A 144,179-nucleotide genomic window follows, 5' to 3' on the forward strand; every position below is an offset into this window, starting at 1 on the left:
GCCTGGTGATTTTTCTAGCACATAAAATTCAAGAGGACCAGAGTCTTTGGGTGAGGGGAGAGTGTCTCCCAATAATAAAAGCGGCAGCGAAAATAACAAATCTGATGCTTGGAAATAGGACAATTATAAATAAACCTGGTACAAGTTCTCCAAAAACAGAGATTGCCTTGTGAAAAATTCTGTCAGTTAGCAGGATGCTTAAATGACAGTATCAGGCAAGAGGAGAAGAATGTTGGCAGCGTGTGGGAGAGGTTGAAGGCCACTCCTGCGGTGCCTACGTTGGTTTCCTAATTTGGGTAGTTTCTCTCACAAGTTCCTTATTTGAAGACAGCTTGGACAGTGTTATGATTAGAAACATAATCCATTCCACATGTCCCTGGAAGCCTGAGAGGCCCAACTGCAAGGTTTTTAGGGATGAATGCCAAGGAGGCCCCCTGGAAATCTGTGACCCTGGGGCAAGTCACAGTTCATCTGGCCAGACTTGAATAGTGGCTCTTAGTGGGGGCCGGGGCAGGGTCTTGACAGACCTCCTTTACTTCTCCCCTCTGTTCTGACCTCCCTCATGACTGGGGGAGAGGTAGGAGGAGAAAGAGAGCTTGTTTGTGACCAAGGAGACGAAGCGGCAGGGAGGAAGGGCAGGTTTCTTGTGTCCTTTCTCTTTCTGCTGACTGCCCCCCTTCATCCCTGAACTTTTCAGCTGCTGTGTTATTTTTTTGCAATAGAACAACCCTAACCTCACCTCATCAGAGAGGTGTGCCGAGGAAGAGGCCCGGTCTTAAGCCGAAATTCGTCAGCTCTGCTACTTACTTGCTTAACCACTTTGAACCTGTTTTCTCAGCTGCAAAATGGGATAATTCCTCCCAGGGCCGTTGTGAGGGTTTTGAAAGGAGGTAATGTGCATTAAAAGTCTAGGACCAGGCCTGGCTTCGGAAGGTGCCCAGTGGATGGTCATCAGTGTTATTCTGATTCTCGCCTGAGTAGAGGTGTGGCTCGCCCTCTCTAACTCAGTGTCCTGTGGCCAGCTCCTAGGTCCTATCACAGCCCTGTAGTTGTTAAGTCCATCCTGAAAGTCCATCACCTGGATAGTATCTACTTACCCTTACCCCTTTTCTTTATGGCTTTAATGGTACTAATGCTAAAACTTGCCTTCCCTTTAACCCTCTGGAACAGCAAGCCAAGCTGAACCTGCTCGTTTCTAACGTAATTAATAGTCCGCATTTTGTGGTATGCCTCCGCTTAAATTATGTAGTTAAATCATACTCATACCTGATTTACACTTCTTTCTAGCCATAGAAACAGATTCACTGCTTTTTCTAGGAGTCAGACTGACCACTCCTGAGCCGATGAGAAACTCAAAGGTTTTTTCAGGGTCTATTACATCTGATGATTACATATATATATGTGTATATATATATATATATATTCATTTTCAGATAAAACCAGATCTTGTTGAGATAGCTGTTTTCATGTTTCCCAGTTGAGCCTAAAGTCTTAATAGTTTGGGTGAATTATATTTTCATCTTCCTCTTATCCTATGCAACAACATGAAGCACTGTGAGTTTCTGTCTGATTTGAAATATGATAAAATACACCCTTATCAACTGCTATTCAGAAGTGTAGCAACAAAAGAACATGATTTAGAGTCAGAAGTTCACTTGAGTCTTGGCTTCACCACTTATTGGTTCCACAATCTTGGTCAAGTAAATTCACCTCTCTGAGCCTCAATTTCATCTAGAAAATGGAGATAAAAATACCCTTACCCATAGTAGTGTTGAGGATTAGAAATGGCAGCATAGAGGTGGCCACGGCAAACTGCAAAGTACATGACAATGTTTGTTTAATTTATTGTATTTATTGATTTTTCCGCTGTGCAACTGAGGATTCTCAAAAGAGGGAGAAAACACAATTTTTGTCTTCAATGTGTGGCAATTTTAAAGTTAGATGCTAGGCATTTTCTTATTTTGACTTACCTTCTCTGCTGATACCTGTGGCTTAAAGCTTTATGCTTCTCTACCACTAATAATAGCATAATAGTATCTCTCTCTTTTGAAAGGACAAATGAGCCAATAGCTAGAAGAACATTTTGTACTTCAGGGAGGAAATATGTCAGGGACATCTCAGATAGCACTCTTATTGTTAGTATCATTCACCTGGATCATTTTTGTGCTGATACAATAACACCATCACCACTCAAAGTGGAAAAAAATAAATTATTGATGGCTTTGCATACTCAAGCTGGGTTCCAGAAATGGCTTGTGAATAGCAAGGACTTGAGCTGAACTCTCCAAAGGAACAATGAGGGTGGTTGGAGTACAGTGGAAATGGGACCTCGGGGGATCAGTTTTCAGCTGCATTGTGGCCAAATTAATAATTCAAGATTATTGTTTTGGGCTAGGTATCCTTTTCAGCATCTTTAAAAACCTCTCTTTCTACCATGGTGGGATTGCTTAGCTATTCAATGTCATGTCAAGGATTTTTTTCTTAAGTGCGATGCTGTATAGTAGCAAAGTGAAATATGTGAGTGTTCCATGTAGATTACAATATACTCATTAGATCAACATGTTTATTACAATCTCAATCTCTAAAAAATTGAGACATGTGTTTTGGATTCAGAATGTCTAGTATTTTATTCAATCAATTTCCCATCTTAGATTGTAGGCATTAGGATAAGGGTAGGAAAGTGAGATTCATATATGACACAGCTGCTTACCAGATAAGCTGCAGATGTTTTAGTCACCTCCATATTTTCTAGTATCAAACATTTTATTTTTGTAGCTAACAATGTTCTTTATGGCATTGTTTAGAAAGCTTTACTAAAGTTATTTGTGATTGCCTTTTCCATAAAAGGATTTGGGGTGGCTTGAAAAGAAAGATACTAGGTTGAGAAAAAATATGTATGTAAGAAGTTTATTTGCCAGACTTTCTCTTGGGGAGAACTGTGTTTGGAGTACATTGATGACCTTCCCAGGGTGGAAAGAGAAATCCCAAAAGCATGCGTAAATATTCAAAGGTGATCCCTAAACTGCCATGCACATGCCAAAAAGAAAAATCTGTGTTGCTCCTGAAGAGATGGGAAAAGTGTAAGGAGGGAAACAGAATTGATGACTCAAGTGAGTTAGATTCTTAAATGATGGAGGTTGCCATGTTTGAGATTTCCTTATGATTCTATTATCCTCTAGTGATCTGCAGCAATTCAAATTTCTCCAAATGGCTAATATTGTGGCTTTCTGGCATCAACCAATGATGGACATGAGCTTGGAGTCACAGAGAGTGAAATAAAAGATGCTGGTTGGGAGAGGATGGAGGCTTTAGTTGATATGTGGGTTAAAGAGATATAGAAACAGAAAATAAAGCCCAAGAAAACAGGCAGGATAAAAATCTATCAATAATCACAATTGTTAATGGAGGGCTGTGATTTACTTATCACTCTGGCTTGGAGTTTCTCGATAGCCATTGTAGAAAAGGAAGCATAGTCAGTTCCATATTTCTTGTTTTCAGAAAGGGAGATGCATATTATCCCCAAGAGACGTTTAAAATTCAACTTTAATTCTGGAAGGATATTCTTATGAGAGGCTTTCCACAGACGACTCCAGGTGACATAAGAAAAACAATGCCTTCAAGAACTGTTTGTCAGTCACTGTAGGAGCAGAATTTATGTGGCTTATGCTTGAACTACCCTTGATTAAAGTCCAGGACATGGGACCTAAAGCCCGAACCAGTGAAAAGAATTCTCTGTGGGAATACATTAATCTGGTCTGTGCATGACAGTGTTTGTAGTGGATGTTTGTGGCTGATGTGCCAACATCAACTCATCCCAGTTGGTCAGTCTAAGCTTGTCAAGGTAATTCCATTCCTCCTGTCTATAATTCAGTCAGGAATGAGTCTGTGACCTAATCCTGGCCACTGAGAAGTGAGAGCAGAAAAATCTAGAGACTCTGGGAAAGGTTTTCTGCAGTAGGAAATGCAGGAAGAGAACATCTTTCTTCTTTCATGAGACATTGTTGTACAGGGATGGGACATCATGGAATGAAGCCAACACCGAGCATGGCAGAGTGGATAAACAGAAAAAGCTCTTCTTGAGCTACTGACTCAGTCAGCCCTGGAGACCTTCTAGTTTTATGCAAGCTCATATGTTCCTAATTGTTAAGTCCTTTTGAGCTGGAAATTATTTTACTTGCAGTCAGAAACAGCTTGACTGATAGGTCTTTCAATAATCTGTCTTTAACCAAGTTATTAAATAATAGAAACCATTATGGGGGAAAAAAAAAAGCAAGTGGGAGAGGTCATGACCCATTTTAGGCTTACCTCTCCAATCAGCCTCATTTTTTCTTTCAACCACTCTTCACCTCCTATTATACTTCTATGTTCCAGGAATACTAAACTTGCTTTCTGTTGCCATTACTCTCTTGCACAGACTATCCCATCCCAAGAATAGCTCCCTTACACCCTTGAGTGAGTGTGTATGCATACACATGCACACACACACACACACACACACACACCCCTCCAGCCTGGAAAGTTCAGCTCAGCCTTCTTTTTCAAGTTCATCTAGATACCACTTCCTGAGAGGTGAGGGTGGGGTGGCTCTTTTGACCTATACCCCCAACCCCTGCTCATTTAGAGTTCCTATGGTAGGAAGTCTCTAAGTTGGCCTCAGTGATCTTTTCTTAAGGAATTTCTTCCCTTTGATGTGAGTTGAATTAATGAAATATAAATGACTGAAATACACTGAAAGTATTTCCTACTTATAATGTCACTTCCAACATTAGGTTACAAAAAGATAATGGCTTTTGTGTCCAGCACCCTTTCTCACTGTTTGACTCTCTCTTTCTTGGATCATCAATGCCAGAGGCCCCTCAAACATCTGTAGAGATGCTCATGTGGTAAGGAAACAAGGCCTGCCAACTATGCCAGTGAGCTTGGAAACAAATCTTTTCAGGTGTGCAAAAAGTCACATAAGGTACCTTGGAAACAGATGCCCCCTCATTCCTAAATGAGCCTTCAGATGAAAGCATAGCCCTTGTTGAAGCTTGGCTTCAGCCTTATGAGAGATGAGCCCGAGGAACCCAGCTCATCTGTGCCTGCCCTCTTGATCCAAATAAATAAAGAGATGGCAAATATTTGTTGTTTTGAGCCACTAAGTTTTGGGGTAATGTGTTACACAGCGCAGGTAACAAATACAGTATCTCTTCTCTGGGTTCCCACAAAAATCTGTAGTTTCCCCATCACAGCACTTACCACTCTGTATTATAATTATCTGGTTATTCATCTAACCATTTAACTAGATTGTATAGCCTGTGAAGATAAAGACATTGTTTCGTGCAGTACTGTATCTTCAGCAAATAACACTGTCTTGGTACATAAAAGTATGCTAATTCTCACTGAATAATAATAGAAGTTTGGGACTCTATAAAGTATGTGGCACAAACATAGCTGTGGACACACGAAGTTGGGTCAAGGAGGTGAGTACCATAGAGAAGGACAATAAAATTAATACCAAATTATAAAATATTTACTAATATAAAAGATGTGTAAACAGACTGAGCACCAACTAAGATGGTACTAATAGATAAAGTAATATTGTGAATATTATATCCTGATAATGCACTGATGTTTTGGTAAATCGTCAGTGAGGAGAAAGGGCATCACTGGTGTAAAGAACACTGGCCAGGTAAGCAAAGAATCAGAATTCTGCACCCTGCCTTTCTACTGAAGAGCACTGGACCTGGGCAGATGGCCTGACTTTCTGGGCCTCAGTTTCTTAATGGTGAAGTCAAAGAAGGCATGACATCTTAAAGGTTCCTTTTAGCTCCAATACTCTGCTTTACATATAACTTTATTCTGTGAGCACTTACCTCAAACTAGTTCAGAGCAGTGGTCCTTGATCTTTTTGTCTTTTCATCTCATCATATTTCACACGTGTCCTTGTGAAACAGTGATTCTCAGCCTCTATGGAGGAAAGTGGCACATCATGTGATGGGCCTGTTAGAATTTCTGAGTAATATGTGTGGTGTGAAAAGATTTCCCAGATGACTCTGACCTGCTTGATACCCACTTTTGAAAATCTCTGAGGTAATACAAAATGACAGACCAATAAGTTTTGGTCAACAGACCAGAGATTCTGCTGTTTGATAAAAATGAATACAGTAGACTTTAACTATATGTTTAGTTAGAAGCTTAAAAGAAATGGCTGAAAAATAATCTCAGTGAAAAAAAAAAATCAACAAGTAAACCACTCTGGTAGAGTTGCTGTCAGAATATGGTTCTTGGAAACAGCATCACAAACTTTCCTATTTTCTAAAGTTTCTGTACTTACATGAGCCTCTGAAACTGGAGATCTATCATGTACTTAGAAGGCCGTACTTCAAGGCATTTATCACATTACCAGATTCCTATATCTACAAGAGATTGTTGTCAATATCTTGAGTGAAAGACTCGTAATGCTCTAAACAGTTTACAGCTGGTTCTTCTAAGATGTCATAATAATCACGGTAATAATAATACCTAGCATTTAATTCTTTCATTTTCCAGAATGCTTTTCACCTGTCATTGCATTAACCTCACGATGTACCTGTTAGGCAAACAGTGCAGGTGTCCTGAACATTATGTTTTCCCTGCAAGTTCACTCATTTAGTCAATGTACACAGTAATCCAGAACCACTCTTTGTCAGAGGGCTCAACAGAGATTAAATGCTGAATAAGACACGGGTGATGCTCTCGGGGGCTGAGAATATATAAGGATAGGTAGGTATTTGAACCAATAATTTCAATGCTGTCAGGTACTTTGTTTTCTTTTCCTACTGTGGCCTGTGCATCTAGCCTTTACCTGGCCCAGACCTGGTGCCAAGAGCGGAATCATTTAGACTTTAGTGCATCAGCAAATATCCCTTCACTCATATACCATCCTGTGATGAAAAATAATTGCTTTTATTTTAAAGTTAAAAACTTTAGTTCTTCCACAAATTCCAGATACATAAGAAATATGTGGTTCACTGTTTAACAAAGCCGTTTCTCATAAGTACTGATGTTCCTCTGATTAGTTAGAGGGACCTTCTCTTAGAAGAAGCTCTCAAGTCTAGAAGCTCAATAAGTGGGATGTGAGAAGTTTTACTCTTTGAAGGAAGCCAGTGTTATGTTGGAACTGGTGTAATGGCTCCTAAGAGCTAAATGTATATGTGTTTTCCCAACTCAGTGTCCAGAAATGTCAGACTGATAGCTTGAAATTTTCCATGGTGGGAGAATTTTCACCTAGAAAATTGAAAACCCCTGAAAATCAGAACTTTCTTCCTTCTGGAGAGCCAATTGTTAAATATTTACCAGCATACCACTGACGGTAGCTTGCCTTCCTTCACCTGGGACTTGATTAAGTTGATGGATTTACTAAACTATTCTGCATATGATATGCATAACAACCTCTTAATTTGGATTTGAATATAATTATACACTCTGTATTAATTTCTTTTCCCCTCCCCCACATATATGGGTTAAAAATTCCCTTAATTTGGCATGTAAATGTATGCAAAGTAGCAAACAATTCATGTTTTTTCTGAGAAGCCTGGAACATTAATAACACTGCAATCTTAATTACACAGCTACCAAACCAATGCTCATTCAAAACCACCCTCCTATATTGCCACCTATGGAAAATACTCTGCTGAAATGAACTTTTCTTCTATGATTGACAAAGACATCGCTTTCATCTTGCTGGAAAAAAAATCAATTCAAAACAGGAACATGCAAGTAAATAGCTTCATCTTGAAGATTTTGTAAATCATCATTTTGAACACCTTAATTCTTTTCTTTAATACATGCCTCAAACCAAAGCACTTCTCTGGAAAGATGTTCCTGTTCCTGTCAACAGTCTTACTGTTTTCTCAGTAATCATACTGGAAATTTCAATGTCCTCTGAGTGCTCACTAGAGCATTAGAGCCACAGAAGAGGTTCAACAAATATGTATTGACTAGATCAATTTCAAAAACTTCTTTGTAATCCTATGCAACAAATGAGCAAGCATGGAACTTTTTTTTTTTTTGTCAGAATGCATCTTTTTTTTCACTGCCAATACTAATGTAAGTCCTTGTTCCCACAGCTTTTCCTAGCTACTTATGCTGGCCTCTCTCCACTATTAAGCATTCACACAAAAGGCTTTAACTGAGTTTATGTTGTGGAGTGAGTACTGGTTTTAGGACTGACATGAACCAGATATTCTGTCATCAAGATGGGAGAGACACGAATGGACACAAAACACTGTCTGCAATATGACAAAGGCTGTAACCACAGCAAACACAGAAAGCTACAAAAGCAGAGAGGAGAGGGATTAGAACTATTTTAAGTGGTAGAGAGTCTTGAACTGACTTTTGCAGTATGCCTAGAACTTTGCTAGGGGAACAAAGTAGAAAACATATCCCAGGGAGAGGGGAAATAGTATGGGGTGCATTTGGTCTTGAGCAAAAGCAGTCAGGATTCAGATTACTTGAGTTAAATTCTGATTTGCCACTCTCTGAGTGAGCTTAGGCAAATTACCTAAAACTCATTTTATAGATGAGCCACAGTTGCCTTGTCTATAGAAGGGGGCCATGTAGCTTATAAGATTGTAAAGAAGATTAATTGGGCTAATGAATGGAGATTTCTTAAGATGGAGCCTACCACACGTTAAATGCTCCATAAATGATAGAATTTTTTTTCTACTAGTCCAGATAAAGGGAACAGCATTTGAAAAATTATGGAGGTGAGAAAAAACAGTCTGCTTCAGGAAGGGCAAGCTTACCTTATAGCAGAAATACTGAGTGTTGGTTGGAGAGTGGAGAAAGACGAAGCTGGGGTGGCAGATGACAACCAGAACCTGGAAGACCTTGTGTGACATGCTCAATTCTTTGGACTTTAATCTGGAGGTGATAAGGATCTATTAAAGGATTTTAAGGGGACACAGACCCATTTTGCTTCCTGCTACTAAGCTGAACATTATTTTTATTATCACTCTCCTTCCCCAAACCATCAAATAAAAACAGAGACAATGTTTATTCAAGATAGAAAAACATTTTATTTAGGATACTGCTGTGGGGGAAAGAGACTCCAGTTGAACTCAACTCCACTAAAAAAAAAAAAAAAAAAAAAAAAAAAAGAAAAAAATGGAAGACTTTGTAAACACTGGTATGCTAAACGAAAAATACTGAAGGATATTGGTTGGGGGTGGTGTTGGCCAGTGTGATTAGGCTGTTTGTGTTTGCTAACTGGTACTTATGGAAATCAAGGTTCCCACCTTCCCAAAAAGACTGAGCAGTGGAAGTCCTATTCTTCTTGATGACCTCAAAGGGATGGATCCTAGGTCCTTGAGAAGGACATTCCTGGGTTGTAGAAGATACATCTCAAAGGGACAGAAAAGATTGTCAATTGCAAGTTTTCTGAAGTAAATGCTCTAAGAGAAAGATGCCAGAGGCCTACAGTCTGGGTTTAGCTGAAAAAATAGTAAATTCTTTTGGCAGTGTTGAGCTTTCCTCAAGCAGGTATCTTCAGGGCACTGAGGTCATCCTAAGAACACAGCCTTGGGTGGATAGAAGGCATGCTGGAGCTTAAGTCTCTAGTGTGGGGATGAGGATGGACAAAATCATTTTTTCTCAGAGTTTGCAGTTTTCGTAGGCCAAGTCTGAGACCTAGACCCAGTTGTGAAGATGGCTCAGAGGAACTTGTCTAAAGTTTGGTCAAGGACAGAATCTTTGTCAACACCTTCTGGCAGCTCTTTTTCTTACTGCATGGCATCTAACAGTTTTTTGCTTAACTTTCTAGACCCTTCATAATCCCATCCTCTCCGCCTGGGAATACTCTCTTATTTTGGACTCTGGGTTTTTACCTTTGTTGTTTCCTTTCACTTCTGCCCCTTGCATCATATTCAGCCTTCAAAGCCCCACTCAGTGAAGACTCTATCTCTGCAAAGCCTTATTTGATAATTCTACACCCTCTTCGGTGAACTGGAAGATTCTGTTTGCTTGCCACACAAATTAGCACTTAATTATCACACACACTGTGCTTGGAAGATTTGAAATTATAGAAAGTTTACTGGGCTTAGAGTTCAGAGGGGTTTGAATCTCACTTCTTCCACTGAGCAGCTGTCTGGACACAAGCAAATCACATCTCTGAGCTTTAATTTATTTATTTGTAAAATGATAATACTAACCCCCAAATATTGTTATAATTGAATTAGATTACATAATATTTGTGAAGGTCCCCAACATGGTACATAGCCTAAAGTTCATGTACACTAGATGTTTATTGATCTTTTATCATTTTATGTATACTAATATATCATTTTCCTAATTGAATTTTAAGCTTTTCCAGAGCCAAAAATATGGCTAATATTATTCTCATCTACAATCTCTATCAGAGCATTGAGAGTATAACAGGCACTCAATAAATCCTAGCTGAAAGAATTGATTAATTGCATTCTTAGAAGAAAGGGGCTGAGTGTGTTGTACATTCTGTGAAGAGTTTAAGAGATGCTCTACAAGGAAATGAATCCTCCAGATACCTACAAAATAGAGGCTGAAAAAGTATAGTTTTAGGAAGTATTAATTTAGATGAATAGACTTTTTGATCTCGAAAGACTCTCCAATAGCATTTTAGACACTAGAACAGTCTAAGCAGAAGTCTTAAAGAAAACTAGGAAACAGATATAATTGTGTGTAACTGTGAAAAAAAATCTGGCTGAATATTAGGCCCAGCATTAAAAAAAAAATTGCAATCAAAACTGGAATTCCTCATCCCCTGACTCCATTCTTGCTGGGTTGGCTATCTCAGAGTAATTAGCTTCTAAACATCCTCATGTAATAAATGAATAGACCAGCAGACTCTGAGAGTGATTTATTATTCATCATGAATAGCAAGTGAATGAAATAATTTAACATCCACTAATCTCTAAAAGGGACCCACTCATTTTTAATCATCTAGTGTGACGTGTGATCACTCATTCACTTACATCCTCCCGACCGCATCCTACTGCATAGTGAGCAGCAGAACGCTATTTATGTACTTCTGTGACATGAATATATCATTAGGTGGATATTACAGCCTGTGGAATTGGGACCATGTTTTTGTGCAGTGTGACAACTTGACACAATCCATACACATGTCACCTTTTGCATCCCATTAGTATCAAGGGAACCCACAAATGCTAATATGGCATAGTGATAATTATACGGCTCACAGTTCTGAGGCTAGGATTAGAAATGGCAACCAGGTTGATGGTTATAGATTGTGGTGGGTTTGTCACATGAGAGAGAATGCTAAGGGAATGGTAACTGGATGATAATCTTTGTCACGAGACAAAGCCTAACTGGAGTATTTCCTATTCTAATTATAATTGCACTGGTGAATATTGTACTGTTTATTTTCGAGTCACAGGAGAATATAGAATCAGTATCTTAATGTCTGATGTATTTGGAGAATTTCCTTTATCTAGCCACGTTGGGTATATTTCTTAAAAATTTAAGAAATAATAGAGCCAAGTTTTGCTGTAATTATAAATCTACATATTTCTAAAAGGGCAGAGGAGAAAATTAAATTGACTAAGAGGCCAGTTAAATTGGCCAGTTAATGTACTTTGGCTCTGGTACAAAAATTAGTAATAATTGTCACGAATACAGCCTAGCATTTTTTGAGTGCCTGTGTGGTGCCAGGCACTGTTCACACATTATCTTATTTAATTCTCATCACAATACTGTGAGGTGGGCAATATTATTCCTATTTATACATGAAGGAATGCCTTCACTCAACCTGTGGTTATATCAATGTTGACAAAACAGTTTAGGAAACAAAAATTTAACTTCAATCATTGTGACTTATTTAAAAAAATTAAGTTTAAAATTATCCCCATTCTTCTTTTAAGATTAGTCTTTTTGTTTGGATATAACTTTGGTGTAATTATTATTTTGTGGAAATTTATTATTTTAAAGTTATTTCTACTATTACATTATTATTTTTAGTACAATTATTATTTCTAGTATAAACTCCAAGAAAAGGAATATTTCTTTTTTGTTCCAAGGTTCAATAGGTCAATGTATAAGAATGAGTACATGAATTACCTAGGGTAGAATCTCGTTAATATGCAGATTCTGATGCGGCAGTGGCAAAAGGTGCAGTATGAGATTCTGCACTTCTAATAAGCTCCACAGTGATATTAATACTGCTGGTCCAGAGACTACACATGGGTTAAGAAGTAAAGCGAGGTAGATTGAATTCAAACTCTCTATAAAGCAGTCACCATTCTGGCTTGGAAGTTAAAGGAGCCATAGCTTTTTCTTTTCTCTCTTTTATTGGGGTGGTTAAATGCTTTTTTTTTTCGCCATAAGTCTTGTAGATCAGGGTAGAATCAATAATTTTTCTTATTGCTCTTCAGACATACTGACATTTCATCGAGATTATCTTTAGTTTTTCATATGAGACCACCCCTGATAGGCTACATTGGTAGTTATAGTAAAAGAGTGACCCATAACTCTTCTAAACTCCAGGAAGTGCAAGCAGGTGCAATTAATTTGAAGTAAAAAGACCAAGCAATAGAATATACAGGACAGGAAAAGTCCATTCTGGATGGCTTTTACCAATCCATCGATGGGCAGTTTGACAGGGGAGCCCTGAGGATTTAAACCTGTGCATTACTTAGAGTGTCTGGAGGATATTACTTGTGTAAAAGACACTAACCTATATAAGCTTCTATGGTTCATAGGACTGGTTCCATCTTTGACTTGAAAGCCTACCTTCAATGTAATGAAGACTTTACATGTGTCAGAATGTGAAGCAAGTGTCTTGTAGGTAGACATTTCTAACAGTATAGGTGACTGTCAAAAACCAAGGGCCCTTAATATGACTTCTTCATGTGAAAGACTTGCCTTGATGTTTTACAAGAATGAAACGGTATGTTTTGAGATACATGGCCAGTGGAGGAGTGCTGATCTCACCAGAACTTGGATGAAGCCAAATATTTACTGAAAACAAGTCAGGTTCATGGAGGTAGCAAGTGATAGCAAAAGAGAAGAGGCTGTAGGGTCAAACCCAATTGGGTTTGAATTGTGGCTTTGCCTCTACTTGGTCATGAGACCTTGACCAACTACACACATTTTCCTCTTCAAAATGGACAATATCGCTGCCGCATAAGTTAGCGTAAGGGGAATGCTGTCTCCAGTGTTAAAGACCTCACCCCAAGTAAGTGCTCTATTAATTGTAGTTTCCTTTTCCCTTTTGCATGCAGCAAGCATGGGCATTTTAGATATAACTGCAAGCCACACTTTTCCTGGCCAAGCATGGCTGATTTGTGAGAGGAAGGTATTGATACATTTCATTAAATCACATCCTCTTAACCTCTGGTAATATCAATGTCAGTAAAAACCAGCTTAGGAAAGGAAAATTGGAATTCAATCACACAGTGCATTTTGAAAATAAAAAAGCTTTGGATCCCTCCTCCTCTTCCCTTCTCTTCTCCTTTTCCTCTAGCTCTTTCTCCTCCTCTACCTTTTCTTCTTTTCTTATTCTCCGCCTCCTTTCCTCCTTTCCCAATTCCTTCAACTTTTCTCTCCTTCTCTTTTCTTTAAAGTTTATATTTAGGTAAAACTTTGGTGTCATCATTTCATTTACCACTATAATCTATAAGAAGGAAGAGAAATACTTCTCTTCTGTCCAAAAACTAAAGGAACCTGAAAAACTCAACTGACTTCTTAATATATTTCCATATATAGATATATAGATATATTTCACAAATTATGCCCACACCCATGTAATTCCTCACAGCAGGCAAAGTCCAGCCTCCTGGTGTACACTTCTCTCACAGGCTTATTTTAGATTTAAGAAGATTTATGGATAAAAAAGGCAATATCCTGAAATACGTAGTTTTTTCCTTCCTCTTATAAAAGTATGAATAGAATTTGTACCAGAGAATGCAAGATCATTCTTTCCATTTCAAGGATAACTATGAAATCTCAATTCTTCCAAGATTAGTGTTTCAATAGGTCAAAGACCTTAATCTGATTTTGTTTTAGGATCTTTTCCCATGAATTTGTCATTTTTTTCTCTTTAGTAAACCTTAATAATTTTGATACAATTTTTTAGTTTTTTCTTTCTCGTTGCTTAAAATCTTTCAATTTGAGGATTCAAATACTTGCTTAAAATAGGGACCCTTTATGGAAATAAGAGAGGATTAGTATTCAGAGAAGAGAGTAAGAACTTAAGACTTGGTTTCCTGAGGTTACTTTAAGAAGTAGAATCTGGGCAAGAATCTGACTCCTAAGTCTTCATTTCTTTGACCAACAAACCACATTGCCTGTAATTGGGCACTATAGTGCTGGACCATTAAATAGGATGAAGACTAATATAAGAATGAGAAAATTAATATGTCTTAGAGTTCAAAGAATAAATCCCTTCTATATTTGGAAAGCTTTTCTCTCCCGTGACATATAACATTATCTTATACTTCTAAGGGTCTAGGCCACTTTCAATTTCTCATCTGTGAGGTCACAAATCAAATTTCAGATCTTCATTTGCATGACTAGGAAAACTACTTTCCCCTACTTCTGGCTTGCCCTTTGAGTATCACTTCTTAGTTTGACTCGACTCATTGGCATATAAAAATCCTCCATTTTAGATGAAAGCTTTGTTGTGTTTTATATTTTTCCATTCTGATGAGCTTCTATACTCCCCTTTTTTCCAGTTCCCCACTAAGACTTGCCTTCTCTGTCTCTTTGGTAGACTTTCTTCATAGCTTTTGAGCTCCTGGCTGCTTCTTTGAGAATAGGGGGTCTGTCTGCCAGAGGCGGCTTTCAGCCCCGTCTGCTTCTGAGAATAGAACTTCTCTTGGAGATCTTTTCTTTTCGATTTCTGCCTTATTCCAAACCAGTGTTTAACCCCTCTAAGGCTTTCTCCTTTTCATTAAATCAGCACAAGGGAGGAAATTCCTCTTCCCTGGAATTATTAAATAGTGTCCCTAGATCCTATGTGGTCCCTCTCTAGACAGGATTTTTTGCTTACTTGTTTGCTTTTTGGTTTTTAAGTCAAGGCCATTTTCTGAGATTTTTACATAAATTAAGACAACCACAACAACAATGCAGTTTTCTACCATACATCAAAAAGAGGCCCAAAAGCCTAGGTTTTGATTGCTAGCAACCAGATCTTAAAATAATGTTGGTGTTTTACCTGCCTATAAGTTGAAGCACAAATGGTGGTTCTACCATTGAAAGTTCTCTGTATTGCATGCACAGTTAGGACTTTGCAGCATTTGAGTTTGACTCCTACTTAATACTTTACTTCCCAGTCTTATTTGGGAAATCTAGTTAATTAACAGCCTTACTTTAATGGGGAAGCAAAGTTTCTCCTCCTTAGGATTTATTAAGAGACCAATTGAGAAAAGAACAAAGAAAAAGTCTGTCTCAGGCACAGAGAAATATAAAGGATAATGACGTTCCTTTGAACATGTTAGGTGGACATTTTTCCAGCTCCTATTTTTTCCCAAATAGTACATCAGCCTTTAGTGTATAAGAAAATATTAAGTCGTATTGGAGACACCTCTATTTGGGCCAGATTTCTTTCTATAATAATAGCTGTAGGGCTTTCAAATAATTCAAATTGCATATGTTTCACTTTATAATATTTTCCCCTTTCCAAGTCATCTGCCCAATATAAGAGAAATATTTGAATAATATCGTCCTCCTCCTCTTCTTCTTCCCCCTCCTTTTTCTCTTCCTCTTCTATGGCAAATTTCTATGCAGGCATAATATGTCTGATATTTCTATGAGGAAGTATAAAAAGAATATTCATGTCAACTGTAAACTTTCCAACCTGAAATTCCGTAGGATATTAAATAGAACAAACATAAAAAGATGTAGAGAAAATAGTACTGTCTTGGACAAAGATTAAATAGGATTATTCTTATTCTTGGCTTAGCCCATGATTTCACGTGTGAAAAGGTTGTTTATGGATTATCTGTTTAACAAATTTCTACGAATTTTCCTAGACTAATCTATTATTTCAAAAAATAGCCACATAGTTTCACTTAGTGATCCTTGAGATTATGTCTTATATCAGTTTCCGAAAAAAGATAGATTGCATTAATTCTTGAAAAATTATCTTTTTGTTAGCATGAACTTTGTATTTCTGATTTCTCTCTAGTCCCTCACTTTTCCTGAAAAAACTCTGGCTAAGCCATTCCCATTTACTACACAACTATCTTAATTACAATTTAGAGAACCGACTGTGGCTGGGTTGAATGCATCAAAAAATACGTCTTCTGGTGATGAATCCTAGCATTTACTCTGAACCAACACAGCTATAAGCTTTGCTTTTCAGCTTCCTAATTAACAAGGAAAAACGAGGTTGAATTGTTAAGATACTTCCTTGTGTTAAAGCTGCATCTCAAGTCTCCATAAACATCAAATGCTTTTCTACCAGTCATGGTAGTTTTGTAGATTACAACGCTTCCTCATCTCAAGGAATCAATCTAAGAGTACTGATGCATTTCATCACTGACTGAGTAAAGTCAAATTTATTATCATATTCATGAGTGGTATCAACCCTTTTTTTTTTGTTTTGTTTTTTTGAGACGGAGTCTTGCTCTTTCACCCAGGCTGGAGTGCAGTGGCGCAACCTCGGCTCACTGCAGGCTCCGCCCCCCGGGGTTCACACCATTCTCCTGCCTCAGCCTCCCGAGTAGCTGGGACTACAGACGTCCGCCGCCTCGCCTGGCTAATTCATTGTATTTTTAGTAGAGACAGGGTTTCACCGTGTTAGCCAGGATGTTCTCGATCTCCTGACCTCGTGATACGCCCGCCTCGGCCTCCCAAAGTGCTGGGATTACAGGCGTGAGCCACCGCGCCCGGCCTCAACCCTGTCTTTATCCTTAGCATCATAATATCAGTTGCAACATATTATACATTAGTGAATCATTCTCTTTTTTCTTTTAGCTCATTATATGGGGAGAATCCTATTAGAAGAGGCCCACATTTAAAAATATTAAATATACCATTGTTCCTTCTCTCTGAATTGCTTTCTTATATCAGGCCTGAGGGCAAAGATAGGAGTTTTAGCTCATACCATTCTTTCACAAACTTTGACTTTCAGTAACACGTGTTAAGAAACATTGCCTACTTGGAAAGAAGGCAAAGAGAGGGTGACATGTTCTTTCAATATCATATCAGACGATTAACAGGCCTGTCCAATGATTATTTAATTATTCAGGGGAATATACCTCTGTTTGCTTATATCTAACTATTGATTAAAAATCCATTTTCTGTGAAGTTGCATGTTTTTTGGTAAATTTTTATCTGGTAGAGATTCAAATGATTTCTGCCCAGTAGAAAAGATAACCCCAAAGGTTATGGTTTTATTGCTCTATAGGATATATTAACCAGTTTTGTATGTGATACCATCTTATTCAAATGGTTTTGTTCCCATGCCTACATAATTCCCCTGCTCTACTCCTTCTTTGAATCAGCGTTACTGTCTAGCTGGTTCTTTTATTAATAAGTTTAATACATATTTAACTCATCCTCATTCTATATTTGTACGCATTATGTTTTATAACTTCTTGAAATTATACTTTGACAAGTGCCTCTCAAATGCATATATATATATATATGTTGGTGTGAGAGTTTTTTTCTGAAAAGTAATCAGCCAGAGAAGCAATCAATAATTAGTTTAGACAAGTGAAAATTCATTTAAATCTATTTTAGTATCCAACACTACCTCAAGGACATATAAATCTCATTATTTAAAATATTGATTTTCTAACAATATGTTAAGGAATTGTCTTGGGTTCAATGCAACAGATGGAGGATCCTTAAGGCATGCTACCCTTAGTAGTGCAATTAACAGAAACATAGTGAAGCAGTCACCTTTATCCAGTGAGCCTTTCAAAAGAATTTTGATTACCATGGCTTGCATGAGAAAATATAAATTCCCTTCAATTTCTTCAACAACAATTTTATCCATACCGGAATTGAATTCATTCTTTAAAACAAACAAATGGCAGTACCTTTCTGTTTAAACCAATTATCCACGTAAGCCTATGCAGCCCTTTGTCGTTACTGTTGCTGTTGTTTTTATTCCCCATGTGACTGGTTTGTTAAAAAAAAAAAATTTAAATGTTTTGAGCAGGTCGATACCTAATGAACAAATATTTACAAAGTCAAAAAATGTACAAAGGTATACAGTAAAAAATTTTGCTTTTACTGCTGTCCCCATCATGCTATCACCGCCCTTTCCCTTACTGGTAAATTGTAATTAGCTTAAGTATCCTTCCAGGTCTTATTTATGAAAATAATAGCACCTATGACTATATCCTTATTTGACTCTCATTTCTACACATAAAGAAGCAAGCTATGCACAATGCTTGGTACCTTATCATTTTACTGAGGTAAATGGATATATTGGCAGTCTATTCATATCGGTACATAAAATACTTTCTCACATATATATTCTTAATAAAATGTAGCCTTACCCTAGGTAACAAATGAAAACTTTAGTAATGAAATCTCAGATGAACACATAAGGGTGCCATTAAATGCACTAAACATTTAATATACCAATGAATATTCTAGGTGCTTGAGATATAAAATATAATAAGACCCCAATCTGATCTTCAAAAAACTCAACAAAAACAAGCAATAGGGAAAAGACTGCTTATTCTATAAATGGTGCTGGGTAACCAGCTATCCATATGAAGTGACAAAAATGGACTCAAGATGGATTAAAGACTTAAATGTGAGACCTCAAACTATAAAAATCCTAGAAGAAAACCTAGGAAATACCATTGTTGCTATCAGCCTTGGCAAATAATTTATGGCTAAGTCCTCAAAAGCAATTGCAACAAAACCAAAAATTCACAAGTGGGACCTAATTAAACTAAAGAGCTTCTGCACAGCAAGAGAAACTACCAAGGGAGTAAATAGACAACCTACAGTGGAAAAAATATTTGCAAACTATGCACCCAACAAAGGTCTAATATCCAGAATCTATAAGGAACTTAAGCAAGTCAAAAAGCAAATAATCCTATGAAAATGTGAGCAAAGAACATGAACAGACACTTCTCAAAAAAATGATACATGAGTGGCCCACAAACATATGAAAAAATGCTCATCATCACTAGTCATCAGAGAAATGCAAATCAAAACCACAATGAGATACCATCTCATACCAGTCAGAATGCCTGTTCTTTCTTTCTTTCTTTTTTTTTTTTTTTTTGAGACATGGTCTTACTCTGTCACTTAGCCTGTAGTACAGTGACAACAATCTCGGCTCACTACAACCTCTGCCTCCTGGGTTCAAGTGATTCTCCTGCCTCAGCCTCCTGAGTAGCTGGGACTACAGGCATGTGCCACCACGCCCGGTTCATTTTTTTACTTTTAGTAGAGATGGGGTTTTGCCATGTTAGCCAGGCTGATCTCAAACTCCTGGCTTCAAGTGATCCACCCATCTCAGCCTCCCAAAGTACTGGGATTACAGGTGTGAGTCACCACTCCTGGCACAAAGACTATTCTTAAAAAGTCAGAAAATAGCAGATGGTGAGGCCGTGGAAAAAAAGGGGACAATTACAACTGTCAGTGGGAGTATAAATTAGTCCAACCACTGTAGACAGCAGTTTGGAGATTTCTCAAAGAAATACAAGTTGAACTACCATTCGAGCCAACAATCCCATTACTGGGTATATTCCCAAATGAAAAGAAATTGTTCCACTACAATGACACACACACCTTATGTCCATCACAGGACTATTCACAATAGCAAAAACATGGAATTGACCCAAGTGCCCAAGAACAGTGAATTGGATAAAAAAAAAAAGTGGTACATATATACCATGAAACACTACACAGCCATCAAAAAGAATGAAATCATGTCCTTTGCAGCAACATGGATGCAGCTAGAGGCTAAGTGAACTAACACAAAAACAGAAAACCAAATATGGCATGTTCTCACTTATACGTGGGAGGTAAGTATAGGGTACTCATGGACATAAAGATGGAAACTATAGACATTGGGGACTATTAGAAGGTGGAGAGAGGGAGGGAAACACAGGCTGAAAAACTACCTATCGGGTATTATGCTCACTACTTGGGTGATGGGGTCAGTCCTACCCTAAACCATAAACCTACATATGCACCCCTTGATTCTAAAATAAACATTGAAAAAGAAAAAAAAAAGGAGAAACTCACTCTCTTGTAATAGAATCAGATATAACTAAAGTACAGAGTGGTCAGTGCTATAATAAAAGCATTTTTTAAATGCATTGAGGAGATAATCCAAAGAGTGATGAATTCTGCCCTGGGGAATGTGGGAGAGAAGAAGTCAAAAAGACAACAAAGCACTTTGGGAGGCCGAGGCAGGTGGATCACCTGAGGTCAGGAGTTCAAGACCAGCCTGGCCAACATGGCAAAACCCTATCTCTACTAAAAATACAAAAATTAGCCAGGCATGGTGGCATGCGCCTGTAAAACCAACTACTCGAGAGGCTGAGCCAGGAGAATCACTGGAACCCGGGAGGCAGAGGTTGCAGTGAGCTGAGGCTGCACCATTGCACTCCAGCCTGGGCAAAAAGAGCAAAATTCCATCTCAAACAAAAACAAAAACAAACAACAACAACAAACATATAAAACCCCACCAAAATATCATGACATTTGAGCAGTGGGTCTGGAAATAATAATATGATGCATACCTGAGTCATTTCTTAGTCTAAATGGAGAGGCTCACAATTTTTTAAAGAAATTATTTGACTCTAATTACCCTTTTTAAACTTTCCTCCCATTACTCTACCCTAGGATATCAGGATAAGTAATTTTACACTCTCCTTGGTGTTCACATCTTTTAAGTGTTTATAGATTGTTTCATGCTTTTTCATCAGTTTGCCAAGCCCACCTAGCTTAGTGCCTTTCAATTCCTCTCCTGTGCCAGCTGCCTTTCTTCCATTCATGAGTGCAGCCTGTTCCTGGGTTTCCAGCCCACATGACGCTGCTATATATTCTGAAAACAGATGTTCAGAAGCAGCCCTTTTCTAAATCTGAATATAAACAATTCCCTGGTATAGGGTTTCCTACCTTTCCAATGATTCCTGCCAGCTTAGTTCATTTGCACATTTCATTCCCAATCTATTTATCCCAATGTAATAGCTTAGTCACCAAGCTCTCATGCTAAATAAGAGCTCTTCAAATGCCAACCTGAACTCCTCCCAGTATGACTCGCTATCCATTTATTTTCATTTGTTTACAGTCTATTCAACCTTTCAGCTGGCTTTTCAACCATGAGATAGTGTCCATATAGATGTCAATTTTTATTAAGCTCCTAACTAATTTTAAAGCACTACGCAAGCTGTTTTTCTGAAGTTCTGTACATCTGCTACTCTGCACTCCTACATTCCTTAATGGTGTAATTCTCTAGAAATGACCTATCAAATATGATGAAGCTCATTGCTCATGATCTGCATTTTATGCCACCTCTTTTCTTTTCCTGACCCAGGTCTGAGTGCTGAGACCACAATGACACTTAGTGGTCAGGCTAGAATTTTGGCTGGCCTAAAGAGCCACTGTTATTCTTCACCAACTGTGGTGACTCCGTGGGGCATAATATTTTTAAAACTCTCTTTCCCCAAGATTCTCACCAGCCTAGAAATTGGCTGAGCCTATTATTCTCATCTGAGAGCAATCAGTGAAAAGGTTTCAAGTACAGAGGCACAGTACATCACCTCCTTGAACTGCCAGCTTTGATTTAAGGACGAGAAAATCTTGAGCAGCCAAACAGAGCTCAAGGTTGAATTGTTTTACAAAAGTCTGGCAATTTTGCCCAAATGCATCAATTTCTTTGATAGCATCAAATAATATTAACATGGCATACTATTTAAATTACAACTCCCAATATTCCTGACCTCCTTTTTCTGCTTTATTTTTCTATTTAGCCTTAATCCCATGTGATATACTTTATATTATACCTACATTTTATTTTTCTGTCTTTGCCTCCCCCGCCTTTAATGTAAGCTCCATGAGGGAAGGGATTTTCCTCATGACTGTTTTCCTTTATGTTCAGTGCCCAGAAAGGTGCCTTGAACATAGGACTTACACAGTAGGTGTTGGATGGCTGAATGTATGAAGGAATGATTTTATATACAGTGCACATCAGCTTAATAAGTTATTCTTTTTCTCTACTAGGCTCAGTCCACTTTTTTTCTGTTTCTATTGATACACTGCCTTTTCTCTTCCTCATCGCTAACATCCATTTGAATACTTCCTCCAAATTTGTTACCTCTTAGAAACTTTTTTTGAACTGCCACAGGGAGGTCTACTCCCTTTAGTTCTCAATTTATGTTTATGTTGTTCAGTTTTTGAGGACAGCAACTCTTTCACATGAGGCTACCCTCTTTTCCAAATGCCTTAATATGCTGGGTGGTAAATGCTGCCAGAATTGTTATTTCTGCCACATCAGCACATATGTCATGGGAAGAAAAACACTGTTTGGTTTCCAGAATTGAAGAGCAAAATGTGCATTATGCAAAATGGAGTTTTGTCTTTACTGGGAGTAGTCCCAGGTTTAAATCCCAGCTGTGTTTACCATCTATTTGACCCTAAATAGTTGTTAAAGTGTTCTGATCCCTAATGCCTTCATCTATAAGATGAAGTTGATAATATTAATACCTTTCTTGCAGGGTGAATGTGGGGCCTGGGGCTAATATGTATCAAACCCCATGCTTGACAGATAGACATTACCACTAACTGGCTATTATTAGTATTGTCGTTGTTGTTATTGTTACTGTTACTATTATTGTATCATTCCTCCTTCTTCTGATTTACCACCTATACTGTGTAGGAATCTCCACTTCAGTAGAAAAAATACATTCAGCTATTTCAATTTGGGATTAAATTTTCCATCCATTCATTTATTCAACAATCATTTTTTGAGAGCCTAGCATGTGCCAAGTACAACACTGATTGCAAGGAATACAAAAATGAATACACATTAGTCCCTGCAGCCTCACAGCTTTCAGTCTGTGGCATTTATTTACTTATTCAGCAGAATAGTTCAACAAATATTTAATGAGCATTGATTAAGTCCCAGCCGCAGTTATGGGGACCAGGAATACATGAGTGAAAAAAGAAGATGGGGATTACTTTCTAGTGGAAGGAGATGGAAAATAAACATAAATAAATAAATAAGTGAATTCTGTAGTATGCTACAATGTGATAAGGGCTAGGGACACCCAGTGAAGCAGAGGAAAACGGACCCAGGGTGTTAAGTTGGCGGTGGGGGGGGGTTGTTCAGGGGCGAGGGGATTTGCAATTTTTAAGTAAGGTGGTAAGGGCAGAATTTCCTGGGAATGTGACATTTCAGCAAAACTCCAGGAAATGAAGAAATGAGTCACATGGATATTTGGGGGAAGAACATTTCAGCAGAGGGAATATATGAGCAGAGCAGGGGGCTGTTGTAACAGAGGACTGCTTTAAAATGCAGTGGCATGGGAATGCAGGGTGCAGGAGAGAGAGATGTAGAAGTAGGGATCTTGGCTGCGTTTTCCACTGACCAAGCCTTAGTCATTTTCTATTATTCCTATGGCAGAACTGCCTAGGTTCCTCCCTTGGCTAGAAAGGCTAGATCTGGGAACAATGAATGGAGAATGGGTGATGCGTCTGCTGACTACACCTAATCATACACTTCCAAGGTTTTGTTTTTTTTTTTCCTACCCCTATGACTCTAGGATCCTTTATTTCAGTGGTTTTTGTATGTGACAGAAGAATGTTGACGCCAGAAGTCTGAATTAAGACCCCACGGACATGGAAGACCCCCTTTTGACTTTCTGGTTGTAGTCCCATGAGTCAAATGACAAAAAAAGAGGTGGTGATATTGGAAAAGGTTTCTGTGGTTGCCTAGGACAATAGGCCTGTATTTTCAGGGAACAATCTTTGTATCTGGAGGCATAGATGAAATGTTAGAATTTCTGTGGAGGCCAGGCGTGGTGGCTCATGCTTGTAATCCCAGCACTTTGGGAGGCCGAGGCAGGTGGATCACAAGGTCAGAAGTTCAAGACCAGCCTGGCCAAGATGGTAAAATCCTGTCTCTACTAAAAATACAAAAAATAGCCGAGTGTGGTGGCAGGCACTTGTAATCCCCACTTTGGAGACTGAGGCAGGAGAATCACTTGAACCTGGGGGGTGGAGGTTGTAGGGAGTCGAGATCACGCCACTGCACTCCAGCCTGGGCAACAAGAGCAAAACTCCATCTAAAAAAAAAAAAAAAAAAAAAAAAGAATTTCCCTGGAATTCCTATGCAGACTGTCATATCAGTAGTAAAGTTTATCTAATGGGGAGATCAAAATTCCTTGTCACTAGCCATTCAGTCTTTCTTCTTCAAGGGCTCTGACGGTCCAGTCAAACCACTAGTTTCTCCTCATAAACGTGTGGCTTCTTATCCCAACCAACTCCCCTTTCACACAAAGTAGACGCAGATGATCTTGAAGTTCTGTATGCCATTTATCTTTCTCTTCTGTGTTGTTTAGGGTCACATCTGAGTACCACTACTGGCCAATTCAGATTATTGTGCAAAGTTCACAGACTTTTTCTTCTTGGATATCCTAGGCCACTTTGCTTAACATACTTGAAGTAGCTAGCTTCTCTGATTGAAAACCAGACCAGTTCATCTGTAAATTCCGTCAAGGTTTTCATTGAACAATTATCCTCATGTTTACACTGATTATTTTCTCAGTTTTTAACCATTCATTTTTAAGCAGGAAGTAATCATAGTTGGGCCTTTTTACTTGGCTCATTGTATTTGCCAGACATGGAGAAGTTTTATGTTCTTTGATTAAAACTTCAGTCACATATTGTCTTTATGTTTTTTGCTGTTCTCCAATATAAAAGTTAGACTCTTTAAAAATATTTAGGAATTTTGCAGTCTCCTTTCTTAAAGCATAACTTACTATAGTAAAATGCCCAAATCTTAACTTAAAAGCTGATTGACTTCAAACATATCTATATCCTCTTGTAATCACTCCTAGATAAAGATTAAAATAATTTCCATCAACTTAGAAAGCTTCACTATGCCCCTTCCCAGGCAATATTCTACCTCAGAGGAAATCATTGTTTTGACTTCTATCTCCATAGATTAGTTTTGTTTATTCTTGAGCTAAATAATTACATAATACAGTATGTTTTTTTTCTGCCTTCTTTTATTTAACACAGAATTTTTGAGGTTCATCTACATTGATGTATTAGTAATTTGCCCTTTTTAAATTGCTGAAAGTATTTCATTGTGTAGATATATATGGTATTTATCCATTCTCTGATTGATGAACTAGAGAATTGTCACCAGCCCTTCACTGGTGAAGACTAGAAAAAACTTTCAATTTTTTTCTAGTTTATGGCTATAAAAAAGCTTCTATAAATATTCTTAACATAAATTTTATTTCATTTTGTTTATTTTTAAGATAGACATATGCATGTATTGCTCTTAGTTGCATATCAAAGAGTGGAGTTGATTAGCCATGGGGTGTGTTTAATTCTTTAGGAGACTGCCAAATCATCTTCCAAAGTGGTTGGACTGTTACATATTCCCAACAGCAATGGAAGAAAGTTCCAGGTGCTCCTGTTCTCACCGACACTTGGTATTCTCAGTTTTTTTAACTTTAGCTATTAAAATGGCTAATTAGTGAGAAAAGTGTACATTTTGATGCCCTTAAGGAAATACACCTGCTACTGAACTCAAATAAGGAGCTGAGCATGAAATGACTCAAAGGGAAAAAAGAATTCTGTTTAGACAGAAAAAAAAGTTTCAAGTCTGCAGATTTTTTTTAACATCCGAAGAGTGATGCCATGCCGTGAATTTTCCTTCAGCCATGAATTGTGATAACATAAGAAAATGAAAACACAAGCGAGATCTATTCACAAAAAGGTAGAATCTGGTGTGAAGAACCTTAACTGACAAAAAGGAAAATTTAATTTGCAGTTCTTTGAACTGAGCATTCTTTTTTTGATCCTTTGATTTTTGATCACTCTGTTCTCCCTACGTGGGTGCTATTCCAAACACTCTTTTCGTCAAACTCCTTGACATAGCTATGTGTCATTCTTATGGGAAAATTTCCCAACTCTAACTTGCGAGACTGGCCCTAAATGGAACACCCTGTGCTATAAAAATGAAAGACACTTTATAAATGTATCTCTTCTAAGAGGTGTGTTATTTTGCATAAAATAGAGTTAACAAATGATCTGCTTTTGGAATATGAGTTAACACTAAAATTTTAATATTTGTTCCAGTTTGTCATATTTTAAAATTATTTTCAACTTAGTCTTTTTGAGAATGTCATAGAATAAATTTATTTGAAGAATCAAGAAAAAATCCAGCCTACTCTGAGTCAACGATTCTACTAGCACATTCCAAAAATGTCTTTCCTTTGAATCCTCATTGTATCTTATGGATTTATCACACATACTTAACTTTTTCTTTACAAACCTGTTTCTATCTGTTAGATAATGACAATCTTGATAGTGATCATAGCCCATTCTCCACTCCCGGGGCCTGGTATGGGGTCTATCACATACTGTATCCGGAATTGGTGGGTTCTTGGTCTGACTTCAAGAATGAAGCCGTGAACCCTCGCGGTGAGTGTTACAGTTCTTAAAGGTGGCATGTCTGGAGTTTGTTCCTTCTGATGTTCGGATGTGTCTGGAGTTTGTTCCTTCTGGTGGATTCGTGGTCTCGCTGGTTCAGGAGTGAAGCTGCAGACCTTCGCCGTTAGTGTTACAGCTCTTAAGGCGCGCATCTGGAGTTGTTCGTTCCTCCCAGTGGGTTTGTGGTCTCACTGACTTCAGGAGTGAAGCTGCAGACCTTCACAGTGAGTGTTACAGCTCATAAAGGCAGTGTGGACCCAAAGAGTGAGCAGTAGCAAGATTTATTGCAAAGAGTGAACAAAGCTTCCACTGTGTGGAAGGAGACCATAGCGGTTTGCCACTGCTGGCTCAGGCAGCCTGCTTTTATTCTCTTATCTGGCCCCACCCACATCCTGCTGATTGGTCCATTTTACAGAGAGCTGATTGATCTGTTTTACAGAGAGCTGATTGGTCCATTTTGACAGGGTGCTGATTGGTGTGTTTACAATCCCTGAGCTAGACACAAAAGTTCTCCAAGTCCCCACTAGATTAGCTAGATACAGAGTGTCAATTGGTGTATTTACAAACCCTGAGCTAGACACAGAGTGCTGATTGGTGCGTTTACAAACCTTGAGCTAGATACAGAGTGCCGATTGGTGCATTCACAATCCTTTAGCTAGACATAAAGATTCTCCAAGTCCCCACCAGATTAGCTAGACACAGAGCACTGATTGGTGCATTTACAAACCTTGAGCTAGACACAGAGTGCCGATTGGTGCATTCACAATCCCTTAGCTAGACATAAAGATTCTCCAAGTCCCCACCAGATTAGCTACAGAGTGCCGATTGGTGCATCCACAAACCCCAAGCTAGACACAGGTTGCTGATTGGTGTGTTTACAAACCTTGAGCTAGATACAGAGTGCCGATTGGTGTATTCACAACCCCTTAGCTAGACATAAAGATTCTCCAAGTGCCCACCAGATTAGCTAGATACAGAATGCCAATTGGTGCATCCACAAACCCTGAGCTAGACACAGGGTGCTGATTGGTGTTACAAACCTTGAGCTAGGCAGAGTGCTGATTGGTGCACTCAGAATCCCTTAGCTAGACACAAAGGTTCTCCAAGTCCCCACTAGACTCAGGAGCCTAGCTGGCCTCACCCAGTGGATCTCGCTCGGGGGCTGCAGGTGGAGCTGCCCGCCAGCTGTGCACCCGCACTCCTCAGCCCATGGGCGGTCGAGGGGGCTGGGCACCGTGGAGCAGGAGGCGGCGTTTGTCCGGGAGGCTCAGGCCGTGCAGGACCCCACGGAGGGAGGGGAGGAGGGAGAAACTCAGGCATGGCGCCCTGCTGGTCCCGAGCCCTGCCCCGCGGGGAGGCAGCTAAGGCCCAGTGAGAAATCGAGTGCAGCAGCTGCTGGCCCACGTGCTAAGCCCCTCACTGCCTGGGGCCAGCGGGGCCGGCCGGCCACTTGGAGTGCGGGGCCTGCCGAGCCCACGCCTGCTGAGCCCACACCCACCCAGAACTCACGCTGGCCCGCAAGCACCCCACGCAGCCCATTTCCCACCTGCGCCTCTCCCTCCACACCTCCCCGCAACCTGAGGGAGCCGGCTCCGGCCTTGGCCAGCCTAGAAAGGGGCTCCCACAGTGCAGCGGCAGGCTGACGGGCTCCTCAAGCGTGGCCAGAGTGGGCACCAGGGCCGAGGAGGCGCCCAGAGCGAGTGAGGGCTGCGAGGGCTGCCAGCACACTGTCACCTCTCAATACTAATTGATAATAAATGTTTCTGGAATGCTGAATTGCATGAAGGAAATGAGAGAAAATCACATAAGCTGCTTTCAAGTCCCGACCTCTGAGAACAATGCATATACCTTTGGACAGCTTATTAAAAGGAAAATTTCAGGATGTGTACAATGTTATTTTCTGTTTATTCCTGGACATGAACATAATATTTAATTAAACTCTGAGAGGTAATACTAATAATATTTGTGAGACTGTACACTAGCTATAGAATGACAAATGTTACAACTTTCATAATCTTTTCCTGTGGAATAACACATATTAACAGAAAATTGTTTGCTATTTCCCTTTAGCAAGCCTAAGGTATTGTCCAGTCGTTTGGCCAGTGAAGTCAAAATATCCCCACCATTTACTTGGTGAAAACCACTGAATCAGTTTCTATGAGGTAGAGAGAAATAACCTCAGAAGCTAGCCTTATAGACTCAATTTATAAAGTCATGGCAAGTCTAAAACAAACAAAAACCTCCTCCCAAATGTAAGAGAAATGAAGAAACAAGATTCCAGATTCAATTTATATAAGTTTTCTCTTTCAAAAAGTTATTTCTAAGAGCCCTGAAAGTAAAAACCATTTTACCTAGTTATAAAGAAAATTATTTTTCCAGATTTTTTTTGGCAGCGTTTTAGGTAGAAAAAAAGTTTTGTAATGAGATTCTCCTTCCATAATTATTCGTATCTGTGCATTTGGCAGGTACTGAACACACTCCACTGTATCTCAGAAGGGATCCAGAGATAAAGATGACTCAGCACAAATAGTTCCAATCTGAAGTATTCAGAGAATCACTTCTTTCCTTGTTCTCAGATGTTTTGAAATAAACATTGGCAGTGTTTATTTATGAAGGTTCAGGACTTTTTGAATGTGTCAGCAGCATGCCTTGACTCTAAACAGACTATGTTGCAATTTTTTTCCCTGATGATTCAAAACTATAAACTTAAAATTACCTAATTAAAAAGATACTGAAATACAATGAACTTGGACTACAACTTCAGTTATGTACCTTGTCTGAAATTAGATCATTTCAATAACCCCTTTTCATGCCAAAGACGGCGTTTCCTCTTAGTGCATAAACATCCTCTGAACTCTGACTGAGGGTTCTTTGTTGCTTGATCATTGTTGTTTTGAACGATATAATTTTAATTCTTTACCTGCTTTGTTAAATTAAGGATTTTGGCTCAAATTTATTTTTCTTTTTTTTTTTTTTGAGACGGAGTCTCGCTCTGTCGCCCAGGCTGGAGTGCAGTGGCGCAGTCTCGGCTCACTGCAAGCTCTGCCTCCCAGGTTCACGCCATTCTCCTGCCTCAGCCTCTCCGAGTAGCTGGGACTACAGGCGCCCACCACCACGCCCGGCTAATTTTTTGTATTTTTAGTAGAGATGGGGTTTCACCGTGGTCTCGATCTCCTGACCTCGTGATCCGCCCGCCTCGGCCTCCCAAAGTGCTGGGATTACAAGCATGAGCCACGGCGCCCGGCCTAAATTTATTTTTCTTAATAGGCTATGAGTTACATGGAGAAGTAGAAAGAAAATAGCTCAAGAGAAGTGTCAACAAATACTCTTGGGGGGTATTCAGTTGTTTAAATAAGAATTTAAAGGTAAAGTTTATTGTGAATAATTCTCATTCTGGAGAGATGAAACGAAGAACCTATATATACTGCATTCTAATGATAAATATTTAAAATACAACGAGAAATACTCATCCGACATACATATTTCTAGCATTTTCCCGATGTTGGTAATGCATTAATAGTGCTTCAATTGATTGGCATGTATTTTGGTGGATAGGCCAAAAACAGAATGTCAATTGCTAGAAAGCAAGATGCCTTCTCTCTTCTATTTTCTCTTTTCTTTAGGTCCCATGAAACCTCAGCTTCCCTATTTGTTTAATGGAGATAATCATTCTTTCTTCATTTTTTCATAGTCAAATTGGCTGTAGGGTTCGCCCAAAATGATGTCTATGGACATATTCAAAGACATCACAGGCCATAGAAATGTGGTAAACTTTTTTATTAATGCTGGGTAATATGGTCTGATCTCGTATCTTCTTCTTGTAGTAATTTTTACTTCCTCATTTTGCTCCTGTAAAGTATCTATGTTGAAGGGAGAATTGTGAGCTCACTCATCCATGAAGAAAAGAGGTGAGAGAGACTGAAACAGAGGCGAAGAGGAAGAAGATTATTATCCCTTATCTCTAACTCTTCTACAAGTATTTGCTTCTAGACAGCCATGAATAATAGTGAGAAAAGTAGGAAATTTCCTTTCTTTCCCTTTCTTTTTTGAGATGGCATCTCACTATGTTGCCCAGGCTAGTTTTCAACTAACTCCTGGGCTCAAGTGATCCTTTTGCCTCACTCACCTGAGTAGCTGGGACTACAAGTGTGCACCACTGCACTCAGCTTAAATGTCTTGTTCAATAAATAAATACATAAAGAAAAGGCTGGAATCTATTTTTAAAAAATTTATGTCAACCCAGAATACAATAAAGAGATAAAAGGTTTAAACAGTGTCTATATCTTCTGCCATCCCAAGAGCCACTTAAGAGGAATGCTAGAACTCAATAGGTAACAGACTGAAAATAATTATCCTAATCATAACTTCTAGGGGATTGTGGGTAGAAAGGGGGTGCTGGTGTGAAGTTATTGCGTTTAACTTTACACAACCATACAGGGTAGTTATGTTTAGGCTAATATTATGAGAGCTAAAAGTGAAAGCCCAAGGAGGTTAAATTCCTAGGTTACAGTGAAACCAGTATCCAAACTAAGATTTGTTTTTAAAGACTGTTCTCTGGCTATGGCAGAATCCACTCACATATACGGTACAGCCTCTAGCATTGTGGTTTGTGAAAAATAGATGCTTAACAATTGCATGTTGAGTCAGAGGTCACAGTAGCTGGAAAGGGTAATGGTGTTTGGTAAATCGGATAAATTCACTTTATATTGTTGATTCCTTTCTGTAATTTTTTTTTTTACTGCATCTGTAAGCTATCTGAAATGTGAGCACTGCATTTTATCTATTTGTCTTTTTGGTTACAGTAAGAAGTACAGATACTTTGCTAGGTTGGTGGAACAAAATTATAGATGAGATGTGTCAATATTGTGGTTGTCTCTAAATTTGTTTATGAGAGATTTTTGTAAAAATATCTTTTGTCTTGGAATAAAAAGAAGATAAAAAATTTGATACTGGAGTTGTATGCAAATCTGCAAAAATTTCATCTATTATTGCCATGAAATTACTATGTTTAGAACAATCCTTAACCTACACTTATCTATCACATTGCCTGTCAATTTTATGAAATGGAAAGATGGCTCGGGTGAATTGAACTGCTGGTAAGAACGTCAGAGAAAAGTTGATTTCCTATTCTGACCGTAAGACCAGCTTATAAACTGTGCTTTAAAAACTACTCTTGGCAACTTCTATTTTCATCCACGACAGAATAACTGGTACCAATCCATATCTCCTGCCAAAAACCAACTATAAAACTGAGCAAAATGCATGAGGTAACTTTTTCCAGGCATTGGAAAACAGTCAATGTAGTACTGAGAGCCTGAGAAGTTAGTGCCATGATGGGCTCTGCTTTCTTCCTTGGGGGCACCTTGCCACTGGGCAGCGAGGAAGAGCCAAGTAGAGTGGCAGTCTCGGTGACTGGTCTCAATATTGACTGGTGCAAGATAAGTGGATTTGAAATCCCAGAGAAAGAGGCAAACGAGAATTGAGTAGAAAATGTATCCGAGAAGTAGAAACCAAAAAATACCTACATTTTAAAGGACATACCAACTTATAAATCCAAGAAGCTGAACACAAGGATAGCTACAAATAAAACCACACCTAGGCATAACATATTCAAGCTCCTGGAAACCAAAGTTAAACAGAAAAGTAATTATTAGTACGAAAGAGCAGCGATGCAAAAGATAGCTGCTTTCTCAGATAGTGGGGACTTAAATACAATGAAATAACACTTTAAAAGTGTTGAAAGGAGGGGAAAAATCTGTGACTTTAAATTTTATACTCTGATTAAATATTGTGATAGGCAGAATAATGCCCCCCTCCCCTCCCCTCAAAATGTCCACCATAGTCTCATCCCCAGAACCTGTGAATATGTTACCTTACATGACAAAGGGGACTTTTGCAGATGTCATTAAGGTTGCAGACTTTGGGATGGGGATATTTATTCTGAATTATCTTGGTGGGCAAAGTACAAACACATGGGTATTTGAAAGAAGAGAATCTTTCCCAGCTGTGGACAGAGGGAAACGTGACTATGTAAGAAAGGTCAGAGAGATGCGACATTGCTGGCTTTGAGGATGGCCATGAGCCAAGAAATGCAGGTGGCCTCTAGAAGCTTGAAAAGACAAGGAAATGGATTCTGTCATAGAGCTCCCAGAAAGAACACAGCTCTGCTGATGCATTGATTTTAGCCCAGTGAGACCCAGGTTGGATATCTGAACTGCACAATAATAAATTTTTGCTGTTTTGAGGCATTAAATTTGTGGTCATTTGTTACGGCAGCAATGGAAAACTAATATAATATCCTTCAAAAATAAAGGTGAAATTGTACATATTTATGGGGTACGGTGTGATGCTTTGATACATGTGTACATTGTGTAAAATCAAATCAGGGTATTTAGCATATCCATTACCTCATGCATTTATTATTTCCTTATTGTCATTAAAAAATAAAAATAAAATCTAAAGGCGCAATGGAAACATTTTCACATAAGCAGAAGTTGAGAGAATTCAGAATTCATCTTCAGTGGACCTGCATTACAAGACATTTTCACAAGGCAAAAGGTGAGAGAATTGGTCACCAGCAGAATTAAGCTGTAAGAAATACTCAAGGAAGTTCTTCCACCTGAAGAAAATGAAATTAGGACTGTGGAATGGAGTAAATAGCATTGGAAATGATACATATGTCCTTTGTTGCTGTTATTTCTGCATTAAAGATGGAGCAGCACTCTTTCCAACTCTCTACATCCCCAGTGGATGCTGCAAGTAAGGGCAATAGCATGGACTAAAAATAAAAGTATGGCAAAAGATAACCCATGCCAAAAGTAAACATAAGAAAGCTGGCCTGGCTATATTCATATCAGACAAAGTGGACTGTCAGACCAAGATCATTACCAGAGGTAAAGAGAATACTTTCAGAATAATAAAAGGCCCAATTCATCAGTAAGGCATAAAACTCTTAAATATGTAGGCATCAAATAAAAGAACTTCATAATTCCTAAAGTAAAAATCTGACATAACTTTAGGAAAATACATATAAATTCTAGAATTTCAGTTAGATGTTCTAGAAATCTTCTCTCAGTAATTTTGTCTGCTCATTGACAGAATGAGCAGACAAAAAATTCAGGAAGACTATGTATACAAAAGATCTGAACATCACCAACTGCCTGAACCTAATCACTATTGACAGAAACTGTACCTGATAATTGCAGAGTGCACATTCCTTCCGGTACTCATGGACTATTCACCTAGATCATATCCCGGACCTTAATAGGAATCTCAATCAATTTGAAAAGACTAAAATCTTACAGAGTGTGTTCCCTGACCGCAGTATAACTGAATTAGGAATCAATAACAAAATGATCTCAATGAAACTTTCATGTATTTGGAAATTAACAACACACTTCCAAATAACCCATAGATCAAGGAAGTACTTACAAGATAGGTCAGAAAATATTTTGAACTAAATGATAACAAAAATACAAAATATCAGTATTTGTGAGATGTAGCTAAAGCGATTCTTAGAGGAAAATTTGTAGAATAAAATGCTAACAAAGAAGAAAAATAGTCACTTTCTGGTGCTCAATAAATTATTAGTTTTTAATCATTATTAGTAGTATCATTTACATAGCAAACTTAGTTTAGACAAATTTACAAAACGTGTGTGTCAGGGTAATGTTCCCTATGGCATTCATTATCAACAATTACCTCTTAAATTTGGCAAGGAATTTCATTAACATAGATTCCATTTCCTGGTGAAAGAGAAGAGCAAAGAATTTGCAGCTTAAAGACCTGGTTCCATCTTCTTCCTCTGCCATTTACTACTGTTCTGACTCTATCTCTCTTGATGGCAATTTTCTCAACTGTAGTGGAAAAAATGATATCTGCCTAATCTATGTCACAAAGTCGCTCTAGAAAATAGAATACCATATGAAAACGGATCTTAGTGCCAAAAACAGTTAAGGCAATTATTCTTACTCATGAAGGAAGCTAGAAAGTATTCCTGCTTCTTTTATATATTGCTTGTTTCACTGACACTATCATTCTCTCTGATTTTTATATGTGGCCTTGAACTCAACAAAGGTTTATATTAAAGATCTTCTATGGAAATCATTGCAAAATTAGACCAGAAGAGAAACTAACGGGAAACTATGGCGTTAGAAGCTTGAACCACTTTCACAGCGTGCGACACCTGTTGAGTCACGTTCATGCTCCTAGGTGTAACATTCAGGGTCTCCATCACCTGGTTTATCTCTGTTCTCCAGCCTCATTTTAACCTACTTAGCTCTAAAACTTTTAGACTGCTTCATGCCTTTGAATATTTAATCATGCAGTACCCACTGCCTTGAATGTTTTGCAAACTTTTTTTTTTTTTTTAACCTGAAAAACCTACTATGATTCCTTCTACTTCTAGTCCCAGGCATCATCTTCCCCAGGAAGCCTTTCCCTAATCTCCTTAGGAGTTAAGGGCCCCTTTCTTCTACCCCCACAGAATCCTGCACAAAATACTGTCTTATAACCCCCGACATTGTGTTGTATTTTCTGTGTAGGAGTCTGTCTCATCGCCCAGACTCTTGAGTTCCACAAGGGAAGGACATGTTTTATTCATTTTTGTAGATTTAGTACAAAAGAGTACATTATAATAGGGTGCCTAGTGCATATTAAGAAATCAATAAATATCCATTACTTTCTTTAAAAAAAATGAATTGCTTACACTTATAAATCTATTGAAAGTATCACAGCAAGAAGCAAAGCTCTTAAAAACCATAAAGAAATTATGAATTTTTCAGGGCTTTTGGAATGTGGTTGCCACTTAAAATTCAAACTATTAATAAAATACTAATATGGGTATAAATTGAAAACTCAGGTGTGTTTTTCTTTAAATAAATTCGGTGCATGGAAATCTGTGATTATGTTGTTAAAGCTGAAAATTAGAAAGTGGTTCTTCGTTTAATAAAGAAGACTTTCTTTATACAAAATAAGCCATAAGATTAAATGGTGAACTGCCAGTGGACATTAAATTGACTAAAAAAGAGGTTTAAATTCCTATACCAGGAATACATGATATACACTAACTTACGTTTATCTGTATCTTAATAGAATGTGTTGGGCACGTCTACAAGATTTTCCTTAAACTGCAGAAGAAGCCTAGAGTATAATATTTAAGGAAGATTACATGTTATTCCAGTTAAAACTTTCAAATTAGGTTTGATTGCCAAGACTACTTCAACTCATGTGGGGAAATCGGAGGAGTGTTTTGACAGGGGAAAAGACAAAACAGAAAATGCCAGAGCCCAAAATAAGTTCCCCAGGGAATTTGGGAGTCTTTGCCTTGATCGGATACAGACTGGGAACTTTCCCATTGCTTTGGAATTTGGGCTAACGTCCAAAACTGAGGGTAACCTGTGACAATTACATTGCACATTCTGAAGAAAGGTACTTAGACATATTCCCGGTAGGATGTGCTAAGGTGTTGGCCAATCATCAAATATTGTCACTCCAAAGAACGCGTTTAACAGCCTGGGAAGAAAATTGTAGGAAAAGAGAGCACTGTGGCACGGAAGGGTAAGCTGCTATGTGACGTCGTCTTGATCCAAGGGAGGAAATTGGGGGAAAATGCTCTGGAGCCAAGGTGGTGAGGACAGAGAGGCTCACTAGTGGGGAATACTGCCATCTTACAGAGTTCGAGAAATTTCCTGAGAGTTTGAAGGGTGCCCTCTAGAGCAGGACTTTGCAAACTTTCTATGATAAAGGACCAACCTGTTTTAATTTCCAATCCATCATGGAGTGACAGGTTTATAGATTTACTAGAACTGAATTTTTAGAAAAATGAAATGGAAACAATGTTCAGAGGTTACATACTCTGTATTGTAACATCAAATTGCTATAAAAATTTCTGAACAGTACTCTTAATTCCTGCACTTATTTTGTCATGAACTGGTAACAGACTGTTAAGAATCAACATGAGTGCTGAGACTTCAGAATAAGTACCTCTACCCTACATCAGAACTTCACCTAGAGATCTGGTTAAAATGACAGCTCTGAGCACTACTGCCAGTCCAAGCTCTCTATAACTAAGAGGCTCCTGGGCGATGCCAGTGCTCTGGTCGGGGGCACTCTGTGTCCAAGGCTCTAGAGAAGTGCAGGCCAATAGAAATATGATGTGAGCCACACACGTAATTTATTTTTTAGTAGCCTACTTGAAAAACAGTGAGAGGAAATGGGTGATTAATTTTACTAATATATTTTATTTAAGCCAATATATCCAAAATATTATCATGTGGTTGATATAAAAATTAGTGATGAGACATCTTGCTCTGTGTGTGTGTGTGTTTTGTTTGTTTGTTGGTTGGTTTTTATACTAAGGCTTTGAGATCTCAATTTGGGCTGGCACATTTCAAGTGTTCAATGGACACATGTGGTTAATGGCTTCAGTGTTTGGCCAGGCAGCACTTGAGTGTGGGCAGCACAGGGCCTGGTGCCTGACTCTGCAGGAGAAATCACAGGTATGAGGTGGCTGAAGATGCGCAGCATGACAGAGTGAGGCCAAAAGGCAGCAGTGCTTGAAGTTTGAGAACATGATGGGGAAGGATGTGTTCGTTTTACTGCAGGGCAAGTAGCACTATGCAAGTTAGTGCAAGTTATTTGAAAGGGCCTCACACCATTTCACACCAAGAGGGGTGCATGCTGGAATGAAGGAATCCCAAGCACCTTCTGGTACGGGAGTCAAGGTTCTTACAAAAGATTAACAAGAGAGTGTTTTGAATGCATCAGGAAATGTTAAATGTATGAGTCCCTGAAAGGGTCTCCAAAGAATTAACAGAGGTACTTCATGAAAAAGACTTCTTGTAACATCTGTCCTACACAGGGCATTTGACAACAAAGAAAGACACAAATGCACTTGAGCTGGGGAGGAAAAACATTGATTTCAAGAAGAAATTGAAGTCTTGGTATCTGATTGGGTTAGAGTTTTTTGATTCCTGAAAATAAGTTCTATAGTACTTCAAAGTAAACAAAAAGTTGTGGATCTGCCCAAGAGGTCATTGATGGGAGAAGAAAACTCTGGCAGTAGATTTGAGAAAGGTTGTGGAGACAGACTGAATTTTTTTTTGTCCAATTTGATTTATTAAATTGACCATCATCTGTGTGAGCTCATGCTGCAAAAATGACAACACAGATCATTTAAATGCTTTGTCGTTCACATCTCTACTCGGCAGCCTGACACTGACAACACTGCCAGGCACATGAAGCAATCCTTCCAAGATACATTTCAGATATTAATGTTTTGGTATTGTTAAATCATATTATTTTTATTTCTATAAGTTTATCTTGTTCCCCATGTTAATGGCAGAAAGTTTCAAGTTAAAATCAAGGGTAAACACATTGGCTTAGGACTCTCTCTTCTTCTGAAAGGCCTAAGCCAGGAAGGTGGATACAATTGAAGGAAGCCAAGAGAAATTGGTTAGCCTGCTACTGGCTGCAAAGAATAGAATCCCACAGGCCAAGTATCTAAAATGACAATAATAACTTCTCCCGTAGCTAAGACTCATGTAGGGTGAAACTCATGGCTGGTTGATACTGTGACTCAATGACATTTAGGTTTTTACACAAAATTTTTCTTCACTGTGCTATCTTTTGAGCTAGTTTCCTTTTTAGACTGGTAGCAAGAAAGCTATGCCAGATCTAAGCAGTATACTTATGGGCAATAATAACCAGGAGAAGAAGAAGAGTCACTTCTCAGGCTTCTCTCTCTCTCTCTCTTTTTTTTTTTTTTTTTTTTTTTTTTGAGAAGGAATCTTGCTCTATCGCCCAGGCTGGAGTGCAGTGGTGCAATCTGGGCTTACTGCAACCTCCGCCTACGGGGTTCAAGCAATTCTCCTGCCTCAGCCTCCCAAGTAGCTGGGACTACAGGCACATGCCACCACGCATGGCTAATTTTTTGTATTTTAGTAGAGATGGGGTTTCACCAAATTGGCCAGCCTGGTCTTGAACTCCTGACCTCAAGTGATCCTCCTGCCTTGGCCTTCCAAAGTGCTGGGATTACAGGCATGAGCCACTGCACCTGGCTGCTTCTCTCTTTTTCTCAAAGTTTTCTGACAGCCTCTCCCCATGTCTCATTGTCCACAGTTAGATCACATGTCCATTCATGAATTAATTACTGGCAAGGGAAATAGAGACTAACGAGTAAATCTGTATTCCAATGAGACTACCCCTGGAGTTGAGGTTCATGACTATGAGAAGGAAAGATGGATATGTGGACAAAATCAGATTCTATTAAAAAAAGAAAGAAGAGGCAGTGAATGTCAGGTAAGCACCAATACTATTCACCAAATATCCTATGTAGGTTTCTAATCCAAGTAAAAACATGCTTCCAGTGGGTAGAGATCTACCGCATACTCTATGACAAATGTCTAAGCCAAACCAGGTAGGCCATGTGAACACAAACCTATTACTGAAACTGCTTCCTGGATAATATCACATTAAATTAAAACTTGGATCATGAAAAGGCTTTTGCAAAGACACAGTGTTTCAGTGGAGGGACTTCATTAAAAAAAAAAAAAAAAAGTTCTCCTGGATACTCAACTGAGTTAATCCTGCATTGGATGTCCACATTTAATGTGTCACACTGGAGTCTTAAAGTACCTGCTGCTAGTTGTGTCAGAATTTTGCTTCAGAGTAGGATATAAAAAGAAAAAAATATCTTCTTATAAAAAGAAAAAACAGTATCTTGATTGTTTTTCTGCCTTTGTTATAAATGAAAAGTTATGAACGTTTCAAGATGTACTTTCTTTTTAAGCAGTTAACTGTCAGATTGCTGTAGCTAGGCCCCGAGACAGAGATAAAGTCTTTATAAAACCTAAAACAATTTTAGAAGATTATTCAAACTTGTGGGTTTTTAAACATATTTTTCCAGCATTAATTTGTTTCTATTTTTCTTGGAGCCATAATGTATGGTTCTTGCTTTTCCAGTACACTACCTGAGTATAATAGTATGGCTAGAAGTTTCATTCTAACACATCTATTATTCTACATAGTGATAGCAATGGTTAATGCCAGACTAGTCTCTATACAAATAGTACTTGAGGAAAATTTTCTCTTCTTTCATTGGTAGTTTATATTATATTCCTCACCTTGAATGCCAAATTTAGAAAAAAAGAGACACCTCAGAAGAAAGACACTGTTTTCTCCCTCTTCTTAGGATACATATTTTCTCCCTAGTTTTTCTTGGTCAAATGGTTTTCTTTTAAGTTCTCTTCTCCATCTTTCTTTCTTGTTTACTCCAGGAATGCAAACTTGACCTTGACTTTAAGGTCAAAGCATTTTCGGAATGTGCAGTCAGCAGAGAATTGAAAAAAAAAATCAATGTGAAACATATTAGAGAAGAATAAGGGGAAGAGTGATGCAGAAGTGCTGGGAAGTCATGCAGGGATTGGAAACAACGAAAATTCTACAGAAAGTAAGAATGTCCTGCACTGAGATGTTTATGATTCCTTTTGCTTTTACTTCCCTTTTCTTACATAGGGGTAGGTGAAAATTATGGTAGTTTGAGGTCTGGACCACTTTCAAAGCATTTTCAGGGGATGAAAATGACTTTTGACCTGTAAAAATGAGACATGTTTCATTTTTTTTTTTTTCCTGAAACCCTTTTTTCTTTTCCTGTTTTGTTGATGGTAGGGGAGATGACTATATTCCATACCTGTTATGCACACAAACTTAGAAGGGTTTATTGCAGCTCCATCGCTGAAAATAGCAACAAAAATTGTGAGACCTTTTATGTCAGCATTGGAAATAAACTTAATTTTAAATGAGAACACCTTTGATTTTATAAAGAGATTTATCCAGTGTAAAAGCTGGAAAGTTAAACAGAATCATAGTGGAAATATTGATTCTAAAATTCTAGTATCTAGCCACAGGACTTGAAAAGAAGAAAGAAAGCTAGAAACACGAAAGAAAGAAAGAAGAGGCCGGGCATGGTGGCTTACACCTGTACTCCTAGCACTTTGGGAGGCCGAGGCGGGCGGATCATGAGTTCAGGAGATCGAGACCATCCTGGCTAATATGGTGAAACCCCGTCTCTACTAAAAAATACAAAAAAAAATAAATAAATAAAACAATTAGCCAGGCGTGGTGGTGAGAGCCTGTAGTCCCAGCTACTCGGGAGGCTGAGGCAGGAGAATGGCATGAACCTGGAAGGCAGAGCTTGCAGTGAGCCGAGATCGTATCACTGCACTCCAGCCTGGGCGACAGAGCGAGACTTTGTCTCAAAAAATAAAAAGAGAGAAGAAAAGATCAATTGTCCTTTATGACAAGGATTATCATCTCTTTCCTTATTTATCATTGGAATCAAGAACAAATTAGATATAGAAAAAAATCCCATTACTTTGTGAAGCTTAATATTTACTGTAACTTACTGATCTAGGGAATGATCAGAGAAAATTTTAGCTTTTATATATGTATACATATTCTGTATGTATATGTAAATGTGAAAAGACAAACAGGTTCTTAACCATCTTTCTATATGCCTGATTTAAAGTAATTATAAAGCCAAAACATTATACTGAGTTATCTGGAAAATATGAAATGTTCTCTCAAACATTAATATTAGCTATATTAATATTAATATAATCAAAGATTAATATTAACTATATGGCAAATTTTCTAAAAATCTAACTAATCTTAACATTTGCACTGGGGATAGAACTGTCTTACTACAGATTTCTAGACATATATATTATAGATGATTATGTTTAGAATAAAGCATTTGTTAGGTAACATTCTTTCACTGTTACTTTTGCACTGACCTCACCTACTTCAATTTTATAACGGCACAACAAGAATGTGCTGAGAACAGAGCTTGGCATAAGCTCATTGATAACCATGAGTGTGAATTACTGGCAGAAATCGATATTGATGATTTAGTCCATATCACAGTGGAAAGGGAGGAAAATTGAAAAGGTTTTTTTTCACTCTTTAGAAACATTTGAAATCATTCCTTGGAAAAGAAAAATCTGTATTGGGGCTCAGTAGGGGAAGATACAGGTTGAGTCATTACTTCGATCAGTACAGTAAGTTCAAAGATTGTTTCCACCACAACATCTCATCTGAAATTTGACAGATTCCCTTAAAAGTGACCAAAAAAAAAAAAAAAAAGATAGTGATTTCTAAGCGGAATCAAATATGTGCACTTTACTTCATGGAAAATCAGTAGGGAGACAAGAAAGATTCTCTCTGCTAACATTGATTTTCCTTATATTTTTTCAGTCAGAACACTCCAGGCAAAAATTCACTTGGCTTCAACTAATTTGCAAACGCCATCATTCACTGCTGTTTTGCTACCCATTTCTCAAATCTCAATTAAATGTGATGACAGTTTACTTGCCAGAAACACACAGAAAGGTTCTTTTCCAACCAGAGGTCTTCACTCATTTCCTGCTTGTGGACTTGGCAAGTGGGGTCAAAACATCCATTACTGAGGCTGAGTCTTAATTTAGAAGGTTATCACCAGAGTCAGCAAAATAATTATAAAAATACTTTCCAAATGCAAACTGCAACAGACATGCACAGTAACAGCTGAAAACAATATATACATCATAAAGCCTGTTTACAATGGAATTTTAAAAGGGTGAATGTTTGGTTTCTACTTGTTGAAAGCTTGTATAACCTTCTGGGTCACCCCTAGGATGGACCCGGAACTGTCTTCTCTCTGCAACTATTCTTTACATTAAAACCAAAAATAACAACAAAAAGTTACACTACAAGTCTTGATGTTCTGGCTCAGACACCAAATTCCCTATAAAACTAAAAGTGAAGGGTGAGGTGAGACAAAATTTTGGCTTAAAGAAACACCGGTTGAGAAAGGAAAGAAAGTACTGCTCACTTTTCCCTTATTTCTTCTATGTAAATAAATTTCCTCATACGATTTATATAGTATTGCTTTAAATGTATGGGATCTTTAGAAATCATAGAATGTTAAAAATATCAATATGTGTAAATGGGTACTCCACATAATAGGTACTCAATAAATATTAGCTACAAAAGATAAAAACAAACTATAAGACATCTTTGTAAAGATCATTTGCTCAACCCTCCTTCTGTCTCTTTTTTTTTTTTTCTTTTTGAGATGAAATTTCACTCTTGTTGCCCAGGCTGGAGTGCAATGGCATGATCTTGGCTCACTGCAACCTCCGCCTCCCAGGTTCAAGTGATTCTCCTGCCTCAGCCTCCCGAGTAGCTGGGATTACAGGCATGTGCCACCACGCCTGGCTAATTTTGTGTTTTTAGTAGAGGCAGGGTTTCTCCATGTTGGTGAGACTGGTCTCGAACTCCCAACCTCAGGTGATCGGCCCCCCTTGGCCTCCCAAAGTGCTGGGATTACAGGTGCGAGTCACTGCACCCAACCAACCCTCCTATTTATAGCTGAAGAACTGAGGGCTAAGTGGTTGAAAGACTTGCACAGCTCCTACACTGGCCTGCTGAAAGCCAGGGCTGCAACGCATTTCTTCTCACAGGTTCAGAGACTCCTCTACCTCATCACTGTTACAGAACCTCTTTGGGCCTCAGTTCATCATTTGCTAACAAGAGTAACTCTACCTGCCCAGGGGTTATCCATCAAAGGCAATAGAGGTTGCAAGAATTCCTTTAAAATTTTAATTTACAGTATAGCACCTTGCAGGTAGCAGGCACTCCATAAATCTCTGAGGAATGGAATTTGCTGAAGAACAGTGGCAAAGGCTAGCTCTGATTCATTCCCCAAAGCTCATGGTGCTTGTCCAAACTGTTTAATCAGCCTTATGCAACCAACTCCTCTGACCTTTATTACAGGGTGGGTGCAATCACATGCGCTGTGGGAGGAGGGGCAGGTGGCCTCGGCCTGATCAGGGAGCACTAGAATGGGGACAACAGTTTCTATTGTTCAGAAACTAAAAGGACTCTGCTTGACCCCAGTGTAAGCCTTTCACTGCAGTAGTTGGGAGCCAAGCTTTCTCTTCCAACCTATCTGCCCTGGCGATCTTCATTTTCTCTGCTTTTTTCCTAAGACAGAAATATCAGCTAGAAGGCATTTCCCTCACTGGATTCATCCAGCCCTGATGTGAGAGTGCTGGGGGCAGACTGAGATCATGTGTGATGCCTGTCAGGCTGCCTGCCAGGCCACGTATATTGTTTTGGTGGACTGGCTTCTGCAGGAACATAGAGAAGACATGGGAATAGATTCTGTAAAGGGGGGTGGGGGACAGGAAAAAATGCCAAAAGCCCACTTAATACTGAAAAGTCTTACACGTCCAAGTCCTTGTTACTGCTGGCCGGAGAATGGGTTGTTGCATTGTGTGTGTGTGTGTGTGTTTTTTTTTTTCCCAGAAAAGCTGCCACGGCTTTTCTTTATTCAGTAAGTACATGACTGCATTTGGTTACTTGTGTTTACACGTTCTGGTGAAATGAGATTTTAAAAAGAAAATGAATCAGGGAGTGTTTTTAAAGAGCACAGAGTGAGGAGAGGAGGTGGGGAGAGCTGCTGCCAGTCCTGTCCTGTTCTCTGCCTTTTGTCATCCTTCGCCCTCTGTATCTCTCTCCTCCATCTTCTCCTCCAAGGAATCACTATGCTCCTGGCAGGACATCCCTGGCGCCTGTCAGGGGAGAGAAGGAGGAGGAGAAATAGGAGAAGGAGAAGAGAAGAAAAAACAAAAGAGAAGAAAAGAACATCACAATTCATGTTGGAGAGTGATCTGTGCTGGGAGGAGTTCATCTCTGCACTTCCCCATTGGAATGACAGTCTCGACTTTACCCCAACTAGCCCCCCACCTTACATGAGCTGTAGGATTGACGTCGAATCTCTTAGCCTCTCTGAGCCTCAGTTTCCTCAGCTATTAGATGAGGGTAATACCTGTACAGTTTTTGCCAGAGTGGTTGTAAGAAATGAGGAGCTTATGAAACCATAAAGCATGATGCCAGTCAAAAATGTATAATGATTTGTATCTTAAAAAGATTTATTAGGCCTGGCATGGTGGCTCACGCCTGTAATCCCAGCACTTTGGGAAGCTGAGGCGGGGAGATCACGAGGTCAGGAGATCGAGACCATCTTGGCTAACATGGTGAAACCCCATCTCTGCTAAAAATACAAAAAATTAGCCAGGCCTGGGGGCACACACCTGTAGTCCCAGCTACTCAGGAGGCTGAGGCAGGAGAATGGCTTGAACCTGGGAGGCAGAGGTTGCAGTGAGCCAAGATTGCACCATTGCAGTCCAGCCTGGGTGACAGAGAGAGACTCCGTCTCAAAAAAAAAAATTATTAATATTCATTATTTATTTTAGAGACAGAGTCTCGCTCTGTCGCCCAGGCTGGAGTGCAGTACGATCACAGCTCACAGCAACCTCAAACTCCTGGGCTCCAGAGATCTTCCTGCCTCAGCCTCCCAAGGAGCTGGGACTCTAGGCACGTGCCACCACCCCCAGCTAACTTTTTTTTTTTTTTTTTAAGAGTTGGGGTCTCACGATATTGCCCAGGCTGGTCTTGAGCTCCTGGCCTCAAGTGATCCCTCTACCTTTACTCTCAAAGCACTGGGATTACAGGCATGAGCCACCATACCTGGCCTAAAAATATACAGTAATTTATAATTTTATTTCTATTTTCTCTTACAGGATAATTTATAAATTGAATGTGTTTAGGTTTCCCCAGCATATGGGCTCAGGTGATTTCACATTTAGAGTTAAACCTGAATTTTGCAGTCGATCAACGAACATTTTGTTGGCTGTAAGCTCAGCTCATTCACACAGGCATGTCAATCCCTGCAAAGTTCATCCCTGATGTTTCTGTGGGCCCCAAGTGGTAACTTTACGTGCCTTCACAGATCCAGTTGAGGGCTCCCCTCACCAGTGCCCTTGCTGCTTCCCCAGCCTCCACCCTGCTGAAGAGCAGATCTGACCTCGCAGCTTAGCTTCAAAGCGCTCAGTGCTCATGGCTCACAAGCTGGCAGTCCTTTGGGAAGTGAGAAGGGAAGGGCTTCCTGGCTGTGCAGTTACATCCGGTTAAGTGGACCCCTCGGTGGTACTGGGGAGCACGGTGTAGCTCATGCATACGGCACTCGTGGGGCAGGTGCACTGAGGCAGCACCAGGACCATCTGGTGTTCCTGACCCCTCTTCCTCCTCCTGCCCAGCCTTATGGTTGAGGCTGGCTTGTCAGGCCTATCTCCTTCCTCTCTAGAACACTTTCTCACAGAGATTCAGCCAAATTCTCTTGGCACCTTGGTTGCTTTCTCTCCATGCCATTACCAGTCCCCTATTCATTCCAGCATAGATCTAATCCCCAACTGGGAATACACCTTGCAATTTTTTAGAAGATTCCTCATCTACCATGTAAATCACCAGATGAATAGAAACACCATAATGGACAGCAGTTTCTTCTAAAGCCAAAGCCAGATATTCCTGGATTTCCATTCCAGGCTGGTTGGGACTGTCCCCCCTCACCTCATTCACACTTTTTATGGTGAAACCTCCTGTGAATGGCATCATAATTGGTCCTTTACAGTCAAACAGAAGAACAGAAATCTTTTAAGTAATCTCCCAGATAAATGTCTTTTATTTTTCCAATACCTATTATACCTGGGAGTCACTATATATTTAAGGTGATGGAGATTTAAAATAGGGAATATGAGAAAGCTTAATATCCTTTTATGTCACTGAAGAAATAACAAAAGTTAAATCTCTAGTTAATGAATTATGAAGTAGCCGGTTCCTTATGAAATAGGATTCATAGGATTTAAGATAAATTTTTGTAGTTGGCAGAACTTTTATTTTTATGTGTCTCCTAGCATATGACTTCAGCAACACATAAACCCTTCTTTCCATTTTTCTTAAAACTCTAAGTAGTTCATTCACTTTATCATATCTGTATTGTTCAATGTTAGCCCTATATAAGATGGTAGACAGAGTCTTTATCCATTATAAACTTAAAGTCTATAGCCATAGAGTAATTTATGAAACCAGTCACTCGTCCAGCATATATTTATTGAGTGTTTATTGTGTGCTAGATGCTGGAGTGACAAAAAAAATGAACAAGATGTAGATCTGGCCTTCAAGGGTAGCTGGTGATTTTCCACAAAACCCTCTATTATTGTATCTTAACATCCAGGAGTCAGCCAGGAGTTACACTGATCATAAATCGATAACCTCATTTCAAAGCTCAAACACAGAGATGGCAAATAAAGCCCTGGGCAGCACTGACTGAAGCAACAGATGACTCATAATAGCAGGAGGCAATGAATAATTTTGCCACTGAGAGTGAAAGAAAATTCCCCCTTTGCACAATGCCTTTCTCTTAAATAGCATTTGGATTTCTTAAAATCCACAAAGTTTATATTAGAGCATTATCCATTAATGCTTTGGCTAGGAGGGGTAAGTGCTGGGAAATGTCATCTTAAGAAGAACAGTGGGATTTGTGGGGGAAATTGTCTTTTATTTGCAGCGGCATAACTGATCATCTGTTCACCATTTATCTCTTATTACTTGCAGTAGTTCTTGAACAATGCTGGGAGCTAATATTTCAATGTTAAGGACTCGGAAGACACAGCATAGTTGAGGCAGTGTGGCAAAGTGGTTAGGGGCACAACTCTGGAGCCAGCCAGCCTTGGTTTCAATGCTGGTTCTGTCATGTACTTGTGGTGTGATCTTGGGAAAGTTACCAAATGCCTGAGTTCCTCAGTTTGCTTATGTCTAATACGGAATGATAATGACAGTGTCATCTTTTACTGTTGTTGTTAGGATTCAATGGTGATAAGTTCTTAGTACAATGCCGGCCCATAGTAAGTGCTGTATGTATTGATCATATTATGATATATCACAGCTCTTAAAATACAGAGATTGTCTTGAAGACAATTATTCATCTTCTCACTCTTTTTTCCCCATAAGCCACTAGCTAAGTTGGAAGTGTGTAGAAATAAGGCCAGATGACTAAATGGAAAGCAAAAGTTATCTTTTAAGCGTGAGCAAAATTATGAACAATCTATAGAGTGATTAAAGTTGTGATTCAGTAATAACAATTTAAAGAAATTTATCAATAGCAAATGTAAAAATAATTTAAATCAAGAATTAATTTTAATCAAGAAAATTTCAGATTTTATTTTATTATTAATTTATATTTGTTATATCTATGAATCTGTTTTATTTATGTTCATGAGGACCTGTTTGGTCTGAAAGTAATTTAAGACAGCTTACAAAGAAGCATATTATATATAGTAAAATGATATTAAATTTTTTTTTCTTTTTTTATTATTATACTTTAGGTTTTAGGGTACATGTGCACAATGTGAAGGTTTGTTACATATGTATCCATGTGCCATGTTGATTTCCTGCACCCATTAACTCGTCATTTAGCATTAGGTATATCTCCTAATGCTGTCCCTCCCCCCTCCCCTGCCCCCCGCTATGCAGCCATAAAAAATGATGAGTTCATGTCCTTTGTAGGGACATGAATGAAACTGGAAACCATCATTCTCAGTAAACTATCGCAAGGACAAAAAACCAAACACCGCATGTTCTCACCCATAGGTGGGAATTAAACAATGAGAACTCATGGACACGGGAAGGGGAACATCACACTCCGGGGACTATTAAATTTAAATTAATAGGAAAAGTTAGATAAATGGAAAACAAAGGTAGAAAAGAAGGAGATGGTGTTTTGGATATGAAATTGTATCTTGAATCCCCCATGCTTGCTACAAGTGGTAATGAGAGTAGTAATATAATTCAAGAAGATGATTGTGTAAAATAAACCAGTTACTTAGGCAGAGGACATCCATTATTGATACTGTGATAAGAGTAATTTCTGCCATGTTGCTCAGTTTTAGTATTCACCAGAATAATTAAGCATTAAACTTGAATATTAAACCAGGAACTTGGAATATGGTCTTTAATAAATTCATGCAGTAATTGTTTATTGAAATAGTTTCTGACCCACAGAAATTATTGTGTTAGGTGCTACAGAGAAGAGAGATATGTCTCAAACTATGACTGCTCTCAAATAATATGCATTAAAGAAAGAATATAAGTAATACATTAATAAACTACATTCATCAGGAGGCTGAAGCCAGAGGATCACTTGAGGCTAGCAGTTCAAGACTAGCCGGGGCAATATAGTGAGACCCTCTCTGTAACAACAGCAACAACAGAAATTAGCTGGGCATGGTGGTGCACAGCTGCAGTCCTAGCTTCCTGGGAGGCTGAGGCAGGAGGACTGCTTGAGCTCAGGAGTTTGAGGCTTCAGTGACCTATATAATCTGTCACTCCAGCTTGGGTGACAGAGAGAGACACTATCTTTAAAAAAATAAATAGAGGTTGGGCGAGGTGGCTCGTGCCTGTAATCCTAACACTTTGGGAGGCTGAGGTGGGCGGATCACTTGAGATTGGGAGTTTGAGACCAGCCTGGCCAACATGGTGAAACTCTGTCTCTTCTAAACATACAAAAATTAGCTGGGCAAGGTGGCATACACCTGTAATCCCAGGTACTTGGGAGGCTGAGGCAGGAGAATCGGTTCAACGTGGGAGGCGGAGGTTGCAGTGAGCCGAGATCACGCCACTTCATTCCAGCCTGGGCAACATTGAGCGAGACTGTATCTCAAAATAAACAAACAAACAAAGTTCAAAGTAGATAGTGATGATGAGAGGTACACGTGTGGTGTTAAAAGAAGCAATTTATATCTTACCACAATCTGTGGACCACCCCACAGAAGATATTGTAACAAGTAAAATCTTTATACTTTCTAATATATTAACTCTTTTAATTTCTTAATGGTGGCTTTTAAATACTTAATGATTCTTTTATGTGGATTTCAAAAGCCAGACAGTGCAGTATCCATGCATAGCCACCCAGGACTACTAAAGCTCATAGTGGAGAAGACTTGTCATAAATATTATAATCCTATGGATAATTCTATCCTTTCACTCTGTATGCAACTTAGATCATAAACTTGCGAAGTGGATGCCAAGCCTCATATTAGTCCTTCATCTCAAATTGTCAAAAATTGATTTCACCAAGTTCAGAGAGAGAGAAAGTAAAGCAAAAATGCATTGTTTTCCTAGAGGGTATGTGCATATTTTCTATACATTCATTCAACATTATTAACATTTATTATGTTATGGGAATGGTACTGAGCATGGAATTATAACAAAAGGAAATTTTTTTTTATTTTCCTCAAGGAAAATAATGTATTGTTTAGGTGGAGAGACAGATATATAAACAAATAGTTACAGCAATGAGAGAAGTACAGATAGACATCAGTAAGAAGGGAAAAGGCAAGCTCTGCCTATCAGGATAGAGAAAAGGCCACATTGAACTGGCGTTTGACTTTCCTCTTGAAAGATGTGCATTTTGCCAAGTGGAGATTGTACAACAGGAATGATATTCATCGTGGTTAGGAAATGTACTTTGAGCACCTCCCAGCCTATCGGTCTAATATTTCCTGAGTACCTATCAAGGATTCAGTGTGGGATTAGGTGATGTGGTAATTATAGAGAAATAGAAGCCTTGCTACTCATCTTCAGAATGTTTACTCATAAGGGGTAGTAAATTTCCCCACACTTTCAACAGTGATTAAGAGGTCACTCTGTCAGTCCTAAATTGTGTGTCACATCATAAATTCTGTAGATTAGAGAGCATGATCATGTAATTCACAGCAACCAGGGCAAGCCTCCCGGATGGGGTAAGGCCTAATCTGTTCCTTGAAAACTGGGATGAGGTTTGGATGTGGGAGAGAGAATGCTTTAACAGTCAAGCCACAAACCTGTATTGAGGGCCTACCATGTGTCAGGCTCACGAATAAAGAAGCAGCATGGGAGTGGGGAAAAAACTGGGATTGAGGATACGTGGATTTGTGGAAAAACCTGGCTGGACTAGTGCGTTTGAGGTGAGGGATGGTGGGCAATAAGTATAGAGTGAAACAAGTTTGGGCAAGAAAAAACTGCAGCTAGATTAAAAGGTGCTCTGAAGGACAGGCAGTGGCTTTTGGGTTTGGCATTTATGAAAATGGGGAGTCACCAAAGGTTTTTGAGTGTGGGAGAGAGCTGCTGAAAGAAGTACACAAATAAAAGTAACCTTCTTTATGGGATGTTACATCGGAGCAGCCGGAAGGGCTTGTAGAGATCCCTTTACTCACTACCCCATCTGAATACCCTTCAGATGGCCATCATTTGACTGAAAAGGCAATGAAGGCCCACAGAGGTTATAGGATTTTCTTCAGACAAATAGAATAATCTTGTCTCCATTTCAGGCTCCTTCTTTCGATCTTAACAGTGTGTGTGTTCCAGGCTTGGTGGATGGACAGTAAAGGAAGTAGGAGCATCCTGGCCCAGCTGAATGAGAGGGCAAACAGGAAGCAGCCTTGACCCAGATTATGTTATAGCCATAGAATGAGCGTATTAGAACTCATAGAAGACCTAAATGCCATCCAGCCTCATCCTATTGCTTTGTAGGAAGGGACAGTTGAGGGCCCAGAGGGAAGGTGACTCACACAACAACAGAGCGATCTAATGGCCTGACTTTAAGTCCGGCTATTTTCCCTCTGTCCACCTCCCTTCCTCTTTCAGATTCTATGTTGTGTTGATGGGCTCTATTTTCTGTCCCCAGCTAGCTACCTGTTCATGCACTACACGCCTTGGGTCCTCTGTTAAAGAGAGACTTAGTAATTTGGATACCCGCGCTGCTGATGGATTTACCACATCTATTCTGTTCTCAGGTTGTATGTTGTTTGTGTGTGTGTGCTTGTGTGTGTGCGTGTGTGTGTGTGTGTTTGTGTGTGTGACATGTGCTACAAAAAGAAAGCTAAGGGAGGCATGCAGAAGATTGCACCAGAATGAGTTTGTACCTTTATCCAAAAAAGCCACAGTTTCCTTCATTCTTTCTCCTCCCCAGAAGGAGACCAGTTCTTACAGCTGCAGAGAAGGGTAGGGAATGACAGTAGGAAAGGGGCATTGCTAGAGTCAGAGGCACAGGTGGCATGAGTCAGAAATGACAAGGCCCGTCACGCTCTTACCCTCAGCCCTGTGCTCTGGGATCCTCTCTGTGATCCTGATCATGGTTGTGTAAGGGTAAGAGGTTGGGAGGAAGGAACCTCGGCAACATCTCCTCTCTTGCCCTACTGAACTCTGGAAGCCACGTTGTTTTCCAGGAGCAGTGGAGGAGGTCAGGGACTGGCTAATATCCGGTGCTGCTGGAAAAGATGCTTTCCAAATGGACAGTTAAGAAACGTGACGAAGGTATTTAAGAAATTTAGCCACAAAAGCACTTGTAAATAGTGTTAAAAGGCAGTGGGAAACAGATATTTAGATTTGGTAATTTAAAAATGTAAATGCACACCTATATGAATAAAGTTCTGTGTAGCCTCTCCCCTGCCCCTAAGAATTAGGCACATTTATTCAACTGTGGCCTGAATAATGAATGGAGATGTACATTTTAGCCTTCAGGGATCAAATGAGTCCTTAAAGAAACAACAGGCCTCTAAATAACTAAGGGAAGATCAATATAAAATTATTCCTGAGTATAAATAATAAAATATAGTTGAAAAATTAAAATACCTTATCGGAACTTTGGTTGTTCTAGCAAGTATTTTTTGCACAGTATGAAATTCCAGAATGCACACTTAAGGCCATTCAGCTATTTACATGCTAATGTACATTTACTATTAATATGCACATGGAAATTTTTTTCTCATTTAAGGTATATGTATATGTTTATAGTAGAGTGAATATCCCTGAACTCCATTCACATAACATACAGTATTTTTTCATTCATTTAAGCTAAGATTTATCTATATAGTTTATATTTTATATTTGGGGAAAGCTAAGTAGCAGAAATATTATAACATAGACAATGATATTAACATATTCAGATCTACAACTCAGCCCTCACTGCTTTACACATGTAATTAGGTTGTTTCCATGGTAATGATCTAATTATGGGCTTCTCCTTGGCCTTGTGTAATCACATTTGCTGCATTTTGGCAGAGATGTTTTCCTTATTTTGTTGAACTGCAACACTTGACAAGATGTTCTCTCTTAAGATGAATAATGATTTTTCTTGGGAGACAAAAACAAAAAAACGAAATAACACCGTCAAAGGTGATTTGAGAGGGATTATAGGTATTTGACAAATCATGCCAGTAATAAAATATCTATTACCTTTGAAAGCATATTCTATTTTTATCTTTGTGTGTGTTATTACTGATGGAAATCATAGGAGGTTCTCATTTTAAAAAACCATGTGTGCTATTTAAATATATGATTTTCATAGGGCCTAGAGGCTTGAAGGAAAAGAGATGTTAGGCCAGAGAAGAGAAAGCTCCTGAGAGCTTTGTAGAAAGAGAACTGGAGACTGTATTCAGTGAGAATATTATATTGCAATTGACAAAGCTATTCATGAAAAGATATTTGATTATGGTTGCCATGGCGGTAGGAAACACCTGAAAAAAATCAATTAAGACTTATCTTGGCAGGGATTCAAATGCAATCCTTTATGCACGTGCAGAAGAAGACAGGAGATGTAAATACTTGCAGAAAGACAGTTTTATCATCATGTGGTCCCCTCAGAAAAACGCTGGAATATGAGAAAAATAAAAGTTTAGCTCTTTTATATGCATAAAATGTCACTGTGCTATAAAGCATTTTTTATAGGAAATTCATCCTTACAGTGGAAAGGATGCATATAATGGGTGGTGCAGGCTTATTGTTTTAGGGTTAGCAAGAAGGTGTGTGGGCTCCAATGTCACAGTGCCCAGGGTCCAGATACCTGGTATTCAGGGGCTAGGAATTCAAAGCTTTCTTCTTCAACTATTATGGAGATAGCTTCAAATCCAAAATTAGTGGACCAGATGTCTAAGAGTCCAGAATGTTGAAACTGCCTTCTGAGTATCATTTTGTGGGAATAGGGTGGGTGGATATAGTTTTTGGTAACCTAATTTATTAAAGGGCGTAGATATAGCATGATGCTTGGGAATAATAATGATAATGACCTGATTTTCAATTTATAGCAAACCAACCCCTATGAAATATTATACGGCTTGGTTTTAGGCTTATATAGTGTTATTTTCCCAGGGGGGAAATGATATTCATGGGATATTTAGTAATTATTTATAGGCAACAAGAAATTTTTTATTTAATGTATTTATTTATTTATTGAAACAATATTTATTTACTACTTATCATGTGTCAGGCACGGTACAAGGGCCTGGGAGTAGAGCAATGAATCAGAAAGACATGATTGCTGCTCTCAAGTTCTTTATCATTTTGTAGAGAAAGTGGCAAAAACAAACAAATAAAGAAACAAACAAACAAAGAAACAAGGCCAAGTTCAATGCTGGCCTAAGCAGTGTTAAGTAGGGAAATATAGGGTCCAAGGAGAACAAAGAGGAGGGTGGTGTCTGACAGGGTGACATTCATTCTAGCAGAGGGAACAGAAACCAAAGACAACATGGAACATGGACCCAACATCACAGATCAACTCCAAACAGAATAGTGTGATGGGAGCCTGTGGAGTATAAGTGGGAATGATGAGAGGTGAGGCAGGCAGGTAAGCAAGACAAGAGAGTTGAAGTGCTAGTAAACTACATTGACAAGCTTGGCCCCTCAGCCCAACCAGAATCCATTCAAAGGTCTCAAGCAAGGGAGCAACAAGGCCTGATTTGCAATACCTGCTGCTGTTAGCTTTAGTGGTTTTGAAGCAGTGATTTTGGAAAAATCAATCGAATGATTTTCATTCTGAAGTATTTTGGCTGCTAACTGGGACTTCCACTGCGTGGTCTAAGGTGAGTTACTTTACCTCTCTAGCATCCTGTGTTTTCCTCTGCATGGGCCCTTTTAGCTTTGTTTCTCCATGATGCGATTTCTCAGTCATGTTTGTTTTTTGTTGATAGACAGACTTGCTTACAGTGTGACTACACATGCATCCAGGAGTGAATTATCTTTGATTACCTGGAGTTCTGTCCTATCCACCAGCTGGCTGATCTAAAACCCTTTAAACTCCTTTACTCTCACCATGAGGTCTTGCCTCCCAGTAGGATTAAGCCAGGAGGGCAGCCGCGCCTGTCACAGAGAAGGATGTGGGTTTGCCTGAGTCACTGTGTGTGAGAGTGAATGATGGTTTTAGGAAGTAACCATAAAGCATTGGGAGCATGGCTGTGAATGGCTTTCATATTCTCTGCTCTGTTTTTGATTACACCAAAGACAGCTTTTTATTGAGTAGCTTATAACATGTGGCTGTGTTTTAAGTACTTGAATAACATAGTCAAAATAAACCAGTTCAGTCTGTTTGGTGGGCAAGTCTAACAAACATATAGAGAACATAAATGTACTTCTTGCAAGTCACAAATATATCTAGAAGTTAAAAGGAAGATCAGAATATGTTAGTTGGTCTTAGAATAAACTTTCCCTTAAGGGTTTGGTTTAGAATGTGGGTGCGAAATTCAGTTTTCTTATGAACAATTTTACATTATTGTTAATAAGGAACAGTTTGTTAATTATTAGCATCACCAACATGATGTAAATAACACTGTGTGTTTGTTGTTGGTGTATAGGTGATTGGTGTACGGAAGAAAGGTAACCATGTATTTATTCAGTGTTGCTATGTATCTAACATAAATTAGGTATTTGGCATAATCAGATGAAAAAACTGTCATGCAGGAGTTCATTCTATAATGCACAGTTAATTATTGCATAGTATAATAAATATGGTATAAAATATACTTAATGGAACACAGGTAATGGCATTTAGCCTAGCTTTGTAGGTTAGGGTAAGATGTAGTTAGTGGTGGGATTGTTATCTATTTCTCCAATATTCTTTATCATTCAAGTCTAATTCCAGTCTAACTATGCCATATAAAAATCCCAAAGTAATCATGAGAATTTAGACATTAAGGGAAAACGAAATATTTAAAAGAATCCCTTGAATCTGGTCTTGTTGAGTTTCTTTCTGTAAAAATGAAGAGGATGTTCTGACTGGTCACTTAGTCATTCATTCCTTCACTCAACATGTTCAAGTCTCTATGTTCCAGGCACTCTTCCTGGGCCAGTGATTACAGAGAGAAACAAGACTGACAAGGTCTTGGCTGTCATGGAGCCTAACTTCTAGGGTATCCCATGACTTAAGAACTCTACCTCCTCTCTTACATGAAAAGATAATCTTGGTATTAAAATCAGACCTCTGTTAGATCTTGGAACAGTGAAAGTACACCAGTGGAAGAAATGGAATCTGAATAAATTTTGTAGTTTAGTAAACAGTATTGTAGCAATGTTAATTTCTCAGCTTTGATAATTGTATGATGGTTATGCAAAGTGTCGACGTTAAGGGAAGCTGGGTGAAGGCTCTAAGAAAATTCTCTGTACTATTTTGCAGCTCTCCTATATGTCTAACGTTGTCTCAAAAAAGAAAAAAAATATCCTAACACTAAACAAATAAAAAACCTTGGGCCTTGATTATTTTACTTATGTATTTACAATGTACAATATCAGATCCTGTTAGGAAGTCTAACAAAAAATAACCCTGTGGGCAGCAGTGTACATGAGTGCCAAGAAATGTTGGTTGAACTAGATTATTCACTGAAGATTAATCAAAATATTCCCCTCTTCCATAATTAATTTTGCAAGATTCTACATGCTTGGATTGACACCAAAACAAAAAGTGCCAAAATAGCACGACTGTACACAACTTTGTTACCTAAGAGACTGAAATGTAGCTCAAGTGTCTAGCTTGTTTCTTTAATGTGCATTAGGCGAGGTCCACATATCCGCAGAAGTCATATAAATGAGCCACTTACAAGGCTTACCAATTCTTGCTCAATACCACAAAGACTGTGTGTCAAAGAAAATGGTTGTAAATTAAAGCTGACACACAGCGGCTATGACTGTAGCCAGTGTCAAATCCCAGTTTGTTTTCTTGTCTTTCAGATAAGCTCAGTGAGTTGATCAATAAATCCAGATAATTACTACTATTAGAAATGTTAAAAGTGTTTTCTTCTTTCTTGGCCTGTACAATTTCCTCTGGGGTATCATGGCTGCTGGTCCAGTCTCACTGGGGTACATATTTCATTCAACCCAGTGACTTCCCCCTAAGGCACTGTGGCTCAGCCCAACGCCCTTTTCCTTGAGTTCACCTTCTTGCCCATCAAATGCCTCTTGCCTTGGGGCCTTGGCCGTGGCAGCGTGTTTGCACTGCAGAGCGTGGTCTCAGGCTTTGGATTGCTCTAAGAATTGTCATTCTCTTCAGTGGCTGAAATCCTCACATTTTAACATCGTTATGTATATTTTGTCTTGATTAAAATTGATTAATGAATGATAGATTACCCCAAATCTCGCTCTGGTGTGGAGCTTTCCATCTGTCTTATTTTTTTCAGTGAACATCTTTCCAAATTTCAGCCTCTTCTCCACCCACCCCCCACCATAGCGCCCTGCCTCCTCTCCATTTGCCTCTTCTTACCTTTGTGCTGTATCTTTTTCCTTATTCTCCTTTTTTGTTCCCCACCAAATATCTTCACAGAACCTCACTGTGCCTGGAGCAGAGTTAGGTCCTGGGGACACAAAGATGAATGGGACGCACTCTGCTTATCAGGTGTGTACCTCTTGGCTGTCACCCGCTCCTGGCCATGCTCTCCCCGTCCCTGCCTGATGTGGGGTGGGCCTGGCCATTGCCTGGGCTCCTCCTTGGCATCTTCCCCTCTCTCTCCGCACGCTGTAAACCTCCATTTACACCAGACAGTCTCTAAGGTAACACACTGATGAGGAATAACTGTCAAACAGCATCAAGATATTTAATGATGGCTTAAAAAGAGCCTGGGAATAAAGTCATATGAGAAATTGGTTACATATTTAATTTAGGAAAGATTGTTACAGTATCAGGGGAGAAAAGGAAGAAAATATATGGCTTCCCATAAAAATGCAGTAAAAGATAAAGCACAAACAGCCCCTCTGTTATGTTGAAATATTGTCATTCTGTGATTAAATGGAGGCAAGGTGGTTTCTGTTCAGCACTTGTGCCAGGGAGGCGTGGAGGAGGGATAAAGGCATCCGGGCTACAAGTTTGAATTTCTGGAGCTCTGAGGAAATTAAAATGCAAACAAAGAATAGTGAGATTCTGAGGCTCTTCAGAGGAGGAGTCCAGTACTTGGTGAGCCAGATGGGCCATGAAATGAACTTAAATTTCAGGCCATTTGACACCTCTCGATTTTCCTCAGCTTGACAGGACTAATAGGAAACAAGGTCACATCATTTTTTTTTTCAATGTACAAAAACTTATATTATGTGTTTTCTACCCCGAGAATCTAAGAAAAGAACCATCTTGCAAATGAGTCAGCCTGGAGTATCCAGATAGCTCAGTCAATTTTTGGCCCTGTGCTTTAGCACATTTCCTTAATGGGGTGGATTGTGCTTGTGTGTAAGGCATCAAAAAGTGGCAGGCATTTCCTAGTCCATCACTCATTTGAGCTACTGAACCTGGAATCAATAAATATTCCATTACTGCATTATTTATGGCCAACTATAAACAATTTCTATCATTAAATCTTTGCCTTTTAGTTGTTCCTCATTAGCAAGGGATCAATTTCAGATCCCAGGCTAGGTCATGCCCAGAATTAAAGAAGAGCAATGTGTGAGAATGTTTATTCATATGCATATTTATATTTTATATTAAAATAGATGCATGATGAAAATTATTTCTGCATCTAATATTTTCATAGTGTTTCAGTTCCAAAAGTCACCTTGAACTTCAGTTCGGATGTAGTGGTGGCTTGGGAAAAGCACTGGACAGCATTTAGACGAGTTTGGGTTCTTACATCTCCAAATCTCCAGTAACCAGCTGTGTGCTTTCAAGTGAATCATTTGCCCCAGTTTCTTCATCCGTAAAATGAGTGGATTAGAATGGATGATGCTTAAGTTTTTCTATAGGTTGTAAAGTCAGTGAATGGAAGAGGATTGTAGAAAGGAGCGGTAGATGACATGTGGGAACAGGGTTTATATCGCGTCCTTTGGAAATGTGCAGAATTCATATGACGGGAGTGATAATGCTGGTCATTGTCTTGAGTCTGAGTGCCCTCTGGAAGATCTGTGTTCGGTGATTAACTGTTTTCTTGTATGAGGAGTCATTCTGTCTGGGAGGACATCAGTCTAACCAGAGATGGGAGATTGTCTGTGAGCTGGAGATGTTGAGGACATGTTTTGTTGTTTTGCTTTTAACGAGAATTTGAATGCTTTGGATGGACTTGCGCTATAATTTACCACAGTTCTCACCACTTGGCCTCCTTTACTCCTGACCTCTCTGCCCCAGAGGTATTTAAATTGGTAACATCTAGTCCAAGTAACTCGGAAGGCAGAGCTGGGCAGTCACTCAGGCAGCAGTTACTGAGCACCTACCATGTGCCAGGCATAGTGGGTGGCACCCGAGATACCAAGGGAGATACGTTGGATGCAACTTCTCCCCAGGAGAGCATACACTCTAGCAAGGAACATGGAACAAATGTCTTTTTACAAACACTTAGATAATTACAAGTGTGCTAAGAGCTGCGAAGGAGCGTGTAGCGTGCTGTGCCTGTGTATAACAGGAGCATCTAATTGAGTCTAGGAGTAAGGGAAGACTCCCCCAAGGAAGGAGTTTTTAAGCTGAGACATAAAATGTAAGATAAGACTATTCAATAGAGACTATAGGAGAGAATGTTGGGAGAGAGAGGCAGAACAAGTTTGAAAATAAAGAGGTGATGTCTTGAGCAAGATTAACATGGATTAGCAAACACATCTCTGTGCTTGTTTCTTCAAAATTCATCAGTAAAAGACTATGAAGAAAACAAAAAAGGGATCCCTCATCCTTTCTTCTGAAACTCGCTCCCTGCCCGTTTAGGTCGGTGACTGATTCATAGACTCTCCCTTACCTGTCTGGCAGCCTCGGAGTTGTCCTTGGCTGTTCTTTGCCATCTTATTGCACAGCTCTCTGGGCTCCAAATCGGTCTCATTTCTACTTTCTTTACATTTCACTTGCTCCCCTCCTTGTTTCAAAGCCCTCACACCTGTACAATTGATCTTTCCCACTGGAGTCTGAGCTACTGTCTTTGCCCATAAGGGCCCCCATTCCTTATCTAGTTTAGGACACATCTTCCTAAAATACATCCTCACACTGCCTGACCTTTTCAAGAGCTGCCTCTGTTCTCCTGTCATCTAAAGCACAAAGGCTCAATCTCTTAATCTTCTGCTGAGAGCCCCGAAGCACATGAGAACTTATGTACCTGAGTTCTTCAGTCCGGCCACTCTGGATTATGCAGATGATGTAGTATCATGAGTGAGCATTTTGGAAGAGAAAAACAGTGTGGCTACAACAGACATTTGGAAGAATTACATGATTCTTTAACCCCAATACTCTAGTACGCTAGTGATTTTCTTTCCTATACTGTATATTCTTTTTGTTCATGTGCACATACATGTAACAGATTTTAATCACAATATAATAGACCCTTGAATCCTGCTTATTATGCCTTGTGGTAGATGGTGTTTCTCAAGATGGTTGCAACAAGATTTCCCATTCATCATGCCCTTCCTCCGATATGACATTGACACTCCCATTCAGAGGAAGGGATGATGTTCTCTCCTCTCGAATCTGAATGGGTCTGTGACTACAGCCAAAGTGATGCGATGTGACTTCTTATTCTAGGTCATAAAAAGTGATCCGGCTCTGCCTGGCTTTCCTGAGGTGCTTGCTTTTGGAACTGAGGCACCATGACATGAGGAAGCAGGAAGCACACATGGAAAGCCCTGTGTAGGTGTTGTGGGCAAGAACTCCAACTGAGATCTCAGTCTGCAGCTGGCATCAACCACTAGACTTGCCAACATGGAAGCTTTGAAATGACTTCAGCACTAGCTACTAGCTGACTGAAACCACCCAGAGACAGGGCTGCCCAGTTGAACCCAGTCAACCCCTAGAACTGTGAGGAATAATGAAAAAGCAATTGTTGTTGTTTTAAGCCACTTAGTTTTTGGATGACTTATTATTATAGCAATAGATAACCAGATATATACCTCAAACCAGTAAAATATAGACATAATTTTACATTAGAAAGGTACGCTGAGAAAAAACCTCAAAAGGCAAAAGAAATGCTTTATTACACATATACCAACATTACTTGTAACCTGGAAATAATGAGGACAGAAACTCAGATGTCCAATTTTTGTTTAGTTTTTATAACTAGGCACATTTGCTTTACCATCTAGCTTGTCAACTCCTTGAACACATGGACTGTGTTTTAAATTTGACCTAAGTAGGTTCCTCTGTACTATATATTTTTTTAACAAAATGATGTATTCTATAAATTTGTTGATGATTGATTTTAATAATTTTTCAAAGGATATTTGAATTATTTCATTTAATCCTTTCAAAGCCTTGTCTGATTTTACAGGTGAAGTTAAGAGCCTTGCCCTAAGGTCATACAGGTTGCAAGGGTAGCACTGTGTCTTGTATGTACTTAGATCTGACTTGAATTCTGGGACATCTTTTATGACACCACAAGGGCTGTTTGTTCTGCAATTTCTTTCTAAGAATATTTGTAGAAACGTGATGGATATTCATGCATCTCAAGAGGACTATGTCTTTGTTCTGTAGCTTTGAGGTGCCTTCAAATGGCTTTACTGAAGCTTTATAGAAACCAATAGCTCAGAACAGGGCTCAAGATGGAAAAAGTGCCCATTGTTCTTGCTGAGGGCTGCGTTTCAGGCTCAGTGATAATATGCAAGAAGGGCTGTATCCTACAAATACCCTAAGGATGAAATACAAACATGGTCAGTTACTCTGGTCTCTTTAATAACGGATCTTTGCAAAAGTTGAGAATAAAGGAAGGATAAGGCAAAAAGCACCCATGCGGAGTCAGACAGGTCTAGATTTGAAGCGTGATTGCCGCATGCCATTTCCGTGGCTTCAAACCACAGGGCCTCCCAGGGCGTCCCAGGGCCTCAGCTTCCTCACCTCTTAAATGGGAAACACGGTAGTTTTCATTTCATTGGGTTGACAGGAGACAAAGAGATGGTGTATATGAAATACTCTCTAAGATGCCTGGTTCTTAATCCATATGGAGAATTAGTAGCTTATTATATATAACAGCAAAACAATCATTTTTGTTAAACTTTTAAAAAATATAAGAACTTAAATATCACCTGCAACTATCTAGAGATTCTTATTCCAAGTTTTTGTGTGACTTCGGGTAAATCACTTCACAACTCTGGGCCTCAGGGAAGATTTGGCTAGAGGATTTCCAAGATTCCTATCCTCTGAATTTAAAATTCTGACTTTTAAACAGTTACTTATATGACATTATGCCACTTGGGGTTTGTTAATCTTCTAATTGGTTTCGTTGTAATTACCACTGAGCCATCATAGTTTGTCTTTCAAATACCAAGTGACCTTCTGCCATTCCGGTATTTGATTTGCTGACAGTTGTAAAATGTTTACCCTCTGCAAACATTCATTAGTAATGGTCACAATTTTTACAGTGTCACTGCATTTTTGCAAAGAATCTAATAGTTCCTTTATCATTGTGGTACATCATTCAATTGGATAGTGCATTTGAGAAAGTGTCAAAGCCATTCTTAAGGGTATGTTAACTTTCTGCTGGTGATATGTAGAACTGTCTGCCTATTTTCTTATTTTTTTTCCATCAGAATTAAATAAAATTAAAATCACAGCTGTCATTTGTGATTCATAGAGGAAATTTGTGATTTGCAAAGGGTTACAACATAGTCCTATAAATTTGATATTATCCACATTTACAGAAGGGAAGCTAAGCCTCAGTTCGTGACTTGTCACACAAATGCAGTCACGTGTCACTTAACAATGGGCATATGTTCTAAGAAATGCATCATTAGGTGATTTTGTCAGTGTACTTACACAAACCTAGATGGTATAACCTACTACATACTTAAGCTAAATGGTATAGCCTATTGTTCCTGGGCTACAAATCTGTATGGCATGTCACTGTAGTGAATACTGCAGGCAATTTTAACAGAATGATAATTTGTTCATCTAAACATATCAAAACATAGAAAAGGCAAAGTAAAGATACAGTATTATAATCTTACGGGACTATCGTTGTACATGCAATTTGTCATGGACCGAAACGTTATGTGACACATAACTGTATAGATATAAGGAACAAGTAATTTCAGAGCTGAGTCTCTAAGCTTTGTACTGGTTCTTGAAATTGCTCATCTAACTACACCATGTGTTTCTCTGTTGGAGAGAGATTCACTGTCATGCATACACTCTTGGTTGAAGAAAACATAAGCAATCTCTAAATATTTCTGTTGAATATAAATTAAAATATCAGAAACATAGAAATGGGGATACAATGGAGGTAGGAGAAAATCAAGGAAAAAATGGTCTTAAAAAAAATGGCACCTTTCCACAATTAGGAAAAAGAAATAGATTGACGTAGCAGTTGTCAAAATTATAGTGAGGCGATCTCAGAGATTGCACAACAGCGGCAAGACCAGGGCCATTAAGAGAAGGTGGTGGGAGTGTGGTGCCTTTGTATTGTCTTCCAACCTTGCAAGCCCCACTCTGTAGCTATTTCCTGCCCAGTCACTTCTGAGCTAGATCCCTACAATCCCAGCTACACCTCTGGTTTAAATATCTGGAAAATTATAATTTTTTGTTATTATGGTATGGTAAATCAGAACAATGTAGTGAATACACTATAGTGAGTGTAACTGAGTGATACAGGGAAAATTGGCATGGTCGGGGAGGTAGGAGACCTCTCAAAGCTCTAGTTTTCTTTCATCTCTAATGTTCTATGACTGTAACAGTAAAACGGTTCCTAGTGATTAAAGTTAGAATGGAAATCAGTCCATGAATTGAATGTAAGTCCCAGCCATGCTGCTGAACATGCTTAATGTGCAACATCACATCTAGGCTTTATTGACCCCATTTACTTTGCCAGGAATTAGAAATTAGAACAACTCATCTCATATGCGATGATACTTACATAAATCAAATACAAATAATGAATATCCTGTCCTCTCATATGTTCCTTCTCAGGGAAGAGCTTCGGGGTGCAACATGGACTTGAGATTTCAGAAAGATATAAACAGAGGGAGAGGGAGTTGATTGAAAAATGTGAATAGAATGAACAATGAGGAAAGAAGAGCAGCATGAAAGAGAGGTTTGTTGAGTATTTAACATGTGTAATGTGTTTTACGCACATCATTTCTAGTTTTTTTAGTAGCTCTGAAAGGAAGATAATTTTATCTGCATTTTACAGATATGAAAGTGGAAGTTCATACAGATTAAGAAACTTGCTTAAAAACCCTAAAAAGTAATCAGGAGATTAATGTTCTTTTATTTTTAGCTTCTTTTTCCATCAGAAGCTAAAAATAGTTGATAGTGTCACTTGGCCTGAGAGTAGGGCAGGTAGTCATCTATTCCCCTTGACCCTCTAGCAGATCTTAGTAGAGACAGAGAAAATATTATGAAACTAAGAATTTTTAAGGGATTGGGAAATCTGAGGATGGGGAACAGACTTTTGGTTTTTGGGGGTCTTTGGCCTCTTGGCATTTTGATCACAGACTGTTGAATTGGAAGCTTTGGGACTTCTTGGAGTGTGAGCTACTTGAACACATTTGAACTAGGTGGCTATGTCTTTGGAGCTAGAGAAGTCTTGGGGAAGGCAGTCATACTTGGTTCTGTGAGCAGACAGGTCCAAAGGCAAGGCAGATTGAAACATCTGTTTGAGGGCACTTTCTGCTCAAGGAAAAGAGGGAAGGTGTTGCTCAGTTTACCAGATAGGAAATCCCAGACACAGGACAGATGCTTTTCTCAAAAATAGAGCATTTGCATTACATGGGCCCACTTTTTTGCTGTGCCTATAAAAACTGAGATGTGACATGGACTGCATAAAATGAGGAATCCTAGCTATGGCTACATTAAAAAAATATGCACAGAAGGATATCCAATTATACAGATTCAGGCTATACTGGTTCATGTACACTCTCTATGGTATAATCAACATAACATAGCTATTATATGCCCAGCCATAAGTTGAAATAATTTAATACTCATTTGTCAGATCTATGACATGTATTTTAAAATGTGGAATGTTTACCAATTATAAAACCGATCATAAGAAAATCAGAAGACAAGCCACAGACTTGGAGAAAATATTTGCAAAAGACGTATCTAAAAAAAGACTGCTATCTGAAATACACAAAAAACTCTTAAAATTCAGTAAGAAAATGAACAACTCAACTTAAAAATTGGCAAAAGACCTGAATAGACACCTCACCAAAGAAGATGTATAGATGGCAAATAAGCATAGGAAAAGATGCTTAAAATTGTATGTCATAGGAAATTGCAAAGCAAAACAATGAGCTACTACACACCTATTAAATTGGTGAAAATCCAGAACACTGGCAAAACCAAATGTAGTGAATATATAGAACAACAGGAGCTTTCATTCATTGCTGTCATGAATGTGAAATGGTACAGCCACTTTAGAAGACAGTTTGGTAGTTTCTTACAAAGCTAGTAATACTCTGATCATATAATACAGCAACTGTACCCAAATGAGTTGAAAATGTATGTCTACACACAAAAACCTGCACATGAATGTTTATAGCAGCTTTATTCATAATTACCCAAACTTGGGAGCAACCAAAATGCCCATCAGTAGATGAGTGGGTAAGTAAGCTGTGGTACATCTTGACAATGGAATATTATTAAGTGCTAAACAGAATGCATTATCAAGCAGTGAAAAGACTTGAAGGAAACTTAGATGAATATTACTAAATGAAAAAAGTCAATCTGAAAAGACTACAGGCTGTATGAATCCAATTATATGGCATTTTGGAAATGTCAAAACTATGGAGAGTTAAAAAAAAAATCAGCTGTCAGAGATTAGTGGGGATGGAAGGATGAATAAGGACAGAGAATTTTTAGAGCAGTGAAACTATTCTGTATGATACTCTAATGATGGATACATGTTATTATACATTTGTCCTAACCCATAGAATGTACACCGAGAATGACCCCTAATGTAAATGATGGACTTTGAGTGATAATTGATGGGTCAATGTAGCTTCATCCCTTGTAACAAATGCACCACTCTGGTGGGGGATGTTGGTAGTGGGAGAGGCAGCTGTGAGTGTGCAGGGGAAAGGGGTGCATCCCATTTAATTTTGCTGTGACCTTAAAACTGCTCTAAACATAACGTTTATATTTTAAAAATGCACAAAAGAAGAAACAAATCACCCCAAATTTCACCATACAGTGATAATTACCACTCACTTTAGTATACATCTTTATCATTCATTCCACAATTATTCATGAAACACCTACTATATATTAGGGGTTGTTCTAGGCACTGAGGATGTAGCAGTGACTCAAACAGAGAAAAATCCTTACTCTGTGGAGCTTATGTTGACTTCTCTCAGATAGGGGGAGGGCTCAGAAAATAAGCAAATTATACAGTATAGATGTTAGTAAATGCTATGAAAGAATGCAAACAAGGGGAATAGGGAGAATATGTAGGAAAGGGAATTCTAGTTTGAATAGAGCATTTAGGGAATTCTCTATTTTTGACATTTAAGGAAAGACTTGAAGGAGGTGAGAAAATGAGCTATGAAGATATTTGAGGGTAAGGTATTTTGGGCAAAAGGAAGAGCAAGTGAGGACCCTGAGGTTTAAGAAACAAGGAGGCAAGTATAGCTGGAGTACATTAAGCAACCAAGAGATTGGTGGAAGGTGTTCATAACGATAAGGGTCAGCCAGATCAAGTAGGACATTATATCCCGTGGGGGATAATTTGGCTTTTATTAATAACTGGAGTGAGACAGGAAGTCATTGAATGACTTTGAGCAGGTGAGTGATGTGTCCTAACTTATGTTTTAATATGGTGACTCTGGTTGCTATTTAGAGAACGCTCAACAAGGAAGAGGTTAAAAGATGGAGATTAGGCTATTTTAACAACCTAGATGAGCAATATTGTTGTTGAACCAGAGTGGTATCAATGGAGGTAAAGAGAAGTGGTTACACTCTGGGCATGTTGTGAAAAAAGGGCTGACAGGATTTTTCAGTGGATACGTGGGATATAAATACTAGCGTTGAGTCAAGGATAACTCTAAGGTTTTCTGGCTTGAGTATCTTGAAATACAGAGTTGGCATTAATTGAGATGACACAGACTTTAGAAGGAACAGCTTTCATAGGGACCAAGAACTCGGGAGTTAGGATTGGGGCATGTTAAGTTTGAGACATTTTCTATCCAAGTGGAGATTTGGATAGATGGATTTAGAAAATGGAAAGAAGTCTAGTCTAGAAATATTTATTTGGGAACTATGTAGAGTAAATATGGTGTTTAAAGCCCTGAGGCTGGTTGGGATCACCCAGGACACTGGTATTGAGGGGATATTTAAGTACTGATTCTTGAATTCTTCAAAAGAAATAAAGCAGAGATGTGAAAGGAATTTCTTCAACTATACACATTTTGACATAATCATCTTCTAACGTGGTGTTTAATTTGCTCTGCTTCACTTAGCAATGATAATGAATATTTCCCATTTTATTATATATTCTACAGTATCACTTTGAATGACTCTCTTATGAGTGTATTATAACACATGAACGTAGTCCCCTATTGTCAAGTCTTTTGAGTTGCTTATAATTTTCTCATATTGCAACATTTTCAATGAGTATTCCTATATATACATGCTAGAATACAGAAGTAGAATTGTAGGATCTTTTGTTGCATTTTGTGAAATTTCTCTCCAGAAAATTTATAATAAGAAGTTATACAAGAAAATGCTATTTATTTACACCTTCCCCAAACAAGGTGCTAATAATATTTGTAATCTCCAATCTGTTGGATGAAAATGATTGAATATAAAATTTCATTGTTTCACTTTAGTGTTTTCCTGATTGGTAATACAGTTGAACATCTTTTTGTTTGTTTGTTTGTTTGTGTGTTTATTGGTAATTTGGAGAACATGATTTCTCTTGCTTGTTAGTTATGGTCAGTTATAGGTTAAGATGACCACAGAGTACTTTCTACCCACCTCTTCTCTCAGTCCAGCTCAGGTTGGGGTTGGTTGTCCTTAGTGTAAGTATTAGGATCAGATTCAAAGATGATCTTCACCTTTGTATCTCCAGTGAATATGGTTGGTTTTGGCCTTCGGGAGGGCTCTTTTTGTAAGTTTGCTGTTTATTAACTCCACATGTAAACAGTGTACTAAACAGTAAGAGGAATTCTCTGCTAATGTTCTGCCTCAAACCTAAGTTCATAAGTTCAAGAAGACAAGATCTTTAAGTCAGACCCAGTCAAAGATTAGTCAGCACAAACGTATTTCAATTCTTATACTTATTTTTTTCCCTCATTGAAGATATTGTTAACTGCTCAAGTTCATTCCAGAAAAAGTTAATATCAGTATTTTTACATATTGAAGAGACAAACCATATTTGGAACTTGGCATATAGTTTCAACTATTTTTATTTTATTTTTTGCCTAAATGTTTCAGGCCTTGGCAAAATGAAAAGCATTCTGTGCCAAGCCTCTCTCTACCTTTATTTTCTAACCCATGTGTATTTTTTAAAAAATTCTATCGGCCTGATTTTTATTCACTTACTCTTAAATTGTCACATGGAGTTTATTAAGATGTGCTGGATGTTCAAAAGAATTTGAGGCTTTCCCCTTTTGATAGAATCAGAATATCTCATTTTGTTGGCTGTAAATACAATTTTATCCTCTTAAGATAAAATTAGAGGATAAAATTCAATCTGAAAATTTCAAAATATTTCAAAATCATGAACTAAGAGCATAACCGTTTTGGTGTTTTTCTTTTTCTGGTTATTTTTATATATTTGATTGTTAGTTTTTATTTAAAAAAAAGAAAGTAAAGTTTTATAGAAAACATATGGATCAATTATACCCCAAGTCATAAAGACTAACTCAGAATTAAAAATATGAGTCCTCTGATTTTTCAAGAGGCTTCTGAGAAAACTGAAGTGAGATTATATTAATAGCATTTTCAAGAGGCCTATTCCAAGATACTGACTGACTCTAGTATACACTGACTCTCTTGGAATGATCTAGCTTTTGTGATGTGTCCACAAGTATGCCAATGAATAAGCAATTTTTCATAAATTTTATTGCCTCAAGCCATTAGTAAGCCTAAGGCACATTTGAAATCATAATAGTTTGTTAAATTTTAATTTAATTATGATGATTACTTGACTATAATATTGCTATTTCTTTATAATTTTATGCTTGAAGAGTCAATCTTTCAGTGAGAATTCTTCATTTATTTACCAAAAGGAAAAAAAGAAAATTATCAAAAAAGATAATCATTCTACCACAGCAATAGTATAAAGCAAAAACCAGGACCAGGTGGTGACAGTGGAGGGACTTTTGTCATCTTCTGAACTCCATGCTGTACGCATCATTCAGTTTTTCATCTTTGCTCTTACTTTCTTTAATTTGCAAAAAGATAACTCTATGGAAATGGTAGTTTTAAGTAACATTTAAACATTGGCTTTTGTTTACTTTTTCTTTTTGAAAATGGCAGCCTAAACACAATTTGTGGTCTGCTTCTTAAGTCCACATATTTAGAAATAATAGAGAAAATTTTTGTTTGTTCATGTCTTTTACTGATTAAATATATAGTTCATGTTCAGAACAACTCTTGGTATATTACAAAATGGGAAAATTCTCAGGAGAAGGGAGACATCATAATCCTGAAAGGAAAGTGCTAAACAAAGTGGATGCAGGACAAGGATGCTTCATGTAGTTTGTGAAAGCAAAAGGCAAGAGGTAATCCAGGGACAACAATGAGATTGTCTGTCTCTAGGTGAGGCAAGGAGCATGGGACTTTTGGGAACAGAGGCAAGGTGGTGCTGTTAGTAGCTAGCTGATGATAACCTGGAAAGGAAAGGAAATCTCATTCTCAGAAGACCAGCTATAGCATACACAGCCCAGTGGCACATCGGCCTTCCCCCTGCCCCTATAAATACACAACCAAAGCACTGGGCTATGCAAGTTTGCAGTGACTTGAACCCCTCTCTGTAGACAATGTGGGCAAACAGATGTAGAAGATAATTGAAAAGAGACATCAACCACAAAATATAGTAAATCTAATTAATATTTAAAGAAATGTAAAGGATAATGCAATAATGTAAAACCAGAATAGACAGTTATAAAAAGAACTAGAAATGTTGGGAATAAAACTATAATTGCTGAAAGTAATTTACAGCTGGGCTAGAATAAATACATGCTCATTGTAGAAAGCTGAGAAGTTGCTGAAAGTTATTAAAAAGTTAGAAATATCACCCTAAATCTACCATTTAGAGATTACTGCTATTAATATTTGCACATATTTTATTATAGTCATTTTTTTTCACATTTTTATATAATTTTTGACATACACTAAATATAGTACTTCTACCTGCTAACCCTCCTCCCCACCTGGACAATTTAGGAAAAAAGGCAACTTAAGTTGCTGCTAGGTGCCTTTTTCACTAATGTATTTTTTCCATTGACTTTTTATCATAGATCATTTTATTATAATGTCTTAATTTAATAAAGAGTCGAAACACAGGGCTTGTGCTTAGCTCTTTAACATTCTGCTAGCTGCTGTGTTGTCTTCTTTTCACATTAAGCTTTGTAAAGATGTGAGCACACACTTCGTCTTTAAGTGTAGAGTGTTAGTTTCATGCTTAATATTTATGACTCTTATAATTACTCTTATAAGAGATCCACTATTCCTAGAAACTTCAGCTCTCAGGTTAATAATCCTGCATTTTAATGAGCTCTAGGTAATTATACTTTGAAGTCCAAGACTTCTTTTCAAAAATTGTAAATTGAGGTTCTTTTTTTTATAACTATGTAATTTTAATTTCATGTTGAAGCGCAATGAAAATTTGCACATTATAGTACAACCGTAATTTTAGAGGGAAAAATGAGTAATAGACTAGGTAATTTTAATTCAGGTCACTTCTACAAAGGATATACTGAGAAAAGTGAAAATACACCGAGAAAAATTTTCTTCAGAGGCTACAGAATTAATCTATTAGTCACCTTGACAATACAGCATACAAATAGGAAAACGTATGGAGCGAGCTGGTTTTCTGCTTTATGAAAATGGTTTTGTTAAAGCCAAGTTTCATAAGTGTCAAATGGAAAGTAGATATTTCAATTGCTAGCTTTCCTCCAACCAGGTAACGCAGCCAGATTAACATGACCAGAATCATAGGAACTTTGAGTCTTAAAGTAGGCACATTCTGCTCCCTTTCCTCCATTAAGCTGATTCCCTGCTGCCAGCTGACCTCGCTTATGACAGGTGTGTCTACTTGTACTTTACTGAATCTCAAGGCTTAGTGGCAGCTAAAGTTTCTAGTTATGTAAAATCATGTTAATGCTCCCAGGCAAATTTAAGCTTTTATCTTGGCTTATTTTGATGGCAAGGCAGTTGAATGCCTCCATGCTTCCCTCCCCAAATGTCCAAGCACCTGGCCTTGGAATGAGTGGAGTACTGGAATGAAGAGGCCTTGGAACAAACTCAATATACCTGGGATGATACTACCCTGTAGTGTTGCGTCCTATTAGATAGGAGATTATAAATAACTCATAGCAGGAACTCAGGCTTAGAGATCTTCCATCCGCTTAGCTCCTGCCACAATATCTTACAAATAATATAGTGGATCAGAGTAAGCTTGTGAAGGCAAGTTCCGACTGTTAGACTCATGCCTGTAAAACTTGATTGTGTGACCTTGGATAGATTATTTAACTTTTCCAAGTCTGAGTTTTTTCTCTATAAGATGGGATCAGTAATAACACCTTCCCTACATGGTTTTGATTAAATAAATGTAATCTATGTAAAGTGTTTAGCATGGTGGTTCTAAGTGTTTGACAGGGATTTGTTCTCAAGTAATTATAGTACTGACTCTGCTTAGAAGTACTTGATGCGTTGAAAATTTATCTTTCTTCAAAAATTTTGTGTTCCTCAAGGTTGAGCAGTTATCGTTTGGTTAAATAGCATTGGCAGCATATTTTCCATATTAGCAAGATTAGTTGGCACATAGGAAAGATTTGGGGAAGTCCATTTTTAACTAGCCAGTCGACTGAAGGCATTCTCACTGATACCTACAATGCAGGATTGGATGAAGATCAGTTTCATAGTAAATAGACCTTGCTTTTTCTATATGAAGCAGCTTATCTCCCTAGACTGTCTGCCAAATAAACATTACTTTGTGAGGTCAAATTCTAAAAGACATAACATATTTTGTTATCTTCTCCTAGAAACATGTGCCTCATTTCCTTGAGCAACCTTGCTATCAGTTCACAGATTATATACCTTTTTGAAAGTTTTTCTGGCAAGAAGAGATTTATTTTACAGAGAAATTAGCTACAGCAAAAAATTCTACTTAGGCAGTACTGAATATATACATTCCCCTTTTGTTTAAAATTAACCTCTTGTCCCTACTCGTTATATTTATGAGGCCTACTACAAGACGACTATAGCTTTGCGGCTTTTTTAAACAACTAAAGCCAAACACAATAAAGAAAACCATAAAAAGCAAAGTTTACTCTGTCTCCTGCTCTCTCTGTGATGTGTTTGTAGTATGAATCACACTGGATAACCTTGTCACACTTTTATTTGAAGTAGTAGCCTCTTGAATGAACACTCTTTACAGGAATATTATTTAGGTTTTAATTAATAATGAAAAATTCACTACTTCATGGTATCTTATTTCTAATTGTTTGTATATTAATTAGGTCATTTTAAAAAACCTTTATTTTCCTAGGATGCAAGGGAAAGCACAAACTCGCAGGTTTATGCAAACTTCAATTAGGCATATAGAAAAACACATTAGCATTTTAGAAAGGGAAATGTAAGTAAGAAAAAACATAACTTTTTAAAAAACATTTTTAGCTTTTAAAAAATTGTATGTTTGTTTCAGAACACATACGGAGGCCTGTTGGGGGGTTGGGGGAAGGGAAGGAATAGCACTGGGAGAAATACCTAATGTAGATGACGGGTTGATGGGTGCAGCAAACCACCATGGCACGTGTATACCTATGTAACAAACCTGCACGGTCTGCACATGTATGCCAGAACTTAAAGTATAATTAAAAAAAATAAAAATAATTGTATGTTTGTTTCTTAAATACATTTCCCTTTCTAAAATGCGAATGTTGACCCATAAGCAATGTCAAGAGAAAGTCAAAAAACTTAAACCACTAGAAAATTGGGTCTGTGTCATGAGGAAACTGGAGTGTCAAGCAAGTAACTCTGAGCGAAATCCATGCTTCAAATGAGATTATGCCACAAAAATCATAATAATAATTACTTGTTTTTATTATAATGTAAACTGAATTTCTCCAGACCTCACCAGCCTGTGGATATAAACGAGGTCACCTTATTAGTCATTACTGAAATTATGCTGACTCATTGTGTACACCTGAGTAATAGAGTTCTGAAGTCTTTCTCAGATATTTCTGCCAGTTTCTAGATGCGCTCAACAACAAACTTATCCTTGCTATAACCTGCTACTACTTTGCTATTGATGATTCTCTAAGAACCATAGTCTCTTCCACTGTCCTTGTCAGCTACTGCCCTGTTGGGCACTGTGGTACCTCCACTTTTATACCAGTTTCCGTTACTGAGGCACTGAGACAGTGTCCGTGCAATTTAATGACCAAGTACAGGAAGAAGAATGGCTCTTTCCCCATTGGATTTTTCTCTATAAGTGAGAGGGTCCACAGTGGCCTTGATAAGAAACAGCTCTGCATTGAGACTTTACTACTCTAGGTGGGATGCAGACAGGAGGCTGTTGGAGGCAGGGCCTGGAGACGTGCAAATAACAGATATCCTTAAAAGATTATGGATTTCTTGGAAGTCAAGTTCTCACGCAATTTGATCATCATGTGTATTAAACTTTGAACAAGTCCACTATACCACTTTGTCTAGCCATCATTATAATCATTACAATAGGTAACACACTGAACACTTGTGTATATCAGAGACTGTTGTATAACTCACCTAGTTCTTACAAACGTCACGTGTAGGTAATCATTATTATCGCCTTTGTAGAAGAGGAAACTGAGGCCTAGAAAGTTTAAGTCATATGTCTAAGGTCATGGAACTAGTAAATGAGGGACTGCATTTCAAGGAAATCTGAATCTTAAGTTGGAGTAAAGATGAAAGCCCATAATAATAATAATAATAATAAATCACAGTAGCTACTATTATTGCTTTACTGATACTATCTTATATAATCATCGTAAACTCACTAAGAGGTGTTAATCTCACTGAATTATGGAGATAAATAAACAGGGTAATAAAGAATAAATAATTTTCTCAAAGTCCTCTAGCTGGAAAATGAGAGAGCCACTTATGTTTGTCCAATTCTAAAGCTCTTTGTTATCTATAGAGTCTTAGAAAATTACTTTTGCTGTCTCTATGTATGCTTGGGCACTAGGTTTTGTCTTCTTCAAGTATTTGAACTTCTGAGTTCAACTCTTTAGTGAAGCAATTTGCTGCTGGGTATTCTTAGACAAGTTACTCGAACCTCAGTCTTTACATCTGTGAAATGGAAATAATAATAATAGAACCTACCTCATCAAATGAAATCATTCTTGTAGAGGTCACAGTTCCTGACACACGGAAGTGCTCAGTCCGTGTTAGCTGACTTTGGGATTATTAAGAAAATTAGACACCAAGTAGTATGGTGCTAAAGGAGTCAAATTATAAATGTTATGTAGAAAAACTAAAGCTGTCCTGTAAATCTTTAAAGAAATTTCAAAAATTTAAAACCAAACAAGTAGTTGCTTAAAATTAGCTTTCCTACAAAGAAAACAATTCTGTACAGCTGAAGAATGGGAATTCTCTTCAAAAGTTAAGAGTTGAGAAGGCAAGTCTGACCCTGCCTGTGGCAGAGATTGTTCAAACAATTGTTCTAAATAGATTATGATCCTTGTGGATGAGGAGGTCATGAGCTGAAAGGAAGACTTTGTACATAACATTTTAGCTAAATTAGAAGAGGCAAGCTATCTCCTGTGATCTTAGAAAGGGAATTTTAGTAACTCAAGACTTTTTGATATTTGAGTAGGCTTGAAGAAATTATCTACATTACTATGGAAAGCAACTAGACATGAATAGAGAAAAACAGACAAAATTCACCTTTTCTTTTTCTTTCAACTTCTTTAATCATTTGTTTAAATAAGACTGGGAAAGACTTCAGTATGCATGAGACTATAAACACAGAAAAGGAAGATTCTGTCAGAGTGTATATAATTATGTAGTTGCCAGTAAATTTGAAAAAAAAATCTGTTGCTAAAATGTTAAAATAAACTGCATTCTGAAAAGTCTTGATGTACCTCACCCAAGCTATTCAACTTTGTCTCCACACAGTCTTGCCTTTAGTTTGGCGCTCGCATACTTCCCACCACATTCTATTCTCTTTACCAAGAATGTGCTCTGCTCTTGGAACCTGTTCACCAACCCAAAGCCCATCAATCTTACTAAGTCAGTTCAATTCTCAGTTGATCTAAAAAGGTGTGCTTTAATTACTTTAAGCATTTTGGTGAGTAGAAAAAAAATGTAGACTCTTAAATAAGACTTGTCTTTGTTCAAATCGTGGCTAGGTCATTTGCTATTTAACTGACTTGACTTCAACCTCTCTGGTCTCAGTTTTCTCATCTTTGGAATATAGCGCTTTAGAGAATTTTGTCATTGTGAAACATAATAATGGTAATTATTTTTATTCTCGGTCTTTTGTTGCTTTAGGCTCTTATTACATCTTATTTTATAACTATATAGTTTGGACTTAGGTTTGCAATTCTGGCCATGAGAGAATAAGATGTATCAGACTTACCCTTCAAATATTATAAAACTAGAAAAACTACATGCAACGTGTGTTTTCAGTCTTTGCACAATATATAGCATAGTACTGGGATCACTGACAGAAGGAAAACACATGAGGTAAGCTCCATATTCATTCAGGCTTTCTGCATGGAAGTCCTTACAAAACTGCAGTCTCTGGTTGTGGAGCCCAAAGAGAGAGCAGTGGTCTTATGAGATACAGAAAATAAAAATTGTGGATAGGGACTGGTGAGGCAGCTGGAATTTGTGGATCAGGGCAGTGAAGGAGAGGGAATGTTTAGAGAAAGAGCTCCAAAAATCTGCACTGGGGCTGTCTTGAGTCTTTGGCTGGATACTAAGATGTGTACATATAAGGCAAGATTCCATGAGGTCTGGTGGAGAATGACTACTGGGATGTGTAAGCTGAGCAGTGTGATTCTAAATATTTCACTGTGCTAAAAGACTCAAGTGAAAGGCCACAACTTAGAAATAGTAAGGATTGGCTGGATGCAGTGGCTCACACCTGTAATCCCAGCACTTTGGGAGGCTGAGATGGGTGGATCTCTTGAGGTCAGGAGTTCAAGACCAGCCTGGCCAACATGGCGAAACCCTGTCTCTACTAAAAAATACAAAAATTTACCCGGGTGTGGTGGTGGGCGCCTGTAATCCCAGTGACTTGGGAGGCTGAGGCAGGAGAACCGCTTGATCCCAGGAGGCAGAGGTTTCAGTGAGCCAAGATCGCACCACTGCACTCCAGCCTGGGCAACAGAGAGAGACTCCACCTCAATATAATAATAATAACAACAATAATAACAAAGAAATAATAATAGTAAGGATGTAAGGATTTCTCTGGACCCAACCTACCAAAATCTGTAATTAAGCTTAAATAGGATCAAAATAATTCACGAGTAAATTAATTGGCTAGTAATGCAAAACTGAAGACTTTCTAAAGATAAAATAAAAATCTAGAATCTCAACAACATTTCTAGAAGAAGCAGGAAAATGTGACACATAACCTGGAGAAAACTAATCAATGGAAATAAATGTAAAGATATTACAAATATTGACACTGACAACTATTTAAAATAGCTATGTTAAATTTATTTAAGAATTTAGAAGAAACTACAAAACACTGCTGAAAGAAATCATAGATGACACCAACAAATGAAACACAACCCTTGCTCATGAATGGATACAATCAATATTGTGAAAATGACCATACCGACTTGATCATTGTGGATAACTTTTTTGATGTGTTGCTGGATTCCTTTTGCCAGCATTTTATTGAGGATTTTTGCATCATTGTTCATCAAGGATATTGGCCTGAAGTTTTATTTTTCTGTTGTGTCTCTTCCCAGCTTTCGTATCAAGGTGATGCTGGCTTCATAAAATGAGTTAGGGACGAGTCCCTCCTTTCAATTATTTGGAATAGATTCAGAAGGAATGGTATTATCTCCTCTTTGTATTTCTGGTGGAATTCAGCTGTGAATCTCTCTGGTCCTAGGCTTTTTTGATTGTAGGTATTATTGCTGCCTCTATTTTTTTTTTGGTCCTAGGCTTTTTTTGATTGGTAGGCTATTAATTAATGCCTCTATTTCAGAGCTTGTTTTGGTCTATTCAGGGATTCGACTTCTTCCTGGTTTAGTCTTGGTAGGGTGTATGCATCCAGGAATGTATCCATTTCTTCTGGATTTTCTAGTTTATTTGTGTAGAGGTGTTTATAGTATTCTCTGATGGTAGTTTGTATTTCTGTGGGGTCAGTGGTGATATCCCCTTCATCATTTTTTATTGTGCCTATTTGATTCTTCTCTCTCTTCTTCTTTATTAATCCAGCTAATGGTCTATTTTCTTGATTTTTTTCAAAAAACCAGCTCCTGCATTCATTGATTTTTTGGAGGGTATTTCGTGTCTCTGTCTTCTTCAGTTCTTCTCTGATCTTAGTTATTTCTTGTCTTCTGCTAGCTTTTGGATTAGTTTTCTCTTGCCTCTCTAGCTCTTTTAATTGTGATGTTAGGGTGTCTATTTGACATATTTCTAGCTTTCTGATGTGGGCATTTAGTGCTGTAAATTTCCCTCTTAACACTGCTTTAGCTGTGTCCCAGAGATTCTGGTACATTGTCTGTTCTCATTAGTTTCAAGGAAGTTCTTGATTTCTCTCTTAATTTCATTATTTACCCAGGAGTCATTCAGGAGCAGGTTGTTCAATTTCCATGAAATTGTGTGGTTTTGAGTGAGTTTCTTAATCCTGATTTCTAATTTGATTGCACTGTGGTCTGAGAGACTGTTATGATTTCAGTTCTTTTGCTTTTGCTGAGGAGTGTTTGACTTCCAATTATGTGGTCAATTTTAGAATAAGTGCCATGTGGCACTGAGAAGAATGTATATTCTGTTGATTTGGGGTAGAGTGTTCTGTAGACATCTACAAAGTCCACTTGATCCAGAGCTGATTTCAAGTCCTGAATATCCTTGTTAATTTTCTGATAGTGGGGCGTTAAGATATCCCACTATTATTGTGTGGGAGTCTAAGTCTCTTTGTAGGTCTCTAAGAACTTGTTTTATGAGTCTGGGTGCTCCTGTATTGGGCACATATATATTTAGAATAGTTAGCTCTTGTCGAATTTTTCCCTTTACCATTATGTAATTATCTTCTTTGTATTTTTTTATCTTTGTTGGTTTAAAGTCTGTTTTGTCAGAGACTAGGATTGCAACCCCTGCTTTTTTTGCTTTCCATTTGCTTGGTAAATTTTCCTCCATCCCTTTATTTTGAGCCCGTGTGTGTCTTTGCATGTAAGATGGGTCTCCTGAATATAGCACACTGATGGGTCTTGATTCCTTATCCAATTTGCCAGTCCGTGTCTTTTAACTGGGGCAGTTAGCCCATTTACATTTAAGATTAATATTGTTATGTGTGAATTTGATCCTGTCATCATGATGCTATCTGGTTATTTTGCACATTAGTTGATGCAGTTTCTTCACAGTGTCATTGGTCTTTATATTTTGGTGCGTTTTTGCAGTGGCTGTTACCAGTTTTTTCCTTTCCATATTTAATGCATCTTCCGGAGCTCTTGCAGGGCAGGCCTGGTGGTAATGAAATCCCTCAGTATTTGCTTGTCTGGAAATGATTTTATTTCTCATTTGCTTATGAAGCTTAGTTTGGCTGGATATGAAATTCTGGATTAAAAATTATTTTCTTTAAGAATGTTGAATATTGGCCCCCAATCTCTTCTGGCTTGTAGAGTTTCTGCTGAGAGATCCACCACTAGTCTGATGGGCTTCCCTTTGTAAGTGACCTGGCCTTTCTCTCTGGCTGCCTTTAATAGTTTTTCCTTCATTTTGACCTTGGAGAATCTGATGATTATGTGTCTTGTGGTTGACCTTCTTATGGAGTATCTTAATGGTGTTCTCTGTATTTCCTGAATTTGAATGTTGTCCTGTCTTGCTAGTTGGGGAAGTTCTCCTGGATAATAGCCTGAAGTATGTTTTCCAGTTTCTTTCCATTCTCCCTGTCTCCTTCTGGTATTCCAATCTATCTTAGGTTCTGTCTTTTTATGAAGTCCCATATTTCTTGGAGGCTTTGTTCATTCCCTTTCATTTTTTTTTCTCTATTCTTGTGTGCATGTCTTATTTCAGGAAGGTGTGCTTCGAACGCTGATATCCTTTCTTCTGCTTGGTTGATTTGGCTATTGGTGCTTGTGTATACATCACAAAGTTCTCACACTGTGTTTCAGCTCCATCAGGTCATTTATGTTCCCCTCTAAACTGGTTATTCTAGTTAGCAACTCCTCTGACCTTTTATCAAGGTTCTCAGCTTCTTTGCATTAGGTTAGAACATGCTCCTTTAGCTCAGCAGAGTTTTTTATTACCCATCTTCTGAAGATGAATTTCATTCATCTGATCCTCCGTCCAGTTCTGCGCCTTTGATGGAAAGACGTTGTTATGATTTGGAGGAGATGGTCTTTTGGGTTTTTAGAATTTTTTCATGGATTCTTTTTCATCTTTGTGAGTTTGTCTAGTTTTGGTCTTTGAGGCTGCTGACCCTTGGATGGGGTTTTTGTGGGGGTCTTTTTTGTGTTGCTGTTGTTGTTGATGCTGTTGTTGTCACTTTCTGCTTGTTCAGTTTCTTTCAATAGTCAGGTGCCTCTTCTCTAGGGCTGCTGCATTTTGCTGGGGTTTCTCTTCAGGCACTTTTCATTTGATTCGCTCCTGTGCCTGGAGATATCACTCAAGGAGGCTGGAGAACAGCAAAGATGGGTTCCTGCTCCTTCTTCCGGGACCTCTGGCCTTGAGGGGTACCAGCCTGATGCCAGTGGGATTGCTCCTGTCTAGGGTGTCTGATAACCCCTGTTAGAGGGTCTCACTCAGTTGGGTGGCATGGGGAGCAGGACCTGTTTAACAAAGCACTTTGTCCCTTGGTGGAGAGGGTGTGTTTTGCTGGGGGGAAACCCACTCGTCTGGGCCGCCTGGATTCCTCAGAACTACCAAGGGGAGAGGCTAAGTCAGCTGGTCTGCAGAGACTGCGGCCACCCCTCCCGCTAGGGGATCAGGCGCAGGGAGATCTGAATTCCGTCTCTGAGCCTCTGTCTGGAGTTATTGGAGTTCCTGCAGGGAAGTTCCACCCAATGAGGAGGGATGGGTCAGGGTTAAGCCTGAAGAGGCACTCTGGCTGCCGATTGCCAATAGCTGGTGTGTTCAGCTGTGGGGACAAGTCTTGGGACCAAATTGTCTAGCCTCCCTGACTCCAGCAAGGGAAAAGCACAGCCTGGAGCTATAGAAATGGGTGCCACCCTTGCCTCACCCAGGAGCTTAGTGTGTTAGGCAGTTGGGATTCCCAGTGCTGGCTGCTGCCTCTCCCCCAGGGAGCTCAAATGGCTTAGCAGGCAGCTGCAGCTGGTGCTAGTCGCCCCTCCCACCAGGAATTGGTAGGCTTAAGCAGATTCCAGCTGAGAGGCTTTAAGAATCTGTGCATTCTGGGGTTGGGACGCTAGGCCCCGGTGGCGTGGGTTTGCAAGTGGGATCTTCCCACCCTTGGGTTGCACAGTTCCGTGGAAAAAGCAGTTTCCCTGTCTGGGTAGTGCACTAACTCACCACCCACCTTGGCTGGGGAGAGGAGGTTCCCCTTTCCCGTGTGGCTCTCAGGTGGGCACTGCACCACACTGTTCTTCTGAATTCTCTTCATGGGTCAAGCCAGCCTTCTAGTCAATTTTGATGAGAGAAGCTGGATACCTTGGTTACTGGTGATGATTTTTTTTTTTTTTTTTTTTTTTGATGGGAGCCTCCGAACACCACTGCTATAGTTGGCCATCATGGCCCCTTTCCCCCGTGTTTACATTTTCGTAAACACAAAAATGTATCTCAAGATACATTAAAATTTTCTTTCCTAATTTCTTTATTCACCCATTGGATGTTCAGGAGCATGTTGTTTAGTTTCCATGTATTTATAATTTTTCTGAAAATGTTCTGTTATTGATTTCTAGTTTTATACCATTGTGGTCAGAAAAGATACTTGATATGATTTCAATCTTAAATTTGCTAAGGATTGTCTTGTGGTCTAACATATGATCTCTCCTAGGGAATGTTCTGTGTGCATTTGAAAAGACTCTATCCCTTCAGATCCTTGAATATTCGCTTTACATATTTAGGCGCTCCACTGTTGGGTGTATATATATTTTCAATTGTAATATCTTCTTGATAAATAAATCCTTTATTACAAAATGTCTTTTTTTTTGGTTTACTTTTACAGTTTTTGACCTAAAGTGTATTTTGTCTGATATAAGAATTGCTACTCACACTCTCTTGTGGTTTCTATTTGCATGGAATATCTTCTTCCATCCCTTCACTTTCAGCCTATGTGCATCCTTCAAAATGAAGTTTCTTGTAAACAGTGTATAGCTGGCTTCTCTTTTTTTTTTAATTCATGCATTCACATGATATCTTTTGATTGGAATATTTAATCCATTTCCATTCAAGGTAATTACAGATAGGTAGAAACTTTCTGCTGCCATTTTGTTAATTATTTTCTGGTTGTTTTTTCCCCTTTTCCTCTCTTGCCATCTTCCTTTATGACTTAATGATTTTCTATTTCCTATGGTGGTATGTTTTGAATCTTTAATTTTTGTTTTGGTTATCATGAGACTTTTATAGAATATCTTACATTTATAACGGTCTATTTCAAGCTGATAACAGCTTAATTTTGATTGCTTACAATTCTACACTTTTATTCCCCCTCTCAATTTTATGTTTTCAATGCCTAAATTTACATTCTTTTGTAATGTGTATCCCTTGACTATTTTAGCTATAGTCATTATTAATAATTTCTTTAATCCTTGTTCTAGAGATAAAATTACTTTATATACCACCAATTATGGTCCTGAGTATTCTAAATATTGTCTGTATTACTTATACTATTAGGTTTTGTGCATTTGTAGGTTTTATGTTACTAATTAGGAGCCTTTTGTTTCAGTTTAAAGACCTCCCTTTAGCAATATCTATAAGGCAGGCTTGTTGGCGAAGAACTTCCTTAGCTTTTGTTTGCCTGGAAAAGTTTTTATTATTCCCTTATTTCTGAAAGACATTTTTGCTGGGTAAAGTATTCTTGTTTGGCAGTTTTTTCCCTTTAATATTTAAAATACATAATCTTACTTTTAAATGGTCTGCAGGGTTTTTGCTGAGAAGCCTGCTGATAGTCATATTGGGACTTTTTTGTATGCAATGTATTTCTCTTATTTTTTGTTGCTTTCAGAATTTTCCTTTTGTCTTTGATTTTTGCCAGTTTGATTATTATATGTCTTGATGAACTCCTCTTTTGGTGTAATTTAATTTGTGACATCTGTACTTAGTGTACCTGAATTTTGGCTTTTTTTCCCTGAGATTAGGAAGTTTTCATCCATTATTTCCTTAAATATGCTTTCTGGACCTTTCTCTTTTTCTTCTCCTGGAATACAGTTAAGCATAGGTTAGGTCTCTTGATGGTTCCCATAATTCCTATGGGCTATCTTCATTCTTTTCCATCTGTTTTTCATTTTGCTTCTCGATTGTATAATTTCAAATGGTTCATCTTTGAATTTACTGACTCTTTAGCTTGATCAAGCTGGCCATTTAAGCTTTCTACTACATTTATTTTTCCAATTCAGTCATTGTATTCTTCATCTCTAGGATTTCTATTTGTTTTTTTAAAATTATTTCTATTTTTTTGTAACAGCTCATGAAAAAAATGGAAACAATTATTTTCCAAATAATTTAATTTTTTATCTTTATATTCCTGAAGCTCACTAAACTTTATTAAAAACAATTATTCTGGATCCTTTTCCTGTCATTTTTAAACTTCCTTTTTATAGCAGTCCATTGTTGTAGCTTTGTTAGTTCCTTCTGGAGATGTCATGATATCCAAAGTCTTTGAATTCCCTGTGTTTTTGCATTGGTGTTTATGCATTTACAGAAAAGGCCACTTTTTTTCAGCTTTTACAGGAGTTCTTAGCAGGTAAAAACCTTCAGTAATTAGTCTAGATAATGATACTAAATAGGCCAGTGGGTCATAACCCTGGAAAGCACAGCTTCCTTTCAGATCCTCTAGATGGCTAGGCTGCTGCCTTTCCTAAAAAGTCAGGTGAGGCACCTGGCTAGGCTCTGCTATTTGGCAAGACCACAAGCTGAGCTCTGCTATCAGGCTGGGCTGCTATATAGGCACTGCATTTACTTCTGATCTGGGTGAGCCACAGGCCATATTCCTTGACTAGAGGTACTGATATTTGAGTTCAGCAGTTGGACAGGGTTGCAGGAGAGGCTCCAGGGTTAAGTGAATCAGAATGGATGAACCAACTACTATGCTCAGTAAAAATCTAAGACTCAGATTTGCCTCCTTCCCTGTGTAGGCTCTGGGGGAGCACGTTAAACTTCTAGGCATGGGAAAACAGTGCCTATTTGCCCAACTGCAGTGGTTCAGACAACTGCAGTGGTTGTCTTCCTTCTTAGGTGGGGTCTGGTGGTAGACTTTGAGGCTGTGGGGAACACTGATTAGGCTCTTAGATATGGCAGATCTAATGCCTTTTTGTTGTGGAAATTTGCTTGTGGTGGATCTCCCTCCCTGGCCCGAATCCTGGGGTAAGGTCTGAAGCTGGGCCTGGAGGTTAACCATCTAGGGATTCAAGCCAGATGGCACTTCCAACCACTTCTGAGAGTGACCAGCTCAGCTTTGCAGGTAGGCTATGCTGTTAGCTAATACCCCTGATTGAATACCACTGCTTGATATATTGAGCTTACATCGAAATTTGCATGCTGGTCTCTGTGAGCAATACCTCTTTGCTTTGTTTCTATCTGACCCTAGGTGGTCTAGCTGTGCAGTTTCCTCCTATATTTTCTGTTCCCCATGAGGAAAAATGAAATGGGTTTCCTGGGAAGCATCTCAGTATGTTAAAGAAGCTGGATGTCTGCCTCCCAGGTTCTCTTTCCCCACTGTAGAAACCATGAGCCCTGGAGAATCCTCTCTGTGTGGGACTGCGCCAACTTGGGGGAGGGAGAGGGGTGACATGGTCAAAGTGAGACCATTTCTCCTACTTTTCAATGCAAATTTTTATTCAGTTTCATAAAACATGCAGGTGATTCTGGCTTATTCCCACATGTTTGGGTTTTCACCAAGGTGTTTTTGCCTGTGGGTAACTGCTAGTTAGTATTTCTGTGGGGAGAGTGAAGCCTGCAACGTATTATTCCACCATATTGCCAATGTCACTGTCTCCCCAGTTCTAAATGTTTATGTAACTCATGACAGAACTTCAAAATACATGAGGCAAAAGTGGATGGAATTAAATGGAGAAATAGACAAATTCAAAATTTGACTTTTGTATTTTAATAGTCCTCTCTTAGTAACTGCTGGAACAAATATACAAAAATAATCAATGAAGATACAGAGATTTAAACATAACTAATAAAATGAACATAACTAATATTTATAAGAAATTACACTAAACTCCTGCTGAATACACATTATTTTCAAGCAAATGTAGAACATTCACAAGATAAAACACATGCTATTTTATGTTTATAAAACCAGATAGGTCATAAACCAAGTCATAAATTTAAAAGTATCTTTTTTTCACCACAGTGGAGTGAAATGAGGAATTGATTAAAAAATCCTCAAAAATTTATAAACATTTCTAAATTAAGAAACACACATTTAAATAGCCTATTTATCAAATAAGAAATCAAGAGTAATGTAAAAATTTTAAAGTAAATTATAGTAAACCAACAACATATTGAAATTGATAGGATACCATTAAAATAATGTTCATTGGGAGTTTTACTGTTTTAACCTAAGTAGAAAACAGCAACGATATACAATCAATCCTGTAAGCTTTACCTTAAGAAACTAGACAAAGAAAAAAAATTAAACATAATATGATGAAGAAAGAAAAGATAAAATAAAAAAATCAGTGAAGTGGTAAATAAACAAACAATAGAAAAAAATCAGTGGAACAAAAAATTGGTTCTTGGAAAAGATCAATAAAATCGAAAAACCACTGGCTAGACTGTTTAAAGAAAAAAGAAATAACACACAAATTGCAGTGGTCCAGAGTTAAATATGAGGCAAGTCTGCAGATCTTATTGACATTGAAAGGATAATAATAGGATATTATAAACAATTTTTAAATAATAACTATAACAACTTAGACAAAATAAAAATATCTTAAAACATATTACTTACCAATACTGGTACAAGAAAAAAATCAGGAAACCTGAGTAGATCTATACATATCAAAGAGATTTAATCTATATTTAATAACATTCCCATGTAAAACTCCATTTTCAGATAGCTTCACTTGTGAATTCTATCAAATGTAAGAAAATGTAATGACTATCTTAACTAACTCAAAAAACAAAGCAGTCAGATCTAGCAAGATGGCTAAATAGGAACAGCTCTGGTCTGCAGCTCCTAGCGAGACCAATGCAGAAGGTGGTTCATTTCTGCATTTCCAACTGAGGTACCCGGCTCATCTCATTGGGACTGGTTAGATAGTGGGTGCAGCCCACAGAGGGTGAGCAGAAGCAGGGTGGGGCATCACCACACCCAGGAAGTGCAAGGAGTAGGGGGCCTCCCTTTCCCAGCCAAGGGAAGCCATGAGGGACTGTGCTATCCAGCCCAGATACTATGCTTTTCCCATGGTTTTTGCACCCCACAGACCAGGAGATTCCCTTGTGTACCTACACCACCAGGGCTCTGGGTTTCAAGCACAAAACTGGGCAGCTGTTTGGACAAACACCAAGCTAGCTGCAGGATAGTGGTTGTTTTTTGTGTGTGTGTGTTTTTTTTTTTTTCCCTCTCCAGTGGCTCCTGGAATCCCAGCAAGACAGAACCGTTCACTCCCCTGGAAAGGGGGCTGAAGCTGGAAAGCCAAATGGTCTCGCTTAGCAGGTCCCACTCCCATGGAGCCCCGCAAGCTAAGAACCACTGGCTTGAAATTCTCGCTGACAGCACAGCAGTCTGAAGTCAACCTGGGATGATCGAGCTAGTTAGGGTAGGTGCATCCACCATTACTGAGTATTGAGTAGTCAGTTTTCTCCTGACTGCGCTAAAAAGGCCTAGAAGTTCAGACTGCAGGGAACCCAACACAGTGTGGCAAAGCACCTGTGGCCAGACTGCCTCTCTAGATTCCTCTTTGCTGGGCAGAGCAGCTCCGAAAGAAAGGCAGCAGCCCCAATCAGGGGTTTATAAATAAAACTCCCATCTCCCTGGGACAGAACCCTGGGGAAACAGGCAGCTGTTGGCTCAGCTTCAGCAGACTTATATGTTCCTGCCTGCCGGCTTTGAGGAGAGCAGTGTATCCTGACAAAGAGGGTTTTCCCAGCACAGTGCTCAAGCTCTGCTAAGGGACAGACTGCCTCCTCAAATGGGTCTCTGACCCCCATGCCTCCTGACTGGGAGAGATGTCCCAACAGGGGTTGACAGACACCTCATATAGCAGAGCTCCAGCTGGAATTACGCTGGTGCCCCTCTGGGATGAAGCTTCCAGAGGAGGGAGCAGGCAGCAATCTTTGCTGTTCTGCAGCCTCCGCTGGTGATACTCAGGCAAATAGGGTCTGGAGTGGACCTCCAGCAAATTCCATCAGACTTGCAGAAGAGGAGCCTGAATGTTAGAAGAAAAACTAACAAACAGAAAGCAATAACATCAACATCAACATCAACAAAAAGGACCGCCCCCCCCCAAAAAAAAAAACACCATCCAAAGATCATCAGCCTCAAAAATCAAAGGTAGATGAAGATTTCCACAAAGATGAGGAAAAACCAGTGCAAAAATGCTAAAATTTCTAAAAACCAAAATGCCTGTTCTCCAAATGATCGCAACTCCTCTCCACCAAGGGCACAAAACTGGACAGAGAATGAGTTTGACGAATTGACAGAAGTAGGCTTCAGAAGGTGAGTAATAACAAACTCCTCTGAGGTAAAGTAGCATATTCTAACCCAATGGAAGGAAGCTAAGAACCTTGACAAAGAGTACAGGAACTGCTAACTAGAATAACCAGTTTAGAGAAGAATATAAATGACCTGATGGAGCTGAAAAACAGCACAAGAACTTCGTGTAGCATACACAAGTATCATAGCCAAATCAATCAAGTGGAAGAAAGGATATCAGAGATTGAAGATCAACTTAATGAAGTAAGACATGAAGACAAGATTAGAGAAAGAAGAATGAAAAAGAATGAACAAAGCCTACAAGAAATATGGGACTATGTGAAAAGACCAAACCTGTGATTGATTGGTATCCCTGAAAATGATGGGGAGAATAGAACCAAGTTGGAAAACACACTTCAGGGTATTATCCAGGAGAACTTCCCAAGCTAGCAAGACAGGCCAACATTCAAATTCAGGAAATTCAAAGAACACCATTAAGATACTTCTCAAGAAGAGCAACCCCAAGACACATAATCGCCAGATTCTCTGAGGTTGAAATGAAGGAAAAAATGTTAAATGTGGCATTTACACAGGTTTATGCATCTGTCAAAATCATCAAACTGTATACTGTATGTAAATTATATTTCAATAAATAATCCATTTTTAATTTGAATAAATAGATACTACTCTGTATTTTTGTGTGTTTTTAAAACAAACGTTGCTTTGCTTTTAAGTACATGCATTTAAAAAATACACAGGCTAATCCCAGAACTTTGGGAGGCTGAGGCAGGTGGATCACGATGTCAGGAGTTCAAGAACAGTCTGGCCAAGATGGTAAAACCCTGTCTCTACTAAAAATACAAAAATTAGCTGGGCATGGTGGCAGGTGCCTGTAATCCCAGTTACTCAGGAGGCTGAGGCAGGAGAATCGCTTGAACCCGGGTGGCAGAGGTTACGGTGAGCCAAGATTGCGCCGTTGCACTCCAGCCTAGGCAACAGAGTGAGATTCCGTCTCAAAACAAAAAACAGAAAACAAAAACAAACAAACAAAAAAAATCTACAGGCTAGTACCTACATGTCTTGTAGGTATTCAAGGCACATAAGCTGTGTGTCTGTATTTTAGCAAAACTGGGCTCATAGTACATAATTGCAAAGTAAATCCTTGTTGATTGATAAAAAATTTAAAAATTGTCTTTTGCATTACGTAGAATTTTATTAGAAATGTGGGTTAGTGAGGGAGGATGGGTTGGAGTAGCAGTTTTAAACACGTTAACAAGGCCTTCACAAATCCCAAGAAATAAAAGTAGAGCAGGAAGATGTGGTCTTTTTACCAGGTGACAATCATAATATTTGTAAAATAGGGTCATATCTTAACCATGTTGACTTTTTCTGTATTTAATAATACCTAGCAGATAGAAGTTTAGTGTATATTTGAGGAATTGAAATAACCAGGTTTCTATGGCAAACCCCATTTAGCAAGATCAAATTTTATACTTTAATTATTTTTTCAAATGTTCTTTTTTGTGTCCCAAAACAAGTTATTCAAAACATAAATTGATCCCCAAAAGGAATACATGAGTTTGAAGTAGGGAGATTCAAATTACATATTGCTAAGAAATATTTTCAGATAACTTGGTTTCTCAATTCAAGGAACATGCTTCTAGCTTTTCTTCTTCTCCTTTTCCTTCTTCCCTTTCTTCTCCTTCTTCTCCTTCTCCTTCTTTCCTTTCTTCTCCTCCTTCTTCTCTTTCTTCTCCTTCTTCTCCTTCTCCTTCTTCTCCTTCTGTTTCTGCTTCTGCTTCTCCTCTTTTTCTTTTTTTTTGAAATCTTGAAGGAATTAGTACCTATTTCCATGGAATTGGCTTGATTTTCTTCCTCTTCCAGGTATTGAGTGTGCTATGTTAAAAGAAAGAGGAGGCTGGGCACAGTGGCTCACGCCTATAATCCCAGCATTTTGGGAGGCCGAGGCAGGTGGATCACCTGAGGTCGGGAATTTGAGACCAGACTGACCAACATGGAGAAACCCCGTCTCTACTAAAAATACAAAATTAACTGGGCGTGGTGGTGCATGCCTGTAATCCCAGCTACCCAGGAGGCTGAGGCAGGAGAATTGCTTGAACCTGAGAGGCGGAGGTTGCAGTGAGCCGAGATTGCACCATTGCATTCTGGCCTGGGCAACAAGAGTGAAACTCTGTCTCAAAAAAAAAAAAAAAAAAAAAAAGAAGAGGAAAGAGATCTCAGGCATGGATACACAGGTTCATGTTGGGAATGGCTAAAAGTAACACTGGTTAGCAGGTTTGAAGTTACTTCCAATTCTCATTCTCATTCATTCAAAATGTTCATTGGGGAATGGTATAACAAGACAATGTGCTCAGTGCTAGAGTCATGAAAATGAACAAAGGGAAGTTAGCACCCTCTAAGAGATCCACAGACCAGTGGAAAAGACAAAATGAATAACTGAATACATAACTAAATACATGATTATAAGCATACTCCATTCTATTATTGTTTAAAAGTTAATTTCTGTATTAATCATTATAACCATATACAGGGCGTCTGTCTGGTGTTTTACAGATGTTGTTCTATTTGTACCTTCAAAGTAGGTGTTATTCTAATTTCAGAGCAGTGGAAACCAAGGCTTAGAGAGGATATACCACAGACGTGTCTAGGATGTAGTTAAGATTTGAACTCATTCTGTCTGACTTTCTAGTCCTCAGTCTTTCAACCAGAGCCCTCTACCATCTAAGATGGACTTTAGCCAAACTTTTCAGCCTGCAGTATGAATGCATAACTTTGTAACCATGCCCGAGGTAAAAAACTTCAAAGGAGCTTGAAACTGGTTTTCCCTTGTTTTGGTAATTTGTATTTTATTCTTTCTTAAACTCAGATAAATAAATAATCACCAACCACACAGAGGAAAAAAATCAGATTTGTTTTGTGTTGGCCATGTGTTTCCATTTAAAATATCATGTTGGGAGAGGATGGTGGTTAGGAGCAGCAGGCGTGTGGTGATTTTGCACATAATGGCACATGCTGGGTCCGTGTTCTGTCTGGAAGTTTCAGCTGCTCTTTGAAGCTGTGCTTTCTACTTAGTGGAGTCATGCAAAGGCTTTCTTTGTCCCAACTTCAATTCTGTAGCAATCAGAGTAGATGATTGGCCTGGGCACTAAGAGCCTCGTGCACTCTTTAGTGTTGTAAACATGTTGGCTCTCTGCTATGCTAAAGAGACTGAGCTAGCTGCTGGGAGGGCTACAGTTCCTCGGTCCCTTGCTATCCTGTAGCTTGCTTTCTGGTGGGGGAAAGCCTCCTGTGACGAGGGATATATTAAGACTAAGAGAAGTCAGAGCACAATGCTCTAAGAACGTGATCTCCAATAATCTCAAAGGAGTACTACTGTCAAGGGGAAGCTCACTTTCAGGCAGGAGCATGAAGAAAGGAGAGCAAAATTTATTGACTGTACTATGCAATATTGCTTACTCCTCAACACAACAATGTGAGGGATGTGCACTTCTTGTATTTTTTTTTTTTTTGAGATGGAGTCTCACTCTGTCACCCAGGCTGGACTGCAGTGACACGATCTCGGCCCACTGCCACCACTGCCTCCCAGGTTCAAGCGATTCTTCTGCCTCAGCCTCCCGAGTAGCTGGGATTACAGCCACCATACCCAACTATTTTTTAAAAATATTTTTAGTAGAGACAGGGTTTCACCATGTCGGCTAGGCTGGTCTCGAACTCCTGACCTCAAGTGATTTGCCTACCTCGACCTCCCAAAGTCCTGGGATTACAGGTGTGAGCCACCATGCCTAGCCTTGTATATTTTTTGTTTAAAAAATGAGATAAGTGTAACTGAAAACTAAAAATGTGTTAGAGCATATACAATGAAAAATAACTCCTCATCTCACTTCGATCTCTTAGTCTATCCCCAAGAGCAAGCAGAGTAAAAGATTCCTGTTTATTTTCCTGGTAATATTCTAATTAAATTACATGCATTTCATTGTATGCATCCTTTATTTCTCTACAAATAAGAGTGCACTGAATACCCTGTTCTGAACCTGACAGTTTTCCCTCAACAGCATATCCTAAAGTACTTTAAGTGACAATAGGTACATGTGGCTTCACCTCTATATTTTTGTTTGTTTGTTTGTTTATGGCTACATAGGTTTCAATATATATGTTGGATTTTTGACAGACCAATAAATAGTGCCCCTCTATCTCTGCCCCCTTCCCCTGGGTTCTGAAGAGTTTGAAAAGGAAAACAAATAGTTGGCATAAGGAGGCCACAAATTTAATTTTATTGCAGATAGAGGCAAGACTAGAAGTTAGAGTTTTATGTGAATAGTCAAGCAGGCTTGTTATTACTGAAGCTGTGTATGTAGATCTTGTTGTGTAGCCTACAGCAGTTCCCAAAATGAAAAGTACAGTTGAGACAAGATCTACCAGTCAGATAAGTGATACCACCTTCTCACAGGTGGAGTGAGTCAAGGGCAAAAGCAAGATCATCAGGGTGCTTTAAAAACTCCTTTGCACAGAAACCTGAAGAGAGTAGAAGGTACTCCTCTGACTGTACAGGCGGAGAGCATCCTTATTTAGCTAGTCCCCTGTGGATGGTAGTTTAGGTTACTTCCATTCCTGCTACTGAGCATGCATTTTTGTTATTTTATTTTTTTTGAGCCTCACCCTATCACCCAGGCAGGAGTGCAACGGAGCAGTTTTGGCTCGCTGCAACCTCCACCTCCCGGGTTCAGATGATTCTCTTTCTCCTGCCTCAGCCTCCCAAGTAGCTGGGATTACAGGCACCTGCCACCATGCCTGGCTATTTTTTTGTATTTTTAGTAGAGACGGGGTTTCACCATGTTGGCCAGGCTGGTCTCGAACTCCTGACCTCGTGATCCGGCCACCTCAGCCTCCCAAAGTGCTGGGATTACAGGCATGAGCCACCGCACCCAGCCTGTCATTCCTTTTTTTACAGAAAAAGAAACTGTGGTTCTGTGAAGTTAAGTGTTCATGGTTACACAGCTAATGAGAGGGAGAGTCAGAATTCCGATTCACATCTGACTTCAATTCCAGGGCTCTTCATTTCTCACATCCTCTACTCACCCAATTACTAGCATCTGTATGGAAAATCAGTAAGAGTCTGAGTCCATTTTTACTAAATCAGTAACAGTCTGAGTCCATTTTTATTAAATCTTATTGTTTTCCTCATAATCCCCATGTGAGGCAGCTGAAGCAGGAGTATGGTCTCCATTTTCTAGAAAAATAAATGGAGATTCAAAGAGGTTGTCACTTCTTTACTTAACATCACTAGTTAATGGCCAGGTCTAAGACTCAACCTCCTTTCACTTCAGACCCTTCTCCTCTATCTCAGAGAGCCTTGGACTAGCCAGTGAAATATGAATGCAGACCAAGGGATTAGTGTTATCAGTGGCACGTTGATGGGAAAGGGCGGTGTTTGCTCCAGGAGTGACAAGGAGTCTCCTTTCAATGATATCTAGATTATGTCCTTTTTAGGCATCTGTGTGTGTGGTCTGCATGTCAGAGCTTCCTGGGAAATGTCTAAAATGTAAATTCCTAGACTTCACTTAGACCTACAGATTATACGGAAAGAAAACCTGGAATCTGCATTTTAACAAGATACCTAGGATATTCTGATGGAAGTTAGTCTATGAATCGGGATGGAAGAACCCTGCTTTGAGGAATTTTAAAAGTTTTGTTTTTTGGTATATAGTAAATGAGTCATAATCAGAATTGTGTCTTGAGGCAGTGTGTTACTGTGGAACGAACATGGGCTTTCGCATTAGCTAAACTTAAATTGATTCCTCATTCTGCCATTTATTAGGTGGGTGAACTTGGAGAAGTTATGAGTCTCACTGAATCTCAGCCAGCTCACGTACATCACAAGTCTGCACTGAGGATTAAATGAGATGATGTATGTAAGAGCCTGCCCTCAGGCTCTGTAAATGTGACTTCCTCTCCATTTTGTTTTCTTCTAGTATTTTTTCAATAATCTATCTCATCTTCTCCACCCATGATCACTCTGAAAAGCAGTTTCTTGGTTTTATTTATCATCTCATTGCTATTACTTATGGTCCCTGCTATAGAAAAAAAGGACAGATGCCCAGCAGGGTCAGGTTTTCTTTAACTGGACTGGTACATGCACAGGCCTTGTTACTCTACTTGTTCTGTAAGATCCATGGAGGAAGATGAGTAAAGCGCATTTACCATGTGCCTTCTCAGAGGACATGTACATTTGTTAATGAATTCTGAGTCATTAACAAAATGTTGCCTTAAAATGGTTTGCATTAAAATGAAATTTTACTTGTGTTCCTTAAATGTCTTGGGATGTGCTGGACTGCTGTAGGCAAGCTTTGGAAGCAGCCCTTCTCCTTTTCCTGTTACCTTCCATCTCTCTGGGTTCAGTGGGCTTCAGTGTGTTCAGCAGCTACCAGGGCTCACCTAAGCAGCATTTAGGATCTTTCCTTTCTCTTGTTATGGCTTCAAACCTGACAGGTCCTGTGTGCACCCCCCTTAGCATCATCTAAGGAACACAGTGGCTCATACCTGTAATCCCAGCACACTGGGAGCCCAAGGCAGGAAGATTGCTTAAGTCCAGGAGTTTGAGACCAGCCTGGGCAACATAGTAAGACCATATCTCTACAAAAAAAATTAAAAAATTAGCCAAACCTGGTGACATACATCCGTGGTCCTATAGCTACTCAGGAGGCAGAGGTAGGAGAATCACTTGAGCCTCGGAGGCTGAGGCTGCAGTCAGCAATGATTGCACAACTGCACTCCAGCCTGGCCAACAGAGCAAGATCCTGTCTCAAAACAAAACAAAACAAAACAAAACAGAAAAACCAGGAAACAGTCCCAACAAGGGTGTTCATTCTAATCATAACTTGGTATGGTAATTACCTGCCTTTTGAAAAGAAGCTTTATAAAAAGTAAAACAAAATGAAAGAAAACCACTGAAATTTTGTATATCTTAGCAGCTTTAGGACAACATCATGGAAGAGGGTAAAGTTCCAAAAATAATAATAATAATAATAACCTTTTGAGGGAGTGCCTAATCTCGAGATGGGTGAGACTTGCTTTACAAACATATTTGTGTCTTTAATAGACAGAAGAACAAGATACAGGAATAGAAAGATAGGAACATTCTTATGTAAACAATGTGAGGAAATAGCCTACATCACAATTAGACTATATATATGATAACAGATGTGAACCTATTGCTGTAAAATTATACTTTTAATTTTGCAAACTTCAATGCGTAATTAACCTGAATTTTTACCTGACAGAAAAGTGATTTACTTACCATGAACAATCATTTTAAAAGAAAAAACAACAAAGATAAAATACACTTATAAAACTTACTTTTCTTTCTTATAACAAAGGTAATACACATTTTTAGTTGAATATATAGAAAATATTTAGAAAATTTAGAATAAAAGAAGAACATAAAAAGTATAGCACCCCAAGATCATTACTGCATACATTTTCATGTATATCCATCTACTCTTTTTTTCTATCCATGTAGTCATACTTGAGGGAGTCAAAAATGGAATCATAATATACATATTTTTCTTTTGCTTAAAAAAATACAGCATATGCCAGTGCTTCTCAAATGGTAATGCATATAGAAATCATTTGGGGAACTTTGTTAAAATGCAGATTCCTATTCAGTAGGTCTGGGTGGGACCTGGAATTCTGCATGTCTAACAAGTTCCTGGGAAGCACATGCTGCTGGTCACAGGAACACACTTGGAGTAGCAGGTGTGTACCCCATTACATGTCATTACTGATTCCTTACCAAGTTATTATTATTATTTGAGACAGAGTCTTGCTCTGTCATGCAGGCTGGAGTGCAGTAGCACAATTTTGGCTCACTGCAACTTCTGCCTCCCCAGTTCAAGCAATTCTCCTGCCTCAGCCTCCCAAGTAGCTGGACTACAGGAGCAGGCCACGACGCCCGGCTCATTTTTGTATTTTTAGTAGAGATGGGGTTTCACCATGTTGACCAGGCTGGTCTTGAACTCCTGAACCTCTAGTGATCTGCCTGCCTTGGCCTTCCAAAGTGCTGGGATTACAGTCATGAGCCACTGTGCCTGGCCTTACCAACTTATTTTTAATCACTGCAAATCTTCCATTATACAATGTATGTATCTCAACACTGTCATGTAATTGGCTAGTTAAGTTTATTCCTTTGCTCTTATTATACTATAAAAAAAACTGTGATAAACATTTTTGGGGTGAGAAATCTTTACACATGTCCATTGACATTTCCTTAAGGGAATTTTCTTGAAATGGAAATGCTTCATCAGATTTATTCAGAATTTGAAAGACATTTAATACATACTGCCAACTAGCTCTTAGGGAAGAAAACAATGCAGTTTTGAAAGGTACATGTTAACAAGTTAGTTACATTACCTGGACCTGAAATTTCTTTTGGTTTGTTGTTTCCATTTCCATAATAACCCCACTGAGTTCTCTTGTATCTTTTTTAGTATTCTATCATCGATGTTTGGTCACAAGGATGTCTGCCCCAAGCTGGCCAGACTATTAGCCTGAATGCTCAGCACAGCACTAGACACTAAAGAAATGAGAGAAGGATGAATAGTTAAATGGAAACATATGTCTTTCACAAGATAAATACTTCTTTAGAGCACTGTAGTGGGGGCAGTATCAATTTAGTTTCTAACACATTAGACACTTTGACCGCTAATTAAAACCTAAGCATGAAAAATTACTTACTGCTACTTATGGAAAATAACCTACGATATCCTTTGGTGTTAAACTATTTCCTAAAACTCCCAAATCTGTGCATAGCTGGCCAAAGTTTTAAAACTACATGCACCAAAACCGGTGGGCTGTTATTATTATGCTTAAGGTTTTATGAATGGCATTACATAATGCTTTTGTAATATTTTGATATAATATAGCTCATCATATAATAATTCTCATATAATATTTTGCAAATCCATCCCACATGGACCATGTTTTTATTTATAATTGTGGTATTTTATTCATCATGATTTTTTGTATTAATTTCGACTTTAAAAAATATCTCCTTAAACGTTACTTGGACCCCTTAAATTTTGCACCCAGTATGACTGCCTGACTTGCTTTACCCTAGTTCTAGTCCTAGAAGTTAACTGTAACTCAAGATTTTTGAGCAGTAAGATGAAAGTTATAACTTAAATTTTATACAGATAATATCAAGTAATATCACTTAATTAAATAACATTTGCTTTAATTTTTACTGGTATATTTAATTATTTTTCCTCTAGATGTTACTATCTAATCAAGAACCTATTCAAGTCACTGTACCTGTGGGCGTGGTATGAAATATGCTTGCTTTTTGTAGGCAACAACAGGGGACTTGGAGTCAGGGAGCTATTCATACCAATACTTTCCTTTATCCATTCAAAGTTCTTCCTTTTGTTCAATTACTAATTCAAAAAATACCCTTTGATTGCTGTGGTGTGATAGGAACCATGACAGGTAAATGCTATGTATGAATAAAAATGAGTAAAACCTAATGTTTACCATCAAGTTGTTCCACATTCGCTAGTGGAGGGACACAGTCCATATGAAGATCAAATTAAACCCAGAGTTTAAATGGGACCAGAGAGGAAAGATGGGGACACCTGGAACACAGGAAAGATGTGGTCATGCCTAAGTTGTCTCTTTAGGAGTGAATTTTGTGCATGTGTTACACTCACCACACGCCACCACACACACCCCCACACAAACACACACAGAGATGCATTCTTTAGAATTTAACCCATAACCATTGCCTTGGGAGGACTTAGATGTTTTGGCCAATGTACATTTAATCTAGGTCAAATTTTGCAAAACAAAACATGGAGTGCATTTGTTTGAGCAGGGGAATAATGCTGTCTTGGTCTTGAAGCCCATATGGCATCATGCATAGATTGAGAATCATCATGTCTGCTGAATTATGTTATCACTGACTTCAAAGTTTATCATTGATGAGCAGCAGCTGTTGCCAGGAATAGTAAATCACATCTTGCATTTTTATAAGAAATGGTATCATGGCTTTTCTAAATAACTGATTTTTAATAGAAGGCATAAGTCATCACCACACTATATATAGGAAGGGTATAGATTTACTTCTATCATTCATTTTTGACAATTTTATTTGGTTTCAAAATATTTCATTGAATGTTCACTATGTGCACATGAATAAGCTTAAGTCCCTGTTTTTAAGGAGCTTAAAATCCATTTAGGAAAAGGACATGTCTGTAACTAGAGTTTAAGGCCCAATGTCGTATGTGTTGAGTAAAGATACAAATCACTTGGATGGGAGTGAGTGGGAAAAACAAAAAGCTCAGGCCAGTAATGGGGAAGAAAAGAGGACTTTGTAGAGAAGGGAGCATTTGGCTCGAACTTTGTTGGCTGTGCAGGTTTTGTTTCATTTAGGTGGTAAAACACTGCAAGGCATTTGATGCCAAGAAGATAGGATGGGCAAGAAAATTATGAAGGTAAATGCCAGTTTGGGGAATTGGGAAGTAATTAGGCGTTGCTATTGATCAGTGCTTCTCAACCCTGGCTGCACACTGGAATCATCACGAGAGTCTTAAAAATACCGGTGCCTGAGTTTAACCCTCAGGGACTGATTTAATTGGTTTTTGGTATGGCTTATGCATCAGAATTTTTAAAAGTTCCTCAAATTATTCTCATATGCAGCCAGGGTTGAGAACTTCTGCTGTAGACTAATAATTTAGCCTGGTTCTATGGGAGGTAAGGCAGAAAAAAAAAAAAAAGGAAAACAGAACATGCTTTTACTGTGCTGAAAAAGAGCAGAGAATTTAAAGGAATATTCCTATTAGTTCATGTGGAAAATGTTAAGAGTCAGGGATTCTCATTTACATTTACAAATGAAAAAATAAGCTAGTCAAAGAAGGCTTGAAACTAAGGTAACATGACCAGTCTCTAGAACTGATCATGAGAAAGGACAGGGTTTGAGGTTAAGGAGAGAGAACTTTGATTACAAAAGTAAGAAAATTATAATGAAAAGAGGAGTCAGCAGTTTGGCTCTTCATGTTTGTCTTTGGCCTGAATTGGAAAGTATGGAAACTTCATCTAAAACTACTCTTTTTTTTTTTTCTTTTCATCAACTACCAAACGTGTATATGAGAAAGGGCACACACAAAGGGAAGTGAATAAAGTAGGGCGGGTGAGCTTTACTCAGAATAGATGAAGGAGAAGTACATGGCCACTGTGATATCCTTTCTCACCTTGAATTGGTCTTGTAGATGCAAGGCTTCCTGGATTCTTGAAAAATTCCTACCTTATCACCATTCAAGTCTTGTTGATTCTGCCTTGTTAATTCAGCAGTGACTCCTACATTCTGTCAGATGATAGCCTTCTTTAGGAAAGAAAATGAAACCTCCTCATCCAAAACTTGGATAAATATGCTGGGTGCAGTGGCTCACGCCTGTAATTCCATCACTTTGGGAGGCCGAGGCGGGCAGATCACTTGAGGTCAGAAGTTTGAGACCAGCCTGGCCAATATGGTGAAACCTCATCTCTACTAAAAATATAAAAATTAGCTGGACGTGGTGGCACATGCCTGTAATCCCAGCTACTCAGGAGGCTAAGACAGGAGAATTGCTTGAACCCCAGAAGCGGAGGTTGCAGTGAGCCAAGATTGCTTCATTGCACTCCAGTCTGGGCATCACAGCAAGACTCCATCTCAAAAACAAACAAACAAACAACAACAACAACTTGGATAAATAAAATTGAATCTTCTTCTTCAAAAAATATATATACTTCCAAGCCAGTGTTTCTCAACTTTTGGGATTATTCTAGCACTCAGACATGCTTCAGTCATGACATACCCACCGATTCCCCACTGCAGTTACAATTCTTCACACTGCACTGTGTGCTCAATGGTCACAGTTGTTTTGTTTTCATTGCCTAGCACAATGCCACACATACATTCAATAAATGTAATATTTTTACTTCTAGGTTCCAAACAAGACCTTGTTTCCATGGGCTTGTAATCCCTAAATAAAGAACAAACTCTTGTAACATTTAATTTTCATTAATTTTCTGTCTTTCCATATTCCATAGTGTCCTCCCACTTCATTCTGGTTTTCACCATAAAAGAAGATTAGTTTATAACAGTTTTTTTTTTTTTGTGGTAGTAAATATCTGAATTTTTTTCCCTTCATTGTTATCTTTAGTGAACTGGCTCTTGCAGGAAGTTTATCAGTGTCGACTCACTCATCTGCATCTGAAACATTCGATGACGGATTGTCACTCAAGGGAACCATTATATTTCCATACGTAGAGAAGTCCCTTTGCCAATCACAATAAAATGATACAATAACCATAATACAGAAAGAATGAGCGTGCATCTACCTGCTCTTATCTTACTGCTTCTCTTTAGGTCCTACTCAGTACTTTCTTTCTAAAGAGACAGCTTCCTAATTTCCCTACCTCCTAATGTATCCACTGTCTTCCCTCCCCATTTCTTTCAAATACATAACTGCCAGACACATTTTTCTTAACTATAGGTATGATAGGTATGATAGTCATTTTCTTACTCAAATCTTTCAGTGGATCTCTATTTCTAACTCAACTGTGTCCTTCTGACCTGGATATTTGTAAAGAACTTCACGCTCTGGCCCAGCTTTCCCTTCCCGAAGCCTGTCCTGCTCACCTTTACATGAGGCGCCAGCTTATTGTGCCTATTTGGTGCACTTTCAATGCAGCACATTCTTTCCTGCCACCTTGGCTTTGTCTTAGCTACTTCCTTCCTATGAAATGTCTGGATTCCCATCAATAGAACATTAACTCATCCTCAAGGTCAGTTCAAAATCAGTTCCTTCATGAGGAATTCCCCAATTCCTGTAAATAAACATGATCTCTCCCTTCCTAATCTCTCCTGAGATTAGGAAATCTCAGTTCTGAGAAATAGAACTGTCTTTCTGTTTCTCTCAGGGTCTTCCGCTTGGCTTGTTTTATAAATATCTATATCCTACACTGTCTCCTGAGATGATAAAGGCCTTGAGGAAATGGTAGGTACATTTGGTACCTACCTGGAGGAAATGGTAGCAACACAGTAGGCATGCCTCAAGTGTTTGAGACATGTTTCCTTAAAGTGTAGTGAAAGATTAGGGCCTAGGGGGATACGTTATATTCTTTTACATTTGAAATATTAAAAAGGAAGCCTAATGGGAAGGCAAAGAAATTATCTAATACAGGGCTTTGTATTCCTATAATTTTGAACTCTAAAATCACTATATGTTTTTCCTTGCACCAGCCTTTGCCTCCCTACCCCCATATACACACTCACACATGTACACACGGGTATAGAGGGGACTTTTGGTCTGCATAAAAGATAAGCAGACTAACTCACTATAATTATTCTGAATTAGATAAAAATATGTAACACCCTTGACATGAAAACAGTCTTTGGTGAAGAAGAAAAACTTCATTAACGGTTCTTTAAAACAGTTACAATCCCTTTACTATGCTACTTTGGAAAGGAAATATAAAACAGTATGATTATACATTTAAGAAGAAAACTATAATGTATTTCAGCTCCCCCTGGTAAAATGTGGAATAAAAAGTAATCTGGACATACCAAAAAATAAAAATAAAAAGCCCAAACAGCTTCTGCTCAGTACACAGCAAAACTGTGAACATTTGAACATTTAGTGACATCTGGGCAAGAAGAGTCAGCCAGAAAAACAATCTGCTTTTGTGACATATTTTTGAGATGAATTCAAAGAGCAACTTTTAAGGACAAAAAAGCAAATTAGTGTTTTATGTTGGGGAGAATATTTTATTCTTCCTTTTTCAGGGCTGCAACTCAGTAACCACATCCCATACAATGCTGGCACTTATGTCTCATAAATACTCCGTAGGTTTAGTGACATGGCTCATCTGGGAGCTTTCCCTAGGCAACTAACATTGCCACTTCTAGATTTTGCTTTCAATGATAGGCCTAGTAAAAGTTGGATGTCCCTGATATGTAATGGTAACAACTGAAAATGCCATTCTAATATTTTCTGTAGCAAAGAATGAAAGAGTTAAAGGGGCTTTCTTTGTTAAGTCAGCCTAGGTAACTCAAATATTCTCCTTTCCAGCTTTCTGTTGATTTTATTGCGATTAAAACACCATCAAATGAAAAGGTGAATTTACTGTTAAAACTTGAACTTTCTTATGTACAGTCCAGCTATTGCATTACCAAAAGAAAACGAAGTGTTCTCTCTATATGGAGATTGAATTTAAAAATTAATCTTACTTTTTAAATGCCTGGCACATTAGCCTACACGTACTTTTAAACTGTGTTCCCTCTTCACCAGCTCTACTCTGTTTCGATTCAAGTCCTGGAATGGAGAGGATTACTTTCTTCTGGATGTATCCCTGCCTACTCCCTCACCCTCTTCAAATTCACCCTTCACTCTGCGGCCACAGAGATGTTTCAAAAAGTACATTAGATCATGTCATCTGTTGAAATTCTGAGGTTTCTCTTTGTCAGGGCATCTAAGGCTTGTGAAGACCTGGCCTTGCCTTAGTTCTCACTATTTTTCCTCTTGCAGCCCTGGCCCCAGTACATACAGTCAGGCCAGATTGCATCCTGTCCCCTGAATCTATGATACTCTGCTGGGCTTTCATTTCCTCTCCTGAATGTTCTCACTTTTTGCTCCCAGGCTGTTTCCTACTCAACTTCTCATTCTCAGTTCAGCCCTCACCTCTGTAGAGATGCTTTCTTGGCACCTTCTCACGTGCCACAGCCTCCTGTGATTCTTCTTTCATAGATCTTGCCCCCACTATACTGTGATAGTGACTTCCTGCCTCTCCATTTAGGCAGTGAGCTCCATGAGGATCACTTGCTGTGTCGTTTTTGGTCTGTCTTTCAATATTTCCCAGAACAGGACCATGACTGGGGAGGTGTTGATTATGTCTTTGTTAAAATAACATCCAATCTATATTGCTTAAGAGTAGCTCACATAGGCCGGGTGCGGTGGCTCACGCCTGTAATCGCAGCACTTTGGGTGGCCAAAGTGGGCGGATCACAAGGTCAGGAGATCGAGACCATCTGGCTAACACAGTGAAACCCCGTCTCTACTAAAAATACAAAAAAAATTAGCCAGTTGTGCTGGCAGGTGCCTGTAGTCCCAGCTACTGGGGAGGCTGAGGCAGGAGAATGGCATGAACCTGGGAGGTGGAGCTTGCAGTGAGCCAAGATGGTGCCACTGCACTCCAGCCTGGGCAACAGAGTGAGACTCTGTCTCAAAAAAAAAAAAAAAAGTAGCTCACATATTTTACACTCCCACTCATTTCTCTTTTACATTAATTATCCCTTTTCTATACCTGCTTCAAAACAAATAATACAGTACCCAAAGCCATTCAACAGGCTTGAGCACAAGACCATAAACAAATCAGTTTAGTTCTCTAAACACTGTTCATTTGCTAATACACAGCAGATATTTCTGATTTCAGTTGCAGAGCTATTCTGATTGGCTCATTTTAGTTGTTATATTTGATCAAATTGATTAGAGGAAACCACACTCCATGAAGGGGTGATCAGAAAAATTGGTGCTTGTTGGTCTCTGATGAAAAATGGACGAGCCTATTTAGCATATCACCTAAAGCTACCTTAGGAATGTTTTGGAAAACTGTTCTGCAGCTGAGTCTGCAGTCAGGGTCCACAGCCTAGAAAGGAAATCACATACTTGGAGGTGGTGCTCTAAAGAAGTGTAACTGATGGCGATGAAAATGTGCACCGAAAGAGAGCAATGAAACAGGAGCTGTTTGACCCATTGCATGAACTGCACTCCACGTTAGGTTTCCGTTGTGTACACTCCTCATTGTATTCACCATCTCTTCCCACTCTCCAGGATATATGCACTCACACAGACAAAACAGACACACAAACACACACACTCCACCAAGATTTAGGTAGGAAGTAATCCAGCCAGGAGAGATAGACACAGTGAGATCTAGAGATTCTATTTTTATAAAGGCCTTGCAACTTGCAATCAGAAATGATGTCAGGGAAAGTGGCGATTGCTGTTTGATTGGGTGAGTCTACCATTAATTAGTAAGAAAAGCACTGTTGGTATTTTGAACAGAAGTTATTATTACAATTAGGACAGTTGCCTCATTTGTCAGGAAATTCAAACTGTAATTTTTAGCGGTGATTTAAGGTTAACAGGTGAAGAAGCTATGCTCCCATGTTCAGTTAAAGAAAAGATAACTAAGGATTTATGTATGTTACTATATATGTCTTTCCCATTAGGCTCTAAATTCCTTGAAGGCAGATATGAAAGTACAGCTACTGCACTGATGGTGACCAAAATTCCATGCCTCTTGTACATGACTATGTCTAGACTGGGGCATTTCTTATCAGAAAAGTATGAGCCTGGCTCAAATATTGTTTTATTTTTACTTGAAGCACAATCTCTTTTGGAGTGGATCTGTTTAGATTATTTCCAAGGGTTTTTTTGAAGAGTCATAAAGGACGCACTTGAAGGCTGTCTGATCTTTCCTTGACATAGGCAGAATTATGGGGAGCATTTGATGAACTGAGTAGCCAGCTAAGTCAGGCAGCTGTGGGCAGTGGAAAAGAATGATGGATGTGAGCTGGGCCAGGAGGCAGGGAATGGGAAGCAGTCAGAGGAGAGAGGGGCTTTCTTATGCTTTATTTCACCAAATCCTCACAAGAAACTTGCAATGGAAGTTTTATTGTTCCCTTTTATAAGTGAAAAAATGGAGGCTCCTGGAGATTGAGAGATTTGTTTGCATAGGCGATGCATGGAAGAGGCAGGGTTTAAACCCAGGTAGTTTGAAGCAGTGCTCTTCTTTACATGCTACAATACATGGCCTTACCCACAGCAGACTTGGAAGTCATTGTGCTTGAATTTGCTTCAGCTTTGACACCGTGTGGCATTGGGCAAATCACTTAATGTCTCAGGATTTGTTTCCTCAGCACCCAGCACAACAATGCTTTCCCTGTGTTCGTCACAGCAGTGTTGCAGTGGCCTAACAAAATAGCACAAGTCAGAAATCACTTTGTATTTGTAAATTACAAAACATGAAATGAATATAATGGGTTATTTTTATACTTATGGCCCTCAGGCTACACCTGAAGAAAGAGCAAAGCAATTTGAGAGACACTGGTAGTGTGGACTATGAACTTGCATTTGCTATTTCATAAAGACTTTTTTTTGCTGCAAGGGTCTATTAATTATAACTGCCAGTCTTCAGTGCACTGCTTATCTTACACACAATTAATTATTCCATAAATCAAATAAGCGAGTTGTTGGCAAATGACATCTGCAATCTTTGAGCTGACAGCAAAATATATTATGAACCGTAAATATCTCAGGCCAACTTTTCTTTTCTAGACATTTTGGTGCTGCTACCCAGGAAGAGATTATTACTGTGAAAAAACACTTGTGCTTGCTGGTGATAGCAGAACATGTTCAGCCCTCTCAGCAACTGAGGGGGTAGCTCTTTAAGTTGTGATCTCAGGTCAGCAGGCTCATTTGACAAGACCAAAGTGGGATAATATAGACATCATCAAAATAATTTGTCAGGCCTGCTAACATACTTTGTTCTGAGAGCTCTGGTCTCTGAATACTACTTTTCTGATCTTACGTGACCCTAATTCCTGCCTTTGCTAACACACCTGGAATAGTGCCTGGCACGTAGTTGATACTCAACAAATGTCTACCTCAAACTCCAGTCTTAGACTATTTACTTTCCATTTCCTCAGCACTGTTGACTGATTGTTTCTTCTCCTGAATGTCACTTGATTAATCTCTAGGGTCTTATACTGTGTGCAGACCCTGCTGTATTCTTCTGGGTTGAGCCTTAGCCTAAGGCATTGGTTGTCTTATCGGCTTCCAGTCAGCTCACAACTGACCAGTTACAGTTTTGCACATGTTCCTGGCGCTCTACTGCTCTCTACCCTCCTGTGAAAGCATTGGCCTGCTCAGGGAAAAGGGTGATCCTTTGCATAGCAATCGTAGTTGGGTGATTTTGACAGAATACAGTCACTCCTGGTGGCCTGATTTAATGTATTTTAACATCATCCACAAAATAGGTTTTTCCATTTTTCAACGGGGTTACACTTTTTAGGGAAATTTGCAATGTAATCTGCTCATGACCTAAAGAGATATAAGTAGTTTTCAGTTATTTAACTTAGTAAATTATCTGTATATTGGTAGATTATAAAATATCTCTTTCAGTCTCTTACCATTCTACTATCCCTTTGCTCATTTTTCTTTACACATCATGCCCATTACAATGGAAATATCAATTTATTTCAACTTATCAATGTTTCTTTAAAACAGCAAACTGCTCTGTATGTCCGTGCACACCAGCATAAAAAGGCCATACCATCGCAATCTGTCATGAAATGTGTACTGTATTCCATTGATTCTAACATGCACATCTTTTAACATGTTAATATCTCTAAAATTGGCTGCATTTTACAACTGAAGGCATCTTAGTACTATTTCAGGATTGAATGGACCGTAAGTTTTATCTCTTAGGACTATATAAAATAGTGGCATATTATGCAACCAAAGGTGCCTTAGAATTGATGAAAACTAGTCTAAAGCTAATCATAGCTAAAAGTTTTAATTCATGTTTGGCAGATATTGTATGGTGTCTCATTCAGTCTCCCTCCATTCTCCTTTTGCTGTGCTTCTCTGTATTATGGAAATTCCAATGCTTAAAACTTTTTTAGACTTCAGTATAGCTAGAGTTCTCACTAAGAATTGGGTTTTGCCAAATAGATGAGCACACAAAACTTGGAATGTGGAAATTAGACAAAGAGTGTCTTCCTGTCACTTTTGGGTGTGTGCTACTGGCAATTGGGATTCTGAAGACAGAGTATTCCAGTAGCCTTTTTCCAGCTTCCTGTGTCCTAGAGGCAGCTATGGAAATGGCAGCAGTAGGTGGAATTTCAGCTTCCTGATCTCTGGGGCACTGTTCTGGGGTGTGCTTTCCTACTCAATAGTTCCAGTGGTGGCATCAAAGTAGTGACTTTGTGTTGCTTTAGAAAAAATTCCTAGAGGCCCAGCCCATAAACAATTCTTCTAGCCTTTCCAACAATTTCATAAACACTGAATTCCCTTTATTGAATCCCTTGTTGCTTAGAATACCTAGAGTAGTTTGGTTTTCTTTACTGGTGTATTTGACAATTACATCAGATTATTATATGTACCCTAACACAAATAAATCTATTAGAGAAATAAGAGGCCGTTTACCTGTTTTCTTTAAATCAACTGTAGTTATTTATTTTCTTTTTTTGAGACAGAGTCTTGCTGTCTCGCCAGGCTGGTGTACAGTGGTGCGATCTCGCCTCACTGCAATCTCCGCCTCCCAGGTTCAAGCAATTCTCCTGCCTCAGCCTCCCAAGTAGCTGGAACTACAGGCATGCGCCACCATGCCCAGCTAATATTTTTGTATTTTTAGTAGAGACAGGGTTTCACCTTGTTGGCCAGGATGGTCTCAATCTCTTGACCTCATGATCCACCTGCCTCGGCCTCCCACAGTGTGATATACAAGCATCAAGGTTTGTCATCATGATTAAAGTAAATGCAATGCAAACATTTCCTTCAGAAAAACAACAGCACTTAGAATTTCTATAGCCTCATCATATGACTATAAAAATAAACATTATTGTTTTAATAACATCTTTAAGTTCTTTAAGGCTGAGAAGGATAAGCAAACAAATAGATGGACACATAAATAAATCATTGTTAATTTATGAAAAAAGAATTCACAAAATATTTTCACATTTATCTCTCCATTTGTCACTTGGAGAACTGGAGTTTGAAAAAAAAGCAAAACAAAACACTATACGGGATATCAACATGAACCATTTGTCTGACCTTAAATAAGTCATTTCATTTTGCTGTGACTCAGATCCTTTTTCTATAAAATATGGAAAATAAGAACTATCAATTGCCTGGATTTCAAAGATATTGTCAAGAAAAATATTACATAATGCCCTTGCATATACTTGAGAAAGAACTTGTAAGTTTTGGATATTATTAAACTTGGATTGTGTAATTTTAGTATTATTGTTAATACTTCATAAAGTGTCACAAAAAATTGAAATTAACCATATATAGGAGATTGATCTAATCAAATAGAACACATCTACCTCATTTTCTTTCTCAAAATTATAGTTTCAATCTGCACTGTGAAAGAGCTCTGTCCATAGACGTGATAATGAAACATATTCCAAGGTTAAACCAGGACTTCTCTGAAAGCCATTAGGGATCAGTTTGATGCTAAAAATAATTCACTAATAAATGTTCCTCATTTTAAGTTCCCTTCTCAGAAATAATTAAAGGGTACATCTCAGAGACCAGTAATTTTCAGGCTAACTGCCACTTTTTAATCTAAGTTTTTTCTTCTTTTTTTTTGTTTAAATTTATGATACTTAAGCCACACATCAATGTATTCAGTGAAAACACTTCTTTAGGATATGTCAGTTATGCTGAACAAAGAAGAATTAGTTACATATCTTTGCCTTAGAATAAAATTTTCATTTCTATTAATTCTTATATATAGAATCAAACTGATGCCTCTTGCAAGCATCTTTTGTATGACTTTTCATTTGTTTAAGTGGAGTTAGATGTCAGAGTTCATTTTAATATAAAAAATTTAAGCTTTAGGATTTGACAAATGTATTTCAATATGCAGCTATAGAAGACACTTACATACATGAGCTATTATATCTATTTTAAGTACCAAGAATAGAAACTTCAAAATAATTACATTTCTATAGCTAATGCTATAGAATTTAGTTTAATGTGGTGGTTGGATGCACAAACTCCAGAGATGACTTCATGAATTCAAATTCTGTATTTCTCTATCTGTAAAAGGAGACAATGATAATATTTGCTTTTCAAGGTTTTCATAAGCATAAGCCTTAGATGAATTAATACATTTAACAAGGGTCTTTTTTTGTATTTTATTTGGAGACAGGGTCTATCGCCCTGGTTGGTGTGCAGCAGTGTAATCATAGCTCACTGCTGCCATGAACTTCTGGGCTCAAGCGATCCTCCCACCTCAGCCTCCCTGTGTGCTGGGATTAAAAGTGTGAGCCACCATGCCTCATCATAAGGGTCTTAAAAGAGACCCTATTTCATGTAAGTGCTCAGTAAACTGTTACCACTTACTGTGACAAGATACAATACTGTCTCATTTTTTTGTCCACAGGGCCTATTATATTTAGAAACATGACTTCTGATATGTCCAGAGCCAAATAAAAATGTTTTCTTATACTTCATACATAATACATTATATTAAATGGCAGAAATCAAAACAATAGGAAATAATCACAAATTAGTGAGCTCAGGGATTGGGCTTGTCTTTAATTTCAAATATGTGCCATGATTTTCTACGTAATTAGAGTACATGAAAAGAGAATAAACCAAATCTAGACATCTCTAACTCTAACATTACAAACAAAACATATTTGAAAACTTTCAACCACTTGATTGTATTCCTCAGCTTTCCTACGATGGTTACTAAATTGCAGACTTGGATGAAGCATTTGCCCCCAAATGTGTGTCTGTTAAACTTTAGTTTCTTAGGATGCTCAATGAAAATAAAAACAGAGTACCATAGTCAAATAAGTTCAATAAATTGAGAAAAATTGCATACTATATTCTTTCTTGTAAATTCACATTGTTCATTAGCATATTATAGTCTTAAAATAAAGAAACCAATTTAATTATGTTTAATCAACTCCTCCAAAATATTTGATTATAAGATCAAATTTGTCCTCATTTGTGGGATATTCTACAGAACTGATGATCCAAAGGATGTACATTTGAAAATAACAGCATAAAAATAAAAACAAGTTCTCTAAGTATGCTTATTTATACAAAAATTATACTAGCTAAATATCAAACTATTGTTTTCATTTATTCAGACTTCTTGATGCACTTGATATGGATTATATAAATCCGTGGACAAAAATGACATCAGTACAATGGTGAAATTGGAGTGTTTTACCATAATCTCTGCATAGTGTACTGATTTTGACAATTACCTGTGGATGACAATACATTTGCCAGAGTCTAGGAGTTAAATGGAAAAGTTAACAGCACACCATTGGAGAAAAATATCTGGGAGTAGATGCATTCAAGTGAGTAAGAAGAACAATTACCTGCATCACCCTCAGGGTCCACTTCTTAGTGCCGAGATAGACTCCCTTCAGCAGGCAATTCCTCCCATGGGGAAAAGGAGAGTATAATGAGTTAGTACCCAGCTTTTCCAGCTGTGTGAGGCACATCCCAAGAAGCCCATCTTTCTTTCACTCAACTCAGAATATTGAGGGTATTAGCATGGCTAAATGGCTGGGACAGGGCATTAGCAGGAAAGAAAGGAGAGGACTCACAGCAACCAGGACTTGAAACACAGTACAGGGTACGTATCCTTTGAAGCATTTCACAGAGCCCATCAGGAGGCCCACCCATGAACCACTTGGGACACCATATCTGTAGCATCTCCCTGCAACTGGCCCATAGGCACCCCTGATGTTTTGTGCATATTCCCCTTCCCTTTCCCCTATAGTCAGTTGCCTGCATGTGCACTCCAGATGGTGAGTGTGAGCCTTTACATATAGCTTTTGAGTACATGCAGTCAGCAGGCTCAACTTTGAAGGATTGGGAGGCATACAAAATTGAGAATTTCAGGGCACCATCGCAGAGGAAACAAACAGAAAGCTTTCAGGACCCAGTTTGGTTTTGTGGATTTAAGAGAAGACACGCAATCATCAGAATTTCTTCTCCACTCATCCAAGAAGTGTGGATTGGGTGAATCCATAGAAGAGATCTGAGAGAGCCTCAGATTCCCTAGCCATGCCCACTGTTGAAGATATTTCTCTCAAATCCAGTCAGTAAAGACCAGAGAAAGTGACTCTTTCTTCAAATGTGAAGACAGCAGTGCAAGACTTTGAGGAACATGAAAAATCAAGGACACCTGGTACCACCAAAGGAACATAATTTTCTGGTACCCAACTGCAAAGAAATGGAGATACACAAATTGTCTGACAAAGAATTCAAAACAACTGTTTTAAGGAAGTCAGTAAGCTACAAGAGAACACGGATGGAGAACTTAATGATATTAAGAAAGCAACACATGAACAAAATAAGAAGTTCGACAAAAAGAAATTATTAAAAAAAAACCATGATTTTCGAGCTGAGAATACAATGAATGAAATGGAAACCACAATACAGTTTCAATAGCAGACTTGATCAAGCAGAAGAAAGGGTCTGTCAACTCAAAGACTAGTCATTTGGAATTATTCAGTAAAAGAAAAAATAAAAAGGAATGAAAAATGCTTATGAGATTGATACAACACCATGAAGAGTAGTCATATATGCACTATGGGAGTCTCAGAAAAAGGAAGAGATAAAGGGGAAGAAAACTAACGTAAAGAACTAGATCAGTCTTCCCTTATCTGTAGTTTTGCTTTCCTTGGTTTCAGGTACAGTACAATGATATGTTTTAAGAGACAGACAGTGAAAGAGAACATGCAAATATTGACATAATTTTTGTTACAGTATATTGTCATAATTTTTCTATTTTATTATTAGTTATTGTTAGTCTCTTACTGTGCCTAATTTATAAATTAAACTTTATCATAGCAATAGTGGTGGTGGCCTGTCTGGAGTGGCCACTGCCAGGATGCCAGCTGCAGCAGGGGAGGTGTAGCTGGGGCTGTGTGCTCCGCAGAGCTGGTGGGGGCCAGGAACAGGTGATCCTAGTGGGAGCCCTATGTGCTACTGAGTTAGTGGGGCGGGAACCTGTGCTCCCAGGCATAGCTGCAGCTGCCCAGTCATGGCTCCAGCCCTAGGCATCCCTGTGCTCTCAGGGGCTCTGGAAGTCCCCTGCCATACAGGCTTGGAAGTGCCTGCTCCCGTTCCCTAGCCTCTTTCCATTGCTGGCACCTGCTCCGCGGCAGAGCAAAGTTGTGGATGTGTTGTGATAGCTGAGCCTGGGAGCTATTGTGACCTGGTCATGTGTGTGTTTTCAGGGCAGTGCTGATACACCAGACTCCCCACTGCCTTGGCCCCCTCTGGAAACTGCTTCTGAGGCTGAAACTTTGGATGCTAATGAACAAGGATGGTGCAGGAGGCCAGGAGGGCCGAGGGCAACTAGGTGTGGGCCTGTGGACACCTGTTAGTGCGGACAGCCTAGGTGCTGTGGATGGCATGTTGATGGCAGTGAGAGGCAGACATGTTCCTAGGTGGGAACGGGTGGGTCCCTGGTGAAACCTCACCTTCAAGCCAGGGACAGCTTGAAGCATGGGGGCCTGGCTGCCAGTTCCAGTTGCAGTCTGTGACCTGGAGTGAAAACTTCATTGATGCCTTTCAGCCAATTGGATGGTGCTTTTTCCAGACCCACAAATGACTGCCCATGGACCAAGCAGTATGTACTTCCTCCATTCTGAGCCCATGAAAACCCCAGACTCAGTCAGACTCTGACACTCATCAGGATGACACGCCTGCAAATAGGATCTACCCACTTCGGGTATGCACTCCGCTGAGAGCTGTTCTGTCACTCAGTAAAGCTCCTTTCTGCCTTGCTCACCCTCCAGTTATTCACATAACCTCATTCTTCCTGGATGCGGGACAAGAACTCAAGACCTGCTGAATGGCAGGAGGGAAAGAAGCTGTAACATGTTCCCGGCCAGCTCGCCAAGCTGCAGGTGGTGACATACTCCTGGACTGTGGGAGTGAAGAGTAGCGACCCTTCTGGGGACTTAGACCTTGAGATTCTCTGAGCCAGAGCTGCTGTAACACTATAGTTCTCCTGCCCTCTGCTGGTGCTGGGTGGCCACCCCATGCAACAGGACACAGCAGCAGGCCTGGGCCAGCCCAGGAGCTGGGGGCCTGAGTGGGGTGGTGGAACTGAAAGGGCTATAACACAAACCAACCAAAACATGCCCCACTCGCTTGCCGCACTGTGGGTGAGGAGAAGGAGAAAAGAGCTGCAGTCATTCTAGGAAGCCAGAACTTGGGGCTCCCCGAACTAGGGCTGTGACATGCTGTAACACCTTTAGGATTCTCCACTTCCTGGCGTCTCTGAGATTTTGGATGCCACCATGTTCCCCTTGTCCAGATGCTGGTGTCCGCAGCAGAAGCCACTTGTGATATGTCTGGTCCAGTTGCAGCTTCACCTGTGCCAGTGCCTGGAGCTGCTCACCCCACCACAGCAGCTGGCATGCCTGGCTGTGTGCAGTGCCAGATCCCACACGTGCCCACTCACACACACCCTACCGCTCCACGTCTGGGTCGCCCTTGGCAGGAGTAGGATCCAGGCTGGTAGCATGAGCCAAGTGCAGCCTGCCAGGCTGAGTGGACAGAACAAGCCCAGGGGGCATGAACAAAACTCAAGCAGAAGCACTGCTGTCCACAGAGGTTTCTGGCTGGCAAAGCAACATCCTAAGGATCCTATGACAATAGGCACATATGTATAGGCAGAAACATAGTATATATAGGTTTTAGTACTATCCATCATTTCAGGCAGCCGCCAGGGGCTTGGAATGTGTCCCTATAGATAAGGGAGGAGGATTTTAATAGCTGAAAACTTCTCCAATCTTGGAGAAGATAGGGGCATTCAGGTACATGAGGCTTAAATGTACCCAAATAGGTTTGACTTAAAGAGGACTTCACTGAGACACATTATAATCAAATTGTCAAACATCAAAGATAATTTTGAAAGCAGCAAGAGAAAAGAAACTCATCACATACAAGGAAACCCCATTAGACTATCAGATTTCTAAGCATGAATCTTGCAGGCCAAGAGAGAGTGAGATGACATATTTCAAGTGCTGAAAGAAAAAAGATTGTCAACCAAGAATACTTTACCTTGCAAAACTATCTTCCAGAAATGAAGGAGAGATAAAGACTTTGCCAGATAAAGAAAATATGAGGGATTTTATCACCACCAGATACGCCTTATAAAAAATGCTAGAGGGAGTTCCTCAAATGGAAAAGTAAGGATGCTAATTAGTAATATGAAAACATAAAAAGTGTAAAACTCACTGGTAAAGGTAGCATATATTGTCAAGTTCAGAATACTCTAATGTTGTAATGGTGGTGTATAAACCACTTTTACTCTAGGATAGAGGTGAAAAGACAAAATTATTAAAAATAATCACTATATGCCAGTGCGGTGGCTCATGCCTGTAATCCCAACACTTTGGGAGGCCAAGGCAGGCAAATCATGAGGTCAGAAGTTTGAGACCAGTCTGGCCAACATAATGAAACCCCGTCTGTATTAAAAATACAAAAAATTAGCTGGATGTTGTGGTGTGTGGCTGTAATCCCAGCTACTTGGGAGGCTGAGGCAGGAGAATGGCATGAACCTGGGAGGCGAAGGTTGCAGTGAACTAAGATTGCACCATTGCACTCCAGCCTGGGCAACATGCAAGACTCCATCTCAAAAAAAAATTCACTATAATAATTCGTTAATGGATATACAATATTAAAAAAGTAAATTATGATATCCAAAACTTAAAATGTGGAATAGGGGAGTAAACATGTAAAGTGCATGCAATCGAAGTTGAAATCAGTTTAAAATAGACTGTTATAAATATAAGATGTTTTCTGTAAGCCCCATGGTAGCCACAAAGTAAAAACTTTAATAGATACAGAATAATTAAAGATAAAGATAATAAATTAAAGCATGCCACTGCAGAAAATCATGAAATTACAAAGGAAGAGCAAGAGGAAAAAAGGAACAAAAGAACTAAAAAAGAGAAAACAATTACCAAAGTGACAATAATAAATCCTAACGTATCAATAATTACTTTATAAATGAACTAAATTCTGTAATCAAAAGACCTACAATGGCAAAATGGATAAAAACAAACAAGCAAGATTTAACAATATGATGTCTACAAGAGACTTATTTTAGCTTTGAGGACACAGATAGGCTAAAAGTGAAGAGATGCAAAAAATATATTCCATGCAAATGGAAACTAAAAAAGAGCAGGATGAGTATCTGCTATTTATATAACATAAAATAGATTTTAAGTCAAAAACTGTACAAAGAGACAAAGATATTTATAATATAATACATAATATCTCTATAAATTTATAATCATATATAATGTATATTATGTTATATAACATATATCCTTATATATAATATATATCCTTATATCTTTATATTTATTATTATATATGCCATATGTAGCTGTAAATATATGATATAATTATAAATATCTTTGTCTCTTTTTGCAGTTCTTGACTTAAAGTCTATTTTATCTTATGTAAATAACAGATATGTTTATCTTATTATGTATTTATATAATAAGAAAGGGGTTAATTCATGAAAAGGATATAACAATTGTAAATATATAGGCACCCAACATCACAGCACCTAAGTATATCAATCAAATATTAACTAATCTGAAGGGATAAATAGATAATACAATAATAGTATTTCAAGATAATATGCATGGTAGAAATAGACAATTTCTATTGAAATTGTAAAAAATAAAGAAAAACACGAGGACTTCCTCATAGTTACACATTAGTGAAAAGAAAGTGTTCTAGTTACCACTCTTGTACATTTGGTGGATATTCTCAATGTCCTGCCCTATGCTAGGTCTTAAAGAAGTATAAGACTTGCACATGTATCTTGAAAGAGTAGATCATTGCCCTGCATAGAAAGAGAGAAGAGTAGAAAATTTCAGGCATGGATAAAGGTGCAGAGGTGCAAATACATATACACTACTCAATAGTAGGTAAGGGAGTAATGGCAACTAACATTAAGGAACATTGTCTACCATATTGTGAAGGGTCACAAAGGTCATGTGTACTAACATGATGGTTAACTGTCTATAGCAAAGCTATGAGTAAAATTTAAATTATATGCAGCCTAGGTATTGAAATTTGACTGACAACCAATATAAATGAATTCATATGTTTATGAAAAATTCTTCTTTATTTCTTTTTAACAATGATCTAGTAGATTCAGAATAAATTTTTCAGTGCTTTTCAAGATAATTTTGATACGATTGGAAACAAATAGTTCTAAATATTAAAAGAAAATCTGAATTTCTGCAGTGTTCTTTCTAAATTTATAAACACAAAATTTTCATATTGCAGAGATATTTGGGAAAAAAAATTTGTTGTTTATACATACTCACCCAGAATCTACACAATTACAAATTTCCTTAAGTTTCTGACAGCAAAAAAGAAAATGAATAACTAAATACAGAGAATCATAGTTGGAACATATTCAAGAGGTGGAGAATCTATTTAAAACCGACAACTCAACAGATGTAGTCTAGTCAATGGTTATATTTGCATAAGCATAAAAGCCAAACAAACATGTCTGAAATCTCATTGGTAAAACACTGTATGATTTAAAAAATTTTGGGGGGGTTGTCAGAACTACTTTTTAGATTTATTGAATCCCCTCAACAGAAGAACCGACTGCCGAGGAAATTCAAAACACATCTATGAAAGCAGAAAATTATAATGTGACAAGTGAAGAATTGAAATGGATTCACCCTAAAAGCAGAGCCAAATATCAGCCATTGTCATGGGCCCCCAGGAGGACTGAGTCTGGTGATGCACGAATATCAGAATGCAAATGTGGTACAGTGACAGCGATAACACATGCGTGCACCTTGAAGTCAGAGGGATAGAAATCCCAGCCAATGCCTCTTTCCCTTTTCAGCCATGTAAATTCCAATCTTGATCAATAAGCAATCCAGGCGTCAATGAAAGTGGAAGGAATACATATTCCTCCTCCCACAAATCTTAAACAATAGCAGCAGGATTCTTCTTTCACAGAAAAGCATGATTTTAAGGTTTTGGTCCCCACTGAGTACAAATTGCCAAGATACAGATACAAGTACTTTGATTTATAGATTAATCCAGACATTTTTATGTTCTGTAGGCCTGACGTATGCTTGACAGAAACCCCACAAGGTCAGAAAGTCCTGTTGTCTAAGAAAGAATTTCTCTTCTGCTTCCTTGCTCATTTTGGCCTGAGAGAAAGGTAATACTACAGTTAGTTGTGGTCTTAATAAAGAGCATTTAAGTCAGAGTTCATAAGTTTAGGCTTTTTTCTTTCTCAGGAATTATTGAAAAGAATGGCTTACAATTTTTTAAATTTATTTCGGGAGAGATAATTATATTATTTAGGGAGAGAGATAATTATATTATTTTTCTGAATCTCTCAAGCTTCACATAACAGTGAAAGATTCATGAACCGCTGATTAAAAAAAGGTACAAAAGCAACAGTTTTTAAACCACCTGCTATACACTCATTTGACAATATTAAGAGGTAACGCTTCTGGTGTTTTTAAAGAAATTGGAGTAGTGGGCAGGAGAGCTATAATTAAGGAAGAGCACTGCACTGGGATTAGACCAAGGTTTTATATTAAGAACAACATTCTGTTTTATCTTAACTAGTGTAACTTATTCATTCCACAAACATGTACTGAATAACTTCTGAAAATAAGGCTCTTTTTGCCTTCAATAAGCTCTCTGCATGTAAAAGAAAAATACTAGTACTAGTTATATGAAAACTTTGAAATAATATATCAGCAGGAGGCAAAATCAAAACAAAATAAGGCCAGGTGTGGTGGCTTCTGCGCTTTGGGAGACCGAGGTGGGAGAATTGCCTTAGACCAGGAGTTTGAAACCAGCCTGGGCAACATGGAGACCTTGTCTCTACAAAAAATAAATACATTAGCAGGGTGTGGTGGTGCATGCCTGTAGTCCCGGATACTTGGAAGGCTGAGGTGGGAGGATCACTTGAGCCCAAAAGGTAGAGGCTGCAGTGAGCTATGATCATGCCTTTGCACTCAAGCCTGGGCAACACAGCAAAACCCTATCTTTAAGCAAACAAACAAACCAACAAAACAACAGGACCCCTGTGGTATCTCTCCCCATAAATAATATAACAGGCAATTTCTTGAATACTAAAACTGGTATTCCTTATAGATTATTACAGTGGCCTCACTTTAAAGAGAAGAACCTGAAGCCCGAAAAGGTGAGGTTACTCCTTTAAATTAGTTGTTAGAAAGTTGCAGAATCAGTCAGTTCTCTAGATTCCTAGCCCAGTTACATTTTTTTAGTATGACACTATCACTCTTAACAACAACCAGCAAAACCCAAACTGCTTAAAACATTTTAATCCAAGGCAAATCTTTAGTTCTTCTGGTTTGCTGGAGTGGGAGGTGTGGTGGAGGGACTTGGGAAGCAGTAGGAGGAGACAGTGGAGATTTATCATTCTTGTATGTGCTGGAGTGCTGTGCTAAGGTGCTTCCATTTTTAATCTCTTTAAATGTAAGAACTTTGTGAGATCAGTGCTATCCCCTCCATTTTCCAGATGAGGAACCATGAGTCTCAGAGAAGCTAAGAAATTTATCCAGACACCCACATTTTTGTGAGTGGTGGACTTAAGATTTGAACCTGTTTTGGGTTCCAAGTTCTTTGGTCTTTCTACTGTTCCTTAATTGTTGCCTGTTACAGGATGCCTTGCATTTCTTCATAAATGAGTCCAATTTTTGCCTGCCACCTGGTTTATATGACTGTCCAGATTGATTTTTCTTTTAAATTTACATTTTGCAACTGTAGGCTTTTTTCCTTTCCATTTATCTCCTGCTCAGTCATGAGGTTGGAAAAAATGAGAAGTATGCTGGTTTTGTTTGGACTGAGAACATTCCAAAATGTTTGGCTGCACCTCAAAACCCTGTTAAAATAATATTATTTATAACTTTCTGCTTGGTCAATTTTATTTTAAGTTTGGCTATCTCCCAGGGGAGGCTATTCTTTCTCCTTGATGGTAAGGTTTGCTGCTTGAAAGCCTTAATCTTAAACATTTTTCAAGTAAGACTCAGGTCCTTGCCTTTATGATGAATACGAACTCGTTAGATAATAGCCCCAACCACTCTGAAGCAGTTCATTGCAGAAGCTCACTTTCAGCCGTTGTGGGTGGGGTGTTAGCAGAATGAATGCCATAGGTTTACACGTGAACCATCAGCCCTGCTCGCAAAATATAATCTGTCCAGCACCGCGATAGGTTGCGTTTTAGAGTTGGGCTTTAGTGTGGTGGGACTGTTTACCAGAATGCCTTCTGAGGAATACAAAGCAATTTTGTTTTTTTTTTTACATTCCTCCTCAGTAAGGTTATTGTTGTTAGCAGATTTGTTTAGCTGCCCTAGCAGCTTAAGACATTTCATTGACTTTTGAGCAGATGATATGATTTTTTCAGGCACAGATGGGGGAAAAACAGCTAGCAGAATCATTACAATGAATACCTACCACAAGTAGTAGGGAGGCAGGCTTTTGACAGGACATAACTAAAGAGAAGACCTGTCTTTGCCTCAATGTGTAATTGAACACTGTCTAAAATTGATGGCAAAGCAATGTGAATTATAGAGGCCAAGGATTTGCTATTTAGAAACTTAAACAAATACGCTTTTTCTAAAAGGCCTTTCTTTTTCACACAAAAACGATGGTCAGTGAAGTGGCAATTCTCAGTGAAACGACAATGCTTCTCTCTCAGGAGCAGCTACCCTAAAGGAAACAGAGCCAAAACACAGAGACTGAATCATTAACCTAAAAATGTAGTTACATAACTGCTAAAATTCCACACTTTGCAGGCCTGTGGCCTGACTTTAGCCTTTAGAGACATTCCTATCCCAGTGGTCGCTAGTAGCCACTGCTCACATTTCTCCATCTCTCTGCCTCCCAGGAGCTAAACACCTATTGATTTTCCCAGAACCCTGAGCTGTCTCCATAATAGAATGATTTGGTGGGCGTCCTGTCAAATGTAAAAGGAAGCCTCTGCTAGACTGAGCATTAGAACGTGGTGTTTTTTAATAGAAATGTGAAATATCAGTGCAATTATAAATCAATAAAAACCCAGGGGGAAAGAGAATCTCATTTGAGGGAAGATCTTTAAGTTTTTTTCCTTTCTTTTTCCTTGTAATGAAAAATTAGGTCAGGGAACCAAATTTATGAGGTAAAAACTGTCAACAAAGGATTCCTAGCTGTTGCTGAGGCTGAGAAAAAAGAAAGCTAAATCATGCATGCAGTGTGAGTATGTGAATGACACATTTTAATATATTAGGGAGTCAAAATACCTCTCATTTTTTACTTGTGTTTTTGGCTGTTGCCCAAATTGTTATTGTTTTATTTATTGTGCTAGTGTCATTCTCTTATGCCTTTTTCCAAATTCCATATTTTCTCCTAGGTTTGCTTTCCATATGCTGGATGATGTTTTTGGATTTTCAGTGTGTGTTTCAGAGTCTTAAAAGCTCATGCTAGCTTGCTTAACATACCTGCTATAACTCATGATATAGAACCCTATGGAGAACTGTGTTGCAACATGCATGCAGTGCCTACACTAAGGCACATTGCCAAGCTGATGACTGTCAGAGAGCATCACTAATGGAGGTAAGCCAGTAGGGTCTAAAAAGCTTCACAGAGAGAATGTATGACCAGATGATAGTCCATTAAATTGCGTTGAGGTGCAGCACTATGTTCTAAATTGGTGGACCCCACGAATTTATATGTTGAGGCCTAATGCCCAATGTGATAGTATTAAGAGGTATGGCCTTTGGGAAGTGATTAAGTCATAAGGTGAGGGCTTGACCCTTATGAATGAGAATAGTGACCTTATAAAAGAGGCTTGAGTGAGCTCCCCGGCTCTTTTTTGCCATGTGAGGATGCAGCCACAAGTCACCATCTATTAAGCCATTACCAGACACCAAATCTACTGGTGCTTTGATGTTGGACTTCCCAGCCTCCAGACCTCTAAGAAATAAATCTCTGTTGTTTATAAATTACCGAGTCTAAAGTACTTTGTTATAGCAGCCTGAATAGACTAAGACATGCAGCAAGTGAATAGATCACTCACTGTCGCCCAGATCTGTCCTTCATTATGACAAGGTTGTTTCTCGTACTGGACATAGGTCACCTTTGCTAATCTCTTACAGAAATTCTAAGCTTTGTGAGGGAAAATGCATAAGTGTGAGAGAAGAACAAGGAGCTATGAGAAGAAGAGAGATGGGAATGGATTGAGACTGTTGAAATAAGAGAAAATATCTTGGTTTTGACATCATTTTCAAAGAATCATAGTTATCAAATAAAAAATTTCACAATTATCCAAAATTATAATAAAAATTCAGTGGCTGGCAAAATGGCTGAATAGGAACAGCTGTGGTGTGCAGCTCCCAGTGAGATCGACACAGAAGATGAGTAATTTCTGCATTTCCAACTGAGGTACCTGGCTCATCTCATTGGGACTGGCTAGACAGTGGGTGAAGCCCATGGAGGGCAAGCTGAAGCAGGGTGGGACATTGCATTACCTGGGAAGTGCAAGGGGTCGGGGAACTCCATCCCCTAGCCAAGGGAAGCCATGAAGGACTCTGACATGAGGAATGGTGCACTCTAGCCCAGATACTACGCTTTTCCCATGGTCTTTGCAACTCGCAGACCAGGAGATTCCCTCAGGTGCCTATGCCACCAGGGCCCTGAGTTTCAAGCACAAAACTGGGCAGCCATCTCGAGCTAGCTGCAGAAGTTTGTTTTCATACCCCAGTGGTGCCAGGAACGTTTAAGTCTGCTGAAGCTGTGCCCACAGCCGCCCCTTCCCCCAAGTGCTCTGTCCCAGGGAGATGGGAGATTTATCTGTAAGCCCCTGATTGGGGCTGCTGCCTTTGTTTCAGAGATGCTCTGCCCAGAGAGGAGTCTAGAGAGGCAATCTGGCTACAGCAGCTTTGAGGCGCTGCAGTGGGCTCCACCCAGTCTGAACTTCCAAGCAGTTTTGTTTACACTGTGAGGGGAAAACCGCCTCCTCAAGCCTCTGTAATGGCAAATGCTCCTCCTGGCAGCAAGTTCGAGCATCCCAGGTCGACTTCAGACTGCTGTGCTGGCAGTGAGAATTTCAAGCCAGTGGATGTTAGCTTGCCAGTGAGATAGAACCGTTCAGTCCCCTGGAAAGGGGGCTGAAGCCAGGGAGCCAAGTGGCCTAGCTCAGTGGATCCCACCCCCATGGAGCCCAGCAAGCTAAGATCCACTGGCTTGAAATTCTCACTGCCAGCACAGCAGTCTGAAGTTGACCTGGGATGCTCGAGCTTGCTGTAGGGAGGACCATTTGCCATTACTGAGGCTTGAGTAGGCGGTTTTCCCCTCACAGTGTAAACAAAACTGCTTGGAAGTTCAGACTGGGTGGAGCCCACCACAGCACCTCAAAGCTGCTGTAGCCAGATTGCCTCTCTAGACTCCTCTCTGGGCAGGGCATCTCTGAAAGGAAGGCAGCAGCCCCAGTCAGGGGCTTATAGATAAAACTCCCATCTCTCTGAGACAGAGCACCTGGGGGAAGGGGCGGCTGTGGGCTCAGCTTCAGCTGACTTAAACGTTCCTGCTTGGTGGCTCTTAAGAGAGGAGTGGATCTCCCAGCACAGCACTCCAGCTTTGCTAAGGGACACCTCAAGTGGGTCCCTGATCCCCATGACTCCTAACTGGGAGACACCTCCGAGCAGGAGTTGACAAACATCTCATGCAGGAGAGCTCCAGCTGGCATCTGGCAGGTGCCCCTCTGGGGTGAAGCTTCCAGAGGAAGGAACAGGCAGCAATCTTTGCTGTTTTGCAGCCTCTGCTGGTGATACCCAGGTAAACAGTGTCCAGAGTGGACCTCCAGGAAACTCCAGAAGACCTGCAGCAGAGAGGCCCGACTGTTAGAAGGAAAAATAACAAACAGAAAGGAATAGCATCAACATTAACAAAGAGGATGTCCACACAGAAACCCCATCCAAAGGTCACCAACATCGAAGACCAAAGGTAGATAAATCCACGAAGATGAGGAAAAACCAGTGTGAAAAGGCTGAAAATTCCAAAAACCAGAATGCCTCTTCTCTTTCAAAGGATCACAATTTCTTGCCAGCAAGAGAACAAAACTGGATGGAGAATGATTTTGGCTATCAGACAGAAGTAGGCTTCAGAAGGTGGGTAATAACAAACTTCTCTGAGCTAATGGAGCATGTTCTAATCCAATGGAAAAAAAGCTACAAACCTTGATAAAAGGTTAGAAGAATTGTTAACTAGAATAACCAGTTTAGAGAAGAACATAAATTACCTGATGGAGCTGAAAAACACAGCACGAGAACTTTGTGAAGCATATACAAGTATTAATAGCTGAATCGATCAAGCGGAAGAAAGGATATCAGAATTGAAGATCAACTTAATGAAATAAAGCATGAAGACAAGATTAGAGAAAAAAGAATGAAAAGGAACAAACAAAACCTACAAGAAATATGGGACTATGTGAAAAGACCAAACCTAAGTTTGATTGGTGTACCTGAAAGTGACAGGGAGAATGAAACCAAATTGGAAAACACTCTTCAGGATATTATCCAGGAGAACTTCCCCAATCTAGCAAGATGGGCCAACATTCCAATTCAGGAAATACAGAGAACACCACAAAGATAGTCCTTGAGAAGAGCAATCCCAAGACACTTAATTGTCAGATTCACCAAGGTTAAAATGAAGGAAAACATGTTAAAGGCAGCCAAAAGAAAGGTCTGGTTACCCACAAAGGGAAGCCCATCAAACTAACAGTGGATTTCTTGGCAGAAACCCTACAAGCCAGAAGAGAGTGGGGGCCAACATTCAACATTCTCAAAGAAAAGAATGTTCAACCCAGAATTTTTTATCCGTCAAACTAAGCTTCATAAATGAAGGAGAAATAAAATCCTTTACAGACAAGCAAATGCTGAGAGATTTTGTCACCAGATGTGCCTTACAAGAGCTCCTGAAGGAAGCACTAAATATGGAAAGGAAAAACCAGTACTAGCCACTGCACAAACATACTGAATTGTAAAGACAATTGACACTGAAGAAACTGCATCAACTAATGGGCAAAATAACCAGCTAGCATCATAATGACAGCATCAAATTCACACATAATCATATTAACCTTAAATGTAAATGGGCTAAATGCCCCTATTAAAAGACACAGACTGGCAAATTGGATAAAGAGTCAAGAGCCATCAGTATGCTGTATTCAGGAGACCCATCTCATGTGCAAAGACACAAATAGACCCAAAATAAAGGGATGGAGGAATATTTACAAAGCAAATGGAAAGCAAAAACCAAAAACAAAACAAAAAAGCAGGGTTGCAATTCTAGTCTCTGATAAAACAGACTTTAAACCGACAAAGATCAAAAAAGAAAAAGAAGGGCATTATGTAATAGTAAAGGGATCAATGCAACAAGAAGAGTGAATTATCCTAAATGCATATGCACCCAATACAGAAGAACCCAGATTAATAAAGCAAGTTCTTAGAGACCTACAAAGAGACTTAGACTCCCACACAATAATAGTGGGAGACCTAACACCTCAATGTTAGATCAACAGGACAGAAAATTAATAAAGATACTCAGCACTTGAACTCAACCAGACCTAATAGATATCTACAGAACTCTCCACCCCAAATCAACAGAATATACATTCTTCTCAGCACCACATAGCACTTACTCTAAAATCGACCACATATTTGGAAGTAAAATATTCCTCAGCAAATGCAAAAGGACTAAATCGTAACACAGTCTCTCAGACTGCAGTGCAATCTAATTAGAACTCAGGATTAAGAAACTCACTCAAAACTGCACAACTGCATGGAAACTGAACAACTGCTCCTGAATGACTACTGGGTAAATAATGAAATTAAGGCAGAAATAGATAAAAGTTCTTTGAAACCAATGAGAACAAAGACACAATGTAGCAGAATCTTTGGGACACAGCTAAAGCAGTGTTTAGAGAGAAATTTATAGCACCAAATGGGAAAGATCTAAACATCACAATTACAAGAACCAGAGAAACAAGAGCAAACAAATTCAAAAGCTAGCAGAAGACAAGAAATAACTAAGATGAGAGCAGAACTGAAGGCGATAGAGGCATGAAAAACTTCAAAAATCAATGAATCCAAGAGGTGTTTTATTTTTAAAGATTAACAAAATAGATAGACTGCTAGCCAGACTAATAAAGAAGAAAAGAGAGAAGAATCAAATAGATGCAATAAAAAATGATAAAGGGGATATCACCACTGATCCCACAGAAATACAAACTACCATCAGAGACTACTATAAACACCTCTACACAAATAAACCAGAAAATCTAGAAGAAATGTATAAATTCCTGGACACATACACCTTCCCAAGACTAAACCAGGAAGAAGTCGAATCCCTGAATCGAACAATAACAAGTTCTGAAATAGAGGTAGTAATTAATAGCCTTCCAACCAAAAAAATCCCAGGACCAGAAGGACTCAGAGCCGAATTCTACCAGAGGTACAAAGAGGAGCTGGTACCATTCCTTCTGAAACTATTCCAAACAACAGAAAAAGACGACTCCTCCCTAACTCATTTTTTGAGGCCATCATCATCCTGATACCAAAACCTGGCAGAGACACAACAAAACAAGAAAATTTCAAGCCAATATCCCTGATGAACATCAGTGAGAAAATCCTCAGTAAAATACTGGCAAACCAAATCTAGCAGCATATCAAAAAGCTTATCCGCCATGATCAAGTCGGCTTCATCCCTGAGATGTGAGACTGTTTCAACATACTCAAATTAATAAATGTAATCCATCACATAAACAGAACCAATGACAAAAACCACATGATTATCTCAATAAATGGAGAAAAGCTCTTTGATAAAATTCAACACCCCTTCATGCTAAAAACTCTCAACAAACTAGGTTTTGATGGAACGTATCTCAAAATAATAAGAGCTATTTATGACAAACCCACAGCCAATATCATACTGAATGGGCACAAGCTGGAAGCATTCCCTTTGAAAACCAGCAGAAGACAAGGATGCCCTCTCTCACCACTCCTATTCAACACAGTATTGAAAGTTCTGGCCAGGGCAATCAGGCAAGAGAGAGAAATAAAGGATATTCAAATAGGAAGAGAGGAAGTAAAATTGTCTCTGTTTGCAGATGCCGTGACTGTTTATTTAGAAAACCCCATTGTCTCAGCCCAAAATCTCCTTAAGCTGATAAGCAACTTCAGCAAAGTCTCAGGATACAAAATCAATGTGCAAAAATCACAAGCATTTCTATACCCCAATAATGGACAAACACAGACCCAAATCATGAGTGAACTCCCATTCACTATTGCTACAAAGAGAATAAAATATCTAGGAATAGAACTTACCAGGGATGTGAAGGACCTCTTCCAGGAGAACTACAAACCACTGCTCAAGGAAATAAGAGAGGACACAAACAAATGGAATGTTATCCCCATCAAGCTATCATTGACTTTCTTCACAGAAATTGAAAAAACTACTTTAAATTTCATATGGAACCAAAAAAGAGCCTGCATAGCCAAGACAATCCTAAGCAAAAAGAACAAAGCTGGAGGCATCATGCTACCTGACCTCAAACTATACTACAAGTCTACAGTAACCAAAACAGCATGGTACTGGTACCAAAACAGATATATGGCCCAATGGAACAGAACAGAGGTCTCAGAAATAACACCACACATCTGCAATCATCTGATCTTTGACAAACCTGACAAAAACAAAGTATGGGGAAAGGATTTCCTATTTAATAATTGGTGTTGGGAAAACTGGCTAGCCATATGCAGAAAACTGAAAGTGGACCCCTTCCTTACACTTTATACAAAAATTAACTCAAGATGGATTAAAGACTTAAAAGTAAGATCTAAAACCTTAAAAACCGTAGAAGAAAACCTAGGCAATACCATTCAGGACATAGGCATGGACAAAGACTTCATGACTAAAACACCAAAATCAATGGCAACAAAAGCCAAAATTCAAAATGGGGTCTAATTAAACTAAAGAGCTCCTGCACAGCAAAAGAAACTATCATCAGGGTGAACAGGCAACCTACAGAATGGGAGAACATGTTTGCAATCTATCCATCTGACAAAGGGCTAATATCCAGAATCTACAAAGAACTTGAACAGATTTACAAGAAAGAAACAACCCCATCAAAAAATGGGTGAAGGATATTAACAGACACTTCTCAAAAGAAGACATTTATGTGGCCAACAAACATTTGAAAAAAAGCTCATCATCACTGGTCATTAGAGAAATGCAAATCAAAACCACAATGAGATACCGTCGCATGCCATTTAGAATGGCGATCATTAAAAAGTCAGGAAACAACAGATGCTGCAGAGGATGTGGAGAAATAGAAACACTTTTACACTGTTGGTGGGGATGTAAATTAGTTCAACCATTGTGGCAGACAGTGTGGCGATTCCTCAAGGATCTAGAACCAGAAATACCATTTGACCCAGCAATTTCATTACTGGGTATATACCTAAAGGATTATAGTCATTCTACCATAAAGACACATGCACACACACACACGTATATATATGTGTATATATATATATATATATTTTTTTTTTAATAAAAAGTATACTTTAATGTCGAAAATGCAAACTTGGGGAGTGCAGAAGTATCACACACAAGGCTGTCACTTCACACTTGGAGGGTTGCACAGCGCCGGGGCAGAGGCAGCCCTCACATTCCAGATGATGCTGGGGCCGGGCAGAGGCACTCCTCACTTCCCAGACTGTGGGCAGCCGGGCAGAAGCGCTCCTCACTTCCTAGACAGGGTGGCGGCCAGGCAGAGGGGCTCCTCACTTCCCAAAGGGGCGGCGGCCAGAGAGAGGTGCTCCTCACTTGCCAGATGGGGCAGCAGCCAGGCAGTGGCACTTCTTATTTGCTAGATGGTGGGGCCGCCGGGCAGAGGGGTACCTCACTTCCCAGACAGGGCAGCAGCCGGGCAGAGGATGCACACATATTTTTATTGCATCACTGTTCACAATAGCAAAGACTTGGAGCCAACCCAAATGCCAATCAATAATAGACTGGATGAAGAAAATGTGGCGCATATACACCATGGAATACTATGCAGCCATAAAAAAGCATGACTTCATGTCCTTTGTGGGGACATGGATGAAGCTGGAAACCATCATTCTCAGCAAACTAACACAGGAATAGAAAACCAAACACCACATGTTCTCACTCATAAGTGAGAGCTGAACAATGAGAACACATGGATACAGGGAGGGGACCATCACACACTGGGGCCTGTCAGTGGGTCGGGGGCGAGGGGAGGGATAGCATTAGGAGAAATACCTAATGTAGATGATGGGTTGATGGGTGCAGTAAACCAAGATGACATGTGTATACCTATGTAACAAACCTGCACGTTCTGCACATGTATCCCAGAACTTAAATTATAATAAAATAAATAAATAAATAAAAATCCTGAGATTTTTAATCCAAGAGGGGTAAAGATGGGAAAATAAGAAGACAATTACAGTCACGATCTGCATAATGAGGTTTCATTCAACAATGGAGCACATATACAATGGTGGTCCCATAACATTATAATATCAGATTGGTGCAAACATAATTGTAGTTTTTGCAATTACTTTTAATAGCAGAAACCACAATCACATTCGCATGAACCTAATAAAATATTTTTACTGTAACATTTCTATGGTTAGATATATTTGTATACACAAATAGTTGCCACTGTGTTGCAATTGCCTACTTTGCCTACAGTATTCAGCACAGTAACATGTTGTACCAATTTGTAGCCTAGTGTGTAGTAGACTATACCATCTAGGTGTGTGTAATTACAATCACTCTATGATGTTTGCACAACCGCAAAATCACCTAATAATGTATTTCTCAGATTGTATCACCATCATGAAGTAATGTATGACTATAATCATATATGTGATGGTGGCAAGGGAACACAATCACTATGTTATCTCCAGATGCTTTGAGCCACTGGTTTTTCTTGTCTCTTTTTCTATGTCAACAAAAAATTGTGAAGTTTTAAATAATTTCTCAAGATTAATAGTAATAACATATTTCACAATTTATTGAGCTGACTTCATGTACTTTAAAAATTTCTCTCATATTTTCAACAACTGCAACTACTTTGGACTTCTAGAAAGCTCAAAGAGATGAACAGTCCATGTACTGACCTGTTCCTGATTTCTACAGCCTCACCTCTGCCACCACATCTGCCTCTTACACATTTCTATGTTTTTGGTTTATAACTTGATGTAAGATGGTAGTTGGCGGGTCGAGTTCTGGGAGATTCCTTAAAAATGTAGCCTTAATGAGAGAAATGAACATATATTCCAAAAATCAGGGGTTTAGTAGTGAGGAATAGGTGGTTTCATCTTCATTTGCCTTTCCTTGTATATTTTGTACACTTCTTAAAATTAAAATTGTAATAGAACTGCATTAAGGGTGATTGGAATTTAGGGACTGCAGAGGGGAAAAAGACAGCATCTGGTTTGATGTACTGTAAATCTCAGGGAATCTAACCAATGGTATGTTTATTAAAATTATAATCTGTACTTTTCCTAGAAGCTGTAGTTAATGCAAGAATTAAACATTTGTAAATATTGCATAGTGAATTCATTTTTGAAAAAATTTGCCGTGAGTTCTTCACGGTAATTATATAGGTATCTAACTCAGGATGTTCCTGCAGGATAAAGCAGTATACCGAATCCTAAGTCTACACTAAAATTTGAAGTGAATGTCTAGATCCATCCTTAGGGTAGAGGCAAATGTAACATAAAGATGGTTTTTATATTTAAAGTTCAAATGGAAATATTACTTAATAAACCCAAGCTTTGCCAAAGGGCCATTTGATTTTTACTTGGCTTTGGAAAATAATATAAGAAACCCATTTTCCTTAGAAGGCTGGGAAGGAATTGAAATAGAAAACCATTTGCCCTTCAAAGGAACATATCCAGTTGTCTAGATCTGGAAATGTTAGATGACGATATTGCGTTCTTTGAAGTGACTGAGTCATGTGGGTCAAAATTCCTCATGAAAAATGTGTTTAGACATGTCCTAAATTATTTAGAATAAGGCTCAATACTTCCATTACTAAGGAAAGTATATAAGGGGCCTTATACAGTCAATACATGGCGCAAAAGTGAGGTATTCACCAAGAACTTGGAAATGACATCACCCTTAGGGAGTTCATCTAATAAAATCTACACATGACAGATTTGATTACCATTCACTATGGGTAAACCAGGAGATATTTGTAAATGTAAGACTGGAACATCTTTTTAACACCTAAAACTCCAACAAGGGACTGTCTTAGAAAAGTAGAATAGGAAGATGCTTGTGGTATAGTAAGCTAAATTTGATCAATCTTAGGATACACTTTTGTAGAAAGGCCATGTTGAAAGAAGAGAGATGGTTAGACTGGAATAATTAAAAAGAAGTATCAAGAACTAATATTTGTCAGAATATCTTCAGCACTCCCAGGGTTCTTATTAGTTCTTCAAATTCCCCAGACCTTATGGCAGGCAAATTCTACAAAGTGGATAAATGCATTTGGCCTTTATAGCTCCAAGACGCACATCATTAAGGCTGCCTACCTCAAGAAAGTTACTGATTATAATTTAGTTCCCCATGCATATTATCTTACAGGAAAGTAATGTCTGACCAACCGATGCGAACTTTCTTATCTTCTTAGTGATGGCAGCAGCAGCCCATCCAGAATGGCTGCTGCCAACATGCCGGCTGCAGCGGGGAGGCACAGCCAGTCCTCCCACTCCACAGAGCAGGCAGGAGTCCCGCCCCTGGGCCCCAGGCCTCCTGCTCCAAGGGACAAGTGGGAGCCCTGCCCCTTCCGAATCGGCAGAGCAGGAGCTCCTCCTGGGCAGCTGCAGCCACCCAAGCCCGGCTGTGGACCTGGGCATCTCTGTGCTCTTGCGGGGGCTGGGAAGGCCTCCCTACCCCCCACTCCCCACAGACGCTGAATTGCCTGCTCCCACTGTCTGGCCTCTCCCCACTCCTGACACCCACTCAGATCATGGAGCAAGGTGGGAGCCCTGCTGAGTGGGGCATGCTTGGGTCGGCACTGACATGTCAGCCCCTCTGCCACCTTGGCCCCCTCTAGACATTGGGTGCTGATGAGCATGGGGGGAACTCAAAGGGGGGCTGAAGGCAGCTCAGTGGTGGCCTGCAGGTGCCCCTTGGTATGAATAGCCTGGGTGCCATGAACAGTAGAAAAGGCAAACAGGCTCCTGGGCTGAAGGGGGTGGGTCCCCAGTGAAGCCCCACCCTCACGCTGGGGTAGCCTTGAAGCCTGGGGGCCTGGCTGCCAGTCCTGTGGACTGAAGGGGGAACTGGTGGTGCTTTTTCCTGGGCCCGCCCATGGCTGCTAATGGACCAGTCAGCGCACACTTTCCCGCTTCCCCACAAGACTGTAAAAACTCCGGACTCAGCCAGAGCAGAGCAGATATCTGGACCACCAGCTACAGAGAGGAGCTCCCTGCTCCAGAGCCCCCTCTCTACTGAGATGTGAACAGTTTGACAACCAGCAGCACAAAGGAGCTACCTTCCCTGCTGAGAGCTAAACATTTGTCAGGACAAGCTATCTGCAGAGAGGAACCACCCACTCCAGGCCTCCTCTTTGCTGACAGCTGAACACTCAACAGGATGACCAGCTGCAGAGACGGGCCACTCACTCCAGGGCTTCCTCTCTGCTGAGAGCTGCAGAGGTGATGGGATTACCTGCCTACAGAGAGGAGCCGTCCACTCCAGGCCTCCTCTCTGCTGAGAGCTGAACACTGACAGGATGACCTGCCTGTAGAGAGGACTCCACTAGGGGTCTCCTCTGAGCTGTTTTAACACTCAATAAAGCTCCTTTTCATCTTGCTCACTCTACTTGTCTGCCTCATTCTTCCTGGACACAGGACAAGAACTCGGGCCAAGGCGCCACTGGCCACAGATGTTTCTGGCCAGGAAAGCAACACCCCAAAGATCCCATAACATCAGTAGACCTTTTCCTCTTAGTATGTTGATAATTGACTTGCTGGTTTCTATATCAGGTTATTAATGATTTGATTAATAGGAGCCAGATCCCCAGAGCCTGATCCCTTCTAGACGCAATGACACACTGAGTTCTAAAGTTAAAGTGCTGGTGACCCCATGGTGACACACTTTGGCCTTCCCTTGGTAGCCAAGGAAACTGATGTTAATGCTATTTCATTTTGTCCTGAGCATCAGGTATTCTCAAATTCAGTAAAGTGTGGTATCTAAGCAAAGAGAATGCAGTTTGAGAAAGACTAGGGTGGCAAAAAATAGTATTTAATAAAATCAGATACTAAGGGAATAGAAACTGGGATAAAAAATATTGGGTGAAATGAAACAAAAAAGGATTTTATTGTACTTTATAGTTTATTTTATTTTATTTTATTTTTATTTTTATTTATTTATTTGAGATGTAGTCTTGCTCTGTTGCCCAGGCTGGAGTGGAGTGGCGTGATCTCGGCTCACTGCGACCTCCACCTCCCAGGTTCAAGTGACTCTCCTGCTTCAGCCTCCTGAGTAGCTGGGATTACAAGCATGCACCACCACACCCAGCTAATTTTTGTATTTTTGGTAGAGACAGGTTTCACCATGTTGGCCAGGCTGGTCTCGAATTTCTGACCTCAGATGATCCACCTGCCTCGACCTTTCAAAGTGTTGGGATTACAGCCATGAGTTACTGCACCCGGCTGTATTCCTTATATTTTAATATTACATATTTATATTTTTCAGGCAATATACAATGAAAATTCATTGCAATTAGAGTGTTAAAATAAAATAATGTATGTTAAGAAGAAATACAATACAGATGCTTTTTTTCTCCCCAGTCCTTAATTATCTCTAACCTTATATTTACACTGGTATCTCTGAGTGATTCAGATATAATTAACATTTACTGAGCATCCAGTGTTTGCAGGTAATGTGGTAGTCATTTTATACACTATATATCATGGAATTATTTTGCCAAAAATAATTGATCAATTGATCAGTAAGTATTTAGAATGACTATTTTCCTTTTATCTTGAGACTGCTTTTAAATGACCTCAAAAAGACTAATTTAGGTCCCCTTCCCTCCCAACCTCCACAAAATGGAATATCAATTGTTACTATTTTATTAGCAATGCAAAACCAGTAAAAAGCTTGACTGGATTTCTCATTCTACAGGGGGAGTGACAAGAGTGACTGGTGAAGCATCCGGATGCAAAACTGAAGGGGTCCAAGGAAAGCTCATCTATGGGGCAGTTTTCTTTTCCTATCTATAAAGGAGTAACAGTTCTCTGTTAACCTTCTTTTGTGTCAAATACAGGGAATTAATGCGGTTTTTAAAATATCTCCTGCAAGTTGGTCAGTGTCCTTTTATTTTTTGTTTTTCTAATTTTATCCCTTCACAAGTATTGTTCCCTTTTGTTATGCAGGCAACGTGCCTGATGGGCTAGTTTTCCAGGTAATCCAACTTTGCTCCACGGCTTTAAGACTCTTTGTTGAATCAAGCTGGTTTCTTCCTTGCATCCCTTCTGTTTAGAAACCTTATTCCTTGTTGGTGATTTTGTCAGTTTTGTGCTTTGATTGCTTTGTGTCATAAAACCTTTTTAGATAAAATTATATGTGTTGGGGAAGGAGACCAACAAAAATATATTATTCAATTACCTTAATCAAATCTCTGTGGGTTAATGAGTGTGGCCTCAATTATGGCAATTTTTAGAAATGTAGCTTTTGAATTGAAGTTCTTTTGAAAAAATAAGAGTACTTATTAGAGGTAAAAAAACAAGAAATAGTTTTATTCTACTTTTGAAACACTGTCAGATTTAAATAGTACTGGTACAATAGAAATCTTGTGGCTTGGGATTCAGAGATCTGAGTTCCACTTTTCGCTTTGCTCATAAGTAATATTAAGGTGATCAGGTAAACTCGTCTTAGTTTCTTTCTCTAAAAAGATGGGATTAAATTAGATGATTTTTTAGGATATCTAGAAATTCTAAAACTCTGTAAGGCAGTGTGTTATGACAAGGTCCTTTTAGACATAAATCAAAATTATTCTGAAATTATTATTTCATATTTTAGAGGCATCAATAGAGCTTATTATAAAATAAACTGGTATGAAATGACATTATTATCTTTATTTCACATGCTGTAGATATAAATACATACTCTAATGAGCTTCAAATAGCATTAATTAAACTGAGAAGGCACAACCTCTAATCTCTTTTGAAAACAAAGCTTCCCAGTAGAAATATGTGAGCCATACATGTAATTCATATTTTCTAGTAGTCACATTAAAAAGTAAAAAAAGTAAAATTAATTTTACTATTATATTTTAGTTAATCCCATATGTCCAAAATATTGTCACTTTAATAGGTAATCAGTTAAAAATTAATGAGTTATTTTTCATTCATTTTCTTAATAAAACAATTTTAAAATGTCTGGTGCATATTTTATGCTTACCGCATACCTTATTTTGGATTAGCCACATTCCAAGTGCTCTATAGCCACACATAGCTGGTGGCTACCCTAGTGGTCAGTGCTAATCTAGATAAAATACTTTATTCCAATCATAACTTTAAAACTGTGTATTCAAAGTATGTGAGAAAAACTCTTCATTCTTTGTATTCAATTGAATTCCAATTAACCTTTAACCCTTTGAGAAGATTGTGTTTGCCCAGGTTTTGACAACGTGGCCACTTTCACACAATACAAACTGCAGGGATGTCAATCATCTTTCAGAGCATGTAGGTTGTGCAAGGAATCCCAATTATCCAGCATCCATGACAGGGGCTGTGATGACTTTGCCTGGAATTTCAAAAATACTCTCAAATTGAAAGTGACGTATTTCATTGTGTTCATTGAAAAACTGATGTCTTATCAGAAAACCTATTTTTCTACTGCCTCTAGAATACTGACCATTGCAAAGAGATTTTTAAAGGCTTCATATATACTGTGGACAGTTCTTTCAAAGCCCCAAAGCAGAGAAAATTAGTCCAAATTTGCTCTTTGTTGCAAATATTTTGCACAACATTGAGCTATGTATTTGAATAGTGGTATTACATAGTAAATTAGCTTTTTGAACCAAAATATTTAAACAAACTTTCTGTGCTTTTGTTTTGGCTCCATATTTATTTATTAAAACTTATTATTAATATTATTTTTTATTGATAAACCATAATTGTCTACATTTATGAGGTACAGCATGATGTTTTGATATATGTATATATACAATGCGGCATAATTAAATCAAGCTAGTTAACATGCTTATCACCTTGCTTACCTATTATCTTTATAAGACATTTAAAATTTTCTGTTATTTAAAAATATATATTATTATTGACTATAGTCACCCTGCTGAGAAACAACTCTCAGAACGTATTACTCTTGTTTATCTGAAACTTTGTACCCTTTGATTACCTGTCATCATTCCCTTTCTTCCTAACCCTCCCTACCTGCCATCCTAACCTCTGCTAACCATTGCTCTGTTCTACTTCTATGAGTTCAACTTTAATTTTTTAAATTAAATTAAATTAAATTTTAACTTCTGGGAGTGTTCAACTTTATTAGATTTCACATATGGGTGAGACCATGCAGTATTTGTCTTTCTGTGCTTGACTTATTTCACTTAGCTCCATGTCCTCCAAATTCACCCATGTTGTCACAAATGACAGGATTTCCCTCCTTTGTAAGACCGAATAGTATTCCATCATGTATGTGTACCCACATTGTCTTTATCCATTCATCTGCTGATGGACATTTAGGTTGTTTCCATATCTTGGCTATTGTGAACAATGCTGCAATTAGCATGGCAGTGCAGATATCCCTTTGACATACTGATTTCAGTTTCTTTGGATATATACCCGGAAGTGAGATTACTTCTGGGTTGAATGGTAATTCTATTTTTGGTTTTTCTGGGAAGCTCCATACCCTGTTTTCCTAAAAGCTGTATTAATTTTTATTCTCACCAGCAAAATATTAAAGTTCAATTTTTCTGCATCCTCTTAATGCTTATCTTTCATCTTTTTGATAAAAGCCACTCTATCAGGTGTGAGGTAATATTTCATTGTGGTTTTAATTTACATTTTTCTAATTAGTGATGCTAAGCATTTGTCCACGTACCTATTAGCCATTTGTATGTCTTCTTTTGAAGACAAATGGGCTGTTTGCTCATTTTTAAGTTATTTGTTTTCTTGCTATTAAGTTGTTTGAGTTTCTTATGTATTTTGGATAGTAACCCCTTAACGGATTTATAATTTGCAAGTATTTTCTCCTATTCTATAGGTTGTTTTTTCACCTTGTTAATTATTTCTTTTGCTGTGCAGAACATTTTAGTTTGATGCCATCCCATTTGTCTATTTTTATTTCATTGCCTGTGCTTCAGGGGTGATATCCAAAAAAATGACTGTCTAGACCAATGTCATGAAGATTATCTTCTTTGTTTTCTTTTAGTAATTTTACAGGTTCAGATGTCTTATATGTAAGTCTTTAATTCATTTTGAGTTGATTTTTGTCTATGGTTTAAGATAAGGGTCTAATTTCATTCTTCTGCATGGGGATATCCAATTTTCCCAACAACAATTATTGAAGAGATTGTCCTTTCCCCATTGTCTATTCTTGGCAACTTTGTCAAAAATCAGTTAACCATCAAATGCATAGGTTTATTTCTGGGTTTTCTATCTTGCTCCATTGATCAATGTATCTGTTTTTATGCAAGTACCATGTAGTTTTGATTACAATCACTTTATAATATGTTTTGAAATCAAGGCATGTGATGCTTCCAACTCTGTTATTTTTGCTCAGGATTGTTTTGGCAATTCCTAACTCAGTGCCCTGACCAACTGTATTGAAATCACCTACAGTGCTGACCATAAATATGGATTTCTGGTTTCTTTCCTCACTCTCAAATCAAGATCTTTCAAGGTAGTTCTCAATATTTTCATTTTTATCAAAGCTCCCATGTTACTTTTCTATAGTCAGGTGAAAGAACCCCCCCATCTTTCGTTCCATAGCTGAAAAAATAGAAGATGAAATAATTTAAACTATTTGCCTCATATTCCAAAACTAGTAAATATCACACCTAGAATCAGAGCCCACCTAAGCTTTCTCTCTTAATAATGTTTCTGAAATGACCCTGTATCCATTAATAATGTTTAACACCATATACTGACCTAATTAAAGGAGGAGAAAAAAGGACATATTTTAGACACATTTTTAACAATAAAGATTTTTAAAAATAGATTCACTTGAATTAAATTTAATCAGATTATCTTTCCAGAGTTACTCTATTTAATCAAGCTTTTACTATCGAACTTTGAAGTAGCATTCTTCAGAGAACCTTGCAAGCAAGTTCTCTTAAGCACTTCTCTGGAAGGTATATGAGATTTAAATAATGGAAGAAGATACCCATATATTTTTCCCCTGGTAGCTGAAATCATTTAGGTAGTTTTATGTAAATTTTATGCAAATGCAACACATTTTATGCCCCCAAACTTATGGCGATCATAACTATTTTATTCACCAAAAGTTGGCCTTCAGCAAGATTCTACTGAGGACTGATGATCTATGCAGTCTCCTTCTGCGGGAATTTTTGTGACATTTATCATCATCCTACTTGGATACTCAAAAGACTTGCAATATGTGAATATAGGACTGAAATAACATCCTGATTTTCCTTCAACCAAGCCTGAACTACCTACCACAAGCACTTGGGGATCAGTTTTTGTAGTTTCTTCTCTAGTTTCTTAGTACAAATCATCTTGATTCATTTATGTCATAAAGTAATAGACATTCAAATTATAATTTTACTGAGTAAAAAGACACACCCCGGTATGTATGGAAAGTATTACTAAATTTTATTAGTTTTTAAGAGTGACTGTTTGCCAATAGCTAAATTTAGAAAGAATATGTTCCTGACAGTGCAGCTCTAGAGAAAATTTTAAGGAGTGAAATTTCATTAATTTTCAGAGCATTACAGCCAGCTGGCAAAGCCTTTTCTATACCATCGTGGCTTACTGCCTTTGAAATTACTTTCTTTTCTTAAATTAACCTGTCTATGTTAAAATGACAAAATAGCAATAACGGTGTGATAAAATTGGCCTCTTTGTGTAATCTTAAAGTAACTTAACTAACTTAAATAATAGCACCCCGAGTTTATGACTGCTGCAGTATACTCCATAAAAAGAAATTGGTGTTAAGAACATTTACAGAACCCCATATTAGTTTTATTGGTAGATAAATAACATTTAAAAATTTGAATCATATATAAAGTAGAAGGAGACTTCTAGCTCAAAAAGAAATTCCTGATTTAAACCCTCAGGACCTGGTTGTCTCACCTGTGGTGGTGGAAAGAGCACCAAGCTTGGAACCAGAGGGTCCAGGTTCGGGTCATTGTCATTGTGTGAGCATGGGCAGGTAAGAGAATTTCCCTGGGTCTCAGTTTCCACATCTGCAAAATGGGGTTACTAATATTAACACTGCCTTCTTCTCAGGGTGTTATAAAAATAAAATAATAAATGTGAGTGACAACAGAAGAAACATATTTCCGAGATTTCTGAGGAGTTTGTCTCATAGAGAGGAAAGAAGTCAGAATGAGTGGTTAGACTTTGTAGAATATGCACATCCTACAGTGTGTGCAGGGGAGGGTGCTAAATGAGGACAATAAGGTCTGAGCAGCAGCAAGGAAGGGACGACACAGGGAAAAAGAACGTCATGGGAACCATGAGGATGGTGCTTCTGGGAAAGAGGGGTTCAGAGGGAATTTTTTTTATAAGGATAATGAATGAATGAATGGTTAGATGTTGGATGGACAAATGGATGGTTGGTTAAATGGTAGGATGGATGAATGGACTAGGTAAGCCCCTGAACCACTCTGTAAAGAAAACCATCAGTCAAAATCTCCTTTAGGGTGGCTGTTCAATGGGCAGAGAAGGCCTCAGGGTGGCCCAGAATTCTTCAGGTTTAACATGTAAGTCTTTTGGTCAGTTTTATTTTAAACTTTTGTACAAATACCAAATATCTCTGTTTCTTGAATGTGGGCAATGGTGACTGAGCTGGCTACTTCAGGAGGGGCCTCAGTCCATTGTTGGAAGGCTTGGCTTTCTTTAAGTTGAATTGAAATCTTGACCCTGGCAACTACTACTTTGGGTCCTGAAATCTTGACCCTGGTGACTGTACCTTTGGAGTCGCAGAACATTTTTCTTCCTTTTGACATAGAGCAACACTTCTCTAAACAGCATGTTCTGTACCTAGATAGGGTAGAGATCTGCATTCTGTTTGTTAGCCCATGATTGTCAGCATTTAAAACCTCCATAAAACATTACAAGTCATGTTAGACTTATAGTACCGAAAGTTAATTTCTACTTTATCTTTCGGATATCCTCCAATTCATAAACACAAAAAGCAGATATACAAGCCATGCACTAGTCAGGGTTTTCAGGATGAGAGCACAACTCAGAATTTTCAAAGTGTCAAGGTATCACAACAGGAACAAACAGGCCCACAAAAGCTTACTTTATCCATGTTGTTTGTGATGTAGAGTAATACATTAATTTTTAAAAATATAGTAGCTTTCTATATAGTACTATGTTATCATTGAAAAATGGAATTTTCATCAAAAACCTATCTTCTACTTTTTCAGTGATATGAAGGAAGAATTGTTTATCCCAGACATTTATCATTGAGCCCTTTAATATTCATCCACTTCTTTCTTTATACATCATTCACTCACCAAACACTTATCTAATTTCTACTATATACTTGGCACTTGGCTAAGTGCTAGTGCTAGAGGTACTAATTATAATAAGACATGATTTTTGGTCTAAAAGGGTCTGGTCATCAAGTGTCTGAAGTAAGAGGCCAAGATGAGGTGTCAGGAATGAGGATAAGAAAAAGAGTTTGCAGGCTGGATGCAGTGGCTCACCCCTGTAATCTCAGCACTTTGAGAGGCCCAGGCAGGTGGATCACTTGAGGTCAGGAGTTTGAGACCAGCCTGACCAACATGGTGAAACCCCATCTCTACTAAAAATACAAAATTAGTCAGACATAGTGGCACACGCCTGTAATCCCAGCTACTTGGGAGGCTGAGAGGCAGGAGAATCGCTTGAACCGGGAAGGCGGAGGCTGCAGTGAGTCGAGATTGCGCCACTGCATTCCAGCCTGGGCAACGAGAGTGAAACTCTGTCTCAAAAAAAAAAAAAAAAAGGAAAGAAAAAAGAAAAAAAAGTAGTAAGTAACCAGTAAGTGAAAGAAGAAAAGGGAGGATTTGTAGCGGGAATAGCAGGGCAATATGGAATGTCCACATGGAGGTAGGACCTGCCAGAGCTATAAACCTGTAGCATTGGAAGAATCATATTGCTCTAAATTCTTTATCTACCATAAGTGAAAACAGAGATTCTGGGGGATATAGGGCAATGCATGATTTCCTCAGGGCTAGGTCTTCTCAATCCTTTCCAATGGTTCAACATAACAGCAGATCACCTCATCCTGCTAGTGGAAGGCATCAGGCAACCGGGAACTACCTATTCCCTGTAGGATTTTGTTCTACTGCATTACTGTATTGCAATGCCATCCATAGTAGCATACTTTTTATTTTCTGTTACGAATATATAATTTCATAGAATAAGAATGTATTATTTCAGCTGCTCATTAGTTGAGTCTAGTTCTCATCATATAAAGACTTTTTTTTTTTTTAAAAAAACACCTATTTTAATAACACTTTCTGGAAGACATCTTTAATTTTCCAGATGAATTGTTCACTAATTAATATCCCAGGAGTGTGAGTGCTGTAAATGATAAATACTCTTTTAATTTTAAAACTAAGATGGCTTGGAGAACTTTTAAATTTAAATCCCAAGAAAATTTAACAGAAATGCTGATAAAAATGATATGTCATTCTATGCTTATGTTCAGTGAAAGAAATTGAATACATTTATTTTTCCCAACTAGTTAAGTTTACAGAGTTTCCTAACAAAGAGTGGTGATATAGTCTAGGTCTGCATCCCCACCCAAATCTCATGTCAAATTGTAATCCCCAGTGTTGGAGGTGGGGCCTGGTGGGAGGAGATTGGATCATGGGGGCAGTTTGCCCCTCAGTGTTGCTCAGCGATAGTGAGTGAGTGCTCACGAGATGTGGTTGTTTAAAAGTGTGTGGCACCTCTCCCCGCTCTCTCTTCCTTCTGCTCTGGCCATGTGAGTTTGTGCCTGCTTCCCCTTTGCCTTCTGCCATGATTGTTAAGTTTCCCAAGGTCTCCCCAGCCATGCTTCTTGTACAGCCTGTGGAACCATGAGCCTCTTTTCCTAATAAGTTACCCAGTCTCAGGTATTTCTTTATAGCAGTGTGAGAATGGACTAATACAAGTGGTATGCCCTAAATTACCATGCAACCTATAACTTAAAGGGAGAGATTAAATAAAATGACATTTTTGTTTATTAGAATAACCATCTATTTTTAAATGTTCATTATTTAATAATGACCTATAATATCCATTTAAGCATCAAACTGGGCAAAACTTATTTACAAAGTTCTTACTTTTGTTTCTGTCTTTAAATAAAATATTGGCTTCAGAGCACTCGTTAAATTAATAGACCAAAGAGAATTCTAATCTTTTGATTCTCGGCCTAATTTTCTCCTTCCGTTTTCAGTATGAACATAGGGGTTCCAGGTAGACATTGAAACAAAACTTTAGAAGGATTAAAAAAGGAAGTAAGAGCCAAACAAGGAAAAAATAAGAAATAAAAAAGAATGGGGTAATCTCTCCCATGACAGGCCCTGAATATAAATAAGGGTGTGGTTTTAAAGTGAGTCATTATTCCATTGCCTACTCCTTTCATGGCAAAGACAGTGATGTTGTGGAATAGAAGCTGTTAAAGAGGCTTTATATAACTATTAGCCTCTGAAACAATAGACAGGCAGCAGGGTGTTGTTCCAGAAAATGTTCAAAGAGGAGGAGTAATTTTGTCCTTTACAAATGTAATATCTTCTCTTTTCTCCTATATCATTTGGAGGAAGCGCCTTTTTCCTTTTTCTCTTTTTTAAGCAAAATAAGTGTTATGCACTAGTAGGTAGTGAGTGAATTCTCTTTGCCAGCCGGAAGAAAAGCAATTTTTGAATGCCAAAAATAGCTCCTTTGTGTGAAAATATCACATAGCCCAAGACGTTTTTGGGAGAAAGCAAAGATTCATGTTCTGAATTAATATTTTTTAAATATACAGGCAGAGAAATGTTAATAATAGAAAAGACAGAAATTGATGGTCATTTCGAAGTCTCAATGTTTATCCTGTTTACAATGCACTCAGACTTTTATGTGGTCTCAGAGTCATAATTCCTCTCCCAGGCTATGTCTGTAGGAGACAGGTATTCCTAATCATTCTGTTTGGGTCAAGACATTTTTTTCCTTCCCTACCTTTTACTTCCTGTTCTTATGCAACATTACAAACCAAGCAAAGCGTGAAGTGACCTGGATATAGGAGATGGCCCTAGAGCTGTAGACAGAATTAAAAATCGTATCTTTTTTTTTTTTTTTCTGTAAAGCACCCTGACATCTTTGGGAACCATACACTCTAGGGAATCTTTTTATCACTTATTTGCAAATAGCAGACCATCAGCCAGTTACAAAGACTTTTGATAGAGGTGGTGGGCATCTTTTACTTTCACCCAACCAGTATCCCTTTCTGCTTCATTTGATAGTAACATATCCTTTTCTTTTGAAAAACTAACCATTCTTATTACATGTCATTTTGATGGCACTGTCAGTCCAACTGTCTTGCCTTCTTTCTGGCCAGTGAGTGGATGGCCATGTGAACCAGGCTTGGACAGTGAGATGTTTACCTATGAATGTGAGTATCGAATGGAATGACACAGAATGGAACATGGTCACTGACTCACTTTGCTAGTGGTTCTACTTGTCTGACTGCTGAATGAACTCTAACTCCTGACTGACAGATTTTGGAACCTGGAAGTAGAGTGCTGTCATAGCAAAATCTAAAATGAGGCAGTGGTTTTGGAAATAGGTGGTGTGTAGAAGGTGGAAACTGTGTGAGAATTTTGAGGACAGTGTTGGTGAAAGATAAAGTACCTTGAAGCCATTGTGCATACAATTTTGAATTATGAGGAGGCTGGCAGTGAGGCCTAAAAGGAATGGGAGAAAAATCTTATTGGAAACTGGAGGGAAGGGCAGAAACTTAACAATATCTTCTGTGCAGGAACGTGGAAAGTAGAAAATGTGCCTGATAAACTAGGGCATCTAGCTGAGATTTCCAAGCAGAACGGTTAGTTACCACCCATTTGTTTTTCTTGCTGCTTACAGTAAAATATGAGATGAGACAGAGCTAAACTTAGGGAAGGACTGTTAAACAGCAAGAAGCTAGATCTTGATGGTTCTGAAAGCTCTCACGCTATTCAGAAAGTCAGAGATGCTAAAAGGGAGATAATGTCTAGGGTGTGGCCATAAATCTTTTTATTAAGATCTTCACAGTTCAATGGTACCTCAGAGAACCTTCAGTCAGACTAAAGGGCCCCTTAAGGAGATTAAGAGTGTGCCACACAGATTCTCTCAGCCGAAGAGTAGAGCTTCTAAGAAGCCTAAGGGCATTGTCCCCAGTCATCTCAGCAGAAGCCCAAGGTAGAAGGGAGATTATCTGTAAGAGGTGTGTGGGTGGGGCTTTTGCCTGATGGATTTAACCTGGAGTTTCACAGGAAACCCATGAAGTTCTCAAAAGAGATACAGACAGAAACATTACTACTTGGATGGAATGGGACAGTACAGAACAGTACAGAATGAAGACAGGGCTTTGAAGGTCCAGAATTTTAACACCTGCTATATTTTGCAAAACTAGAAAGAAGACTAAGAAGGTGAAACCAAGAGCTCAGAGGGCAGAGTGGAGAAACATGAAGAATGACTTCAGACAAGAGACCTAATCAAGGATCTTCCAACATTTGCCTGGCTGAATTTTAGAACTGCCATGGACCCGTAACCCCATGTCTTGCATCCCTCACCCATTCTTTGAACAGGGTCATATAAGTGTTTATCTTATATCTGTCCCACTGTTGCATGTTGGCAGAGGGAGACATAATTTGCTCTTGTTTTACAGGTTTAAAAATAACAAGGAATTGTATTTGAAGAGCTGTGTTTAAAGAACTACACTTGAGAAACCACATTCATACTTGGACCTGATTTAGATGACGAGATTATGGACTCGAAGCTGATATTACAATGGAATGAGAATTTTGAAGTCTTTGGGGGCAGTGAGTACATTTTGCATTTGAGAGGTAAGTAAATCATTGGGCACCAGAGGGTACACTGTGGTGGACAGCCTCTAAGGTGGCACCTAGTGATCCTTGCCTGCTGGTACACACATCGTTTTGTAATACCTTCTTGCTGAGTGTGGGCTGGGCTTATTGACTCACATATAACAAATAGAATACCTTAGAAGTGATAGGACAGTAATTGAGGGATTAGGTTATAAAAGGCTGCAGTTTTCATCTTGGAGGCTTTCTCTCACTCTCTTTTGAATGACTTACCCTGGGGAAGCCAGCTGCCATGCCATAAAGCATAAGGCAGCCCTGTGGCAAGTCCCATGGGAGTGGACTTGAAAATAGACTTTCTGAGACCTGCCCATAGCCCTGTGAAGGGGCTTGGAAGCAGATATCCTTGAGATAACTGTAGCCTCAGCCAAAACCTCGATTGTAGCCCATGAGAGAACCTGCGCCAAAACGACACAGCTAAGCTGCTCCTGATTCGTGATATACAGAAACTTTTGAAAAATAATTGTTTGCTATTTTCAGCCTCTAAATGTTGAGATAATTTGTTATGCAGAAATGGATAAAAATACACTCATATTCTAGAGGATACACTATGCTATAATACTCTAATTACTGTTATTCAACATTTTGTGAAAAGGCAATTCCACTGTCTTTAAGAGGATGACATTGTCAATGAATCTTTTAGTCACTATTTAGTCACTATTTGAAGAGTGCCAACTTTGACCACAATTTAATTTTTAAAAATTGTGCTAATGCCAAATTCTTTTTTTAATCTGATTTCTCAAATATTGTGAAATATAAAGTTTGGTCTCCTACCTCTCCACTGTCTTAACTGATCTTTTGACTAATTCTTTTTTTTAATTACAAAATGATAGCTTAAAATGGCATGAGGGCATGGTGTTCCCTTGGTCCTTGGAATTATCCCAGGTTAGAGTGCTCAAAGATAGGCTAGATTTATATATAATAATAAGTTACCTTTATGGGATGCTTATCTATACCAGGAACTTTGAAACTTGCTTTCTGTAATCATTTTAGACAATTCTCATACCAATTGTTTGAATTGGGCATCATTATTATTCCTCCTTTAAAGAGAGTTGCCCAATGTCATACGTCGGTAAGAGGTGGATCTGAGATTTGAACCCAGATCTGCCTATCTTCAAGAAATCCTGAGCTCTTAATCACTTTAGGCAAAGAAGATGTCCTGTG

At 38.7% G+C, this 144,179-nt stretch overlaps 1 long non-coding RNA gene across 1 annotated transcript; it reads left to right on the forward strand.

Annotated features, from left to right (window-relative positions):
* The first annotated feature begins 36,035 nt into the window (after positions 1–36,035).
* On the forward strand, positions 36,036–111,435 carry LOC101177974. Its single transcript, XR_179026.2, has 3 exons — positions 36,036–36,168; positions 107,820–107,983; positions 108,772–111,435. It is a non-coding gene; the product is annotated as an uncharacterized LOC101177974 (long non-coding RNA).
* Positions 111,436–144,179: the final 32,744 nt, after the last annotated feature.

The sequence above is a fragment of the Nomascus leucogenys genome, chromosome 11, assembly GCF_006542625.1.
Source record: "Nomascus leucogenys isolate Asia chromosome 11, Asia_NLE_v1, whole genome shotgun sequence".
Classification (NCBI taxonomy): Eukaryota; Metazoa; Chordata; class Mammalia; order Primates; family Hylobatidae; genus Nomascus; species Nomascus leucogenys.